General features: G+C 38.6%; 6 protein-coding genes across 12 annotated transcripts; 4 read left to right on the top strand and 2 right to left on the bottom strand.

Annotated features, from left to right (window-relative positions):
• Nucleotides 1-1,922: 1,922 nt before the first annotated feature.
• CEP55 (centrosomal protein 55) lies at nucleotides 1,923-16,078 on the top strand. Its single transcript, XM_037400641.1, has 8 exons — nucleotides 1,923-2,346; nucleotides 4,011-4,295; nucleotides 6,501-6,566; nucleotides 7,335-7,476; nucleotides 9,483-9,796; nucleotides 11,657-11,728; nucleotides 12,500-12,625; nucleotides 14,191-16,078. Exons 1-8 carry the CDS (start codon nucleotides 2,164-2,166, stop codon nucleotides 14,392-14,394), a joined length of 1,392 nt encoding a protein of 463 aa, XP_037256538.1. The 5' UTR covers nucleotides 1,923-2,163; the 3' UTR covers nucleotides 14,395-16,078.
• Nucleotides 16,079-25,625: 9,547 nt separating this feature from the next.
• On the top strand, nucleotides 25,626-32,229 carry FFAR4 (free fatty acid receptor 4). Of its 2 annotated transcripts, none has more exons than XM_037399492.1 (3): nucleotides 25,626-26,073; nucleotides 26,885-27,013; nucleotides 30,815-32,229. In XM_037399492.1, the coding sequence occupies exons 1-3, from the start codon at nucleotides 25,645-25,647 to the stop codon at nucleotides 31,220-31,222; spliced, it is 966 nt and encodes a 321-aa protein (XP_037255389.1). In that variant the 5' UTR covers nucleotides 25,626-25,644; the 3' UTR covers nucleotides 31,223-32,229. The 2 variants fall into 2 exon arrangements, with proteins under 2 accessions (XP_037255389.1, XP_037255388.1); XM_037399491.1 differs by having other exon boundaries at nucleotides 25,626-26,178.
• Nucleotides 32,230-32,250: 21 nt separating this feature from the next.
• Nucleotides 32,251-40,755, bottom strand: RBP4 (retinol binding protein 4). Its single transcript, XM_037400086.1, has 7 exons — nucleotides 40,747-40,755; nucleotides 39,540-39,811; nucleotides 39,232-39,367; nucleotides 38,455-38,591; nucleotides 38,190-38,296; nucleotides 36,307-36,519; nucleotides 32,251-32,460 (listed from the first exon to the last, which is right to left on the bottom strand). Exons 1-7 carry the CDS (start codon nucleotides 40,753-40,755, stop codon nucleotides 32,447-32,449), a joined length of 888 nt encoding a protein of 295 aa, XP_037255983.1. The 3' UTR covers nucleotides 32,251-32,446.
• A 7,367-nt stretch (nucleotides 40,756-48,122) lies between these two features.
• PDE6C (phosphodiesterase 6C) lies at nucleotides 48,123-79,405 on the top strand. 2 transcript variants are annotated; one of them, XM_037399165.1, is made up of 23 exons: nucleotides 48,123-48,802; nucleotides 59,485-59,637; nucleotides 59,752-59,841; nucleotides 60,072-60,212; nucleotides 60,787-60,861; nucleotides 60,950-61,014; nucleotides 61,126-61,192; nucleotides 61,933-61,980; nucleotides 62,181-62,330; nucleotides 63,012-63,155; nucleotides 63,239-63,307; nucleotides 66,393-66,539; nucleotides 66,919-67,026; nucleotides 67,122-67,231; nucleotides 69,280-69,367; nucleotides 71,062-71,162; nucleotides 72,237-72,344; nucleotides 72,610-72,673; nucleotides 73,695-73,769; nucleotides 73,914-73,997; nucleotides 75,016-75,169; nucleotides 77,327-77,378; nucleotides 78,037-79,405. In XM_037399165.1, the coding sequence occupies exons 1-22, from the start codon at nucleotides 48,323-48,325 to the stop codon at nucleotides 77,344-77,346; spliced, it is 2,541 nt and encodes an 846-aa protein (XP_037255062.1). In that variant the 5' UTR covers nucleotides 48,123-48,322; the 3' UTR covers nucleotides 77,347-77,378; nucleotides 78,037-79,405. The 2 variants fall into 2 exon arrangements, with proteins under 2 accessions (XP_037255062.1, XP_037255060.1); XM_037399163.1 differs by lacking the exon at nucleotides 77,327-77,378.
• A 1,092-nt stretch (nucleotides 79,406-80,497) lies between these two features.
• LOC119153169 (protein FRA10AC1) lies at nucleotides 80,498-106,923 on the bottom strand. 2 transcript variants are annotated; one of them, XM_037399170.1, is made up of 14 exons: nucleotides 106,744-106,891; nucleotides 102,313-102,389; nucleotides 100,180-100,272; nucleotides 100,050-100,095; nucleotides 98,091-98,167; nucleotides 97,319-97,402; nucleotides 96,744-96,828; nucleotides 91,012-91,057; nucleotides 86,036-86,149; nucleotides 85,011-85,053; nucleotides 83,808-83,932; nucleotides 83,202-83,240; nucleotides 81,750-81,834; nucleotides 80,498-81,282 (listed from the first exon to the last, which is right to left on the bottom strand). In XM_037399170.1, the coding sequence occupies exons 1-14, from the start codon at nucleotides 106,774-106,776 to the stop codon at nucleotides 81,240-81,242; spliced, it is 990 nt and encodes a 329-aa protein (XP_037255067.1). In that variant the 5' UTR covers nucleotides 106,777-106,891; the 3' UTR covers nucleotides 80,498-81,239. The 2 variants fall into 2 exon arrangements, with proteins under 2 accessions (XP_037255067.1, XP_037255068.1); XM_037399171.1 differs by lacking the exon at nucleotides 83,202-83,240 and having other exon boundaries at nucleotides 106,744-106,923.
• A 79-nt stretch (nucleotides 106,924-107,002) lies between these two features.
• On the top strand, nucleotides 107,003-137,677 carry LGI1 (leucine rich glioma inactivated 1). 4 transcript variants are annotated; one of them, XM_037399166.1, is made up of 9 exons: nucleotides 107,003-107,098; nucleotides 125,349-125,798; nucleotides 126,189-126,260; nucleotides 130,084-130,155; nucleotides 130,259-130,330; nucleotides 134,397-134,468; nucleotides 135,674-135,843; nucleotides 136,259-136,423; nucleotides 136,503-137,677. In XM_037399166.1, the coding sequence occupies exons 2-9, from the start codon at nucleotides 125,608-125,610 to the stop codon at nucleotides 137,318-137,320; spliced, it is 1,632 nt and encodes a 543-aa protein (XP_037255063.1). In that variant the 5' UTR covers nucleotides 107,003-107,098; nucleotides 125,349-125,607; the 3' UTR covers nucleotides 137,321-137,677. The 4 variants fall into 4 exon arrangements, with proteins under 4 accessions (XP_037255063.1, XP_037255065.1, XP_037255064.1 ...); XM_037399168.1 differs by lacking the exon at nucleotides 107,003-107,098 and adding an exon at nucleotides 107,342-107,446; XM_037399167.1 differs by lacking the exon at nucleotides 107,003-107,098 and adding an exon at nucleotides 119,328-124,203.
• Nucleotides 137,678-139,976: the final 2,299 nt, after the last annotated feature.

Genomic DNA, 139,976 nt, shown 5'->3' with positions numbered 1-139,976 from the left:
GAACATTACGCACAACTCCAGTACTCAAGATACAACTGCCTCTTAGTATACCAAAGTACTAAATTTCACAACAGCTTATATTTTCTTCCTCTTAATTTTTAAAGCTTCTTTGTTCATAAATGTTTTTAACTTGCCTCCGTGTCAGTCTACAATCACAAAATACCTACGGTCTATCAAACCTAGTTTAAGTGCTCCCCCTTCAGTTGCACTCTAGAACTACGTTTTATGCGAAATAAATTTTGCATTTAACATATTGAATTTAGTAAATCTCTTGAGGAATTATTAAAATATAGATGCATAAGTTAAAATGAAAAAAGAATTAAGGAAACACCTCTGTTACAAATACCTGACTCATGAAAAGCAAGTTCAGAAATCTTTATTGTGAGGCAAAGTCAAAGAGCAAAAACCGCAGTGCTGGGCACGTGAGACTAGTCAGAGGCGCGTGCTAAACGAGTTCAAATAAGAGCTATTTATACCATCAAGGCTGTGTCAGCCACATACATACTAATTATTTCCTCGTAATTATTTTAAATATTCCCTGAAATTATTTTAATAACTCCACCCCCACTGCACTCGCATCTTTCAGTCGTTGGGGTCCCCTTGGTGGTCGTGCAAGGATGAAGCCAGATGTCTTCCTCATGGCAAGCTTTTGAGCTGAGGAAGACAGCCGACTACAGCACTTAGCGAAAAGCCAGTATCTGTTTGTGCGTCTCTTACAACGTGCAAAAATGTGAGATGACCCTCTGTATTGTTTGGAAATAAATACTTACTCTCAGCAAAAATACATGTAGTAGGCTCCACTAAAATGGAACTAGGTAAAACTTGCAGTTTCTTTACATTACATTACTAGAGTAAAACTCTTCGCTGTAAGCTACCCCATGTTCAGCTTTACGTCAGTTTTACCTCAGCTGTGGACCAGAAACAAAAAAATCCCAAGTGGTGCGCACTACCACCGCAAAATATGGTTTTAGGCAGAGATGAAAAGGAAAGCAGCAAGATGGAGCAAAATGAGTCATACGAAGACAAATTTCAGCCTAGTTTTTATATGGTCACACAAGAGCTACCCTAGCTTATTACTTCTGAAGCCAAGATGGACCTTGCTGCTTCGTAAAATTATTAGATTTTGGGTAGCTGAGGAAGAGGATTTCTAGGGAAGAAAAAGTAATCTAACGCCAACACTTTCAGGAAGGAACGAGGATGAATACGCATTAAGACACAGTATTGAGAGACACAACAGACTTGTTGGAGGCATTTCGTCCGCCTCCACCTATCTCAGGTCCCAGACAAGATCCCCAGGTGGTGCGTGGCCAGAGGCACAGGCCAGGCTTGCTGTCCCAGGCACCTGGTAGCCACTTTGCTTTCTGCCTGAACAGCGAGGGAACTCAAGCCTCATGCTGGATGGGGAGACCCATCTGATAGAAATAAACCCGAGAGAGGGCTTACCTGCCACCTCACCGCCTTCTGCAACCACCCTTTGACGACGAAACGGAAATCCCCTCAGATATAAAATCGATTATGCTCTGGCACAGGGAAGCGAGCACGGCCCCAGCCCCGCGAGCAGCGCCCTCGCCTACCAGCCGCCCAGCACGTGCGCTGCGGCAGAACAAGCTAGGGGAAAGAAAGGCCCCATGGCATTGGCCAGCCAGGTCACGCGGCCGTCCACGGCATCCAATGAGGAGCCTCCTCTCAGGTGCCTCGCGGAGAACGCGCCAACGTCTGGCGGCCGTTAACGGCCACCTGTGCCGTTACCTCGCGCCCCTCCAGCCCCGCCCATGCCTGCCCGCCCAGCCCCCCCGGTTCTTTACCCGCCCCCCCCCCCGCCTTTCTGAGCCCGCGGCCGCGTCGTAGCTCCCGCTTCGGCTGGGAGGCTGCGCGGGCGGAAGTGACGATGCCGGAGCCGCGGGATTCAAACCCCCGGAAGCGGGGCTGGGCTGGGGCCGGTTGCTGCCGCCGGCGGGTTGGGGGCCCCTGTCTGCCGGCACCCCCGGGGCTCGTAGGCCCGTCTGCTCCCTGCGGCCCGGCCCGAGCACCGCCAGCGGCAGCCGCCGAGCCCTGCGCTGCCCGCGCCTGACTAAAGCCGTGTGAGAAGCCGCGTCCTGCCTGGTGGAACGGGTCGCCGTTCCGTAACGCTACGTTGATTTTTTTTTTTATAGGTGCTTAAAGATGAACTCCAAGACCGCTAAAGATAGGGTTATTGGCAAGTGGGGCTTAAAGTCGGGTAGCTCCAGACCTGAGGGTGCTGTCGAGAAGTGTAAGGAGGAGAACGCTGCCCCGAGGAAAACCGTAGAGGAGGTGGCGAAAGGGACGAGCACGGTGACGGGTGCGGACGGGCCCGGGCAGCTGGAGGTGAGGTGGCTGTTAACAACCGTGGGGCCTGACTGCTCTGTCAGCGTCAGCCTGCCGTGTCCTGACTTTCTAAGCAAGATGCTGAGCTTTCCTCTTTAAAACTTGGTTTACATTGATGTCGCTACTGTTCTAGCTTGTCGTTTTTGTACTCAAGTGTTGTTCAACAATGACTGAACTAACAAAATTAGAATTGTCTGACAAGGCTATTAAATACAAGGACTTGAGGCCCATTAGTTCGTTAAGACCTGTATTCACCCGTCCAGCTGTTCCGAACAGTTGTCCCACAGAGCTATGTTGAGCACTTCCTGCAAAGAACATTATGTTTGTGAACAGTGGCCAAAAAGTGTTGAATATTTGCTTGAACTATGTTCTCAAAATCTTACTCTGCTATACATAAATAAAACCAATCAGATCACCACACTTCTTCAATTACAACCAAGGAGAAGAAATGAAGATGCTGCAATGTTCATGCAAGGTAAACCTTGGTTGCAGAGAAAGAAGTTCAAGACTTAGTGTGTGACCAAGTTGCATATTGGTACGCTTCATAGAAGGACTGGGAAACTTTAAATGGACTCTTCCAAAGGAAACAGCTAGTGGAGACTAGGCATACTAATATTTCTAGGCTGCTGCTTTTGACAATAAGGCTTTTCATGTGTCTGCACTACATGTCAGTTGAGAAGTGCTAACCCAAGCACCGGCTATGGCTAGACCGCTAGCATACTGTTGTGTATAAATTCCTTGGTGTATTTTCTGTGCCTGGTGGAGTTTGCTGCTTGCTCAGATTTGGTTAGTTAATATTGGGTTCCTAGTTTGCAGGTGGAAAATAAAAAGTATGTTTAGATAGGCTAGATGCTATTTGGTGTCAATATTTTAACTCTAGTAAGCACCACACACTCTTCAACCACTCCCTAAATGAGGGTCTCTAAAATGCAATTTCTTTCAGTTTCTCTGTCATCTTCTTATGGTGTGATGTCAACACGTAGGATTTCAATATCAATCTTTCTCATGGAAAATGAAATGCTATCATAACAAGTTTACGTAGAGCTCCAAGGTATCTCAACTGCAGTACTAATGCTATGTAATAATTACCTCTGTTGGATGCCTGCTGAAAAGACAGTGTCTTTTGAAACTGTCTACTAAAGCACATTTTGAAACTAAAGGCCAGATAATTTGGAAAACGGGATCCTTCTCCCAAGTGCTTTATTATGTAACTCTTGTAACACCTTATTGTCATCTAGTTTGCAAGAAAGCTCTGCTGCTGCTCAAAAGCTACTAAATATGCTAATCAACACTATGAAATGTATTGCCAGCCTCTTCATTAGAAGTGTTTTAGAGTTCTTGTACTGCTTGTGTTTTAAGGTTCATAATACTGTACTGATCTGCATTCATATACAAAACTGAGTACCTAACAACTCTGTGAAATCTGGTTCTTTGCATTCTTTTTGTTTCATCTACTTCAGACTGGGTTTACTATTACTTGAAATATTTCAGATGATAGCTATAGTATTGTCTGTTTTGAGTAAAAGGTAATATTCTCAGCTAATTTAAAGCTGAGAGAGAATCTTTTGAAGTATCTTCTCAAACTGTAGTAAACTTGCTAATGCATTTGTTGCATAGGCTGGCGCTTATTCATTTTTACCACTTTTTTATTCTGTTTCATTTAGAAAATGCTTTCCCTTGAAATAGAAAAAGAAAACCAGAAATATCTTCTTGAAGAGAAAGACAAAGAAATCCAAAACCTGAAAGAAAAGCTTAGGTCCAAAACCAAGAATAGTGATGTCTTCTTATTACATAGTCAGCTTTTGGAAAAAACAAAGGAAGCAGAAAGGAAAGAAAGGTTACTTCGTTGTCTATATGAAGAAATGAACCAGTTAAAACGTCATTTATCCACTGTTACTGCAAAATGTTCTGAGCTTGAAAACAGAGTTGGTACTTCTCAGGCATCCCAGGTAAGTACTGAAGAAACACTAATTGCAAATTCCAAGTCTAACCTGCTTACAAGTTACACTTGGAATCTGTGCCTATTAAGCACCAGCATCTGTTGTAAAATAGAATGAATTTTTAATCTTTCAAGTTGCATTGCAGCTGAAATATTCATGTATGAAGCGAGATGGTGTCTAGATTGAATGCTAAATGAAGAACAGTCGGGGAGCACAGCTTCAGGCAGTGCAGCTGGGGAGGGAATTCTCTAATGCTGTACAGCAAGGTCCCTTTTGCAAGCTCACACACAGGTGGTATGACTAGTGGTGCTACAGGTAATGATCCACGACTGCTTAAGCAGCTAGATTTGTATGCTCAGTGATTAAATGGACTGAGAAGGCACCTGTAATAGAGACATGGGGCATTAATAATGATAAACTAAGCTCCTTGCCTAATTCAGCTTCAGTAATGAGAATACCTTTCTTGTCCCTGCTCTTATAAATCCTTATTTGCTCCTTGGTTGTTAAAACTAGTTGCCTGTACTTTACATGGCCTCACACATGGTACTTAAGTGTGCCAGAAGATAGGACAGGAATAATGAGTTGCTTCTCTCACTTAAAGTGGTTAATAGGTATGGTGCCAGGTACTTGACAGCTTTTACAAGTGTATTTAGTTTCCTACAGTTGTTTTTCCACCTGCCTGTTCTAATGCTCCATGAAAAATGCAGTAGTATCTTGGTAAAGGGGCATGGGGAGGTTGGTGCCTGTAAGTCTTTCCCAGCTTTTGACCTGAAGATGGTGCTGGTTCCCCATGCTCTACATGGAAGTTGAGTAATTTCTGGAAATTCAGCTTTAGCCAAATAAATAGCAAAATATCTTAGTCTAATAATTTTTCAATGATAATACACATGTATCACTTCTAATAATGAGTTACCTTGGGAAATACCACTTTAAATGCAATGTGTTTATTTTCAATTTCAAAGAAACATTGCACTTTGTTAGAGAATTTAAAATATATGTCAGATTTCCATGTATTTTTGTCAGTGAACTGCCAAAATATCTTTTAGTTTAAAACCAGAATTTTCTTTTACGTTTTTTCTTACTGATTTATCAACAGAGGACAACAAAATGTGATTGATGTTTTGACTGGATGTTTTGGGAAACTTGAAAACAAATAAGCAATGCTGCTTGAAACTGCTAGGTGGCATATAAGCAGCAGGTATACTCTGAAATGGAAACAACAGTTATATGACACAATTTTAAGAGAGTTTTCATTGAGTCAGAATTCTAATGTTCATAAAATAGGATTTAGAGACACCACAATTGCTCGGATTCCTATTTTAATTAGGAAGTGCTAAAGTTTTGTAATTGCATTCAAAGTTCGTCTGTATTTTTTCAGTTACATACCTTGTTCTAAAAATCACAGGAAATCTTTGAAAAAATTTAGCTTGCATTTGGGTAGTAATCTACATTTTTATTTCCTTAAAGTTCCCTCTAACTTATATCTACACTATTTCAAAAAAGCTTTCTGTCATGCAATGAATAAACATGCCAGATCATGAAAGAGTATAACAGTTTGACTGCTCTCTAGTTTTAGATGGGTCTAAAGAACTCCGACGCGTACTTCAAGCACTCCACTGTGAATCAGGTCTCATAAGATCAGTCAGTGTGTCCTTAAGGTTCCAGACAGGGTTGAGTGGTTTCCCAGATATTTATAATCTTATCCCGTTATCCCAGTGAAGTAGTCAAGGTTCCTAGCTTTCCCCAGCAACTCCTATAGGTCTAGCTTATTGTCAAACTGGTATGAGGATACAAAAACAGAGCTAACGCTTAACTTTTCTGTGTATTTAAATAATAACATTGGTTTTTAGAAGCTCTCTTGTACCCTGCAGGCATTTCAAGACAGCAGTTCAGTAGAAAACACATTATATAGTCTTCCTACTAAATGTTTTAATGTAACTATGAGTTGCAGAGCTATGGAATAAATTAAATACAAGTCTTCATCCTGTATCTTGCAGGACACTTGACTTTACATCTAGGAAGCTCTTTTCTGTGTAACTTGGATACTTAAAAAAAATTAAAATCTTTAAACACAAAAGGCATGTGGTATATGCATCTGGTTTCAATTTTTAAAATATTATGACATTTATGTGACAGTAATAGTTTTATAAGACTAGTTTTACTGTTTCAGCTATTTATTTTAAAGAACATTAACAGGTTGTTCTTTATCTGCAGGAAGCTGTAAAGAACAGCAGTGGATCACCAACTAATCTTTATGAAGTTGAAAAACAACTGAAAGATGTAAGTTTCCTGTACAATGCTGCAAGTACAAATAATGTGTATCAAGGTGCCTAAGAATGTAAATCATCGCCATATATGGTTTTGGGTAGTATGGGACCTCAGAGTGTATGTTTCCTTCTAAAATACAATATCTAAAATTAATTTGTGACAAGACAAATAAGAGGACAGCGTTTCCATCATCTTTGAAAAACTTTGGAACATTAGAACAAACTGGCTGCTGACAAAACAGAAGCCCTAAGGAACTGACCTCAGAGCTGACACTGCCTGGGATAGCATGTGTTTGGATTAGAAACCTCCTGAGGTTCCTTCCAACCTGAATAATTCTATGATCCAATCAAATACAAAATCTGTGTCCTTGTTCTTACAAACTTTAAGTTGCAATGATACAGTTTTAGTTTATTCCATTTTCAAGGTCTGTTATCTTTATATTTTATTTTGTATTTTAGGTTGAAAGATTAATCTTTCATAATTTGGGCATGATTCATGAAAGCCTTTTTATAGTCATTTTCCCATTTCAGGAAGTAAGCCAATTGTTATTTGATATTGCTGCAATTTTAACTCATGCTCAACAGCCTGACTTACCTTTCCAAATGAAGATGGGGTTTATTTATTATAGAGAAGATTACTACAGTTTGCAGCAGAATTAACTGCCTTATCTTTAAACTGTATAATACTTAACTTCTAACATAAGTAAGAAATAAGACTATTTTTAAAATCTGATAAATTACCAGAAGCTTTTTTCTTGCTCTTATGTTCTTTTTCATGAAGGCTCTTGAGAAAAACCAACAGTGGCTACTGTATGACCAGCAACGTGAAGTGTATGTCAGGGGACTGCTTGGAAGAATCTTTGAACTTGAACAGAAGTCAGAAATAGTTAGCGAACAAGAATCTAAAGAATTCAGTTCAGAAGGTATCTACTTTATTTCTTCCCCACAAGTGACCCAAACCATAATTATCTATGGAATAAGTTTTCTGAAAACAAATTATAGCACAATTAAGCAGAATCAAGAGTTTCTTCTTGAAGTTTTGGTTTCTTAATGGTGAAACTTGGTTAAGTAAAATTTCTTTGCTTCCTGTTGCCTAGCTATGTCACTTGATAAACAGTATTTCATGCTCTTATCTACTTCAAAGATGTTTTTTTTAACAGCCTCGACACTCTGTTAGTAATCTGTTTGTCGAAAGTGTTGAGGCAAATACATGTATGTCTCCCATCCTTCAAAGTACACTTACAACCTACATAATGGAAGCATTAAGGATTTATTAGCTAGGTGTGGGTCAGGTTTTTTAAACCCACTTTTTTACAAAATAAATATTATAAAAATGACTCAAGACTGCCACGTTCTTAACTCACCTGAACAGTTGTTACAGGGCATGAAAACCTGTTATAGGTTCTGGCACCTATCCAAAACAGTGCTTTGCAATATGGATCTGGCCACCTCCAGCTCACTTCTGTGCTATGCAGGTCCTCAGTAAATGAGCACCCCAGAGTGACTTGGGTTGTGCTTGACCGGCACATGGAATAAAATTAAAATCATGTTGAACAGAAGAACTAGGAGTTGCCTTGTTTTTCTTGTTATCAAATTATTAATTTCATATGCTGCAACTGACCTGCAAGGTAAAGTGACCAAATAGGACTAGCATCATCTCAAGTAAGAGTATGCCCACAGATACTTGCCACTCTAGTACTTCATGTGCAGTGGCTTGGTTTCTGTACTACTGCTTGAATTGTTATGGAAAACGGTAAAATATCATCATGATCTTGTTTTGGTGCTGTTTAGAAATCTGTGAACACTATTTTAGAGGGAGGCAGACTGAAGTAGCTCACCAGGAAAAGTAACTCTGAGTTAACTGCACTCAAAGCTTTGTCATCAGAGCAGCCAGGAGACTAGGAGTAAGGGCATAAAAAAAGCTCCTCTCTTCAAGCAGCTAGGCAGTAGCAGAAATCCAAGTTTAAGAACCTGCTATACAAGTTGCAAGTAGGTATGACAAGTTTTTCCAAGGAAAAGCCTGGTCTATCTCGGAGGATCTCACCACCCTATACAGGAGCATTGCTAACAACGTAAGGCCTGGCTCATATTCAAGAGGAGAGACAACAGTCAAGCAAGAAACTATCCCTAGTAAATTACACTGAAGAATGAGGGGAAGCCTTCAACAGGAAAATCAAAGTAAAGCAAAAAATCAGCAAAGCCTGTGAAATTCTGCATTCCTTGTTCTGCTTCCAGGCATATTTTATATTACTACTGAATTTCTACAGACTGCCTCTCCCCCCCCCCCCTTATTAAAATTTTCTTGGGTCAACAAGCAGAATTTTTTTTCAATCTGCGGTTTAAGTAACAGTCACTAGCCAAGAAGCAGGCATTTTTTTCACCAAAAAACCCTATCCTTGTTCATTGTATTTGCCATTCAGAAGAAAATGATAAGTTTGCAAAAGACAATGGATGGTTTGGCTTTGGTCAGCTGTGCTGAGTAGAGCCCATTGGATCCCCAGGGTACCTCTGGGGAGGGAGTAAAGCCAGAACGTTGGCTAATGAGTCTAAAGCTGGAAGTGAGAATCTAGTGTCTTTGGTTCCCATGCATCAGTATAATGCATGAAGCCATATAAACTCTCTGTGTGGGTGATCGCGCCTGTGGGTCAGGGCAAAGGATGTAATATTGCTGTAACAGTGAAGGAAGTAGCTGTAGCATGGAATACTATATACAAGCCAAGTTGCAGTATTTCAGTAACTGCATTGGGAAGGAGACTTTACTGTGTTGGAAGTACTGAAAGCTCTTTTAATTAGTTTGGTGCCAGTCTGAGCTCTGTAATAGCCTAGAAAGTTGATTTCTATCAATACGCCTTAAAATGCTGTGACAGAGTTGGTGTTATGATTTTGAAGTGATTTCCCACCCACAATCAATTATTTCTGACTCATTAAGGTCATCTACAAGAGGAAAAGCAAAAATATTATGACCAGTTGTTACTAACTGCTAAGAGTGATCTTGAGACTGAAAGACGCACTGTAACCCAGCTGAGATCTGAACTTAACCAACTCAAAAAGAAGTATGAAGAAACACAACAAGAAATAAGTTTAAATGCCGCTTTGCAGTCGCAACAGGTTGCTGAAATGAAGACTCTAGAAAATGAAAATAAAATGAAAGGTGAGAAAGTGCAGAAACTAAAACAAGAAAATGAAGCTATTAAAGAACAGCTCAGAGAAGAAAAGAGAAAGTCTGAAGACTTTTTGTGTCAGGTAAGTGGATGCATTTGAAGGTTTAAGTTCATTAGCAAAGAACTGAGAGGTGAAAAATTATACTTGATCAGAACAGACCATTCCTCACTTGCTCTTGTAACTGTTCTTTATGTATATCTAGATTCAAGTCCTTGTGATTAAAATTGAAGTCTTTCTTTAATATATTGGTTTGAATAAAAATACAAACTTCTATGAAATGTTCTTGTTTAAACAAGGAATAAACTTGTTCACTTATTTACCTGGTTGTGTGGGACACGAGGGAGAAGTGAGAGAATACTTAAACTAATTTTAATCTAGTTCACCCTCAAGGTTAATAGTAAATGAGAACAGGAAAGGTAAAAATCCAAGTCCATACAGGCTATTTTATCATGTGCCACAATACACACGTGGGCTTGAGTTTCGTACTTGCTGGATAAGCAGCTGTGTCCCTGGATAGTGCCCCCAGCCAGCCACTGTGGACATGCAGCTAGGGGTTTTTTTTGGTTTATTTTTCCATTCAGAGGAGTTCCTGCATTTGGTGCTCTATATGAGGCCGTAAGGCACAACAGAGTACTAGAAAGTAACAGCTGGGTAAGTAAGGGAAGGGATGGACCCCAAGTTGTCACTGTCTTGAAGATGGCTATGTTAGAAACAACTGAGTTCTGTAATTCCCTATAAAGTCTCAGAAGGGCCTTACAGGCAGGCTGTTCAATATGCATGGTTTACGCTGTTGCCAGATCTGTTCTGTCAAACTTGCATCAGATTCTCACTGCTTGCAGGGCTTGCCCATCTCCCAGAGGTTACCCTGATGACTTCAGTGAAATAATTCTGTCTGTAAATGAAGTTCTTAATTCTTCCTTCTTTTTTTGAGCCCAATGACTTTAACCACTCTGGCTGATCAGAGGTGGGGAAGACATGTGTGCCCTGTATATTTGTATTTAAAAATATTCACTGCTTGCTTCCTTTTGTCTGGAATACTCATGAGGACTTTGCCACTTCCCCTACGTGGAGAGTTACAGTGGTGTCTTAGAATATTCCTATCAGCATGGTGACACTAACAACAACAACAAAATTTTTTTTCTTCTGGATGCAAAATCATGACCACATCTGCTGCTGAAGTCCTCCTTGAAGGACTGTCCTCAGGGCATCCAAGTAAGGTAAACTTGCTACTTGGAGAAGTCTGAGGTCAATGACAAAGCAATGCAGAACTGAAATTTTAACTATGAGAATAAAATTTACTAGGTACCAAAGTAGGCTAAAACCAGAATAACAGTTTTAGCTCTCTAAACACAGGCTAGTTCTCACTGGTTAATGATGACTAAAAGCTGTTGATGTTGTTCCGCCCCACCCCCAGCTGAACAACAGCATTTGCTATAACAAGTTGATACATGCTGATAATGGAGGATATTTTTATGTATTTATTTACTTAATCATTTACACTATAGTAAGTTCTGAATCTTAAATTTTTTCTCTTTAAAAAAAAAGTTGCATTGTTTTTTTTTTTCAGTGTCACTGTATGTTGGTGCAAACATAGGCTTTGTGTGTGTATTTTTGTCTGCATCCTGACAATCACCTAGGGAAGTTTTGTTTGGGTTTTGTGGTTGGGGTTTTTTTTGTGTTTTGCTGTGGGTTTTTTTGCCTAACTATAATATCATCCTGCCTTCCCCCAGCTCAGTGCAATATTAATGCTTCCCTGGGGTTTTTCCCCAGGGAAGCAGAGATAATTGAATTGGGGTTGGCTGTTGCATAACAGGCATACATTTTCTGTTATCATTGGAATATAAAAGACACTTCCATCCCTTTTTAGATGCATGATTTGTTAAGCTTATTAACTGTTGGATGAGGAAGTTGTTTGTTACAAATATTTTTTCTGCCTTGTAGGTGCAACTCCTTCGCAAATCATTGCTCAAGCAGCAAGAGGAACACACTCGAATAGCTTTGTTGGAGCAACAGGTACGCAATTATATGCAAAGAAGCTGGTATTTAATCTGTATTATGCACAAAGGTTTTTCTAGACTAACTTCAAATTTAAGAATTAGTAGAATATTAAGGTAATATTAGTCATGAGTATTCAGCTATGAATAATCTCCTGATGCTTCTAAAAATTTTTACATGTCTGTGAAGGAAGATCTGTAACCTTTTACAGATCAGAGGGTGTGACTGGACCTGATGTTTTTTTCTCTACAATCCTTGTTCAACTGTACAGTCTCAGATTAGGTATGGGAAACATCCTAAAACCAATCAGCTCATTGAAGTTTTGTAATATACTCTTGATAAAATTATACAAATTCCATTACCATCTTTTCAATCTTCTTCATTTTTCCAAGTACATTCTTACAGATCTTATCAATGATATTGGGGAAAAAAAAGTTAATTTATTTGCTAAGCTTGGGTGTACAATGTTACCCATAGTTATTGTCCAAATTACCTTGCTAGAAGATCCTGGAGTAGAAACTGACATTCTTAATGAGAACTTACATTACATTTTTCTCTAAAATCTTCAGTTTACAGTTGCAAGACAGCTTGAAATACCCTCTAATCAAAATAACTTAAAACTTCACCTCTAAGGGAGATTATAATTGGGCGTGTATGAATTTTAGGATACGATTGCAGAGTAAATGTAACTTTAAATATATAAAGGGGAAACATTCCCCCCCCCCTCCCCCCCTGGTTCTTAATAATTCTGACTTTAATTCTTTAACTTTCACTTTGGGGGGTTGTCAGATCCAGATATGCACCACAGACTTTGAAAATGAAAAGCTTGATCGCCAGAACTTGCAGCATCAGTTAAACAAAGTCCTTAAAGAACTGCGCAAGGCCAGGGAGCAAATAACTCGTCTGGAACCTCTGGTATGTACTGAATAACCTGCAGGTGAATTTAGTCAGGGATTTTGCATAAATGTACATCTTTTCACTTTGGGTTCTTATTTAAAGCAGAGGGAGTCTTCTGTTTGTCATCACGTATTCACTGTAGGTCCTTATATCCTTTAGGTATGTGGTCCCAAGGTACAGAACCCTATGTCAACTAGCTAGGCATTGTTTTTTCTCCATAGTCTGTACAGAGAGCTAGTACTGCGGAAGGAGATCTGGAACAGTGATGTTCCTGAGCAGGGAACATAACTGTACTTTGTATGACAATGTGCTACCCAGTTTTGTCTGTTGCACAACGACAAAGCTTCAGTATGCTTTTACTCAGACTTCTTGCTAGTGAACAGGATGTGATCCATAAATAGAGAAGTCTAATTCCTCCCCGCCATTACCTGATACAGGATGGGTGGGTCATTAAACCTGGGTTTTCCATTTCCAAAAAGACAAGCTCCCTACTATAGTGAAAAAGGACATTTGTTGTATTGTGAGGACTGTGGTCTGTTTGCTGTTTATTACATAAACCCAAAGCAAGCCACCCAGACTGGAGCCCTAGGCTTACTGGAGAAACTTGTAGGGAAAGATTAAGCATTAGGTAAGCCATTGATCTGTTTTGCTTTGCATCCAGGATTGCCCTGGTCTTGAACAGAAATGCATTTTGATTGTTGGTACTTCTGGAACTTGTATCTTGTAAGGTTAGGTGATAGCTGAATAGGATCGTTAAAACTGCAGCTCTGGACTCAAATGAGGTTCAAAATGGAAATCAGACACTGGCATCCTTCATTAGATCAGGTCTGGGGCCACAGTGATTTTTACAGAGAAGATAAATGAAAAAGCTCCTAACAAGTTGCAGATGAGAAGAATTCTTCTATGACTCATACCAGACTGCTCTCCCTCTTAGTTGTATGCAACCTGGAAGTATTTTCTCAAAAGTGGAAGGGAGTGGAATGAACCCTGCAATACTGATGTTCTTAACTCGTGTTGCCCCTGGGAGACCCTCACTTGCTAGGCCTCAGTTGCTGCTGCTACCAGGGGAGGCCCTTGGAAAACCATCTGTCTGCTGTGAGTAGAACAGAAGTTTGGGCAGAGCAGTGAAGTTACAGCTTTGAGTTTCTCTGTGCGAAGAAGCTGGGCAAGTAGCCCTCAGGCAATGAGGTGCCTTTTACAGTTAGGGATGGCCTTCACAGGCAGAGACTTCATGCATGAGATCAGGAGGAGAAGAGAAAATTACAGCAGAGAAAGGTAGTGTGTGAGTGGCCACAAAGATGGTTGGGGAAGGATTCCTAGTCAGACATTGTGGGAAACCTGTCTTAAATAGTCTGCAGAGAAGCTACCTGCAACATAATTTAAATGTGGTGTTAGAACTGTACAACAGGCTCTCTGTTCTTAATGCAAGTAGCATAACTGCATTTTAGCCATCTTTAAAATGCTACCCTTAGTGCTGTAACACACACATGGCTTGTATGCCGTGAAACCTTAGTATTTTTTCCTGCAGCATTTGATCAGCACATGCATGCCTCAACCTTTTACTGAAGCTTCTCCTTTTCCAGAAACTCCAGGAATATGGACATGTGGAACCACAAGATTTGCAAGCTGCATTTGAAGAGCAGCTGATCATGTATGACAGAAGTCCTTCCCAGAAACATTCAAGCCTCCTTGATGAAAGTTTTCTTGAGTGTCCCAGATGCGGAGTCCAGTACCCAACAAGCCAGCACAGAGAGTTACTAGTACATCTTGACTTTTGCACAGCTTGAGCTCCAAATGGACTTAATATCTGCTTTATACATGCTGCCAATATGCTTTTCTACAAAGGCAAAAGATGTGAAAAAAACCCAAACCTTTTTACTTAAGGTTGTATAAAGGACTACTAGTTTTAGAATTCAGTTCCACAAAGACATAGTAATTTATTTGGCATCAGCTATTTTAGCTGACATTTTTGCAAAAAACAGTTATTGCATTTTTGGTTGCAAATGGAAGTATTTTTAGAATTGGGAATATCTTCAAATAGTAAACTACTGACTTTTTTTGCACTATTAAAAATGAGAACAGTAAAAGCACACCCATTGTGTCATGGTTTATTTTAATGTTTGGCATATGCAGTTCTTGGTTGGTGAATCCTGATGACTGTGCTTGTACCTTAACTGACAGCAATAGCAGCAAAAGGTTTTTGTCCCCCATACGTGCACTACATATTTATATATACATGGTATATATATGTGTAGCGTGTATACACATATGTATCATATACATGTGTAATGTATCAAGCTAGTGATACATTAAGACTCAGAAGGGTTATGTTAGATCTTTGCTGCTTAAGATTCATGTTGAAAATATCCATCTTAAGTAGCTTATTTTCCTGAACAGTAGTCAGGGGTGACTTGGGGTTCATAAAAAATGCTTGACCAAGGTTTAAGCTCTTCTCAAAAAAAAAAAAAAAAAATTGGGAAAATAAACTTTCTAGCAAATACAAACTTCCTTGGCACTGAAAAAAGTTTTTATATTTCAGACTGTCAGAGACCTTTTTTGAAGTTTGCATATAGAATTATGCTGAAGTAAACTTGTTCGCACTTCTGTATTTTAGGAGTTAGTTTGGAAATGTCAGTTATTCAATCTGTTACATTTGACAAATGTCCCAGTTTAAAAGTACAGTTTCTAATTAATTGCTTTAGTGGATTTGAAGTATCACTATTTTGGTATTAATACAGAAAACAAGCTACCAATAAACTCTTGCAACAAATCAGAAACTGGCCAAAAAATTCCCTTATGGATTTGCAATCACATGGTGTTTTCCTCTAGCATCTACTGTAAACCTGGATCTGTTGCTGGCATCTTGCTCCTTGCATCTGTAGTTAAGTCCAAGAAGTTCCTTCCACAAAAGTTAAAGTAAGCAAACTTTTATGAAGATATACTAGTTAAGATAAATTTCCTGCTTTTCCATGTTTATGGTTTGCTGGGGACAGTGCAATCCCCAAGGTCTGTCTTTCTCTGTTATACTGATTCTGACTGCTAGGTAATAGCAGCTTTTTCCATCATGCTTTGCTGCAAAACTGCATGCACTTATAGCCTATAATGTTCACCCTAATCTCTGATTGTTAAATCTTATATATGAAGATGTTTTCAATAACTATTATAATACCAAGTGATATTATCAATTAAATCCAGCTTTTGAGAGACATAAAATGTTAAAAGTTATCTTTATATCTGAAATATCTTTGCCAAATCTATTGTATTAGCTACTACCTATTTGCTTTTCATTGACCATGTCTCAGGCTAATCTTTGTGTTTGACTGTTTGCTCGATTGTAACAACAGGTTTTCTGACCAAAGATTAAATGAACTAATGAGTAAAACTGAAATTATGCTTCAGAAACTTAAGGTTTTGCCATAAAGGAAATTGTCTTAATTTCATGTCTGTCTTTCTAAATATCTTTTAAATTCAGGATAATGACTCTGCTTTTTATTGCACCCTAATAATTTTAATCTCTAATGAAACTACTTTGGGAAGTTTTAGTTGTCTTTTAACAACACATTAATTAGCTAGTACTGTATTCCCAGCTGCATACATGGCACAGTTTCTGCAAAAGGAAGTTCTGATCTTTTATGTATTATAGATGAAATAAGTTGGCCTGCTGCAGGTCAGCACTCTTCAGTATTTATGAGGCTTTTTTAAATTAGCATAAAACACTTTCTCATTAGAAGCTGGTACTGTAGGGGGAGACTCAAGGGTTATCACATTATCAATGTTGAAAAAGTTTTGTTCATTCCATCCAGCATTTTTTCTGAACTTTAATGATGTATTTAGCCCTACCTGCTAAATACCAGACTTAAGCATAAAAAACTTTGCTGACAAATTTATACACAACATCAGTGTGGTATATGTTGAAAAATACCAAAATGACATTCTAGTGCATCAAAAGGCCTATTTTGAAGGCAAAACCACAAATACTATTGTCACCACCTACATATGACTGAAAGTATAAAACTCCAACTCTATAAAGCATGCAGATTGTATCACTGCTTTTTTTTTCAGAAGCTAAGAATGAAAATTATTTTTTAGCCTAAAAGTAAACTAACAAGAAAGAGGTCTGCTGCTGCTCCTCTCGTTATACATAGGAAAGAGAGGTGTGTGCCTTATGTGCTGATCTAAATTTAGCTGTAAGTTCAGTTCTTCGTAAGATAGGAAGTAATTTTAAAAATGCTGTTCTTTCAAGCACTTTTTAAAAATTTTTAGTAGTCTTTTTCAGAGCTACGTCAAGTAATTGAATTTCAACCTAGCAGAAATTCTGTGAAGTCTACTTCATCTGAAAATGCTGGTTTAGGGAAGCTTCTGGATTAATACAAGAGTTCACCAATACTAGCATATTTATAAATCCTGGCTTTCATATACAGTGTTCTTTGCAAACAGCAAGTGAATTGTGGGTTTGATGCAGTGTGGTATGGTTGGAAAGATGGCTAAACTCTGCAAAAGAACTGATTTTTTTTTTTATACAAGGAGAGCTGCTTGTGGAATAATAACAAAGGAAAGATGGCTCTTATTTTTCTGATATCAAATAGATCAACTGCTAATCATTTACTTGCTTGTGCAGCTTTTCTCTCATTTACTCTTGGTTTTGGTAACCATCTTTCACACTGTTATTTGTCATGTGCCAATAACTGTACTACAGGCATTTAGGCAAACTATACAACAAACCACTTAAGTTTAACTGTGCAGATAAAAAGTGGCAGGGAGGTGTAGTGCCAGTAATGCTGTAAAAGAATCGCGCTGAACAGCACAAATATTTAGAGACAACAGGATGTCACTGTTTACCTGGTAAAGAACACCAATGTAAATGGTGCAGTGTCCTTGAGAAAACTAGGGGGAATATTGCTCTTGCGATTCCTCCATAACAAAGCAGAGTTAAGTGGGAGTTACAAGCAATGAAAACGTAGCAGTAGAGGAGCTCTAGGCATTTCCATTTTCATCTGGTAATCAACCTGTCTATTAGTTTCCATATCTTATAATCTGATCAAATTGTTAAGATTACAGTCACAGGTGTGGCTATAGTTTTACCTTGAAATCTGTAAGTAATTATCTCTAGCATACACAAGCTACACAATGTACAGTGGCACTATGCAAGTCAGAATACTACTTGGAACATCGCAAAATCTTTTCCTTTCTCTAATTTGGAAAACAACAGAATTAGGTAGCCAAGTGGTACTCCCTGCAGTAAGGGATGGTCCTGCTGAAAGTCTCTGGGTGTTAAGAAACATGGCCATATTGTCAGTATGGGGGTCTGTCTGGGTTATTTTCAAAGCAGCCATCCAGAGCAAGGCAGCTGCCTATCTCCCAGGGCAGGGCAGCGCAGGACCACTCTGAAGTCACCTGCACAGAGAGTGACTGCGTTGGAGAATTCTGCTGTGTTGGTGAGGTTTTAAAAGGTGAGGAAGGAAATTAAAGTGTGATGCCTAACAAGGAAGAAGAAAAGCCAAGGAATTTTAGCCCAAATTAACTTAGCTTTAACTCCTGAAAAAACCCACTGGCATAGAACCAGCAGTGGAATCCTGTGTCCCCAGTTTTCCTAACTGAGCAAGTGCTATAAATTGAGAAAAGGCAAAAGATGTGCTAATGTGGACCTTTTGCTTCAAATGCCAGTTTCATAACAATGCAGAGAAATACATTTGTTTACTGTATACAATGGGTAGCACAACTGGCCAAAAAGCTGCGTTGCATAATGAAGTCTCAGTAATTTATAGCCCTAAGAACATCAGTGCAGCAAAAAATGGATCTTTGTTCTGACTCACGTGGCCAGAACACACGGTGTCTCTGACAAGCAGCCTGAAGTGGATGCCCAGGGTATAGCCTGAAGATAGGGGATGCATGTGGGACCTTCTAATAATCTTAAACTTTAAGAGCCAGATGTGGTTCCCACATGTTCGCATCTCTCAGTGGATTTTTCTTCTAGCCTCCCCTTAAGCCCATTTTAAAACACAAAATAATTAACAATTAATAATGTATTAGACAATTCCATGGCAGTCTATCTGATTTCAAAACTATTTATATTTTCATAGCTGGTGCAGATACTAGTAGAGTACACATAAAATTTGAAACACTCCAAGGTAGGAACTGAGAGCTCTTTGGAGGACAGCAGGAGTTTTCAATTTATCAACACCAATGATCCAAAATAAATAGGATGAAGTATTACATGTAGGAATAATCAACTACCAAACCCTGAAATAAATAGTATGACAATGTATCAGAAAGTTTCTTGGGATTACAGTAAACAGAAACTTGACCATGACTCAATATCCCACCTGCATGATTTTGCAACAGTTGTACATGATAAATAGACTCCTACATTTTACACCTAAGCTTTCATTTCTAGCCAATACAGATGAGACTTTCAGCTCAAATACTGTATCCAACTTTGAGTATTGTACTTCAAGAACAATTTAGGCTAACATGAATGTAGTGTAAGTCTTTCAAATTTCTGATCAAATTCATTAAAGAATCAGGGTCCCGCAGCCTAGAAAACACCATGAAGAAAAATGACAAAATTTCATACAGAGGAATGAAATAAAGTCTTTCTTTGCTCAGTGAGAAGAGTAACAATTGCAACAGAAGACATTTTCACATAAGGAAAAACTTTCTGGTGGTTGTAATAGAGGAGCAGTGAAACACATTTTATGGAGGCTTACATCAGTGATGAGCAGTGAAACACATCACTTACGGAGGCAGCAAAATCACCACTGGAGATTTACAGGGACACTTATGTAACTGTCTAAACCATTCCTGACAGGTGAGTCTGCCTTGGGTCAGGGACATCAGCCAGATGGCTTCTAACAGTCCCTTGAAGCCCTATTTTTAATGACACGTATAGACCTGCAAACAATGCGCTGTAAGATTTGTAAAATAAATAAATAAATAAGCAAGCAAGCAAGCAAGCAAGCAGGTAACACAATGGCTGTTCTGCACTGACTCTTCATGTTATTCCACTCCATGCAAAGTCAGTAGCTACCACACCACAAGTCAATGTAACAGTTTAGCTTCACCTTGTTTCTCAACTGGAGAATTACTGGCATTCCTATGTCTGTATAAACCTCTACTCTGAGCAGACAAAGCCATTTGATTTTGACACTTGCATTGATGCATTGTAACCCTGCTGGAAAACAACACAAGAGCAACTTGATGTCACTTAATTCCCTAGTGTTGGGAAATGCCTTGTTCCCACATTTTTTTAATGAACAGGGCCCTGGTGTCTGGTTCTTTGGCATTTGGGGAGTTTGGGCTCCTCTCCATAGGGTGCTCCAGGAACAGGATTCAGGAAGCCAGAGTATTGACTGGGTGTTCCCCAAGCCAGCCAGTGAGGAACATGACTCCTCAAGAAAGGCTAGGCGCAAAGAAAGGAGGTGCTGTTAAGGATGCACAGATGCACTTCTAGCACTGGCTGCCTATGACAAATGAGTCTCTTCTTGCAAAAAAAGCAGACTCCAAACAGGACACATATCCATGAAGTAAGACCTCCCCTTACACCCAGTCCCCCTTCAGACCTGCAATAGAGCTCTCCAGCAGTAGTCAGGAACACACTCATTTTGCTGTCTCTCTGACCAACCAAAAGTTCAAGTACTTCATACTGAATTAACAGTTTCAAAAAGAGAGAGCAAGATAAGGTGCCTCAGAATATTCTGTATGAAACAAGCCTGGGACCTTAACCATAGTGATTTCCAGCTGGCTTCTTGACAGAAGTACAACCAGGTTTAATTTCCCTGATCAACTCAAAACTGGTGGATGAGCACACTGCATCAGCAGAAGTGCAAGTTTTATCAATGCAACAAGTGTGATATGGTCACCATTATCTCATTCAATTAGACAGAAAACTACACAGCCTGATTGAGGCATCCGTGTTTGAGGCATCCATGCTTCCAGACACGGTTTATGAGCAGCTCTAAGTCACATCTCATCAATCATTTCAAACAGCCACTGATAATGAAATACATGAACAGTGTGAGAAATAACATGATTTAGCATTACACTTGGGAACTCAGAAGGGTTTACAGCAGAACTTAAAGCTTTATCTGTACTTTCTCTCATTGGTGTTGCAATAGTGATTTTTCTTTCTCCAGCCCTAGGTTAATACTAGCCGAGAACAAGCCTTGCCTTCTAACACAGACAGATTTTCTTTGCAGCAGACAGGCACTCTGTTGACCTTATTTCAGAAATGCCCGACTTTTAAAAGTAAAGCTTTTATCCCAATTCTGACCTGAAGAACCCCTGTTGCTCCCAACAAGTTACTCTTCTAAGATGAGACATGGAAAGCAAGCAAGCAGATTCTCTTTAAACCTGAGTAAAAGCATTCTCTAGTCACTGAGTTCTTGAATATGAGTGAAAACTATGACACCTGTGATCTCTGCACTGCATGCAGCCTGGAGGGCCAATGTGTTCAGGGAACGTCCGAGTACATCTCATGAGCAAGAGAGGTTGGTGACCAGTTTTGTTTGTAGTAGTTGCTTTGACGGCTCTGCATCAAAACTCATCAGCAGGTATGTAAGTAACTTTATAGACACCTGAAAGTCAGTAAAAGTCCAGTGGCACTTAGACTATAATTCTCCAAGTAAGTTTTGCTCTGGGTCTCAGGTCCTTGGTGAGTGTTCTACTAGATCCTGCAATGTCCAAATGAACTGTTCTGATACCCTGTATTCACTGATAAACTCCCTAAATCCATGGGCTAGATGTTAAGTTTAATACAGTATCTAAAACTGTTAAGAAACAACCTTATTTAATCAGAACAGTCTATCTGGAGCCGAGTCACCCTGGTGAAGCTTGGTTAGTGTGCAGCGTAACAGACATCATGACCTTCCAGGGGAATTCTCTGCTGTATGGATTATGTACGCACATTTGCACTTGGTTCAGACAGAACCTCCACCCTTGCTACAAGTCATGAGGAAATTGTTCAGTGCTGCTGTTGGCAGAACTTCTGGTGGTCTTTACAAAAAAACTGATCCAGCTCTTACTAGAAAGCACGCCTACTGAAAAAATTATCAGCAGCTCTGCTTCTGACTGAGGCATTGGTCAACAATGCTGCTGCTACAGCTTGAAACTGCAGTGCCACTGGCACAAATCCCAGGAAGCATGCCACCCTGAAGGATACTGACCACAGGAAAATGAGACTCTCCAGAAGGAACAGTGACTTGCTCACTCCCCAGAAGAAATGGATTAGTTTTTGGCACAATCACACAGATCCATAGAAGCATGTGGTATTTTCAGTGGACACTGGAGTGGGGGAGCTTGCTACTATGTGAAGACAAACATGCATTTATATTTGCACTACAAGTTTAAAATTGTCCCTTGGATATTCACATAAATGCTTCAGCTCACTGATATTAAAGTATATAGTGGGTAAGCAGTTAGAAAACTTCCTAAAAAACAAAATAGTCAAAACAGATCTGTAGTTGAAGCAAACCTTACAATGGCATAACTTCTTATAAGCACAGAATTAATAGTGCCTAGAAGCAGAACAGCTGCAGTATGATAAGAGCAAAAATTAAAATAAAAAGCTAACCTTGGTTGCAACTTACGCTAAAGCCCTTATATACAGATGCAGCTAGAGTCACATACAAGCTTGGAACCTCTTCTGTGAAGACAGAGAGTCAACATTTCTAATGCAATGAATTTAAATCACTTAGCAAACATTAAATACATCTGTTACAGAAGTCAGTACTATTTACTTATTGTGATACAGGTGCATGAAAATAGACCCAAAAAACTTAAACACCCATACACATGCAAGAGGATGCATAAATAAGGCAAAAGCCTTTACTAGGTCATGTCCAAATGGAACAAGAATCCCCATCTCCCAGAATCACCTAGCCCAAGAGGTCCCTCTCTCTGGGAATATGTCTATACATAAGCTGAACTATGCCCACCTGTCATGACAGTTCTTGGCTGTCAGGGGAACAATATGAAAAACAGAGTTTGACTTATAACACAGCCCTTATCTGCCACAGAGAATGCAGTCTCGGACTTTCATTCAGGATGAAAAAAGCCCACAAAAAGGAAACAAGATTTTCCCCACTAGGCTAGCTAACCAGCTCCACAGAGGTCCCCGCAATTTTCATTTAACCTAGAACAATAAAATCTGAGTTGACTCCATGTTTCACCACTTCTGAGCATGAAAGAGCACACAGGTTGAAAAAAATGATATAGGTTAAGCAATTGTAGCAGGTTTCCAAGCATTCTGTTAATCACTTCCTTGTCATAAGCACATGTGGAACATATACTGCACACAGCATCCACCTATTATAGTAATGCCAGAGTAGCTCTGTCAAGGTTAAGATTCCTCCCTTCCTCAGATTTCACGTTGTGATGGTTGCTATGATTGCAGCTACCCAACAGCAAATACAGCTTTTGTACTTCATGGGAGGGAAAACTATTTTTTTTTAGATAGTGGATCCATTAGATCCATAAGTAATTAGACTGTTTTTGTTCCTGTGAAGAGCTCCCATTCATTTGATAAAACACCACAGAAACGTGCGTGTTTCTTCACACTTCTGCTGTTCCCAGGCACAGGATTTTGTACACAGGGCAGTGCGAAGTTCACTCACTAATGGCATACTAAAAGCAGCATTTTGCTTTGGTTCTCCTGAGCAAACAGGCTTATGCCAAGCAAGTAAGGTTCTCATTCACACCTAAGGACACACAAAGCTAAAGGTGATCCTTTTTAAAGAAGACCAAGTCTATCCAGCTACTTCCACACACTGTCTCATTTTCAAACCTTCTGTTCCTCCATGGCATTCCTTTCCTACCTGACTGAAACCAACTTCATATTTTCAAAAATGCTGCTTTGGGTGTTTCTCTCCCTATTTTCCTTCCTCTATTCTGTTTCAAATGTGTTTACTTACTTTACCCTGAACTGACAGGTCCAGTTTCTAATTTCACTTTCCACCAACACCAAAGGGGCTAAAGACTTCATCCATAAGACAATTTGCATTTATCTGTGCTACCATTTCCAGCTGCCGCCACCCCCCCACACACCCCCACCCCCCCCCCCCACCCCCCCGCCCATTCCCATCCTGTTAACAACTTCACTGTTTTCACACGGGTACATCCAGACTTCTAATAAAGGCTCCTTCCCAAATCCCAGCCTCTACTGAGAGAGCTGACAACATCACCACTACTGCCAGCTACCCAGAACTTCGGGTCTAGTTTTTCAGCTTGTATAAAGTTGAAGACTTGGAAGGCTGTGCCAACTGCAAGGTATTTGCTATGTTTCAAGATTTGCTAATCGTTTTATAGAATTAGTGCATAGCAGAGCCAACATAAATCATGGCTAGTTGTGTCAAGCTTTCATCATAAACAGAAATAATCATCCTCGGTAGTTCTATTAAATCTGCTGAAAGTTTTGCAATACAGGCACAGAGTTTTTTCTCCCACCAAATGATGTAGAATAAAATATGTGTTTTGAGACACTTGCCAGTCACTTGTGTTTCTGGCTGCCAAAAAAATAATCTTTCTTATTGTCTTCATTTGAATTCACAGTCCATAGCAGCCACCCAATTAACAGCAAATCTGCCCACATTTCATCCAGTCAAAGAAATCGGCAGGAATTAGTAGGAGCATGTCATCCACCTGTTTAAGCTGCCCTGCAAACTCCGTTTGATGAGACAGCATAAATAGAACCACTTACAGCTCAAGAGAAAACATGCTAACTAAAATCAATGTAAATTCCGCACTGGCAAAGACATGGGAAGCGGTCCAGGGAAGATCTCACTCTTGTCATTCCTTATTAGGAGATCGCCCCTTAGAAGGTCCGAGTTTCTGGAATCCCCGCTAATCTGGAATCCCCGCTAATGCCATTGCATAAACTGTTGGGTGGCAGGGTCACACCCAGGGTGCCACAGGAGCACTGCCCAGTCACCTGGTCCCACTGGCACACCGGTTTGGAATAACTCTCACCTCACCAAAAGGTGCAGCTCCACACGGCAAGCCTGTAACTGCACCCTGAAACACCTACACTGGCACTGAGTCAAACAGACTCATCCTGAGCTGTCTGAAGTTATAAAGCTGTTTACTTACTTTATGAAAACATTTTACCTTCTTTTATGAGGCGTTATCTGCTCATCTGTGATGATTCACGCCCTTCACTCTCTCCCTGTCCATTTCTAAATCACCTGGCGTGAAGAGCGGAAGCGAAAGGCCTGCTTTCACTTACAAACTGAGCAACTGCTTCCCGGAATTGAAGTCCAGGGAAAAGATGGTATTTGCTAGGTAGGCCTTAATTTACCAGGCTTCTTCAGCAAGAACTTGTAACACAGGTGTGTAAGACTGGATCAACTTAGTAAATGGATCCCCCAGATCATGGCAGTGATGCTTCCCCTCCACACCAGACCACGGTTAGCACAAACCGCGCACAGGACCGCTGTCTCCAAATGCTGCTGTCAACACACGAGGCGATGGGTACATTCCTCTTTCTTTCCCTTAGAGCAGTGCTGGCTATCCCAGGCTCCTGAGGAGTGCTCTGAGCGGCCAGACAGCCATCCCTCTGTTCCAAGCCATGCACGTGCCCCCAGCAGAGGGGAGCGGCCTGGGCGGCCTCCCCAGTCACTGACAGGTCGGGGGCCTGTAGAGCAGACCAGGGCTGGCCTGGAGGAGCTGGCGCGGCCCAGGCCCCTCAGCACAGAGGTGCCAGAGCGCCAACCCATGCCCGGCCGGGGAGGCGTCAGGCAGCCCCAGTCGCCCCCAGCCCCTCGCTGCGTCCTCACACAGAGCGGCCTCGCCTCCGTGCGAGCGCACCGTGTTTACCCTCCCACTTCCTTGTTCCACTCCAGTGCGAGGGCCATAAACTGCCTCGGTGACACAGCCGAGCCCTCGGCAGCACAGGCAGGAGAAAGAGGGAGGGGGATGGCAGCCAGCCCCCGGCTCTGTGCCGGGAGGGCACCCCGTGTGCCGCCGTGGTGGCTGGGATAGCAGCCCTTCCCCTAGGGCTGGCACCGCCGCCTGCGGTGGGTCTCTCATGCCTGCCGGCCACCCTCATGCCGGGACCCAGGAGCACACCAGGGGAGAACAGGACTCTCTTCCCCTTCTTCTCTGACTTCAGGGGCCACAATGCGACGGCCCTCCGCATCGGCGAGTCATCTGCCCTGGCCTCCATCTTCCTGCTGGCCTTGGTGGGAAACATCTGGGGCATCTGCCTGCTGGCGCGGCGGCAGCGCCGGCTGCGTGCTGCCAACTGCCTCATCCTCAACCTCTTCTGTGCCGACCTGCTCTTTATCACCGCCATCCCCTTCATTGCTGTCGTGCGCTGGACCGAGTCCTGGGTCTTGGGCGACGTCGTCTGCCACATGCTCTTCTACGTGGTGAGCCTCAGCGGCACCGTCGTCATCCTCTCCCTGTCGGCCGTCAGCCTGGAGCGCGTCGCCAGCATCGCCCAGCTGCGCCACGCCGCCTGCCGCCGCCGCAAGGCGCTGGCCGCCGCCCTCCTCCTCATCTGGGGCTTCGCCGCCCTCGCCACCCTCCCGCTCTGCTGCTTCTTCACCGTGGTGCGGCTGCCCGCCGCCGGCGGCGAGGTGAGGGCGAGCGCCGGGCAGGCGGCGGGGGGCGGCCGGAGCGGGGGCAGGGCGCGGGAGGCCCGACCGCCGCCCTCAGCGAGGGGAGGCAGCTGCGGGGCAGCCCGGGGCGGGAGCGGGGGCCGTGCCCGGCGGGGCGGCCGGAGCCCTCCCGGCAGGGCATCCGGGGCACCCCGCGCCCGCTGCCGCCGCCCTCCCGTCCCGCGGGCCCGTTTGGCGGGTAGGGCCGGGGCCCTGCGCGCCCCGCGGGGCGGCCCGGGGAGCCCCCGCAGCGCCTCCGCCTGCCGAGGGGCCGTGTCCTGGGGGCGCGGCGCGGCACGGCCGGCAGCCCCGGCACCGGGTGGTCACACACGCGTTTTTCTGCCTGCTGTTTTGAAAGGCGCGCAGAGCTACACCCGACGTGCCACTCACGTACACGGTTAAGTTTAAGGTCTGAAAGTTTCAATTTTCAAGCTGCCCGTAGCATTTGATATGAAACGTATGGCAATATTTAGGGACAACATCTGTTTGTAATTGGCTTTTCTGTTTGTAAAAGGCTTTTCAAACGCTGGAGTCGTACATTCATTGCTGCTCTGTTCGGGTAGCCAAGTTTCCACACGCTTTTGTTTCATCTGCAGCCATCTTCTCCGTAGGCATACAGATAAGCACAACTTCGTAGTAAAGATAGCGGCACAATGTGAATTTTCTTCTTTTTCTTTGCAAACAGGAGATTCAGATTTGCACCTTGGCTTGGCCCAGCATTGCAGGAGAAATAGTTTGGGGTGTCACCTTTGTTGTTGTTTTCTTTCTAATACCAGGATTAGTCATTGTCGTCAGTTATTCCAAAATCTTACAGGTATGTTTTTCCCTTAAATTTTGTTGTAGAACAAAGGGAAGTAAACAGTAACACAGTAGGCATCAACGTATTGTCACTGAATACAAATATACCTAAAGGCAATAGACATAATTTGCTCAGTGAGTGGTATGTGACACAAAATGAGGCCCTTCAACCTATGCATAGCAGCTGATACATTTCAACTAAGAACGTGCTTGAGCAGCACATTACTAGGAGCCCAACACCAAGTTTGCCTTCATTTATGTACGGTGTTTAATACGCTTCTCCATTTATGTGCCATCCATATTTAAAGACTGTCAGTCTTCTAAATGTTAGGAGTCAAGTATCTGAAGTAACTAAAATCTATATTTTGCTTTCCTTGAGCCTAAACTCTGGAGTCACAGGGGATTTGTAAGAAAGCAGAGAGGCAGGATTTGAAAAAATCCACCCCATTTTACATTTACTGATTTTCTGCATGTAATTTTAGTACACAGATCTCCTCAGATTAGACTTACTCCTCCACAATTTCAAACTTTGCAGACAAAACCTGTAAATTAAGCTCTCTGCTTACACTTTCTTTCTGAGTGGACGTTTTTTAACTGCTGAAATATAGGCCAAGATGCCAGAGACCACAGAGTTTCAATCTATATTCTAGCAAGCATGATACTAGTCATCTAAATTCCTTATTTCATACCCCTTCCTCTTCCAAAACCAGAGAAAGAGCTACCAGTCTTCAAACTAGGCACTGCCATGCCTACCTGGGTTTTAGCAACTGCCTCCACAAGGTTCTTGATTCCTGCATTAGGTAATTAAACTTCTCATACTGTATATAAGGAAAATTAGAGATTTTGGAAGGGAACCTCAAAATATGCAGGTCATGGAGCAGGGAATTGACTGATGAAATGCTGGGCACCAAGGGGCTGTGGGTGCACGCGCTGGAGCTGCACATAGATGCTTTAAGGAGCCTAGGACCTAGAATATGGGCTTTGTGTGTACTTGCCTATTGATCAGGCTTAAACTCAGTCAAAATCATCAGTTGTTACTTTCTGTACACTCTGTAAGCTTATTTTGACCTTGAGGTAAATGCATCTTCTAGTGAAGTAATGCACTTGCCTTTTGCAGCCTCATACTTGCTGTAGGCAAAGATACAGTAACTCAGTGGAGAGTCAGCCCTTTGAAAGAACTGCAAAAAAATGCAGGGCAAGGAATGCCACGGTCCTTGGTCAGGGACCAGGATAGGCATGGTGGTGGTCTTGTCCTTGCAGATTAAAAGAAGTAAATTCAGAAAACAAACAGTACATAGGGAGCTATAAGTAAAAAAAAGTGTTTGGAATACCAGATTACAAGACAGCCCCGTGCTGCCATGCTCACGTTTCTTTTCCAACGTGGTAACACAGATGCTAAGATATGTTACCATTTCTCCTGAATGGAAAAAGGAATGAGGCCCATAGCAGGATCCCATCTGTTGTAATTGAATCTTCTGTTTTACACAGCTCTCCAGGAAGCAACCAGAACTCAGCTGGAGAATGTCTTAATCCCCGAGTCATTCCCAAGAGCAGAGTCGCTCTCGCTTCGTGAGAATGCTCCCTGATGCCAGTGCACACAGAGTACGATGCTCAGTGTGGTTGGCAGCAGTTCAAAGCATTTGTGTATTCAAGTAACACAGCATCTATGATGATGATGATTCACTACAGATACAGGACCTCAAATTTATTAACAATTATACTCTACGAATGTATACTTTACAATTTAATCTGAAACTGAGTATTATTTTATGTAACGCTTCCCAGAACCCTGGCAAAAATGACAGATTAGAAGCCATCATTTGTAATTAAGTTATTTGGTTTTGCACTATTCCCCTTCTCAGGCAAGACTTATCTAAGAGGCTAGAACCGGTAACGACGTTCATGTTCTGGAAGTTACTTACTTGTATATACATGACTTCTAAGATCCTGTTTCTCAGAGTGTGGTCCAGATGCCCGTGATAGGTATCTAGATTCCTTATACTAGGCAGACCAGAAAGGGATCTAAAACATATCACTGCCACCCCATTTCAGTTGAGCATTTCCTTAAGATGGCAGTTTCATCTTATTTACCACAATCCTGGCGATTCTTGCATTCTTAGTTCTAGGCTGTGCAGCTCCAGCAGAAAAGGTGGAGGTTGCTTATATGGGACAGACACAAAGGTGTCTGAGGACACATTCTGTAGCTGTTTTGAGAGTGGAGGCTGAGGAGGGTGCAGAACTTGGGTTTTCCACTTTTATATTAGAAGTGGATATTAGTCCTTTGTATGTTGTGAGAACTTCATTCTCACTAAAACAGGTTAGGTGCTCTCTGAGAACAACTGTTGGATCAGATTGGCCTAGTTTCTGGATTTGAGATGGATACAGCAGCAGATGATCAGGCTGGAATAGTTTTATGTGCTCAAAATCTCAGAATTCTCTGCCCCTTTTAAATCAGGGAGACAGCTAGTGAGACTGTCTCCTCAGGCTCAGCAGGTGCTGAGAAGCCCATTTTTGAATCACAGGGTTTGATTTATACACCTACATTCTGTTGAAATCTTTGGTAGATGTCTGGGTTCTTAATGAATATTTATTCTAGGCCATCTATCTCTGTGACAAGTTCAGAAAACTGCAGAAAGAGTGACAAATTATTCAATGTATATATAACAATTTTCATCCTTACCTGAACCAGGAGGCTATTAACTATTACTAGTACCGGTGTTACCCTTCCTATAGTTACTGCTAAAGGGAAATGTCACACATACAAGTGGCAGGAAAAGTCTTTTGTCTTTCCTGCCTTTTGACTTTCCCACTTACACACCAAATTGATCCAGGCTTTTGAAAATACCCCTTCTTTACCCATGCAGGGGGTTAAATGGCATCTCAATTATTTAACGTAAATGCTTGCTAAATATTTCAGGTTTATTTTATTTGCATCAGATATGCATAATATTCATAGCGCCATAGCAACTTCAGTGAAGACAGGGATGCGGAGCATGAGATTTAGAGTTTTCTGCAAGCCATTGGGATTCAATATTCTACCTAATGACAGATGATTCACACCTACGAATACTAGATTCTCAAACTACCCATAGTCTAGTTTATTCTATCAGACAGTACTTTTACAAGATTTTCATAGTGGTAAAAGGACCCATAAGATTTCACGTTACTTCATAGAAAGCAATTCTGATTACTGACTGAAAAACTAAAAGTTTACACAAAACTTAAAGCAAAATCCCATTCACATTTAAAACATATATGTTTCATGTTTTATGTTTTATAAGATATATGTTTTTAAGATATGTTTTAAATCATGATTTAGTTACTCTATTAAATTCATGCTCCTTCTGATACGGACCATACAATATCAGCATGGCCGTAAGACAATTGCATTGTGTTCCTTCTTGCACATCAACAGGATTGTTAACTATGTTCCAGTTTGCATTTGTGAAAAAAATCAATGGGTTTATTTATATAGAACAAATGAGGCCATAATTTGAAGTTAATGGGATTTCATGAGTAATTAAGGCTCTGTTTTACGCTGAAAAGTATTTATGGCTGGCCAAGAGCCGTGAGAACAACTAGCTTGACTAGTGTTGAGGTGAGTTCACTGCTGAGAGGAAAAAATTTCTAGTGAAGTGTGAATGTTTGAAATGGAACCACTGACAAAAAGTAAAAGTGGAATTCTGCAATGCCTTCTTTGTAGTCACTTTTCAAAACAGAAACGTAATGTGCCAAGATCTACTTTTGCATGTGTAAAAATGTGTTAATAATTCTTCTAGGTTTTCAATGAAAGTTACTTTCTTCTCTTTAACTGCAGATTACAAAAGCATCAAGAAGAAGTTTAAATGCTGGTTTAGCCTACTCAGAAAATCATCAGATGCGTGTTTCCCAGCAAGACTACAAACTGTTCCGAGCCCTCTTTGTGTTGATGGTTTCTTTCTTCATCATGTGGAGTCCAATTATAATAATTATTCTTTTAATTTTAGTCCAGAATTACAAACAAGATCTAAATATTTTGCCATCAGTTTTCTTCTGGATAGTGTTATTCACTTTTGCCAACTCTGCTGTCAATCCAATTTTGTATAATGTTACCCATTTCAGACGTAAATGTCAGGAAATTTTTCTCTGTTGTACAGGGAACCCTGTAAGGCATGGGGCTGGTACAGAAACCACTGCAAGAAGAAGTAACCATGAACAACCAAATTTGTATTTCATTACCCAATAATTATTTAAAGTCAGATCTGTACCACGCTTTGGATGTTAATGTCTACACTATCCCAGGTTGAATAGGTCATTGTGTTATAGTATTACATGCCAGAGAAGGAAAAAAAAAAGCTAAATCTGTGTTTTTAATTCCTGCAGGTAAAATTCTCTTGACTTCACTGCTTTGCCTCAGTAAGATTCGGACAATTTAATCCAATGGGTTGAATTCTCCACTTACACTTAAAGAAATAGGAATGTGGCAGTGAACTCGGTGAATGTAAAATAGTTGAAATAAGTACCTACCAGATGCATTAATATCTGTGAGGATACATTTTCAGCTGGAATAAACGTCATTAATGAAGTTACAGTGAATCTATATCAAAAGGGCACCTCATCCATTTGTACTTATTTTCTACTAAGTAAGAGAGATCAACTTTCTAGTGAAAAGGTACATCCTTAGAAAGTATCTGCTCTTTATTTTAATTCCATTTAAAAAAGGCACTTGATTATACACTTAGATAACTGACTGGCTGAACATAGGTTTGTAAGCAGACTAATCAATTTCGTGTAGGAAACAAGATGATAAACATGTATTATCACCAAGTGAATGACCAGTTTGGCTCCATCTCAAAAATATGGACATAATGCCTGTTAATTTATAAATAATGAATGAATAAATAAATGTTTATTTGTCATGTGTAAAATAGTTCTTGTAAAAAGATGCTTATTTTTATGTCTTCAGTAGTCATATAATAAAGTTAATGCATGATATATAGGGTCACTGAAATTCCTCCTTTCTAAAATGCTATGGGGAATAATTCCCAGTATTTCCTAGAAAAAAGATGACATTGTATTTGAAAAGAAATTAAAATACATGTATTTTGTTTTTTTTTTTAATTAAAACTGTTTTAGTCAGAAATGAAACTGCTAAAAAAAGGAAGATTGAATTCTTAGTTATCACCATCTGTCACCAATTCAAAACAGTGCATTAAGATAACAGTCTACTAATAAAACCAATGTCTACATATGTACAGATTTGCATACAAACAATTTGCATTCCCTGTAATCCCCAAATTTATTAAAATGTTTCATTGGTTTGTTAACAAGGTGAGCTACACAGCTCAGATAAATATACTCAAAATCTAAATGAAGCTGTTTAAAAGGTTTTCAAGAGAACACCAGATTAGTGTGTTAACTTTACATCCATGGTGCTGTTACATGGTTTCTTTCCATAGTTTGGATCTCCTTAAGAGCAAAATCCTGAAACACACAAAGAACAAAATTTTGTTTTTCAACTACACTAAACAACATTAAAATATACAAACTTTCACCAAATTTAAAATTAATAGATATCTAATTTCTTTAAAATGCTCTTGAGTCCAGCAGTCTGTTTCACTTGTAATGATAATGCCAATACCTTTATAATTCCAAAGAATGTTCAACACAGAACAAAACAGAAATTCCTCCAATCTGTTACACCTGTCCTGAGCATTTTAATACTTTGGCAAACAGGGTACTGATTAGATCAGAGATAGAAGAGTTATATATTTACTTTAACAAGCTTCAAATTATTTGCTTTCAAAAAATATTAATTTAAGAACATCTTTCAACAAAATAAGAATCTCCTGACCTCCAAAAGTTCCAATGGCAATAGTAAGTCAGCTGAGGGGCTATACCACTCTTTAATTCACAATTTCTGCTTCTATTAAATGCTAACAGCAGATTCAGCTTTCAACTGTACTAGCATGACATTGTATTGTATTTACAAGTAGTCCCACTGTGATATCCACACTCACACTGCATAACTTAAAGCAACTTCAGCTATTACTCTGAAAGACTAAGTGTATCATAGCTTGATACATATTTAGAAAGGAGGTACCATCAGAAATGTGATGTGAGTTACCACCAAGAAACTTGTAATTTCCTAGGCTTCTCTTTTGCTTTAAAAAGCCAGTATACAAAGAACAGAGTTTTAACATTTTTTTTTTCCATCAGGGTAAGCTTTGTACATCTATTAGGGTTGTGTTGGTTTTTTTTTTTTTAACTTAATTTGAGCACAGAGTTAAAAACCTAATGAAAAATCTTTGTGGGGAAAAATGTTAGCTTCAAAACATAAGCAGATTATGTACAATTAGAAACAGGCACAAGCCTATTCTCACAGCATCTATTAATGTTACTCAGAATTTTACAATAACAGTGGAATGCAGGTCAGTACAGACAACTGAAGTTGACTTTTTTTGGTACTAATTCTGTAGCTCTTAATAGCAGAATTAAAACTAAAGTAGCAAGGCTTCCAATCCACACATAAAGAATTAAGTTAATTTTGTAAGAGTTCCTGATATAAAGCTTTCAATGAATTTTTTTTCGATTTAGTTCACAATCATTTTTTCATTCCCCAATGTACTTGCTTTGCAGGAACTTTGGCTTAGTAATACTGAAGAATTTAGAATCAACTAACGCTATGGTAATTACAGATCCTGCTCACAGTAAGGGGGAAATGCAAATTGCTGGCTTTAAGCTCCATTTATACTTTGGTGCTGGGCTCATAAATATAAATTCTGGCATAATCCTCAATAAAAAGCAGACAACATTAAGGACCTGGGCTACTATTTTTCATTTACAAACAGTATAGAACTCACACAATCTTGCCAGACACTGCACTCAACACCTAACATCTGAATATAAATCATGATAGCAGACAAAGAATACAGCATGCAGTGCAACTTGGTAGATTTGATATTTCTGTAACAAGCTAAAGGCAGCATGATCAACTTTTAAATTAAGGTTAGGAAGTCAATATTTAAGGCTGAACTTCCAAAAGACATTCTGAGCTTTTATTTTTAAAATACACTATTGGCTCTATATTCTGTGAAAAGCATTCTATTATATAAAAGTTCTGAGATATTAAAAAAAGTATCACAAATTATGAATAAATGAAAATATTTAATTTTTTGGTGTATACTTTCTTGCAAAGATTGACAATACATTTATTGCCTTGCAAGCCTCATAGTGTAGAAATAATTGAAACACAGATTCCACCATGCTGAATTAGACCAATACTTGGACTAGCCCAATATCCTGATTTTACAGCAGGATAGTACTTTCTCTGGGTTTGACAGAAATGCAAGGAACCACCATAATACACACTCCTCAAAGCCACAGCACAACAGCTGTATGTCTACACTTTATCTTAGATTTAATATCAAAACATCCCAAATCATCTCATTATTTTGTTTTCTCATCTTCAGAATTTTTTTTCTTGCTGTACTTCTTTTGAAGAGCAGTGAATTCAGCATTCAAAACAAGAAAGTGTCATCAATTTATATAATGACATTGTTTCTTTTCTATCCTACCCTTTATGCAATCATACACATCATTCACAAAAGCCAATTTAATTTGCATTTATGACATCTCTTGGTCCTGACTGCCTTAAATCTCAGCTGTCTTTTATGTTGCCTGCAAATTCTCATTCAAGACCAAATTTTTATTTTCATTGTTGCCAGGCACTTTTTCCAGGTCACTGATCAGTATTCTAAACACCACCCACCTTAGCAGATCTTTCAATCACCCTCTTATCAGCATACCTACTTTACAGTACAGCAATATATTGCTCTCTGTTTATAGATTAGATGAACAGGTAATAGAGCCACAAGAGCTGATTGTGCTCCTCTGTTCTGACTTTCTTTATAATACATGAAAGTTCCTTCAGTCAATCCCAGTTTCTTCAAACATGTCATTTAGAAAAGCCTTTAATCTTGATTTACAGATTTCAGTGATGAGGAACATACAACAGCTCTCGGTAAACTGTTCCAAAGGTTAATGACCTTTGGAGTTAAACAAATGGCTATTTATTTCTTCTCTTAATGTTTCCAGTTTAAAGTTCCATCCATTTTAATTTATTATTCCTATGTTTGCAAGTCCTTTATTATCCAACTCCCGTTGCTTGTGTGGGCAAGTACAGACTTTGCTCAGGTCAGCCTTTAACTTGTTTCTGATGAGAAAAGATCAAGATCTTTGAAGAACTCTAGAGGACACTTTTTACCAACTTTCAATAGGTTTCTCTGCTCTTCTTTGAAACTCCTAATTAATCCTCAGTACCCTTTCCAATTATGATTACCATCAAATGTGACATAGCAAGCAGATCTGTGCTAAGCACAAACAGTCTCATATGAGCCTGTAAACTCATCTTTTTGCATCCTTGGTTTATGCATCCAAGAATCACATTAACTATTTTGGCCACAGCATTACATTGGGAGTTCACACTCAGCTGATGCACCAGTCAAGTCTTCTGTAGATACCGTGTCTTCCAGAAGGGGTGGGGGTGGGGTGGGGGTGTAGGGACGGGCACACTACTATTTTATTTGTCCTAAATATTCTGATCTGTCTTTTTTGTTCTTTACTCTTCCCACTGTGGGTGTAATCTTTATCAGTAAGTATATTACATTTTCTTTTAGGTCATTGATGAAAGCAGTACAAATCATCATTTGGCCTTTTCTAATATACTTGAGCACAAGTGAGCTAATCTGTATCCTTCCCTGTGTTGCAAGCTCAGCCTGACTATATGACTCAAGATAGGGTTATACATCCAGCATGAGGGATATGTCCCTCTTCCACAACCCTTTGTGAAATGGTTGGCATGAGGACCTGTGAGAAAAGGTCTGCTATAAGGTATCCTTTCCAAGGCTTCTGATTTTCCTTAACAGCCTTTTATGAAAATTTTTTCAAAGAGTGCATTCTATTCCCTTCAACAGGTATTTTGTTGAGAAAGGCAGAGTTCTGATTAGAGACACAATTTCTTTTTACAGCTACTATGAAGTTTATCCTTACTATGTTTACTCATATACATTGATTTAATTGTTTTACAGCTTCCTCTAATTATTGTTTCAGCTGATGTGATATGCTGCATAAAAAACTATATACCTTACCTCTCCTTCAGATAAGGTAAGTAAAAGTTGGAAATCATTTCCTACAAGCTCCAATTTTCAAGACAATGTTACAGCCACTAAGTAAAAAACTTCAAGCATTTGCTATTTAATGAGCAAGAGACTCCCAGTGCTTTAGTCATTAAAACTTGAAATAAATTTTTTCAGAAAAAAATGTTCTTACCGTTATGAATGATAACTCTGTATTTTCTGTCCAAGCAGAGGTCTATCTGCCTTTGTCTGATAATTTTTTGTGCCTCTGGAGGCAATCCCTTGGGGTCCCGGGAGAACACAAAGGAATAGCTGTCAGCACAAGTGCCATCTTCATTTAGCTGGCGGCAGGAGTAGTGAAGAGCATATGTATCATAATCTGTGTCCACCACCCAGTGATCATCATCTGGAAGAAACCATAGCAAAGCAGCAAAGGTGTTAGAGACACAAGGAAAATCTAGTAAATCAAAATAGATTGCTGCCATAACTCTATAAAGAAAACAGTAGAATGAAGATTGGTATAAATGATAACAGATTGGCTTAGTTTATTCCTGTGTCCAGTATTTGATTCCATTTTTGGGGAGCTTTGTTTTTTGTTTTTTGGGTTTTTTTGTTTGGGTTTTTTTTTGTTTTTTTGTTTTTAAAGAAAATGAGCATATTTATCAGCAACAGTGATGGAGAGAAGAGGAAATGGTTGGCACAACTGCTTCTCCTCTAACATGGGCACAGAACAAGAGCAGCATGAAGAAGTGCTAATAAATGCCTTGTAAATCCATGCCTGAACATCATTATAAAATGTGGCAATAAGCACAAAAAACCTCTGTATTACAGTAGGTAACATGAAGTACAAAGAAAGTATTCTTATTTTAACCAAAAAAGGGGAACAGTCACACAGAAAATAGTTAAAAAAACAAATAGGGGAGTTAAATGTACTCTTGATCGTGCTCCAGGTTACTCAAACCATAACTATTTCCCTACCGGGGATGTTACTTAAACTGTATTCCTAAGGAAAAGGATTATCATGCAGTTTCTATGTGTGTTGGAAATATATTTCCTACAAGCTCGATCATAACCCTCCTTTCAAAACATAGTTGCAATTTCAGAGAATTCTTAACTATTTAGCTAGGTAATCTGATAAATACCTGGTCACACAGACACCCTGTGGTATCAGAAGCGAATGCAGCTGTTTGCAGAAAAAAGTGTCATCTCTGCACCTTCCTCTCCCTCCCTTGCACTATGACTGTGCTGGTGAACACTATGTTCTCTTCCCTGTCTCTCCTGTGGGCAGGGTCCACAGTTTTTAGAAAAGTACAGTCTAGTGTCAGCCAGCAATCTGAAATATCCATGAACATTCAGCAGCATGTTGTGAGGAGACTTGGCAACAATTCAAGGGCAAGTGGCATCCAAAGTATTCTTTGTAAATATGTCTTTGGAGAAAATGTAGCTCAAATCACTTTCAGATTCCACCTGCTTCTCTTGGAAACAATCAATGGAAGAGTCTTGAGCTACAAGTGTCTGAATCTCTACTTGGCTCAATAAACTAATTTTGCATAGGGTGGGACAGGTGACAGGAAAAGATTAATATATATATATATATACTGGATCATATTTGTTTCTTAAAACAGAAAAATCTCTACATTTGCTGACACCAGATCAAACAAAATAACAGTTGCAAAATCCTCTTCCCTGCTCAGCCAAGTCTGACACTAGGCTTCTCAGAGGGAACAGAAGCATCTAGTAACTGAGTTCTGAACCAAAACAAGACTTCAAGTACTTCATCTGCCTTTACTTTCTTTCCAAACAGTGATCTTCAATTATATTGTTGGGTAACAGACAAAAGAAACACAAAGATCCACAAATGCCTGGTCTTCACTTGTTTAAAGAAAACCAATATAAAAGAAAGCTATATAAAAAATAGTTATTACTTTGTTCGCATTAAGGTGTTGCTGTATGATAGTTATTATGTGGTTTAAGTGTGTTTAAGAAACCCAACACTACTTTTTCCTTCCCCAGCATGGACATACAACATAACTGGTCTTCCAAGTAGTTCTGCATCTTCTTTAGCTAGATACTCACTTCCTTTCTGCAGAAAAGAGGCGACACCCCAGTACTTCATCTTGAACTTGGCAGGATCCTCTGTGTCAGTGAAAGAGCCAATCATGTCAGCACAGACATCCCAGTTACTGTTGCCAGAGAGAATGAAAACACCACATTCAAACCCCGCAGCACAGATTCAGTGTGACTGTGCCACTAGTACAAGCATGGCATGTAGGATTAGAAAACCAGTAAGTGAAGCAAGAACTTAGTGAAATGGAACAAGAGGAAGACTGCAAGAACTTACTTAAAGAGTCTGACTCTGCCCTTTGCAGTGGCACTCATTTGTCCATTCTCATCTACAGTGAACTGGGCTACCACGTTGTCCTGCAGAAACAGCCCCTCAGGATCTTTTTTTGCCATGGCATACCAGGTGCCACTGTACTGCAAGGAAATAAGAAAGGCTGCAGTTAGACCTAGAAGTATGAAAGCATTACAAATAGACATCACAAACTAGGGGAGACAACAGAGGGGAGGACATGCAGATATTTGATACCATACCTCAAAGCTGCACCTGAGAAACGAATCTAGGTGTTCCAACAGCATAAACCTGGCAATATGTCCTAGTGGAGCCCGGGTTCATGAAATAATTGATATTTTTTGCTATCTTATTTGTATCTGCAGTTCTCCAGTATTTAGAATACAAAATTTGGTGGAAAGAGGGTAACAACTGGCAGATCTTGACAGATCTATGTATAAATGTTTTTCCTTGCATTGGTCTGAAAACACCAGAGTATTAGTTTTTCATAGACACAACCAAGTCACTATACTCCTTTTGTTTAGACCATACAGTTTGAGACTGGTCTGCTAAACCTCAGTTTCTGCAGTATTCCTTTACCAGATCCATCAGGATCCAGCATCTGTGGAGATGTGGACAACATCACACACTTCTGCTGTTTCCCAGCATTGCAGTCTGTGACTCTGAGTGAAAATGTGAACACACTGGTGCTACTGAATGCCAGATTTTATAGTCTGCGAAGATGAGCCAAGCAAGACAACACAGATCCAGGAGAGAAAGATTTACCCTGGTCTTGTCGAAGTTCTCCTTGACTTTGAAGCTGCTTACTCGGCAGTCCCGCTCCGCCATGCTGCTGCCCAGCAAGGCCAGTGCCAGTAGCAGCAGCCAGGGCAGAGCTCTCTCCTTGTGGGCCATCCTGTCCCTGCAGCAACAGCAAACAAACAGAGAATAGCATCAGAAAAAGACTCTGTCACACAAGTGAGGAAGTGAGGAAGGCTGCCCTGACAGGTCCCCAGGGCATCGTGCAGCTTTCCCTGATGCATGTGCAGGCAATGCACCAGTTGTCCCCAGCCCACCACAGCAGGATCCCTTACAGACAGTGGCAGTTCCTGTAGCCTCTTGATGGCAAGTGTTGATGGCAGTGGCAGACAGGGAATGCTTTATGTAGTCCTGGGGCTTTCGCAACCCCCCCCTGCCAAGGTACAAAGCTAGCATTGGAGGGGGAGTAGGGAGGTGGGTTGATGCATGCTGCAGGCTGGGGCCCCTTCATAACAGCCTCTTGTGTAATACCCATGGGCTCAGGTGGTCTTTGACCCTGACCTGCACGCAAGCAGGCACTAAGAGCAAATGCCTCTCTTTGGTTTTCCTAACCCAAAGGCAGAACTCACACCCTGGGGAAGGGGTATGCACATGTGGGGGGAGCAAAGGAAAAGAGATGTACCCCATCTTTGCACGGTGGAGAGCAAGTTGCCTCCACATTTTCTGTGATTTTACACACTCCAGTCCAAAGTCCTTCTTACCCAATGTGCTCAACCCAGTTACAAGGTGCAGACTTGTTTCCTCCACCTCCTCCCCAAATTCCTTTCCTCTCTTCCCCTGATAAACAGTGGCAAACATCAGACTTGCAAGTTTCTGAAAACCTGGTCGTGCCAGAACTTCTTCAGGTCCTCATGACTTGTTCCCTCTTGCTTCCCAAAGGCTGGCTTGGGTGATAAACCATCTCATGATCAGCTCCCAGGGACAGGAACTGAGGCCCTGCAAATCTTCAGGAAAAAGAAAGAGCACTTTTGTGTGGTACTGCAAAGGTGGCAGGACATATGTGTGGCCTGCAAATACCCGAGTGCATGTACATAGCACATCTGACCCTTTTGACATCAATTTTAAATCACAGCTTCCAGAATTTCTATACTGATTTTGGCAAATTGTTTTCAGTTATATAAACCATTATTTTCTCCTGTCCAGGCAAGTTTTGCTGCCTTTCAGTCAATATTTGTTCTATAGTTTCAACATCTTTAGGAAGCATTAGAGAAAACCTGTTAATTATTTTCTAGACATGTAACCAGAGCAGGAGAGGAACGATTATTACCAAGAGAACTAATTCACCCACTTTTTTACCTCCCAGTTTTGAAAGAATAAAGGCAGAAGCCTGTTAATTGAAATGTCTGTGTTCATTACTTTAAGAATTAAGCAAAAATATAATTTAAATATGGAGATACTGATGTAGTATAAAAAATACTTCAATAGTAGCTAATGTACAGAATTACAACAATCTTTTCAGCATGGCCTTTCCCAGAAATTTACTTCAGCCATCTATTCCCTTTGTATATTAATAAAAATATTAAACTTTTACTTCTGCTGCCCTTTACAATCTTTTTCATATGTAATGCAAACAGTGGCACAGCCTGTTTAATTTATCTTCCTTTTCTGCTTTGTCTTTTCTGCTTTTATCCAAGCCTTTTTGCTTGGAGAGTATATTTTCGTTCACTTTCTCAAACAGATGCTCAGGGCTGTTCCAAGTCTGCTCTGAAGCCTTTGAGTTTCTGGGTAACATCAGATGATAAAAATTCCATTGTGTTTAATATTAAGCTTTTATTTGGAGTAAAGAACATACTTAATACAGGTAACTAGAAAGGTTGATGCATATTAACCCTCCTGAAGCTTTCAACAAGTAGTTTTTCAATAAGCCCACGTTTCCATTTTTAAACTGAGATTTTCAAGTTTGCTAATTTCCACAGAGACTGAAGAGAAACAGTAATCTATATCCCTCTGGTGGCTTTTAAAACCTTGCTCCAGCCTTGGGCAATGGTGATGCCTGTTATATATCTCTGCATTTTTACAAAACTTTTACAAAACACTCGCTAGTCTTAATATATAAATTCATCTTACGCTTACAAGATCAATATCAACATGGATTTTCTTTGGTGCCTCACATGACTGATGGTAAGAAGAAGGACTATAGCTTAATTTATAAGCTTTAAATCTATTACTTTCTTTAATACCAAGGAAAACAATTATTTTTTTATTCTCTACCAATTCATGAAATATTATTATTTCTCCTAAGTTTGTCCTCCTCAAAAATCTGTATATTGCTTTATATTCCCAGAGAAGTTGTTTTGGGATCAAAACTATTACTATAAAATTTTGTTAATAACATAATTATCCATGAAAATTCTATGGCACAGGTTTTCAAAGCTTTTCTTTAATTGTGTGCCTCCACTGATCTCTGCAATGGTTGGCAGCTCATACTCGTGGAGGTGCCTGGCAGAGACTTAGAAATTATAACTTTAATTCATTCAGCTCCTCAAGTTTGGGATCTCTACAAAACTAGGCAATGCCTCAGAAAACTCTTCTTTTGAACTGTTATCATTGTGGCGTTGTGGGATCTACTACAGCGAAGTCACACCAGTATTTCCCAGTCAGGTTTCAGCAGCAGAAGAGGATCTGGGCAAGTCAGTACAATTTGAATGTTATGTAGTAAAAAGTTTGGCTGTATGCTTCTTCTGGTTTAGCTATACTTCCAACTCTGCCTGCTTGAGACACAGTTTACAGTAACAAAGTCCTTTCACAGTTACAGCTACAGCACTTCTGTGGTTCAATGAGACAAGCTTTTTAGGCAAAAAGTCTCCTCTCTTGTCAGTTACAGCTAGATCGGGAGTGTATTGGCGGAGGGATGGATGGTTGCTGGCTGAATAGCATTGTTATGGCAATTCAAGGGTGAATTTTTTCTCAGTCCTAACAGATGTAGCTATGCCAGCACAACTATGTAAACTCATAAACAGTGTAAACTTTGCCTCAGTTAATCATCATTTGGATTGACTTGGGCTATGGGTTCGGTTGAGAAATGATGCCAGCAAGTGATCCTCATCCAGATCTTTGGAACCTGGATATACCCCTTGCAGATTTGCACTTCTCACGCAAACAGAAGGGAACACAATTTGGGCCAGGATTTCAATTGATTCTGAGAGCAATGTGCATAGATGAAGTCAATGGCATCAAACGATTGCTGGGTTCTGGGAAAGCTCAAACAGTTAAATTTAAAAAATTATTAAAATCTTGATAACACATAAACATGTAAACCAAGCTTGATAAATTTCATATATGAAATTTCCCATTGTAATGTCTGAAACTGGCCGCATATTTTGAATACTATAGGAAGTTTTTTAATAGTATGTATTTTTTTGAACCATGTTTAATTGAAGGGGAAAAAAATTCTTCTGCCACTGAATTTTGCCAAGAGGCCAAAAAGGGCCTAACTCTGGCAGTGATTCTGTGATTGAAATATTTTTTACATTAATAGCCTGTAAAATTCTGCAATATTTTCCATTAGGAACAGCAACAGAAAATATACAGAAAAGTTCAGATTTTCAAAGGAAATGGCAGAAAAAATCTTTCATTGTAGCAGTTATTTTAGTTTCATTTATGATTTTAAAATAAAAAGGAAGAAACGAGAGTCAAATTACAATTTAAAACATTTTTAACACTGCTACGCTGAAACTTTAAATATTAAAAGAACTAGAATTGGATTTGCGGTCACAAGAATAAGTCTAGCTCTCGAGAGACAGCTGTTTCAAAGAACTGGTAATAGGAAATGAAGCATCCATTTCCAGCCAGACTGCACATAGACTGAAAGACTTTTTGCTGCCTTCTTATGGTTATTTATTTATAGAATGCCATTCACAAACACAGGTATCCATTAAACTTGTAGAGGCAGAATTTGCAGGGGAATGAATGACTGCTGTGTGCACAGAGAAGTAGATCCAAGAGTAGCCACGGCCCTGTTGAACCAGACTCATATTTACAAGTGACAACAAATGGCATGAGCTGAGCCAAGGAGCTCCGTGTACTTTGTAAGGGACAACTATGTACACTGTCACCATCACAACTGTTCCCCTTGGTGGCAGTCTGAGTACAGAGGTCAAGGACAGAAGAGAATTGAAAGGATTGGCCTTTGCACCATGCCAGCCTATGTGCTACCTGTTTTTGTAATTTAAGGACGTGACATTCTGCTTAAGGAGTAAATTTGCATTGAACTCTTTATAAACAGTGTTTAAACAAACCTAGTTTAATTTTTTTTAATTCTCTTTAGCAAACCTTTCTGAGGATTGTGATTCTGAATCGAAAGGTTTTTCTAGATGTATTACTAAAACATAAAACACTTGAAACAAAGATATATTTTGCCAGCAGGCTGGCCAGCCTGGTGAGGACAGCTTTAAACCATGAATGATAAAGGTACGGACATACTGGAGCGAGTCCAGGAAAGAGCCATGAAGATCATTGGTCAATAAGAGAATTTGACAAAAGGAGAGGCTGAGAGAGCTGGGACTGTTCAGCCTGAAAAGAAGGCTTGCAGGATCTTACCAAGTGTACGCATATCTAGCAAGAGGGTATGAAGAAGACAGTCAGACCCTTCTCAGCAGCACTGAGTAATGTTCTCAGTAATAAAAAATGATCAGGTAGCCCAAGATCATTGGGAAGTAAATGTGAGAGTGGATGAGATTGATGGCTGCTGTCCCTTGCTCAGTCCATTCATGCCAAGCTACCAAGAAACCCATGCTCAGAGTCAAAGCTACAGTGCATTTGGCCACCCAGGTTAACTCCTTCATGCTAGACTGGCCATTTACTTCAGGAAATCTTCCCTAGAATCTAAAATCTCTGTTGACTACTTATTTCGTGAGCCCCCAGAGCTCATAATTGGTAGTTGTAAGGGAGCATGAAAATTTGCAGCCATATGGAAAAAGCAGCTAACTTACTATCTTCGGTGTTCATATTTTTAAGATTATTTTTGTGAGAAAAGGGGCAGAAGATTATTTTAAAAGGAACAAATGTTGAGGTTGTTCATAAAGGCCCCTAAAACACCAGAACAGTGACATCAAAACATTTCAGTACCAAAAACTGGCTATGTTAGGAGCACATGGCACCTGTTGTATATACCTTAAAAATAAATTCTCACAAACTAATAATTTAGAAAAAAATCAATAATATTTTGAATATTAATCTCCGATGTCCAGCCAGTGGCCACAAAATTATCCACATCAAAAGCCATGCAATTGAAACAAACATATTTGATCTGTGTTTCTTCAGAAAATCTTAACTGAATGAATCATATTAACTCCTATCAAGATGGACAGAGATGCTCGGATACAAACACTGAGCTGAACTGGGAAACCTTATAAATACCTTTGACGTTTATGTGCTGCTTGAATCTATTTAAATAACTACGTCTGCCAGTTATCCTTCTTAGGGGTTTCCAGGTATCACAAGGGCTCAGGAATGGTCTGCTACTGAGAACCACTCCATAAATAGTTTGATTTCTGAGGTAACTATGAACGTCAAAGGCAAAAGACATCATATGTATTAAAATCACAAAGCACAGACATTTCTGATATTCTATGAAATTAAAAGAATTTGAAAAATATAGTACCCTGCTTATCTGCTCTCAAATCAAACAGCCTCAGCATGGAAGAGAATCAAAGCCAAATGCATATTATTTTTGCCTTTAAAAATGCAGTGAAAATGACTGTATGCAGTTAGCTTCCAGTGTTAAACCTTGGTGTGTATAACAGATCCTATATTAAAATATATTTTTTTAATAGGTGATCCTATTAAAAATGCTGGGAAAGATGATAGCAAAATCATGTTTAAAAGTACCAGAAATATGAAATAATTTTTTGTATAGTTTCTTATAATAAACTCAACTACAAATGTGAACTAACATTACTAAAAATAGAATGTTCAATAGTGTGGAAAACAAGGAGAGTAAAGGAGATAGAATAGAAAATAAATGCACTATTCCAGCACAGGAACTTTAAAATTCATTACAATGCCAGTGCTCAAAAATGTTTAAATGGTCTAATTTACAAAATTTATTAAAATGCTGTGAAAAACAAAAAAGCATCAATACAAATGCACTGTATTTTCCTAACTCTAAAATTTACAGACTTCTGTAAATGTAAGGTGCATTTATGTATGAAACAACATTTTAATTTCTATCACATCACTTCAGCTTCTGGGATTGCCTTAATTATTCATGTTAGTCAATATGTATACACAGTTCATGATGAAACATAATATGATTAATAAAGCATTTTTTTAAAAAAAAGCCAACTTAACTGTCTTCTAAACGTAAACTTCATAAAAAACTTCTATTGGTTTCTGATACTTCTTTCCATGCCATTTCACAAACACTTTACAGAGCAACAGTGCAATTGTAAGAGTGAATCTAAATTAAGAAAAAAAAAAATAATTGTTTGATGATTTAGGAATGATTACTGGACAATCCAGCTACATCTGGAATATTTTGTTACAATGAAAGGTTTATACCTTACAGTAGTGCCTAATTAAAATACGGTCTTCATTTGTTATGTCAAAATACTAATAGTATAATTTATCATTTGTAAAAACAGCTGGGCATGAGGGAGATTTGGTGGAACCATGATAAGCATTTTAGGTGATCTTGCATATTGAAAAAAAACAGGGACACATGATAATAAAACTGTTAGCTTACAAAAATGTAACCCACCATCCCGCCGCCCCCAAAGAAAACCGTGTAACTCAGTCAGGTTGGCTATCTCCACTTACCCTCCAGACAGTGACAGGCTGCTCTATTTCATAGAATTAATGTAATCACAATATAAAAAACAACTAATGTTTGTAAAGCTGGTTTCTTACATGCAATAAAGGTGAATGTGTAAATGTTATATAGAAGATAATCCTCTAGAATGTTTTAGCTGGGCATAAGACAGATCCTCTATAGACCCTTCCTACTTCAAAGAAACTACTACGTATACTGTTCCAAAGTCAGTAAGAAAATATGACAGAACAAATAATGCAAAAAAAAATAATGTTACTATTCCTTTACACAATTTCATTGGAGCTCTTCAACAGCCTCTTTTTTTAAAGAGCATCCTGAAAAGTATGGAGCTAGAAATTAGGAAGATGACAGATGAAGAGAAATAATTTAACTCTACGTGTAAATACATAGATTCTTTTCAAGTCTCTATTGCTTTTATTTGTATTGATCAAATCATGAAACTATTCAAAGACTAAGATATATGTGCATTTCTTCTGTGGGTTTCTTGTGGTCGTACATGCGTACAATGGTGAGAACTTCTTGCTGTGCTGTAGTTGCAAAGTCTTGCCACAAAGTTAGTATCACCAGTTCACACCAGTAAAGAAGATGCTGCAACCTCACACACCCACCAATGAGGGTCCTATCCTGTCGCCTAAGCTGCTAGGGGTAAGTAGCCCAGCCAGCAAAAAAGAACCAGGCTAGAATGTGTCCATATACTGTGCTGATTTTCATATGCATTTTTAAATCTTTATGGCAACTGCAGTCTGGCAAAAATTACTGTCTTACACAGCATTTCGTATCACAGTCAAAGGGAAAAATAATGTACTGAGTTAGCTGCCATTACACACCAATCACTGACCTGTTCTTTGTGCACAAGAGGATCAGTGTCAGTTGCTCATGTTGATTCTTTTAGATCTGCTGATAAAAATGGATGTCGACACACTGTGGCCTCTGGTAGACAAAGTTGTACTTTGACAATTACTCTTATCAAATTAAAAATTGTCAAGGGGTGTAGGCTCTTCTTTTCTTAATCCAAGAATCTCTTTCCACTTTTGATCAATGAGGATGCCACAAATAGCAATAAGAGTAATTAAATTGCGTCCCTCTTACTATGCTGAAATTCAGATCTGTTTCAATGAACACAGATCATTGGCTGGCACTCAGTTTATACTCAGCCTTCTCACCCACGTAGCCATGGGGTGTTTGCTCCTAAAATTTAACACATAGCTCCTTTTCCATTCATGTGAGTATTGCTGAACTTCTGATGGCAGGAAACTTCAAACATGTTATAAAGCTACAACCAGACTCAAGATTCCCTCTTTGCCCACTATTTGACACTTATTACCATTTTTCTGCTATTTAAGAGAGCAAAGATCTTCCACTTTTTCTGAAGAAGGTAATAGAAGAAACTTGCAGGACCCTGCCTGGTTATTTATGCTTACAGAGTAAAAATCTTACAGTCTCCTGAACTCAGTTTGAATTCAAACAATTTTCTGATTTTATTCTTTCCTTTAGGCTATCCATTTTTTAAAAATATTACATATAAGTCATATTTGGCTGTGTTGAGTCAAATTCTAATTCTTTTGCTCCATCTTCACCTGGGTAAATTACTTAGGCAAGTTCAGACTTTTATAAAGTCTTTAGGATTTCACCCATTTTATGCATATATAACTTCATAATTATTTACTTTTACTAATCCAATTTTGATCATCTCCTGACTGTTTCACGAAAAAGTAAATTTTGCAGTTTTGAAATCTTCTCTTTAGTATTCTGTTTTCCTCCCCTTTTAAGTACCTCTCACAAACACACGTGTACATCTGTGCACGTGTATAACGTGGGCTAAGCATCTAAGTGGAATTCGTCGTACTAAGTTTCAATGGAAATTTTTGTGTGTACCAAACAATATATATACTGTGAATGAAGGGAAGAACATACAGGTATACATATCTACACATCAGACAATTTTATAAGGTCTAAGAATTAATTGATTATTTTAAAATGCTAAAATTATTCCCTTAGGATTTATGAGCTAAGAACGCTCAGGGATTTAGTGTCCTGACATCTCTTTAATTAGCAGTCACCAAGATCTCACACTAAGAAGATGCTAATCCAGTGCCTTCTGTCATATCTCAAGAGTTTCAGAAGGCTTGGAAGCCACAGGGGAAGGTGAATGTACTATGCCAGTGAGCTATACAATATGTACAAATTACCATTTTCTCACTAGTATCAGGTTAGGACTTCTTGCTACCACTCCTGCTTTGGTGGTGATGCAGTTCTAAAAGAAATCTTAAGAACAATCTAGCAGAAATGGGTGAGGTAAATAAAGATGCCGTCGAAAAATACTTGGAGAACAATCCCCAGTTTGCCAAGGAGTATTTTGACCGAAAAATGAGGGCAGAAGTTCTGGGAAGTATCTTTAAGGTGAGCCCTGGAGATGTGAAGGAAGGAGTCAGCTTCAAAGATATGTCCCGCCTGGAGGAGTGTAACATACTTTTTGAGCTCCTAACAGAAATCCAGGATGAAGAAGGCACTATGGAAAAGACAGTGCACAAGACCCTGCAGAGGCTGGCACAGCTGCTGGCAGCTGATCGGTGTAGTATGTTTGTTTATCGTTCCCGAAATGGTATTCCAGAGGTAGCCACCAGGCTTCTTGATGTCACTCCAACTTCCAGGTTTGAGGACAATTTGGTGAACCCAGACAATGAGACTGTTTTTCCTCTGGACATCGGGATAGCAGGATGGGTTGCTCACACCAAGAAGTTTTTTAATATACCTGATGTGAAAAAGGTAAGTGACTTCTCTGGGGGAATGGGTGTCTGTGCATCTGTTTACCCAGCTTCCTGCACAGGGCTTATGGTACAGAATCATTCTTCAAAAACACCCCAGAGACCAAAAGCATGAGAAAAGCAGCAGCAGAGCTTCCTTAAAATCCAGTAGAACCATATTATGTAGCCTAGTGAGATATTTCCAGTATCCTTGCACAACAGTTGTAATGTAATTTACTATAATAAGGGAGAGGAATATTAGATTAATAGAGACCAGTAAGTACTGCATTTCTGTTGAACGAGGCAGGTTCCTATTCTGTTTTCCAGTATGGGCTTGCAAGCGTTCTCCCTTATCATTCCATACTGCCAAACATGCACCTCTGAATACAACTAATTTTCAGCTTTTGTAATGAGGTTAATTTCTTATAGGTAGGTGAATGAAGCCAGATGAAGGTGATGTCAACATACACATTCAGTTTCAAGTCTGTATTTGTATTTAAAATGGCTCCAAATTCTGACTATGTCCAGGTCCAGGGCTTTTGTTCAGAACCATCTATAGAACTAGATTAGTAAGTCAGAGCTGCTCTGACATTTTCAAAGTTCCTGTTGAATTTGCACAGAATCACCTTCTTTAGTTATGGTGCTGATAAGGGTTACTAGAAATGTTAATTAAAATGATGAGGGACCTAACAGAAACCAAACATGCATGAATGAGAGCTGCTTTAGAAACTGCTCCAAAATACATGCAGAAACATAAATGTGCTTTGATTGTTGTAGATTTCTTTAAAAAAAGAGCTACCTTTACATTATCAAATGGTGACATCTTCATCTATTTTTAGTCTCATGTGGAAAAGCTAAGATAATTATACAAGATGACAGTGTGGCTTCTCAGTATTTCCTATACAGTCAATTTAAAATTCTGGGCCGTTTTAGAGATGGAAGCTACCTTAGTGTCCTGAGCTCAATTTAAATAATAAAACTCTTTATACACTGCAATTATCTAGGCTTTCCAGGAGGTAAACAAAAAGTGATGCATTTTATCATGTTAAAAGTTGGCAGACATAAAGAAATGAAGGACTACTTTTAAAGCTCTGAAACAAACGAAAATGTCTATGTGTGTGAAAAGAACATTCCAATATATAGTAAACTACCTCAGATGTAAGTAGGAATCAGGGGAGCAAACAGAATAATGACTGATTTGAGAAAACAAATCAGTTGATTTTTCACTGACCACTAAGATGCTTTTTTCAATGGCTGCTGTTCTGACAAGAAGCATCTGACTTACTGCCTCTTACCACCACATGCAGAGATTGGAGGATAATCCTTCTAAATTCATAAGGCTGATTACATGAGAAAAGATCAGGAGGATCAAGAAAGATGTGCCTTCTATCAGACACCGCACTGCTCCTTAATACCATTACACGAGAGATGCTTGGAACAGGGCTGCCCAAATGTTTCTGTGTTTGCAATAGGATTTGTTCAAAAATTTGTGACAAATGTAATTTGAATATGCTTAAATAAGAGAATGTTTCTGTCCATTTAATCCCGCTAGGTATATACTTTGCACTCATAAATTAATTAATCTCAGCTAAATATCTGTCAAGCTATCATTCAATCATTCTAAGGTAATCTTCACTTAGGCATCCATTTACTCTCTTAGGATTACTGAGGTCTATGCCATTAGGCCCATGCTTAAAAATGCAGTTAAACCATGGTGCCATTAGTCCACATTTGGTAACTACATGTCATCAAGACATTGACATTTTATAACTTAACTGCAAAATTCCCAGATACTTCTCTGGGACCAAGTTTTGTTACTTAAAAACAGCCCTGAAGGTCTCAAAATTATCACCATTTCCATTCTATTTGTACAAAAAAAATCAAGTGTCTAAATCCATACTCTTCACACAGGCAAAGCTCCCACTAATGTCACCAGAATCTTTACCTCCATAAAGAACCCAGAAATGCCAGTAACATTTAAGAAATATAAGTAGTCCATAGCAGAAGAAATAGGCATCCACTGAACCCTTCATCATGTTTTTGAAAGGATAATTATTTTTCAGATTACTTTGTATGCATTTCAGTCAAAACTAGACTGTCTGCTACCCAAATCCCAAGTGAAAAATGACAAGCAGAGTTAAGCCAGAGAGGAATTTTGCCCCTACGGTCTTGTCAGAATACAAAATGCACAATGAATAATTCTAGATGGCAATAGTACTTTAAAAATGTCATGTCTAACCACTTTCTATTGTTGACACAATCCATATCCAAACAGCATAGTGGTTTTTAAGTCTTAAGTAAATGACAACATTGACAAACCCACAGTAAGACATTTTCATGCTTCAGTCACCACCCCTTTGTAACAAAAGTGAATGTAATGAAAGACCACAACAACAATAAATTATTGAAAAAAACTAAGACTCCACTTTTAGTGCCTGGTAGCCAGTTCTTTAGGGATGATCTCCTTCTTCAACCTGGAAAGGTACCAATAAACATGAGGAAGCTCCTCATCCTGACTAATGCTTCAGAAAAGAAAGCAGAGGAAAAGACACAGACCTTCCATAATTAACTTAGTAGCCAGAACAGTCTCCCCCCACAGGATTATGGACCTGTTGACTGTGAGAGCTAACAGTGTTTAATCCAGGATTTAATAGTAGTGAGAAACAGGAGGCCAGGCAGGACCACTACTTGAATAATTTGCCTCACATTTTTCCCAGGGTCTGGCAGAGTATGTGACTCAAATAATCCAAGGTAAAATAATAGACTGCATAAAATTTTATATGTCCATCAGTATTCTTTAAATATTAAGTGATAACATGGAAAACATGCTAAAGAGGAGTACAGTTACCTTACATCTTTTGCTAAGGCATTATTTCTAAATAAAAGTAAGAACTAAGAACTAGTTAAACAAGGAGCATGTCTTCTAGGGAATCAAAACCTTACATTCTCAGCCTGTAAGAACCAATAATAAAGACTATATATATTTGCTTTAATCTGTCATGTTTTTAGATTATTGCATTATTCCTTTTATCAGAGATATCAAAGACAAAGATTTATCTGAGGATTGGAAACTCAAGAAATATCATTCCTGGTTATAGTAGAGTATAAAATTACATAAATGGTGAAAAAAATGTTCAAAAGAAGTGAAGGCTTTTGGATTAGATCCAGAAAGGCATTGAAATGTTCTGATGCTGAAATAACAGCCCTCATTTTTAGAGGTTCTTCACTGGATTCCACAACCCTAAGCATGGAGAGATTCTGGTGCTTCCAACTCAGATTAAGCAGCCAGAGCAGTGAACATTGTGAACCCAATTTAACCACTAGAAACCTGTGATACAAAACAATTTAAATACATCTTCAAGTTGCAAGTACTTGCATCATCCCTTTGTAAACTGATCCAAGTTCAGTTTGTATGAGTCTTTTTTTTTTTTTTTTTTGGGTGCTCTACTTCTCTTGAATGCAAGGGTGGGAGAGACTTGAATTCCAGGCCTGTCTGAAGTGACAGAAGTTTCAGATTTTGAGTGAAGGTACCAGGCTCCAGGCTCCAGGCTGTCTGAGCCTGGAATGAGGAAGAAGAGACACTCCATCCCTTTTCTTGATTCTACATCAAATTGCAAAATAAAGATGATTTGAAGAGGGGAGAAAAAAAGAGTGAAGGGAAGTATGGTTTTGCAGCTCAGTGGTTCAAACTCCCACGTGGCAGTGAAAAGACCGGGACACCAAATAGTTGTCCAGCTGCTCTGTGTAAACAGTTGCTCTGGTTGCAGTCCTGGGACAAGTCTCCCTTCTAGGGCAAGAAGATATTGCTGGAATCAGGCACATGTGAAAAATATGAAGCAGTGGGAAAGTACAGGAGAGAGCAAGATGGTCAGTGACACTAGTTGCCCTAAAAATGGAAAGACTGGAGTCACTTTGTGGTGCAGATGGTAGCAGGGCAGTCACTCGCTAACAAGATGTCTCAGTTCTTAACTCATGTTCTGCTAGTCCCCTCATAATGTGATCTTGGAGAAGAAACCCAAATATCCAACATATTGACAAGGCAAAGTATGTTAAAAAAAGCTTCAAAGGCCAGAGGAAGATTGTTAAAATAATTTTAGAGGGAAGTTCTTGAGAAACAAACTCAGTGTTGTTAACATAAGAAGAAATGAGAGCAAAGATACACAACGCTACAGAAGTACTGCCCTCCTGGCTGTCTGGAAAGTAATAAGAACTGGAAGAAACAATCCCAAGATAAACTAAAAATGGGGGGAAAAACTGAGAGGTAGCCTTTTACCTGGGAAGAACTTGCACTGCAATTGTTAATGTCTACTCTTCCATTTTATCTTATCACCTTGATAATAAAAACCAGATTGTCATAAACTCACACTCAATACAGTAAACATTAACTGCAAAAATGGAAACGTGTTCCAATCTGTTACAAAGACAAAGATTTGGTCAAGTTGCAAGAAAATATTTTAACACAGGAGCAAATTTCTATGAATCATGCCTTCCAGAAGAAAACCCCTAACCTTTAATTCTTTCCTTGAATTAATTTGTGTTAAAAGAGAAAAGCTCCCAAAATTGAAGAAAACTGAAAATTAAAAGTTAAAATGAAAACCTCCCTTTTAGCCTAATTTCCTTGTTTTATGTGAAAACCATACTTAAAACAATATCATAGATTCAGTTTCTAGAAGTTGCAAAATAGACACTACATATGGCAACTAAAAAGCAGACATTTCAGTGACATGACTGAAAAGTTCAACCCCCAAATGCTGTTAAACATGTATTAATTTCTACTTGATTCAGTTTCAGAACTCTAGTGATCTTGAAGATACCAAAGTCGATTTGTTCTGCAATGCTAGTAAGTTACATGCCAAAATGCAGTTGTTTTACATCCCTGACAATACATGATTTTTTGAGTGTGGCCTAAAGAATGGCCATCTCGTTTAGCTGAATGGTTTTGAATTGGACTTACAACATTTTTGTAGCTGCTGGCATGTGCTTTTTATTTTCCATTCATACTCAACTATATAGTTATGAAACAAAAACATTTGTGAGTTGAAATTAGGATAAGCAGAAATAAGAGATGAAGCAATATAGCACACCAATACCACTTACTCAGTGGTAAAAATTTTGTTTGAGAAACCCGAGCCAATGCAAGGCTATCAGTGGGAAAACAAAATATCAGGAAGAGGAGAAAATACTGCAGAGCTACCAGAAAGAAAAACAGAAACATGTAAAGATGATGCAAAAAATGTGTGATAATGACGAAAGTGTGACACCAGCTCCTGGTGTCAGAGGTTCCTGTGGTTCCTGTTCCAGCAGTGCTCATATTTTGAGCTCATTTATCCAACTTAGAACCTCCAGCCCAACATGAGCAAAGTAGTCATAACTGCAAGGGGTCCCAGAAGGCCATTCTTCCTCTGTGCTTTGTAAGAGGAAAGAGGTTCTTGGCACTACCACCTTAGCTGCAGGATTAAGTCCTATCAGTTCTCCTTAACTGTGATATTTGAGGCACTTTGCCAAACTCAAAATGGAGAGGCAGGCTGCACAGCAGACACTGACAGGTCACTTGGAATTGACACATGAAGGGATGAACAGGAACAGTTTTTTGAATGGGAGTAATGGTGATGGTGATATGAAAACCAAAGTGTAAATGTCATCTGTGGGACATGAACAAAACCACATCATGCTGCTTGCTAGCAAGGCCCCCAGTCAACGAAGCAAATATTTAGGGGAAAGTCTCATTCTCTAACAATTCCAACCACACGTGTAATGAAGATGATGATGATGGTGTGCCAAATTAAAAGCAACAGGGAATAAGCAGGTATACTGGTGATGTGAGAACGCTTGGTACTAACAACTTTGAGCTGCTGTTCCTATTACCTCAAACCAACAAGAGCAGGGACTCTTCACCCTGACTAGCCAAACAGGGAAGAGGGATCCTTGTTCCCTTATACTTTTGAGTTCTTTTCACACTTCTCTGTTTCCCCTCTTTCCTGCATTTGTATAACTTACTTTTGCGTGTGCAATGGAAATGAAATTAACGATTACACTATCCATTACCTACAATAGTTTTTGCATTTACTGATCAAATTTACACTCAACAAATAATTTACACTACAGACTTTGACCTGGAGTTTCCAATAGTGTCAAACTCACTTCAGGCTGCATTTTGCCATTAATCCCACCAGAAATGCTCAAGGATTAGTTTGGTGCTCTGCAGCACAGTATAGTAAATCCTAAGATAACATTATGATTTGGGAAATGTACTTCCTTTATTAAATACAGTAGGACAGTTCAATTGACATTAGAATGATGGTCTTCATTGGTTTATATGCTTAGCATAGAATAAAGCCTGTGAAAGGTTAGAGATTTTTGCAGAGCACTTTTTCAGTTTGCTTAAAGAATTGTGGGATATCTAAAACCAGTCAATGAGGAGAATTCATCATGAAAGAAATAATGTCTTTAAAAACTAGTAAAAAGAAACACAGAAGACCATATCATTCCCAAGAAAGGAACTGAGATCTGCAGGGAGAGCCATGAAATAAGAGAGATACAAGATGGTTCCTTCTGAGCAGTCCATCAATAAGAACTTTTCAGAAACAATAAAGTAACATTGATTTAAAAAAAAAAACCAACCAAACTACATAATCAAAAAGTATTATCTGCTCATCTAGTCTTTTAAAATTAACTTTCTTCTCAAAATGCCTGTGGCTCATAGGGGCGTGAATTTTTCTTTTGTATTTATTTTACCTTATTACAGACATAAACTTAGAATTGTGTAGCTACAATTCAGAATCGGATATGGTACAGTCTCAGTAAGCAAGTTTATTTGTAATTGCCATATGAGGAAATAAAATGTTTTTGGAAGGAGTGGCCTTATTTTTCCCTTTCACAGAGATGAAATCACACTGATTTCACAACAGTGACTTCTGATTTAGTAAATTCCATTGGTAGCTAAGAGATGGAAATTATGCTTATAAAACTTAACAGGAATTGAAAAGTTGAAGGCAAATGATCTAAACATAGAAGATTATATTGATATTACATTGGTAAGAGGTTTTTATCACTGTGTAGTAGTGTTGGTAAGCTACAGTGAGATGAAACTGGTGTCATGGTTTAGAGAAGCAAGAAACATGCATTAGCTACTAGTTTCAAGTGTATAGGCTAGATCCATAGTAGCCTGGCAAACCCCTCTCCAGTTACCTTCTATCATTCATAACAGAAAGATGAACACAGAGGCATCCTGATTTTCCACTCTTACATGCTGGTGCTAGCTTACTGCAAATACAGGACATGTTGCACATCTTAGGATATATCTACAGAACTGATCATCGTCCAGTAAATGGCTAGGCTATCTTAGCTTTAAATAGAGCTAGTAGAAAATGCTTGCAAATGTGCTACACGTAGGGAGTTATCAACAGATCACCTTTCCCTCATTTTTTTAAAAAGCCTATTTTATGATTTAACTGACAGCTGAAAGTTCACAACATTGCTCTAAAAGATGGTTTGATTCGTAAGATCAGGCTTAAATAGACTAAATGTCCACATTCATATATTCATGGGAGCATCAAGGTGCTCTGGCTCTGGTACTGCAGAGCGTATTTCTGGCTTATTTGTCTATGAACATGATTTTCCAGACACCATGAAAAGTGATTTTCTTTGAGAACAGAAGGAGCTTATATTCTCAAGAGAAAATATTTTAAAACCTTGATTGGAAATAAAGGCTTCAAAATGCCTAGCAATTATGTGCAAAATATTCAATAATGAAAAGCCTAAAACTAAGCACAGATTTTTGCTTTTATATGCAAATTATGTGTGATAGAGTCTTTGTATATGCTGTGAGAATACTGCCAATGTGTTACGAGGTATTTATATCTTTCTGCATTGCACTATCTAGGCACAACTCAGGATGGCTTGTGGTTACTGAACTTTTTGTTTATTAACACAGACTTGCATTAAAATTTTCCTATCCTCTGCAAAAATTGTATGACCAAAGTACTTCTTTTTAACACTTCTCAACACCACTGCTTGTACCGTCAGTCTGGAGTTAGAAAACAAATTAAGACTCAGCAACTATGTCCTGCTGATTCAGCTCATTTGGTGTATATAGGTCCCTTTTAAGTATTCAGAAACCCAGAAGTGTCTGAAATTTTTATTTATGCCTCATAGCAGCATACAGTGCTCTAAAACCAAGAACCTGGGCCTCACCATTATGCTAGATGCTCTTGGTGAGGTGGAGAGAGTACAAAACAGGGTCATATTATTTATCTGATTTACTTTATTTTGAATGTCTGAAACAGTCAGAGAATCAGAAATTATTACTGAAGCCCAAAACCATGCACAAAACCAGAATGGTCATGTCAGTAGGTTATACATCTCATAAAAAATCAAGTATTTCCATGTAATAACATATTTGGTTAGCAGACTGAAGGACAGTATTTAATTCTCACATAGAAGAGACAGACGGACTGGCATTTTCCCTGGATATCTGTTAAGTGAGATACCCCTATACCTCTCTCAGAAAAACAGAAAAAACAGGGAAAGTTTGACAGAAATAGAGAAAATATCCCCTCTTCACCTGGATAATATATTTGAAACTGGCTACACTTTCCAGGTACCCGAATACAGCTTGACAATTGAACTACACAGAAAATATATTGGTTACTTTTATTCTTCTCAATTTCTCTATGTAGATGATACAAGCTTTCCTTAAGAGAATCAATTCTCTGCAAGAGTGCCAGTCAGTAAATATAGAAAAGACATTTCCACATATTTAATTCCTTTCATAGAAATGCAGTCCTAGAAGGAAATCTAAAATGCAAATGTAAAAGATGGGCTGTCTGAAGACTGTGAGGAATGGAAGGAAAAAAACTCTTTTATTTTGAACACATAATAAAATCCAGCCTGCTTTCTCAGGGTTGTATATGCTATAAATTCAAAATATACCAGAAACAATTGCTAGAAGGAAGAGGGAAAAAAAGAAGTTAAGAGGAAAGATTCAAATACTAGACAAACAATTTTAGTTCTGGCATTTCCTAGCCTTTTAATGCTTGCTTTTACAACATAGAAAATGTTTGTTTGCTTAAGTAGTTTTGTGAATTTATGAAAGTAGAGATTCCATTATGTGGTATCCTGCAACATTCTCCAGCTCATCAGCAAGGAAGACACCTTGAGATGCACCATACAGATCTTGGCTGCCTAAGCTAATGTAGTAATTAATAGCAGTAATATGTACCAGCTTTGTGGGTAGACATGCGGTAGCAAGTCAGTCACTTTGTAAGTGGGTTCACTAATACTGGCTAACAGCAGGGGATTGGTAAGGTTTGGGAATCTTGGTTCTGAGTGGATGTCCTTAAAAGTGGACTCCACTGGCCTCCCCCTGGCTGGCTGCCATTCCTATCCACAGTGTTATAATGTAGTCTGTCTTTCCCTGGTTACCAGCCTGCTCACCAGCTCTTGATATTCTCATTTAGCACCAACCACTCACCACCTCGAGAAATTAGAAGACCTGTTAAAGGAAATTCAGGCAGAATCTGCCATTGACTGTAGACCAGGACTCGAGCAGTCATCTCTCTGAAGAAGCACTGACTTGTTAGCAGTGGCAGATGTGCAGGGACGGAAAAAACTCAGTGAAGACAGAGTTTGGCTGTTCTAGCTGCCTAGTAGAACCATATCATTTCTCAGCATGCACATTATCAACAGATTTCAATCCTCCAACTCTTAACTCAGCTTATTTAGATGTATTGTTGTAAGAACACCACAAAACACATCAATCCTTGACAGATTTCCCTAATAAATTTCAAATCCCTTTTTTACATTAAAGAGAAGACTAAAGCATTTCAAAGAAAACACAAAGAATTTCTTTGATACAAGGAAATAAAAGTTTTCCACGAAACATTAACTAGCTTCCCAGTATTTTTGATATAAAAGAATAAAAAGAATAGCTTTTACTAAACCCTCCTCAGCATTCAGTTTCAAGGATGAAATCAGTGGGGTGGGTAGTTGTGGCTCATTCATTAGTCATGTGGTCTAAATCTTACAGGATCACACCCCCAACAAAAGCAGCTCTGTGTGCTGATCCCCCTTGGTCCTACACCCTCCCATTCACCAGAGGAGCACGTTGTGCCAGGAGCAGCAGAAATGGGAATCCCTCAGACATCAAGGAGTAAGAAATGGTTCAGCCAGATGCATACCTGCTGGGGATGCCTCTCTGCCAGAAGTATTTTTATCCATATACATTCAGGACAGATGGTAGTTTAAACATTGTGTGATGGGACATTATAATGAATTTTATCTACAGAAATAATTAAATAATAATAAAAATTAACATAGCTATGAAGTAATTCTCTTACCTGCAAGGCATATGTATTAGACCCTCAGGCAGCCATAAAGTCATATTACTCTTTCCTTTATTCTAGATTTTCCCATACTTTTAATTCCTCAAATTTCTCATCATTCTAATGAAAAACCACACAGAAATTGATTTCAGAAGCTACATTCATAACCAATGCCCAAGTACAGCCTGTACGTATAACTCTGCAAGACTGAGTTGAATAATGACAATGTTTTTTTGTGAGTATAAACCTACTGCACTGTGAAACTGTGCTCATACCACTGCAAACATAAATTATCAAATGAAATGATCATTTTCTCTTGGTGTGGCAACTAATTGTGTGTTTTATTTTGGTTTGGTTTTTTTTTTTTTTCCTTCTCTTTCAGAACAACCATTTTTCTGACTTTCTGGACAAAAAAACTGGTTTTACAACAATCAGTATGCTGGCAGTCCCAATTTTGCAGGGTAAAGAGGTGCTTGCTGTTGTGATGGCACTCAACAAATTAAATGCCCCTGAGTTCTCAAAAGAGGATGAAGAGGTAATAACCTCAAATGTCATAAAACAGTATAGTTGTTAGTTTAACAAGTAGTTTCAGTGAATCTACCTCTTGATTCGATACTTTTGCCTTATTTTTGCTCTTTGTCATTTTTAGGTCTTTAAGAAATACTTAAATTTTATATCTTTGGTCCTACGAAACCATCATACAACATATCTCTACAATATTGAATCCAGAAGAAGTCAGGTATAGAATAATTTGTTAATGATAATACTTTGCTTTTGTGTGAAAACATTATTATTCCCACTATTCTATATTCTTGCAAGCTTTTTGAAGTAAGGATATCATCTCTTTAATTTTGTTATTTGGTAACAGTAATGCACTTTATAATTTTATTCTGGAATGCCTAGGATTCATATGTTCATGTTTTCTTACTGTTATGAACATTTACCCTCTTTCTCTTTTCTTGTAAATAGATGCTTTTGTGGTCTGCCAACAAAGTATTTGAAGAGCTAACAGATATAGAACGGCAGTTTCACAAAGCACTGTACACTATTCGCATGTGTTTGAATTGTGAAAGATACTCTGTTGGTCTGCTGGACATGACAAAAGAGAAGGTAACAATCATTTTGCCTACTTGCTAGAAACGTGCTACTCCTAACATTAAGTTATAAAACCCATCCTTCTAATTTATTTGTTCTGTGTATTTCTAGTGCATGTCTCTCCAAGATGCAAAGTCACTACCCTGGCTAACCCTTTGGGATAATTTATCTAAAATCTAACCATGATGTAAAAATTACATGTGAAATACAAGCATGGCAAAGAATACAACAATAAACATAAATACAAAAATAAACATAAAATTTTCATATTAATAATTCCATGTCAGAAAGGGTACAGGAGAAAAGTGAAGGTCTAATTATTGCTTTATAAATACCTGCCTTCAAAAAGAACAATTAAGCTGTACAACCACCCAAGATAATCTTCAGATTAGCCTGCAATTTATTGGCAAATGTTCCTTGCCTGGAATGTATTTAACAGTATTTTCTTAATATTGTCTGAAATGTGATCATAGTATAGCTATGGAGAAGGAAAAATAAAATTGCTATCCACAGATGTCATGTTATCTATGAACGCAGAAATGTCTTTTTTTTTTTTCCTTTTGCTAAACCCTGCATATCATCTTCTCAGGAATTCTATGATGAGTGGCCAATCCGGCTGGGGGAGGCAGAGCCTTACAAAGGCCCCAAGACACCAGATGGACGAGTGAGGACATTAATTTTTCTTTTTATTTATTTTAATTTTGACACTGAGGTTGTACCAGTCACCTACATGTTTTTCTCTTTTTATTTAGGAAGTCAACTTTTATAAGATTATTGACTATATTTTACATGGAAAAGAAGAAATCAAAGTCATTCCGTGAGTATTCACTGGCAGCCTGCAAATGTGTGGTAATTAGATATATTGCTGGGATAGAACAGTAACATGTCTGTATCGCAGAAATAATTTAATTTTCTTCTGTCTCTAAAGGTCTCCTCCAGCAGATCACTGGTGTCTTATCAGTGGATTGCCAACATATGTAGCTGAAAATGGCTTTGTAAGTTCATAGCAGAAGCAAAAACTAAGTTTTACTTCATGCAGTTCATACATGCATTCTTCTGACTTAACAAAAAAAACACCCAGACCTCCCCATGGCCAAAAACCTATACAAAAATGCCATGCTCTTCCAGTGTCATTGGTTCCCAGTGAAATTATGTGCATCAGTAGTATGTATGGAGACAAGCTCTCAGCACAAATGGCCAAAATAGGAAAATTTTCATGATTGTGGTGACATCGGAGGAATAATGTCTGCATCTGATGTCACTTTTCCAGGTGTGCCAAGTCTCACACCAAAATGTCAAAGTAAGAAAATAATCATAAACAGAGTTTCAAAATTTTCTTTTTCCTATCTCTTCTTGTGTAGACAATACACGTAATTCAAAATTGTGACATATGACAGTTATGTGGCACTTTCAAAAGTAGTAAGGATAGAGCCATTTATACTCAGTTATTTTTCTACAAACACCCATGCCGTTTTGAACTGGAAGTGATTTGCTTAACCATTATGCCTATGCACTGTGAGACATCATGCATGAGGGACTTTGCTACAAGCATTAAAAAATTGTCTGTTAGAATAATTAGAATAACATCTAATTTAATAGGAACAGGTTTAATTTCTGTAACTAGCTAGGGTGCTCACTGTCATTAGCTTAGAAAATAAACATGCCTTTTTAAAATATCAGGCCATCTTGGTGTGCATTATGATCCATTTGAACCATCTCTCCTTTTGTGTTGCAGATTTGTAACATGATGAATGCACGAGCAGATGAATATTTCTCATTTCAGGTAATTCCAGTAATGTTAATAATTATAGACATTGCAGAAAATATGCTAATGCTTTCCACCGATTAGTTATACAGTTGATTACATAAATAATTTCCCCTTTTGCTGTGATGCACAGGTCTTAGTGTAACATTGCCTATAACAACTGCTGTATTACTACTTTCAAAGAAATATACATTTCCTGTTCTTTGCCTTCCCTACAGAAAGGACCAGTGGATGAGACTGGATGGGTTATCAAAAATGTCCTGTCATTGCCTATTGTCAACAAAAAAGAAGAAATTGTGGGAGTTGCAACATTTTACAATAGGAAAGATGGAAAACCTTTTGACGAGTATGATGAACAGATTATTGAAGTAAGCTTAATACAATTAGAGGCTTGAAGGAGCCATACGGTCTTAATAAAAATATTATTGTAAAAATTAATTTTAAAATGTCTAAAAATTTCCAAATAGGCTATATTAACATCTAAACAAATTTCCATTTTCACTATAAAGTTAAGAATCAGAAATTTTATTTCCCTTTAAAATCTGAAAATTTATGAGCGATCATTTACATTCTAATAATGAACAAAAGTCAGATATCATTTTAGTTTTAATCATTTGACTTTCTAGTGCTGGTCACCATCTCCTAATTAGCAGTGGGTAAGCAGGTATGGTGTGCTGCTTGCCAATGGTTATTGTGCCTGTGATCATGGGAGTTCCCAGAGTGTTCTTGATCACAGGCACTTGGGCAAGACAAGACACTACACAGTGTATCCAAATCCACCCAGCTAACTTAAGCTTTATAAGCCTCAAGGTCCTGTATACAAAATGGGAATATGGCCCCTGAATTACTAAATTGAGAAAACATCATTAAAAGCTGTGACGTGCTAAAGAGAATCTGTTGATGGAAAGTAAAGGCCTCTAGCAAGTACAGTTACACTTTGCTTTTCAAAGGGCACTACCAGAAACTGGAGTTTAAGAAAAGTAAGTTCAAATTGTCAGTGTAATTTTTTTGTGATGGTGTCATCTCTGCTTTGCTTGGCTTTGTTCCAGACTCTCACACAGTTCCTGGGGTGGTCTGTTTTAAATACTGACACTTATGACAAAATGAATAAGCTTGAAAACAGGAAAGACATTGCTCAGGAAATGCTTATGTACCAGACAAAGGCCACCCCTTCTGAAGTTGAATCTATACTGGTAAGTTTCTGTTCACAGTTACAAAATTAAAGTAGGAAATTAGCTACACAAAAACTGAATTTCTTACTCATTTTCATTTCTAGAAATACAAGGAGAAATTAAATGTAAATAGTATAGAAGAATGTGATCAAAAGGATCTTATCAGGATTTTGGTAAGTTGTTAAACTGAAAATTCTGGTGGCATGTTTGTATCAGTTAGTAATGTGTCCTCATTACAGAAGAAGTACTGTATAGCCAAATCCTGATTTATACGAGTGATTTTAGCTATCAGTTCCACAAGCTAGATGGAGTTCATCTAACCGTCTTTAACCTCTTTGGTTCTTCTATGTGCAGACCACACTGTTACCGACAGGGAAACATTCTGTTCAAAATTTGTGTCAACAGACTTGGATAGTCAGAGTTATACAGAAAAGTTTATATGAATTAACATTTAAAGTGTTTAACTTGTTTAAATATCCATGGGCACTGTGCTATACCTATATCTGAGTTTATTTAATTTTGAAAATAAAAGAAGGGACATAGATGTAAGGTCACTTTCATTCTGAGTAAGAGAACACATGTAGGAGTGTCCAGTGGGACTAAGCGACTTTCAGACTGACTTTCCTGCATTTCCTTAGGCAAAGAAATTCAAAGACAGCGATCAGTGACTTCACAGTGACAAACCTGCATGTGACCTAATTGGTTAAAACTCTGCTCTTATTAAAACAAAAGAGTCATTTCTTTTCCAGACTGTGCAGTCCTCTGGCTGCCTTGGTATTTCAATCTAGAAAGGGAATGCCTTTATGGAGGAAAACTCCTGCTTCTGCCTGCTAAGTGCACTTCATTTTTTCTTGTGGAGCAGTTCTGGAGCACATGCACTGGCTTACTTTATCTGAAACAAAACTCAAAGATGTGCTCCAGGAAAACACTGAATGAACTCTCACTCAATGGATCAAAACGGAGCTAGGCTGAAGAAAAAAGGTCAAATACAAACAAATCTATTGACCTCCAGCACCAACCACTTCACATACTTCCTCCTATTACACCACATTTGCTAATGTAGACATAGCCACAGAGAAAAGATTTCATTCAGCTATTTTTAGTTACATACATGTGCATGCTGGAATGCAATGGTGTTAAGGTTTTACTGGCTCCCACAAAACAGGTGCTCACACAGCTTACAAGTGGTGAAACAAAATAAAACAAAAAAATCAACAGACTGTGTGCAGCTTCACATACCTTTCAAAGTAAATTTAATTTACCTGCATAAAGAATTGCAAAAATTAGTAGATAAATATTACAAAATCTCTCTGCTGCTAGAGCAATAAGTTATTATTATTATGGTACAGGCTCCAAATGTAAAAATATAATACTGGTATGAATTTTTAAATCTCCAAAAAGCAATTAAAATTATTTCTATCAACATTGTGGAGTCACAAATTCAAAGGTCTCATATCTTCTGCACTGCCAAGGCTACATGCAAATGCTTTATCCTATTATAAGACCTGGAATCCCAGATAGCTAATGGGATAAAGCAGGTGTTTCTACATCTGATGACTCACAAAGTAACGGGTTTTAAAACACCACTGCTCCAAGTTTCCTTGTCCTTGACCTCAGATTAGAGTAGATATAAAGGAAAATCCCAGGGATAAAGAAATACCTTTGCATGGATATTCAACCTTATTTGTTGAAAAACATGCATACATTTAGCCATTCCTTTTCCTTATCTGTAAAATGGAGAAAAATTTATAGGCTAGTATGGAGGATGGGAATCATTGTGCTCATATAATCTATTTTTTGTGTGGTATCAGACTTCCCTGAATTAATTCTTGTTTGGATTGGGGTGCATTCTTTAAAATATAATACTGCTGTCCCTAGACTTTGGGATACACAGATGAATAGTGTTACACAACAGTTCACTAGTACTGCTAGTGAATTCCAACTGCTATTACCAGTTAGGCTATTCAATGTAAATCTATATAATGTACACAAACTAGGCAATTTAAATGTAATACAAAGCTTCTTAACTTTTGTATCCCCTGTATTTTAGAATTTAGTAAATGTTTTATGGAGGTTCTTCAGTAGAAGGAAGAGCTGGCCTAAGCTCTGTATCTGCCTGTTAGAGGAAAATTCCTGAATGGTCTTCTAATGAAATTTAGTACATGGGGAAAAGACTATGCACTTACACAGTCCACTACTTCTGGAACGATCCCTCATCTTCATCAGGACTGTTCAGAATAGACTGTTGTAAACTACAGAAAGACAATTACTAGGACAGAATCACCACCAACTACAGCCCTAGAAAGTAAATGACTCTAAGGAATTTAAAGCAAGCCATATTAACCATGAACACATGCTCTGCACATGTAACTATTGTCACAATTTTTACTCTATGGATATACTGAGATCATTCAAGAGCCAAGCAGTTGGGAATCTACAGCAGACAAATAAGAACACAAATAAGATTTGTGAATTTTTACATCTGATCTTGTAGGATTATCCAGTCCACTTTCCATGTGCCAAATCATCCTTATATTAAGTGTATATAGGCTATCACAGACAAAGACAGATTGTCACAGGACACAAGGTAAGACAGACTAATTTTGAGAGTTGGCTGTGGAGCAGAAATAAACCACCAACACTCCAAAGGGGAAAAATGTACAGGAATCTTTACTTGCCTAGTTTCTCCAGGACAAGACAAGGCTCTGGGTAGGTAGGCATGCAAGCAAGCCTTCTGTTATTGACTGTTGTCATACTTTATTCTACCATAAAAGGAAAAAAATGTTTTGTTCTAGACAGGTTGGTTTTGGTCACTATATTAATCGCTATTCATAAGATCCAAAAGAGAGGAACACTTAACAAGACTAATTTTGGTTGTGAAAAAGATGAACTCAGTCTTGGGACCAGGCTAAAAGGAGAATCAGAGGATTTTATACCAGGAAGGAGAAATTCCAAGGTCTGAGATTTCTGAACTAAGAAAATGTTGAGATGGTCACAATAGACTGTATTCAGAATAGGAAGAAACACTGTCTGGCCAAGACTTTACTTATCCTCTTTGAGAAGAACACCAGCAGTATCATGACTGTGTTTCATAACTTAATACTCATTAGTTTGTACTGAAACCTGAGGCCTTTGAAGATATAGTAGGCATACTGTCCTTTGGCAATGTTTCTACTGAAGTCAGAGAATAAAATAAGGAAGTTTTCCCAACTTTGCTCTTGCTAGAAAACCCCTTATTTTTTTGACTTTTCCTAACAGAAAGAAGAATTACCTGATCCAAAAGATTTAGAACTGTATGAATTCCGCTTCAGTGACTTTCCCGTTACAGAGCATGGCCTAATAACTTGTGGAATACGACTGTTCTTCGAGATAAATGTTGTTGAAAAGTTCAAAGTCCCAGCTGAGGTCTGATTTATTTTGTTTTGTTTATATTTGTTTTAAGCTAGAAGAAAAATAGCTGACTATAGGCACTTTAATACAGAAGTAGGCAGTACCATTAGTGGTACGGATAACGATCTTCCATTCTTAATTAAAAATTTGCATATTTGTCATAAAGACTTAAAAATAATCCTGCAATTGTATGAACTATGAAAGGAATTAAATCAACATGCATTTACATAAGAAAAATTTGCTGTTTCCATATTTAATTCAATGAAAAGCAATTATTTTCATAGGACTTGCACATTAGTACAGTAATTTCATAGTATATTCCAGTAATTTCATAGGAATTCCATCATCTTGTTTCAATTAACAGCACAATCTTAATCACTTTTGTTCATAATAGGTCCTTACAAGATGGATGTACACAGTCAGGAAGGGTTATCGAGATATCACTTACCATAACTGGCGACACGGATTCAATGTGGGACAAACAATGTTTACTCTGCTGATGGTAAGGTTGCTAGTATTAACCTTACATTCATTATTTAGTTTTCCTTTCAATTCCAACTGGAAGGTACACACTCAGAACTGTGTTTTCTTTTACAGACAGGCAAAATAAAGAAATACTATACTGATCTAGAAGCCTTCGCTATGGTTGCTGCTGCTTTCTGCCATGACATTGATCACAGAGGGACCAACAACTTGTATCAAATGAAGTAAGTATAAATGCTCAAATATATGGAAATGTAGTATTTTTAGTGGCAAAAGAAAAAAAAATGTCAAAACTTGCAAAAACATAAAGTAGGTATTCCATATTCACCTGACATGAATAAACATTTATGCTACAGAAGATTTCTGCCTCAGAGCATTTGTCATGGCAGCTGAAACACAAAGGCAAAATGCAAAAGCAGAACCTTACAAGGATCTCCTGGAGCTGCAGTTCATTTTTAAGACAGATTAAGCTCTAGCAACAGAGCCTCATGCACATGAGGCCACAAAGAAATGAGGAAAAGTAAATTAAAATCCCTGACTGGATTACTTTTTTTCAAGACAGGGCATAAGCACTTTTCTGGAGAGGGATTCAGGATGTGGCACAGGCAAGGGCTAGTTTAGAGGGACACAGGATTTAAAATGCATCCTTTTTCTGTTTTCTGCCATCTGATCTGAGTAGCTCAGTTGTGTCCCCTCCCCGACTCAGTTTACTGAGTGACGTAGGTCCTTTCCTGAGGTGTAATCTCATGTTATACAGGATTCTGAGCTAAAGTGCTTGAGTTCTGCCACTGGCTCCACATGCCAGTAAGTTACACATCATGAGGCTAAGCCTTGCAATTCATATTCCTTTTTGTTCTGAGAAAACATTATAAAGGATTTGTGTTTTTCGCTTGTTATGAAAACATATTAATTAGTAGATGCTTGTTATAAAACAATTTTGATTTTTTTAAAATACCTTTTTATTACAACATTACATACCATGTTGAGATCCACTCTTCTCCTGAAGAGTGAAATACCTAACATTTAGTCTTTTAAAGTGAACTGTTAGGGCTTGTTTCTATGTGCTAGCAGGAGAACACGGGTTTCTCAGAATGTCACATGTACCAGAAGATTATAACCATAATTTTCTGAGTACAGTTTCCCACCAACTGTATCTCCAGTATGATTCATCCTCCTCCTCTGACCCTGGATACACTCATCCTGGGAGAGGTGTTTGAGTCTGCATGCTAGAGCAGTGATGCGAGGGGATTTTCTGATTATTCTCAGGGATTCTCCACATGACGTAGGAGAGCATGAGAGATGCTGATTCTTATTCAGTGGACTGCCTCTCATCCAAATAAGTTTAAGGGGGGGGTTAAATCCTCCTACTGTGGTCTTCCCTAGCTGAAAGCCCTCTATGTGAGGTCATATGCAGTAAAGCTATTTATAAAGGTTATCAGGCTTTACCACGACAGTCCTAATCACAAGTCAGAAAATACAAGTAGCATGTGGCAATCTGCCTTGGGTTATCTAAGGAACGGAGTTATTAGCCAAGGGAAGAAAGGAGGAAAATACACTTCCAAACATGCAGAACCACCTGGAGCCTAGGTAGACAGGACACTTGTCCACTTGTTCCACTACCAAAGTCTGACACAGAATTTCCTCTGGTTGATGCTTAGCGCAGTGTCAGAGGGATGCTTTATGCTCTGTGATAAGCCTGAACACACCTGAGCTGTCAGGACTTGCACAGTCCAAAAAACAATGATTTTGAGGGAAGGAAGGAGCCCAAGGGCATTAGAGGAATTAAACTCTAATATCCTGCTACTTTAGACTTAACTTACTTATAGTAAGTTAGAATCACAAGGGACATGGCCCACAGGCATTACAGACAGTCAAGTTCAAAAGCCATGCCACGGAATAAATACTAAAAGATGGATAAAAGCTACTTTTAAGGTACACTGAAAGTGGGTAGATTAAATCACCAGCAAAACTGAACATGCAAGAGAAAACGGAGGCCTATTTTAAAAAACAGTTTTTTAGTTTTGAGGGATCTAACCATACCATTGACTTTAGTGGGCACTGAACACCCAGTGCTCTCCAATTTCCATCATTACTCAGTCACAAGAGTGAAGGCAAGCAAGTATTTTCATTTGCTCTGCATCATACCAAGTTAAGACATATAGATTAAACTAGTGAACATGCAGATCTGAAGCATTTTATTCCTAAAAATCTGAATCCTGAATCAAAAATATTGCCTCCAAAATACTATAAATAATTTCTTCTTTTTCAACAGGTCAGCTGCTCCGCTGGCAAAACTTCATGGCTCTTCCATTTTAGAAAGGCATCATCTAGAGTACAGCAAAACCCTACTGCAAGATGAGGTACGTCTGCCTGAACCTTCTGCTCACATTACTCAACAGTTAAGATCCAATTAAGCTATGATGTTCCAAATTGCACTGTCTCATTCATTCCTCTAGGTCCAGATTCAGAAATTATGCAAAAATTAGGAAGTCTTAAGCTAAATTCTTATGCATTGCCCTCTTTTAGAGAAATATCGGGAATTATGCCAGAAATAGACTCAAGATAAAAAAGCTTTTCCTCTAGGCCTCACTCACATTCCTTAGGTTTTTCTTTAAATTGCATGAAACAGATGATGCTGAAACCAAAGCAGCAAATACAATACATACATAGAAAATATTGTGATTAAACTGCTGCCCTGGTTCACGAGGCCCGAGTTCAGCTGCTGGCGCTGGCAGCTAAGGAACAAAGGGATGGAGCTGCTTATGGAGGGCCCGCTCACCCCCAGGCCGGATCCCATACGCACACCTTACCTTGCTAAGGCAGAGAAGTCAGTATCAAGAGGCTCTGCTGCAGCTCCCATTACTGATTTTCCCTGAATTAGGCAGCTGCCCTTTCCCAGCAGCCATAGAGGTGAGGCTCCCCACCACTATCCCCTCAGGCTACACCAGACGGCAGCAACGCAGCCCGCCCGGGCCATCTGCCCCACAGAGCCCTGCTCCTCCGGTGGGGATCGGCTGCCCTTCCCTCTGTGGCGCCTGGCTCTGTCCTGGCTACGAGGGAAGAGACTATTTACAGCTCTTTACTACGTATTTTCCAGGGAAATATGGAGATTTACCAGGCAAGGCTTGAAGACATGCCCCCACCATCCCACCTGTTCACAGCAGCGTGGCAGGCCCCCACTTCCACCCTAATTTTTCCATTTTTGATCCCTATGGTGGTGCTATTTCCTGACCCCGTGAGGCCACAGAATAAATCTTTACACTAACCAGTAGCACAATGATCACAAAAAAACCCCAGAAGATTTATGACTGAAAATCCCCCCCCCCCCCAACAAAACCCCCTTTCCCTTACTGATGGCAATGTACTTTTTCAGCTGTTCAATGCTGGGCACTAAGTGCTGCCCCTGGCTAGAGCAGCGGCCAGGCCCTCCGTGGGCTCTCAGCAGCAGCATGGCTGTGCCCCGCGCTCCCACAGGTATTGGGAAGGAAGGTAGGAAAACCAGAAAACTTAGGAAAATGCTGCCTGTGACACTCTCATTCCCTTTGTCTGAGGAAAAGGACATTACACTCACTGTAGCCTCCCAATAGCACTGCAGGCAATCTTACTGACTGGGGTTAACAGGAAGAAAAGGTCTCTACTGCGAAGCTTTAAAAAGTGGAGGAAAACTAGGTTTATGGAATGTGAACTGCAACGGAATTATGAAGAACTGCCATTTCTTTGCTATTTACGTGGAATACAGGTGGTTTTCTTTGGTTTTAATTTAGATATGGCAATAGCAGGGCTCGCAGCTGCGTGAGTGGCTGTGGGTGTCGTTATTTGTGCGGTCCCCGGGCAGCACCCGAGACCCGCCGCCCGTTCACAGTTACTGAGCCGTCCATTAGGCGTGAGTAAGGGCCGTCTTTACCAACTGAGTAATTTTCTGTTTGCACTGTATTTTAATTTAGGGACTTTAGTCAGCCAATTTCGTTACACTGTTCTATAAGACAACCTGTATAGAACAAACCAAAGACAGCGTTAGAAAAGCAACTGAATCTGCAAACTTTCCATCTTGCAGAGTTTAAACATCTTCCAGAACCTAAACAAGCGCCAGTTTGAAACTGTTCTACACTTATTCGAAGTTGCAATAATAGCAACTGACCTGGCTTTGTATTTCAAGTAAGTATTACATTCTGTATAACTTCCTACTGAAAAAAATGTCTACATGCTATAGAATTTTAACTGTAGTTTGTAGCTGTTTATATGCAGAGCACAAAGCTGTATTTAAAATTGTTATTAAATCTAATTCATGTAAAAACCCAAGACATTCTTAGATTCATTATAAGCTTTCAAATTAGAGAACAAATAAATCTATGAGCAAACACTACATTTCAGAAGTGTGGATTCTCTAGCCTAATTGTAAGGTTGTGTGCATGTGTGATTTAGCATACCATACTACAATTACTCACACTCAGCAAGAGTATGCTTATGACATGGAAATTAAAATCCTGGTTTAAAAACAAAACTGCAGACATCAACTGACCCCAGGGCTAAATATGCCAAAGACTCCAAATATCAAATCATCCATCCTGTTCTTAAGTTACTGATTTAATGTGCTTTTATAATGGTTTTTTTCCTTAAAGATATATGGAGCCTTTGTTTCAGTCCGGATGTCTTATGGCTGAGACAATTTAAAGTGAGAAGATAGGACACAATTCAGTAAATTGTTCAACAGCAGTTATTAAATTTTAGTAAACAGTAATTCCATTATTTCATTCATCCTAAATGCAAATCAGAAGATTTATTAAGCAATTGCAAATTGCAAGATACATTTATATTTTTGAAATTTCTCCTCAGTTAGGTCTTAGTGCTTTTTTGGATTTTTGAGGGGAGGGATTGGAAGAACATTTATTAGTATTTGCTTTGCTTTTGTCGGTTTCTTATGTTACACGAAGTAACAAACATGTAATATTAAAGAAATAAGAATGACACCTCAGACAGTTTAACACAAATTGTTAGGAAACAGGTTATTTGTTTCTTTGTCAGGAATTCTGGCATAACACTTTACATGTCAGTGGTATTTAGCAAAATCTAAACATGCTAGGGTACCTGAAAAGTTTGAGTTCAACAGGAAGGTGTCACTTTGATACTACCATGTCTAGGATGCTACTTTGGAAAAGCATAAATACCAGAAATAAAGTTTTCTATCTCACTTTGTTCACTAATACACGGTTTATTGGTATGCTTCAACAGGAAAAGAACTATGTTTCAAAAGATTGTGGATGCAATTGAAAAAATGGAAACAGAAGAGGAGGCAATTAAATATATATCTATTGACCCAACCAAAAAAGAAGTCATCATGTAAGTGGTTAATATTTTACTCTTTATTCAGTAAACCAGATTTTGAAAGAATTTGGGCACCTAAATGAGTAAATTAAGACTTGGTGTTATTATCCAATTATGAGCATAACCATGATTTTAAATTAGAAATAGGTGTCTACAATCTTCTCAAAATGTGCAAAATCTACATCTGTCTGTATCTTAGGTATCTAAACTACTTAAAAAAATTAGATATTTTTTTTCTCTATCATCATCCTAACTATACTCCTGTTCTGTGTTTTCAAAGGGCTATGATGATGACTGGATGTGACCTGTCTGCAATAACCAAGCCTTGGGAAGTGCAAAGTAAGGTAGGTACTTTTTGCATAGATAATATTACTGTCTGTTTTACTGCCTATTTGGTGCATGATCATTTAAAAAAAAATACTTAGTTATCAGTTGATAGATATTTAAGTATCTGCACCTGTGTTTCTAGAAAACCACCTCTGTTTTTCTGTCACTGTAAGGGTTCCATGATGCCTCTCCCCAGCCACTCTACAGCTGTTCCACACTTCTCTACTTGTCCTTCAGCTAAAACTGGCATTCCTGATTCTGCCAGTTGCCCTAGCTACCCCTAAATATCACTCGGATATTATTGTGCTATCCAACTTTTGCTATTTTTCAGCTGTTTTTAAGGTACAGATTTAACAACACTATAATTTGAATTATGTCCATTCTATTCTGTAGATCTTGGTGCCATTGCAAAGTAGCTTAAACATGCTAAAAATAAATTTTGTAATACAGTGTGATACTGCTTTCTATGTAAGCACTTCAAGTGCTCCAGTACTTATTGATCATCACACTGAAGCTCGTTGCTTAGCTTTACAGGAATAGGTTTTAACAATGCATAATCAAAATACAACAAGATGCTTGTGGAGCCTTCCAAGTAATACACATTACAGTCACTAGAAGATTGTTATGTTACTAATATTGTCTTGTTCCTGTTGACTATAATCTATCATTTACTCAGCATGCACCAGAATATTGGTAGAGCTATTTTGCTGGAAAAAGTCTTAAGTACACCAGAGAGCGTCTAATTTTTGAAAGAAGTGCTTGACTACCACTGCAGGGATTATAGAGTGGAATTCTATTGTGTTTGACCGAGACTCTCTATTTCTGGAGAAGTTTTTAAACTAGTCAGAGATAACGCAGCTAACAAGAAATAAGTCCTGTCTTTGTGGAAGGGAAGTTAGTAGTAATAGTGAAGTATTTAACAGTAATATGCCAGTTCTTGGTTAGTCAACATTTTAACATTTTCTTGAAAGCCTTGTTCTTTATTTATTTAAATTTACTGCTTTCTGCTGACACTTCCACTGAATTGTGATCGCTCAGGTTGCCCTCATGGTTGCAAATGAATTCTGGGAGCAAGGTGACCTGGAACGAACTGTGCTACAGCAACAACCAATTGTAAGTACTAAATAATTTAACTGTGTTAAGCAGCATTAACTGTTACTAAAACATTGAATAGATAATGTTTCACGATACTTGCTAGATCATTATACCAAAAAGCATGATATCTACATAATTTAAATTATTGCTATTCTATTCTAGCCTATGATGGACAGAAACAAAGGAGATGAACTACCTAAGCTCCAAGTTGGTTTCATAGATTTTGTGTGTACATTTGTGTACAAGGTAAGAATAATTTTTATTGTTTTCCTGCTGCAGCAGTTCTGATGGCACAATTAGTGACAAACTGTTGCAGTTAAAAAATTCTAGACAGCAGCAGGACTCCTGGTTACAGGGTAAACAATCGCCACAGTTTCTCAATCTTTTGTTACATAGAATTGTTCCCGCAAAACAAATTCAAGAGATGTGAAGCATATTCATAAAAAGTGATGATCTCAGTGAAACTTGAGGGCACTGAGGTTTTGTAACTACTTTGAAAGACTGAGTTAGAAAGCCCAGTCTGATTCTTCACAGTCCCATTTAATTTAAGTATATAACATGTGGATGGCTACAGAAAGTAGTTAATAGCACAGCAAGGGGAATAGGAAACTTCAAATATTATGGAAATATAGATATTCTGTATCTTCCGTAAGGCACTGAAATCCCAACATTATTAATCCCTGTCTAGCTTTTAACATTATCCCAAAACGTCATGCAGAAAAGTAACATCTTCAGATACATCCTCATCTGCTTGGAACATACTATAGGATACTAGACTTTATTATATCCTGATACTGATAATCATATGATAAATACCATGTATCATAGTTATAATCGTATTATATGAACCAGACTATCAAATGTGGGAATTAGGAAGATACTGAAATGTGCAGTATACAGTCCAGACTTTTTCTAACTGACTATGTGCACGAAAGGGCGTTATCATCCCAATACGGTATTACCAATAATATCCCACCACTGCATGGCCAAGAACATGCTTTCAAAATGTGCACCAGCAGGTACTTACACTATTTCTTTGAAAATTTTTTGTTTTCTACAGAAAACTGATACCAGAGATGGAACAAGTACTTGAAAACAATGTGAAATCAAATAAAAATAATTCATCTAGCATGCATACTGAATTCATTTAATAGAAAAATGAAAGTTAATGTTTTCTCTGCAAAGCAACAGTATTTCCACAAATTCAGACTTTACAAACCGTTGTTTACAATTTTCTAATTTACTAATTTAATTGTTTGTATAGGAATTCTCAAGGTTTCACAAGGAAATTACACCTATGTTTGATGGTCTTCAAAACAACAGGGTGGAATGGAAAACACGAGCTGATGAATATGAAGAGAAGATGAAAATTATTGAGGAACAAAAGAAAAAGGAAGAAGAAGCAGCTGCCAAAAAAGGTTAAGTAACTTCTAAGGTTTTCATTTATATGTATTTGTAAGGCAGTCAAGATATTTTTTCTCAAATTCACACATGCAGTGTACTTGTGTGCACTCTATTAAACTTCATACTAATGAGTGAGTATACTAATGAGTATTTGAGTTCTGAATTAGCTTTATCTTTAATTGGAAGAGGAGCAACCCTTTAGAGATTATACAAATCCAGTATACTGACTTCATTATCTAAACTGCAGAATTTTAGAATATGTGACCATCACAAAAGTGAAGGGAATGTAAAATTTCTTTTGTCTTAAGACTTGAAACTGAGTGTAATTAAATACTTCTTTATCTGTGAATGCTGCGATCACCTCAAATACTAGGCATGTATCCAAATTATGTGTAGCATCAGCTCCAAATGTATTCAGGTGCTTTGTTTAAGTTTAAAATGAAAAGCATAAGGAAAAGAGATGGGAATGGATAATGTACATTTGGAACACAAAGAAGCAGTGCAAATCCTCAGTTCTCTTCCAAGTTTAAGATAAAGCTTTTGACTCTAGATCCCTACCATTAGTTTCTTGGCTGAAATATACTCTCTTGTATTACAAATTTGACACTAATCTTCCTAAGACAGCCCAAGTCCTAAAATTCTAAAAATCTAAGTTCTGCATATGATAACCTGGAAAAGAATCTGCTTTTATACAATCTGAGAACCTATCACTCAAGTGTAAGAGTGAAATAAGTCAGTTACTTTTATTCCATATTGCATGTGGAACAGCAGGTCAACAGCTCTGCCAGTCAGCTGAGATGACTGAAAAGGTTCAGAGATTAAAACAGAAACATGTGGCTGATTGCTACAGAATGATTTATTATCACATAGTTTGAAGAAAAAAAGTTAGTTTAAGCGTGTGTTTCACACCTTTAAAAGATAGAACAGTACTGAATAATTTATTTGTTAATCTGTGTCTATGCGAAATAGGTGAGTATTCTTCACATTTCACACAAGAGAGGCTACTCAAGGCCACCCATCAAGTTACTGTCAGTGTGAAGTGGCACTAGATAGATATTGGCTCCTAAAGTAAATGATACTAAGCCAAAAAAAGAAAAGTTGTAAATGGTTAAAAAAGTACCGTTAAATTACATGACTTAATCAAAGCAGATTTTTGAAAGACTTATTTAATAAAATGAGTCAAGTATTATTATTGTAATAAAATTACAAGAAATATTTTGGCCTGCTCACACTGTGATACCATTTACACACACTTTCAAAGAAATTACGCTCACCCCATTGTCTCCCAAATTTACTTTTAAAAACAGTGTTTTTACAATTAATCATATAATCTTATTTATTTAAGATCAATTTATTTCTGAGAACTAGCTGGTTGTAAGCATGAACAAGGTACTCTTTCCTTACACTGGAATGTAAGCATCTGAACTTCTCAGAAATACCAGCGAAACAAAACAAAACAACTGGGGACCTACACACAGACCTCCTTATATATTTTGCTTTCTTGTGGGACAGTTTAGTTACTAAAGTCAGATCCTATGCCCTTAAGCATAAGGTTCTTAAATAAAAATTAAATTATACATTTAGGAAAAGTCAGGTATTTCTGCTCCTACTTGAAGTTAGGACCAATTGACATCATTGATATTTTGGAATCACTTAGTCACTGACTTAAGGAAAGGAGTATTTTCCCACAAGGAACCTTAAACAGGCAAGCACAGACAGACTGATTTGCAGGAGCTAAGGATCCAACCTTTGCATATCATAATTGGTATCACAAAATGTAAGGGAAATACTTTGCATCTTTTAAAACATGCACTGGAATGAGGCCATGAACATCTGTGAAGAACAAATCTGATACTGTCAAATCAAGGCCATGTAAACGTATGGGTTTGTTAAGTCAGTTCATACAAACAATAATTTGACACATGATGAACAACAGGGGTTTCTCTAGATCTCAGTGATCTGACTACTCTTAGCCATTCAGTAGACAGAAAATAAAATTAAATTAAAAAAAACATATTTGCTGAACCACTACAGTGGAAAGTTCAGAACAGAAACTAAAACAGAATACAGTATTCAACTGAGAAAATAAAATACATAGTTAGTACATAGTGTTGATTATATCCCAAATTACAGAGGGTAGGACACTGATTATGTGACATGTTTCAATGCAGGTGGAAAGGGTCGAAAATGACCTAGTAACATGGTGATCCACAGCTTTCAAATGTAAGTTTTAATTCTAATATTAGTATCTTACCTTAAATGAACCTGGAAACGCAATTTATTACAATGAAAGAATCTTAACTATGACCAATGAGCATCTGTGGAATCATTTGAGAGAGACAGTAACAGACTCAGTAGCTATAAGATTACAAACATAAAAGGCGTCTCTCTTAATTGGTCATTACAAAGGGATTCATGTAGGGTTGGATAAACGTTTATACACTTAGGTCAAATTAAAGTTTTTGTATCATCTGCTTCAAAAATAGATTCACAGATTATATATGTAAGATCCAAGAGTTTATTTCTTTTGCATGCCTTGCATACCTCAGTTTCGTATGTGTGGGACAGAGTTATAAATATATTTAACTACTGAAACTTTCCAGTAAGAGTGGTTCAGTGTGTGTTTGGTCCTTTGAGAAATGCTGGTATCAACTGCTACAGTATATACGCATATGTATATATAACATGTGCTATTGTTTCATATTCCATTTTCCCAGACGTGTAATGAAAACATCCCATGTGTAATGAAAACACATCCAATTTTCAGAAGGTCAAACACACATAACATGCATATGACAGACGCAACACCATTTAAACAAGAGATTAGAGCCACTAAAATTAACAGAAAATACTCACTTTAGTTCCCTTCTCTGTTTTTTAGCTGAAGATGCAGCTGGAGGTGGTGGTGGTGGAAGTGGAGAGGATGGAAAATCCAAAACATGTATACTTTTGTAATTCTTTGTCTCAGACTGATTCTGCTACAGAAAAGACATCTAGAAAGAACTTCAATGAGCCCCAGTGGATTTCTGCTTTGCATAGAATAGTATAGATTGATCTCTTAACAATCCTCTTAAACTCTTGCCATTTGTTGGAAATAATTTTTAATGGAGTAAACAGTTACAATTAAAAACTGGAAAATTAAAAGAAAAAATAATGGTGCAAAATGAGTTAAATGCGCTATAGTTATTTTTTCATGTCACTCCATTTATATACAAGTATTTTTATTAAAATATGTAACTTCTGCACACTGTTCAGGAAAAATATAAATAATTTTGACAGTTCGTATGTGAAATTACTGAATGAAATCTAACATGTACAATTCAAAAAAATTGCTACTTTCGTAACTTGTATATTTAGATTTTTATATTATGTGTATTTCATTAATCTGGGATTGTGTCCTTTTCCTTCATTCTCAATACTATATAAAGTTCTAGAGTAAACATCTCTTTCACTTTAGGAATGCTCAACACAATTCCCTGGCTCATACCTATAGAAAGAAGGCCAAGGGTACACAGTACTTTTTCAAAACTACCAAGGATAAATATGAATTGTAGCCATTGCTCAGAGAAACTACTCTTTTGCCCATATGCAAATAGCTCTGCCCACAGTTCCCAAACTGACCAACTTTTAATGTAAAAATCGAAAAAGGCAGACCATAAACATCATACTTTGGGTACAAGAGTTTACTAAGATACCTATACCATATCTCTAGAGCAGGATCTATATTCAAAGGCATTTAAAAGGCTCACATACTCCCAATACACATTTTTTTAAAAATGCAGTAAATGAAAGTGTCTGAAAACCAATGAACTGGCACCAATTTAATCTTGGGAGGGAGAGGACAGCAGAAGTAAAGCAAATCAGAATTCACATTATCACCCTTTCTACAAACAAGAGGACAGACGGCACACAAATTAGCTCTTCGTAAACAACAATCTCCCTACCAAAGCCTTCAGTTCTTGATGAATGGCAGAGTCCACTCCGTATCTTCCACTCAGGTCTCACGAAGCCAGCTTCTTCGGCAGATGAAGGAACAAAAATGGGTAGTTATATTATGCACAGATCTGAGCATTCACTGGAACCAGTTCCAAATCTAAAAGGAAATAGACATCAAATGCAATTCCTGCAACAAACAAGTCTGACATGGAGACTCAATCCTGCCACCTTTTTTCACCCCTTCAAGAAAGCAGACCCAATCTTTTTTTTTTTTTTCTCAAAACGGCCCTTAGCATCCACAGAGAAGGGAGAATGACAGAACAATCTGCCATATTACATACCTTTCTAAGAATGCTCTATGAACATAGATACTGTGTACAACTATCACCCAAAATTAAAGGAATACACAAAAAGAATCTCACTTATATTACATCCTTATTTATAAATGGACCAAATATTTTATGCAAACTTAGTTGACATAAAACTAGGTATCATGTATTATTTTCTGTATTAAATGCAGATACTAAAATCTATTTCAAGGTTGTATGATCATGTAATTTTATTCAAACTGTATTAAATGATGTATTTAATATGTATAGTGTACCTTTTTATAACTGTATTTAAAGACCCAAAGAGGACCTAGTTATCCAGAACGAATACTTAATATACAACTCTTGAACAATAAATATAGAAACACGTTTGACAAAAGCCCTTTTGGGCAAGTTGCATACATGTAAGCAGATTGCTGCAGATTAGATTTGACTCTCAACCAAGCCTGCAAGATGACAGAGAATTAACCTTTAAATCCACCTTCTTACCTAAAGAAGCCTTCATGCAAGGCTATGTTTATTTCTTACTCAAGGACACCCTAAATATGTCCTTGTACTGTCATCTATTATGCAAGTACAACTGTTTAAAATGTAATTATGTTAAGTAATACTTGTAAATAGAGTTCTCAACTTATTCATACAATGCATGTAAAATGTTCATAAATACAACCATCTCTGCTGTTACATTTCCCACATCAAATACTTATTATAAATACTTTCTATAAATGTATCTACAGTGAAAAGTACTTATAAAAATATACAGCATCAACTTTTCTCAGATTAACATGAACATTTAACTCAGAAAAAGGCTGTCCTTTATATCCAAAGTAATTTTCATACAACAAAGAAAAGAACCACTATTAACTATTCTTGTGCCGACTGTTTCTCTGGAAACATGAACTAAAGAATGTTTCAAGTTGTGTTGGAACTTGAAGAGGAAGATGAATCCAGTAAGTTTCTCAAGCAATATACATTATTTACTTGTATATTTAGGATTACACTTTAAAGAAGGATTAACATTCAATCAATGTTAAGGAGGTCAGAAACCACAGACAACATAAAAGTCACATGTACATCTCCAGCAGAAAGCCACACACTTTATTTTTTAAATCAAAAATTTTACCAACCAACCAGATTTTTATAAGTGGAATTATCAATCACATCATATAACTAAAATTTAAAGTCACAACGAACTAAACTTTTTAAGGAGTAGGGGAGACATTCCAGATAGGGTTTACTTAATTCAAGCAAAATACATATTTGATAAAAGCTGAACTTCTCCAATAACATTTGAAAATACTTACAAAGACTAATACCTGAATATTAAAGTCTATATGACCAATAAGTTTAAGGCTATTACCTCTTGTTTAGTAAATTATAAATATGAATACATTAAAGTGTATGGCTTTAAACTAATAACAGAATCTTCCAAAACATCTCTTTACAAAAATCTGGCAATAACTGAAGTTTGGGATGAAAAAAATAAAGCAGCCAACTTCTGTGATGTAATGTCAATAAACTACATTCTTGTTTGTTTACATCCTTCCTACTTGTAAGTTTGGGTGCCACATATCTTTTGCATTGAACTGAAAAAAATATTTCTCTTATCTCATGAGTACACAGCCTACCACAAGAAAAAGAAAATTTTTAAAACTGAAGCCTTCTACAAAGATAATCTACCCAAATGGTCCATGTGAGTCACTGTACAAAAGGTATGCTTGCTGGCAGAAAGAGGTCTCCGGTCCCTAATTATGACCAGATTTCCAAACTTTCATCTTCACAATTCATGCAGAAAATCCATCTACGTCAATTTCAAGTTTCAAAGAAACAAGTCTTGAAAATATTCATCAAATTCCTCTTCCCTGAAAAAAAAAGAAAAGAAAAAGAAAAAAGTCAAAGAAAGTTCTGCTTTGGATCTGTACCTAGGAGATAATCTTTGCATGAAATAGACGTAGCAGACTTCTGATTAGAATCTGTAGCCAGTACAGATAATTTTGACTTACACACTACATTCCAATAACCTTCACATTTCCACATCTGTGCAACAGTAGTGAGTTGACTGTTAGGATTTATTTCTAAGATAATTAATGGTATAATAGGGGGTAAGACAGCAGTGGTATGGTAGTGGCTTGACAAGGTTCTCTTCCAGTGTTATGTATGTCTCCTCTTTAAAAATACATTCTTAGGTTCACTACATGGAAGGAGATTTGACATAATTTTCAAATTTGACAGAATATTCATTAAAACACTCAGGAAAAATCTCTGCCATTGCAGTTCTGAATGGATACTTTATGTTTTACTAGCTACAAGTTCACTAGATCAAACTAACCGTGATTTTTCATCTGCTTCTTGTAGAGGACCTTTCCAAAAGTCAGCATCTGAAGGACCACCTTGTGCATCACTGTTATCTGAATCTGCCAAAAAATTTAAAGTGCTTATGAAATAAATTTTAAAAGAATTTGTAATGGTTTTAAATTACATGGTGTATTGCTAGGAGCAAAGTTTAATTCTAACCATGACAATAAAAAGAACACTTTATTTTGCATAAAGTGAAACTGAAAACATTTTCCAATGTTGGTCAATACAGCATCAAAAAGACTCTATGATATCATGAACTAATATTCTGGCCAAACATAACAACAATCATGTCAAAACATGATCATCAATTCATGATCTTGATACAACAGCAGCATAGCACTTTCTTCCTAAAATTAAGGGTATATAATCACAAACCAGAATTACAATACAGTTTCAACTCATGATACCAAATTAATTAATTACTTTACTTCTACTTGAATGACAACTTTTCTCAATTTTGACTTTGAGTGACATTGTCAGAAAACATGGATTACTACACAACTGTTCCATGAAAGTATACAGGAGTGAAAACAAACAAAAAAAATTTGTTATCGGAAATACACCCTGACCTAAAAACCCCCAATCTTCCAACAGAGTTTTCCTGACAAAACAGAGACTCTGGGCATAGTTTGAATTGTAAGAAAACCACTTCAGGTCTTCCTGTATCTAACTGGGAAAATCTAGGTGCTGAGGAAATTCCTAAAAAAATCTAGCACAGCAGAGCAATCAGTAGAAACACTCAATCCCTTTTAGACAGTCTGCAGCAAGAATTGGCATGACCAGGAGATGGGGCTTGTTTAATCAAAAAAGAAACTAGGAACTGGAATAACTGAGACAGGCAACCAGTGCCTAAAGAGTCACTGAAAGACTGAGGGCATCCACCCACAACGCGTAGGTCTCTGTGGTACTACAGGTGGTAGATGGAAAAGGCTTTCGTTGAAGCCTAGGATTTATTTTAAAATCTATTCATTTTTTGAGTACATACTAGCATCATTCCCTGAAAGGGAATGTAGTAGTTCTTATATCAGAAAAGTACTTTCTTTACACAGCACACATTACACAGCACATATTTGCATACCTGGACCCATGTAATTACTAACAATCTACCTATTTTTGCACCCTCGATTCTTTTCTGGAACAACCTGACCTCTCATTTTTCAGATTATTTCCATTTGGTTATCTGTCCACATTTTTATCCCTTACTTAAACTTAAAAGATTCCCTTCTTCAAATTCCTAATAGTTTTTCTCCAAGAATTTATAAGTAATTATTTTGACCCTTTGTGCTTCTGCCTGTTTTCACACACCATTCTTATCTTACAAAATATTAAAACTGCCAGCGAATAAAACCAAGACCAATGGCAAATGACTATGAAATAACACAAATTATTACAAAATCATAAAATTCAGAAGATATTACAATACCTTTATCAGAATTATCTGAATCTTCTGAAGAAATGTGATCTGGAAAAAAACACCATTTAAAAAACAGTACACTTATTTTGGTTGTATCTGTTACCTTAAATGGCTTACAAGGATATTTCTACCACAATATATTACACGTGAACCTGTGCACATGCACGCCCACACCATACATTCAAAAAAAGCAAGCAAACACTTAAGTAAAAAGATTTTTTTTGCATGAGTTGAAAGGTCATCAGTTGGAGCTGATGTTATTCTGAGATCTGTGGTGTAAAAAGGTTATCTCATATTTCAAAAAGGCCTTCAAATCCAAAGCCTCAAGGAATTAAATACTTCGCAACTCTTTCTGGTATGCAATATCCAATTCTTGGACAAGTTTTCCTTGCAACACATATTGTTCAAGACTCTCCCTCTCTGTAAAAGACCAGAAATAGAACTTTTTTTCCCCTCCAAATTTACTTTTTTGTGCACCTTGCAGTGAAGAAAGTTACATACCTATATTTATACATAATTATCTATATCCACATATATATGTAGCTCTAGCAAAACTAAGATTCAACTAACCTATTTGAGTACTTTAGAATTTGAAGGTTTAAAATCTATATTTACCTTTATGGACCTTTTTTTTGGACTTCTTTTTTGCTGAACAAGATAATTTTGTCTTCTTAGCTTTTGGCTCTTTAGAGTTTGGTGCAGCTGTGCCTCTTTTCTTGCATGCTTTAACTTCTTTCCTCCTTTAAAAAAATGAATGCACACCTTCTCTATTATATGTACCCCTTAAGCAACAGTAAATCTTAAGTGTTTAATTCAGTCAAACTGTTGTAATTTTTTCTGAAAGCAATCACTAAACTGAAAAAAACATAATTAAAATTAAAGTAAGTACTTACTACTCTGCAGTTGACAGAGAAAATGTTTGACTCTGCTTATTCTGAATTCAAATGGTTTTACAATTTTAGTTCCAAAAAGAAGCCAGACAAATCAAACTAATCTCAGTTAGTCAATTCTCCTTCTTAATATGTGCCCATACAGTGCTTTAATTAAATTCAATATGAATTAACTTTTGAAATGGATTAATTAACTATCTTGGATATATCCATCTAGGTGCACCTTTGATTTGTGCTACTTTAGAAAAGGACTCATCACTTCCTACCTCAAAGGTTTCCCTTTCATGTGCTTTTCAGATAATCGTACGGCTCAATTACTGAGCTATGCAACTAAGTTAATGCCACATCCAGATTCAGAAAATCATAAAAACTGAGTACCGATAGTCGTGGAATTCAGTGAGATTACATATAGGTACTAATAAAAAATAAATCTAATCTTAATCCACACATTTTATAGGTTAAAAATTCACAATTCTTCTCTCCTATTAATCAGTGATTCTCAAAGAAGAACAAAAACTGAAATTCAACATTTCAAAGCACAATCACTGGACTTACACATAAACCCAGTATTACTAAGAAAAGCATCCTGGCCCCTAAACACAGCAAGAGGGCCAATAAAAAAGAGAGTGTTTTGCATAAACTTTCAGAAAGGAAAAATAAACACTGAGCTGAAATTAAGCAAAGGAGACTTCTGTGGGGGTAGGAATGAGATTTTTCCAGTCTGAGGGGTTTTGTACCTTCATTACCGCAACAGTATCTAACTCTCAATGGTGTCAAGCCAGTGGCTTTCTAAGAACTCCAGAACAGTATCTATTTCAGTGTAAATGAAGTTCCATATAATCTAGCTGAATCTTCCCCATATTTGCTGTTCGTCATAACTGTAATCTATCAATAATTCAGCCCCCATACTTTTGAAATATTTCATTACCGGTGATGAAAGTTTAGTTTGTGGGAACATTCTGGACATAGTCCTGAAAAAGACAGAATGAGAAGATTACAGTCATGTATTTGATAGGCATAATTAACAAAACACATTAATATGTATATAAAACTAGATAGCACACTACCTTCCAATTTCAGTAGCTTTTCCTTCAAAACAAAAGTTACAAGGTAAATGCAGCCCAGGTGAAGAAAAGAAAAGGCTTCAGTACAAACCCAGATTTTACTAAACCTGGAGAAAGATCACAGGTTTAGCACTGGCAACTCTTTATAAAAGAGTATCAGTGTTTATCACATACAGATATCCCGTTTTATGGATCTTTTTGTTCTACAGATCAAGTCACAGCACAAATTAAATTGTTCTACAATTATACTGAAGACTTGTAAGACTCTTAGAGCTTTGCCAGAGACCAACTGCTGTACACAGTGTCTTGTGCACAAAAGAAAAAAACATGATTAGCTTGTTTGTGTAACTGTGTAATCTCTGGTAAATTTAAATATCTGATAAACATATTAAAGTGTACATAATATTGAATAAGAACATCCCACTCAAGAGGCAAGAATGGAAAAGAAAGCAATTTAATGAACGTTAGAATTAATTTTTGGAAGAAAATGTACGCATTAAAAATAAAATCAGGTGTGCAAGAAGTTGTCTGGTCCAAAGCCCTAAGGACTCCTAAGCCACGTAACTGATTAAGCAATGACAATGATGAAACCCTCTTTGCAATGCAGTGTTGTTCGTTAACACTGGACATGCCTGTATACAAAACAGCTTGTAAAGTTATTGTAATTTATGACACCATCAGTTATACAGCATGAAGTGCTCAACCTGTAACAACTTTGTCATATATAACAGCCATTCTCTAAATCAAGACCATTTTGCTAAATTATCTCCTATTCAGTATTTCCCAGTTTGCATAAACTAATATTATCATTGGGCCTCACTCTATAGCTTTTAAAGCACAAGATATTGGTCTTCTTCTAGGCGTACATATCCTTCAAGGGAGGACTTACTCAATTTCACAAGTGCATTCCTCTTTTCACCATGTTCAACGTAACCAAAATTCACCTCCCAGCTCTTCAGGCCTTCTTTCTCATCACAGTGCTTATTTCCACAGGAAAACTGACCTTTAAAGAAGTCAGAAACAGCAAACCATGGCTCAGTGATTAACATGCATGTATCTGGTGTCTTTATTTCCAGTCTTGCTCAGGTTTTGCTTCTTGTTTTCTGTTTCTTTCTCAAGAAAAAAGCAAAACCTAAAAGTAGCACCTCCATTACTTGAATCAATCATACTTGTCTAATGCTGCTTATTTGCAAAGAAAGAACATAACTTGAACTGTGTTTTTCAATGTATATATTGAAGGCCTATGTTAGGAAATAATAAGCCTAATACTGAATTCTGAAAAAGTGAATGTCACTAGGATACATCCTATACTTCCTTAGCAGAGGATGATGGATCAGGTGGTGTGACTCAGACATGCATCTTTCAAGACATCAAACTATTCATATCATGTACATACAAAATTAAGATGCTCATCTTCTTACAACCTTACTAGTTTATCTGATATACTAGACATGCAATTTGTATTCTAATCGTTCCATAAACACTTTACTTTTAAGAAAAGGAAAACCAATTCTATGAGAAATATGCATCAGCTTTAAAACTTCCTTGGGGTTATTAAGTTAAATACAACACTAAATTTAAAACTATTTGCACATAATCAGTGCTGGTTACACCACTGGGTTCCGCATATTGCATTAAGATACATATATTCCCTCTGCAAAAGAGTGATCTGTATGCAGAGCTGACTGTAAGGATACGCATTAATAGGCTCACAAGCAGGACTGTTGGTGAACGATTAACCTCAGAACATTCTGCTTAAGCTGCTAACTAATGGATTGGCAGTGTCCTCAGATACTTCAATTCTGCAATGTAAAACCACTTGCAATGTTAACACTTAAACAAAAAACCACCAGGGCTCCCATTAAAAAAAAAAGGTTTCAAATTAATATACATTAAATATGTTTAACCCTATGTAAGATATGGCTGTCAGTACCCCATGTCATCAGGAATATTTTGCATCTATTACGAAGTAAAAATCTATAAGGAAAAATTTATATAATATAAAACTTTGGAACTTAACCAGACTCTGTTTACTTTATGTCTTCTGAAAAAAATCCCAAAACAAAGCAGGCAGAGAGAAAAGAGAGATCCATGAGTTTTATTTATGATTAGCTGCTCCTCTCAGTAGGTAAAATCCATTTTGGATATTCTACATTTTGCATGTGAAACTGGATATGTTCACAAGAATGTAGTTGGAACAGCATCTTCAGATTGTAAGACAAGCAATGAATTCTTAGGTAAACCAGAAACTGACTATGTAAACCACCAACATTCCATGCCCTTGAACATTTATTTGCATTCATGGTGACCTAAATCTTTAAAATCATGGTAGGGTTGGTTTTTTTTGTAGATCCCTGCTCCATGCCATACACGTGTATAAAAAGACAGGCTCCTCTTACCCTCCTTTCACACTGCAATCCCTACAACACATATTCAAACTTTATTAAACACAGAATTCTACCCTTTTTGAAGGCTTTTTCAGTAGTATTTACCACTCCAGTGCATCTGAATGTCATAAAAGCATTAAAAAAAATATTTTTGTCAAGTCAAAGGGAATTATGGGCCAGATTATTCAGTACTTGAAAACTGACTTTTCCCACAGTTAAATGTCCAAGAAACGAAGATACAGAAACCAGCATGCTGAATGGACAGTTACCTAATTTAATCAGCAAGAAAAATGTATGCCAAAAATTCCATTTCCATCTGAAGTTTTGTGACCTTGCTACGAGCTGCAGGGTTATTGCCTTCATGTTCAGAATTATAACTCGCATAATCTAGCTGTTTAATGTGTGCTTTCAAAAACTATTAGCACCTTCTGCTTCTTGCAGAAGAGCTGAATAGGTGGCAAATGTAAGTCCTACAAGCTAAATGAAGTACTGAAAATTAAATATATTACAGAAATCTAGAGAGCCAAAAGACTGATCTTATTGTATTTTGATCAGAACTCAGATGTACCAGATCAGTACATGGATACATGGAGCACTATCCAGGTATTGACACACGGCCTATTTTCCATGGAGGGAATTACTGAGAAAAAATAAATGGAAACAGGTTGGAAAGAACATTTGTTTAAATAAAGTATATTATATGTGTATTTATACATATATAAAATAGGCTAAGAAAGACACTGCTAAGCTAAAAATAAAACAGTTCAATGAAATAGTGAAAAAAACCCTGACAGTAGATAAATTTTCAGGTATTAAACCCTATTTTGCCAAATAATACGCCTGGTTTGAGTATTTCAGTACTTAATCTACAAATACAAGTAAGTAGAAAACAGCAAATATATCCACATGTTCAGCTTTGCTCCTTCTGCACATTGCTGAAGAAGTTCTATTTCACATCTACCCAATGAACTGCAGAAAACTTTAACTATCTCCTTTTGTCTAAAACACCTTCTATTTTAGAATTTATGCCATACCTTACTATTCATGCTTTGAAAGTAGAGTAAAAATACTTGGTAAGGCATGTCAAATATATCTTTTAAATAGCTTAAATGCTTTTTATTTTAAGGATTTATTTTCAGACCAACTAAATCATGTACCTACTATTCACTGATTTATAAAATACAGTTTCTAACCTAACTTAAGATTTTAATTAAGAAAATGCCTATTATGTAGAACCATTTATTGTAACTGGGAATGTATCGATACCATTAACCACCATTAAGGTTACATTTTAAATTTAAGGACATACAACAGCAATCTCCAATATGGCCTACTTTCAGTACACCCACATCAAAGGACTGGAGTGAGAAGGAAAAGAAGAGAATGAAATAATCTGGCATTTACGATTCGTAATACAAGTGATACCCGTCCTTTCACTCATCCTATGCCTTCCTCTCGACCTTACAAAGACAGACGTCAAGAACAAAGCAGCCAAGTGTGAGTTCCCCATTCCTGTGCTCCCTCCCTCACACACCCCTCGCCACAGCACACTGCGCCAGCAGCGGTTCCCACCGCCACTGTCACTGTCATAGCTAAAATAAGCATGTGCTCTCCCTTTTTTAACGCGAATTATCGGACAGGGAGGTAGTAATGCTTCGTTAAGTTTAATTAAAGATATTATATTACTGATTTTTACTGAAAAATTGGAAAAGAAAGGCACTAAAGATTCACACCTTTTTAAAAAATGATACTTTGAAACCGGGCTTGGAAAAAGCGTCTAATCCACGAGATACGGTTGAGTTCTTGCGCCCCTTAGCGGTGACAGATGCTGCTTCTTCCCGAGGGCCGCCGAGGGGCTGCGGCGCCCAGAGCCGGGCAGGGGGCTGGGGCGGGGCTGGGGCACGAGCAGCGGCCGAGGGGGCTGGGGCTGTTCAGCCTGGGGAGGGGGCGGCTCGGGGGGGCTTATCGCTCCCTGCAGCTGCCTGACAGGGGCTGTAGGCAGGGGGGGTCGGGCCCTGCCCCCAGGGAACAAGCGACAGGACAAGAGGGAACAGCCTCAAGCTGCACCAGGGGAGGTTTGGATTGGATAGGAGGAAAAATTTCTTCACTGGAAGGGTGGTGAAGAACAGGCTGCCCAGGGAGGTGGTGGAATCACCATCCTTGGAGGTGTTTAAAAAACCACGATGGTTAGGGACATGGTTAAGTGATGGACTTGGCAGTCCTGGGTGAACAGTTGGACTTGATAATCTCAAAGGCGTTTTCCAGCCTAAACGATTCTATGCTTCTACAATTGTACCCTTTCCATTAGGATTTAATTAAAAAGCTTGAAACTTGTAATTGTGCATTTTCTCCCACATTTTTAAATACAGAATACCAGATATTAAAAATGTACAATGGAGCTTTAAATTCTTTTTTCCATGTGAAGACTAACTCTTCATAAGTAACTCATTTCTCATTTACTTTTAATTATCTTTTTAAAGCATTCAATAAAGCATATAACTATATCAAATATAGCTATCTGTTAATATAATCTACAGTGTTGAATGCAACATATGACTACAACTGCCTTCAGGAGCTTTAATCTTTTATAGCTTAAAACCCCCCAAGCATTACTGTTCACACTTCCTCCTGTGAAAGATAATTTAAAAAAAAAAACCCAAGTGTATTTCTAACTTCTTGTAATATATTATAATAAACAGAGCTGTTTACAGAACTGTTCAGATCAACAGTATCGCTCCATGCCATTTTTTTGGGTGCGCATGCATGACTTCTGGAAATGGTACATGTGTATGAAGATCTACCCACTGGATCAGCAATACAGTCACATAATTTTCTTGCCTGTTCAGCTACTTGAAAAAGTCCATACACCTAGGCCATAGAATGGGGACCACTTTGCAAAGTCCAAATAACACATCAGTAAGAACTCACACACAGATGCAGCCAGAATCAGCTACTTGTTTAGAAATAGGATTTGGGAGACATGACAACCATTCCCACTGAAGCTTTCAAAATCAATTTAGCCTAAAACAAACATCACACATGGAACTTTAACTTTTGTAAAACAGCACTGGAGAACCTGTTAAGAAAATTATCTCCTTAGAAAAAGTATTGAGAGACTTCAGTTAAAGGTATCAAATACTACTGGAGTAAAGCAACTAAAAAACATCACCATGAAATTCTACATTATCAAATGCATTATGCTGGTGTTCATTACAAACCTGACCTTTTGAAAAGAAACCACATATTCTCTTAATTTTAATATACGCAGATCAGTGTGCAGTCTAGAGCTATGTGGCATGAAGCAGCACAGTTAGAAGTTAGGTCAATTTATAGTCCATTATTATCTGATAAAGTTACTGTTTATTGTACATTATTATCAACCTACTGGTATTGTCAGATACTGTTTAACAAAATTATCGCAAAAAGCAGCAAGAAAAGCATCAACAAGAGACATAATAAGAATGAAAGACAGCATTACCTTTTCCTGAAATCACTTCTTTCTCATGTCGCCATCTAAATCCAAACTGTTCAGATAAGAACCAAAATTAAACTGTGAATAGACAACATATTCAGTAATGTAAAGACTAATTTCAGTTGACTGATGCCCTGCATGTAGTTCATCCATTCAATTCTGGTTAGTAAAATTTAACTTCTTTCTCTGTTAATTAAAAATATCTCTCTGCCTCTGCTTACCAAAATGATTCCAATTTATACATGCAATTCAAATTCCAGTAGATGCTGTTCAGTACTGAACAACAGCTTCCTAAAAGGCTTCATAGCAGGCAGAAGAACAAATAGGAATTTAGGATAGACTGACTTTAATAGACACTTCATTGCAATTTTGTCCAGACTAAAAACCGGGAAAACCGCTAGAATACTAAAAAGTCATATTAGCACGTATCGATGGATCACCTCTTATATCCTAAAGACAAAAAACCCCAAAACCCCAAACAACAAAAACCCAACAACTACGTTGTGCTTTCTTTACGTTGCCCAGAAACTTTAGATCAGCCAACCCATCTACTATTTTTGCTTTCCAGTAGAATCTGCTTCATCCTCTCAAAATGGCAAGTAGTCTAGTGAAAAGACTGAAGATGGAAGGGAGTGAGAATAGCCTGGGAAAACAATTTTATTTCCATTAACAAGCACAAAGGGGATAGAACTCCAAGGAATACAACTTCTGAAAAAATGGCTATCTTGTTTTTTCATTTCAAATTCACGAACACAGGATGACAACAAGACAAAATTGACACTCTGTAAGAAAAGCACAGAAGACTCCGAACTTCATGTTAAAAGATGGGGATGGAAGAAGCGGAAGAAAGGTTACAAAATAAAAGAGGTACCAAAATGGTTGCAAAGCCCATCTGTAGCATTTGAATTCCAAAGCTTCTTTTGGAATATGAAGCTTCTCTTGTTGAACCCACACAAATGTGCATTTCGTAGATACAGTGGCATAAATTCTCTAATGTAGTGGATTGATTTTTAATGTTTTTTAACCTAATTTGAAACACTGTACAGAAGTACAGTGCTCTGTGTTTTCTTTAATGTTGATTTTTAAAATAAACCATAATAATCCTTTATCTGAAGGGCAACAGCATGGAGTTCTCATGCATGAAGTGCTATGTGGTTCAAAGAACATCAGAAAAAACAGGGAAACAAAAGTTTTGGCTTTTAAGAAAATGTAGCCAAATATTTTGTCAGCACTAATTTTCCCCAGGTCAGTATATTACATAGAAGATGTCTATGAAAACTAAAAATCTGTACACAAAAAAAATATTTGCCTCTTTAAATCAGTCCAGTAATTTCTGAATTACTATTATAACACAAACAAAGTTTTCACACCTACTGGTTTCACTGGTAAAAACATCCCAGGAGATCAGGTTCTGCTCTCATACTGTACATGATGACAGTTTGCTAAAGCTGGATCAGGTTTGGTCTACTCTACAAATCTGCAGTGTGGCCTGAAGTACATTATACTACTCAAACAAATATTAATCAATTGTAAAAACCAAGAACTGTGCTGAACAGTTCACTGAAAACAGAATGTAAAATACATCTGTAAATGTTGAACTCATGATGGTTGATCCAAAGAGTGATGGTAATTGTTTTTGCTCTTTTAAAGGATATCTGCTGTTCTACAGGGTATTCTAATTCTGAAAAGCTTGTGATGCAAGTTTATGATTAAACATCAACAGTATTTTGGCATCAATTTTGCATGTGTGTGCTGCTGACAATAAAGAGTAAAAAACAATTTGACCTTATCTGCATGTTTGCTTTTTCACAGTCCATCTGCTACTTCACCTGTTACCAAGTTACCCATGCTCACTTTTGCTACTGAAGTAGACTTTTATACATATTTTGCCTCACAGTCTGAACTTGACAAGTATGATATAAATCAGATTATATCCTTAGAGAGTATTTCTGTAACGGTATCAAGAAAAATAAGCAAAATAGAAGAAAGGAGGGAGCCAGAACCACCTGTGGTACACCTAGGTCAAGAGTTGTCCTTATCCATGTTCATTTTTGCCAATCATTCTTCCACCAACAAATGGAAAATGACAGAGTGACCAAGGTTAAGAAGAAACAATAAAATAAAAAGTAAATACAACTCAATTCCTCTAACTAAGCTAAAATATCAAGAACAAATTAAACTATATAGGAAAACTAAAAATTAGGGTAGGTTCTTGAATAGTCAGCCTGCAATACTAAAGAATGCAAAAGCACTGTCAGCAGACAGCATTTATTGAGACTCATCTTCTTTGTTAAATGAGTTCAAACAAGATCCTAAATGAGCTATTTCTACAAGCCAGACCACGAACAAGTAGAACAACTCCAAAACAAATGCTTACAAGAGTATCAAATGGCTAAGTTAATAAGAAATGATAGTTTTAAAAATCTGAAAGACCATTTAATATCCATAAACAATAAAATTCCCAAATAAAATATGGACCGCTTGTGTAGCTTGCAGTGACTGCAGCAACAACTAACATGTCCACAGTCACCTCTTTCAGAAAAGCATAAATGTATGAATTTAGACAACGCTGTGGAAAAATACCATAGGTATTTTAAATATTTTTATTTTCACAGAAAAGCCTCCATGCTGAAAAACAATGACAAAGGCAAATTTATTAATATTACCAAGTGGAAGACAAGTTGGCCTAGAAATCTGAAAATGATCTGGAAATAAAAACAAAATAATAAAATTTATTCTGTTTAACGACCAGGTGTCATGACAGATTTCATTTCTTAGCAAATAGGAGACATTTTCAATCTGTTAAGCTACAAAGCAAAGCACAGAGCCAGCAGATAAGAACCTTTCTAGGAAAATAAGACAACAAAGATAACATTTCTAGTCCACCGCATATCAAAACTTACATGCAGAGCACTCTCCCTTACTGCACTGCAAACTGACAATAGAAGTAAACTACCTGACAATACAGACGGCCGTTTATCAGCCTCAAAACTTGCAGACAAGATGCACTGAAGGTTCAAAGACAACCTTGACCTAAAAAACTCCAATCTAGGGAAAATGTAAGGAGTAACAGACCCATCACAAGCAAGAGCTGTCAGAGCACACTCTTCCAGTGTCTGTAAGTAACCTCACACCAAGAGGGTCACCTTGGCATTTCTCATTAAGAAAAAGGGAAAACATTTTTTGTCCTAACTACACAAAGGAAAGTGGAACCGTGGGTTACAGGGTACAATTTACCTGCAGTGTCAGCAACTGAGATGAGTACAGGTGTGTGAGAACCACTGATGACCAAGCCAGACTAGCCATCAGCTAGGTGAAGTGGCCTGGGAGCAAGGAGGGTGAGTGGGTCTCTACTGGCTAGCTCTGGGTGTGACAGCACCTGTGTATCTGAGGATGAGTGCACAGGGGTGTCTGCTATGGGACATGGGGAGTCCCAACCATCTCCGCATATGTATGTGTATACGCATGCACGTATGTGAGTAAAACAGTCTGAAACAGCAACTGATGCGCAGCTGTGGCCTCAGGGCTTCTTACTGTTTTCTTTCAAGCTTCAGTCTTTGACAAGGTGTTCTGCTTATTTTTCAGACCTCAAGGGAGCAACTCCCATGAAACTGGCCCTTATCATTATCCAGTACTTAGGAAAACTGCTTTTTCTCAGAAGAAAAGTTCTAAATGAGATCTGAGCAACAATCTCTATGCAGAGGTCTTTAGAAGAATCAGCTGGCTAGAAGATTTTGGCAAGTAGCAAAGTAATTACAGTTGTGAAAAGACACATGACTACGTACGTACACGTCTCAATCTATGAGATATATATATAAAAACATCATAGAAAACTGATCTCCAACTTTACTTTGACAGGATATCCACCGAGCAGGATACAGAATCATAGAATAATAGAACAGTCCAGGCTGGAAAGGACCTAAAAAGATCATCTGGTCCAACCTTTTGTGGGAAAGGGAGTCTAGATTAGATTATCTAGCACCCTGTGCAATCACATCTTGAAAACCTCCAGTGATGGGGACTCTACCATGTTATGGGGAGGTTGTCCCAGTGAATGCATATTCTCACTGTAAAAGTTTTTTCTTACATTGAGACGAAGCATCACCATAGAAAGCGTCAACAACTATCATAAAAAAAATTGGCCAGCTGAGAAGCTTGTAATCCATGCTGCACCTCTCATAGCACCAGCACTGCAAAACCGAAGGCATAAGGGGCTAAAGATATCCCACTTCCAATTTCTGGAAATGCAGAAAAAGAATCAAGGCAGGAAAAATCTGAAAGCACAGACTGTATTCCATTGGTGTGAATGGGATCAGCAGCCTGTTTCTGACTTCCAAGAAAAAACCCTGCTTCGACATCCTTCCATACCAAACATGGGCATGGATAAATCAGTAATTGAGAAAAATCTCATTTCTTCTGTTTTTCTAAGAATTTCTAAGAAAGGACTCTCACATCATCATAACATATTTGAAAACAGAAAGAATAACTTAAGAGAACAAATCACATGATAGAGCAGTTATGCTGAGTGGCGATCCCAAACATATAGAATGACTTATGAGCATAAATAGGAATTCAGAGTAACCTCAAAGTTAGGACAGCCACATTTGAAGTCTGACAAGGAAACACTGTTCACACAACACACACAAAAAAGAAGGAAACTGGGGTAGAAGAGTTTCCCACAAAAGATAGCAAACATATGGAAACTTGGCAGAGCAGCGAAAGAAACAAAATCTGTAAGCATGCTCAAGGGAAAAAATCAGTTGGAGGGTGTGGGGTGGAGGTTGAAGGATATGAAACAGCTACAGGAAAACAAAATCAAATTTACTCAAAAAAAAAGGACGGAAGACATTTTCAGCATTTTACTTTTTGTTAATTTTCATTCAATTTTTTCATTTTTCCAAATTTCTTGAGAAGGCTGTCAACTTTTCTCCCCAGTATCAGTTTAAGCTCAGTCCCTGCAAATATTTACTACTGAATGTAATTTTCACCACTACAAACAGTCTCAAAAAACTTTATATAGACAGTATTTGCAGGGCTGGGTTGTTACTATGTGCTAACAATGCTAAGACGCATCCGAGTTCAGCAACACTCTCTGCAAAATCACAATAGAAACTTTGTGTATTCTTTTTGACTAAGAGGTTAGTCAGTCAAAAACTTAGAAATGCCAGGCTGTTCCAGTTAAAAAGAAAAAGTGGTGCTGGAATCAGGCTGTTTCTCTTAAGAAATTCTATTTATTTATAAGGAATATGCAAATCCTGTTTCCATAAACAGAAAAGAACAACCAACGAAAGACACTGCTTTAGAACACTTTTCAAAATTGTTTCTGCCAGTATTCAAGTACAAAACTTTCTCTTTGTAGACTTTTTTTTTCAAAAAAACACTAACATTCCCAGGGTTTTTTTTAAGCTTCATCTAGTGCTTCTCTCCAGGCAAACCTCTCTAGCCTTCTCTCCTTAACCTCTCTGTATTTTCTGCCTTTTTTACACACAATGTACCTCTTCATAGAACACCACTGTGACAGAAATGCTCCTGTTCCCACAGAAGCACTTTTTTGGGGCAGTGACAATGCTTGGATTCAAACTGCTGTTGCTTATTAAATAACTTGACAAGTTCTCACAACTCTTTTTCTAGGGAAGGGGTACTAACATTCTGGTTTCACAACATATCCACAATCACAAGGCAATTTTTAAAAAAGGAAATACTTTAAAACCAAGATGATTTACAACAATGAAACATACCTTATTCTCTTTGTATCTGCTGAGATCTGCTATACAGTATTCTTTGTACAATTTATCGTAATACTTCTTTGCAAGCCTCTTCTCCCTATAGCAAAAGGTATTATTTTTTATTAAATATAGAACATGATACAATTCATTTTACATTGTAATAGCATTAACAAGATAAAGACATGTTTCATCTGAGGAATGCTATTTGCAGAGCTAGAAATGTAACAGAAATACGCTTATTGAGCTAAGGGGTAATTTCCACAAAACTGGAAAAACACATCTAAAACATATCTACAGCACAAATTAAACTATATTTTTTCAAACTAGGCCTCCTTCAGAGTTTAGAGACCAGTCATTTGGACCTCAGAGAATGCACAAATATCTCTTGGTTCCTTCTGTCATCAATTCATTTTGCTACTGAGCAATATTACAACATGAAAGACTTCCTAAAGGTCTTTCATTTTTAAATGCATTAAGGATCAAAGAATGATCACTAATTATGCACAGTAATTCTTAATTAGTAGGGGACACCACAAATTTAGTACAAGTGATCTAAAAATAACGTGGTCTAGAATAGTTCCAGGTACCAATTCATGTCTGCTTCATCATCTTCGTCCCACAGGAATCTATGGTTTTCTCTAATAACATCAAGATCCGTCTTGTCATTTGCTCTAAAAAAGGACACATTGTTTTTAGTACAATGTAACATTAAAATGAAAAGTCAGTCAAATATTAATTTGGTAAACATTAAGTATTTCACAGTTGTGATCTCCACCTCACTGCATAGAGGAATATATTGCTATGGAATAAAACTACCAAAAAAATTATTCCCTGGAATACCTTTTCCCAAATGAAAAGTTGACAGTGGAAAATGGCCACTGAAACTGTGGATAACTTGATCCTGTCTGAAAATACCTTTTATACTTCTTATTGAAGACAGTAACGTTAGAGGGCAGTTATAGATAGCTCTAAAGAAGGCTATCATTATTCTGGACAATGGATAGCAATTCTGCACATTTCAAAAGTATTCCAGATTGTTATTTTGAAGGTACTGCCAGATATTTCTCAATGTACCCTCAATTAATGCTCACCTGTCATCTTTCCTTTTACATAACAAAACAAAAATAATTCAGCTCATGCTAAATTCTTACATTAAAATCTGAAAACAAAATTAAACAAGGCAATTCTGTGTTCTGGATATTTACAATGACTGTAGTCACTATTTGTGACCAAAAGAATTAGTAATTTGGTACATAGCCACATCCTCCTCTCCCCTCAAAGCTATAAAATATATTTAATGACTTTATATAACAGGGGAGCTTTGTGGGCATGAGGGGAAAGACTGTTAATGGTTCTTACCCAGAACGTCGGAAATCCTCTATTTTGCCACCATAGTATAAAATGTAGTCATTCACAAACTTTTTATGTCTTTCATACTGAATAAAGCGATTAAGGACTGTTTCAGAACTTTTATTTTACCATAGCTTAAAACAAACAAACAAAAAATTAAAAGGTTTTATATACTTAACAGAAAGAAGGTTTTTTTTCTCAAAAACAGTTCAGTAATTTCCAGAAAGAAAGGAATCAATTAGCAATTTTTACTCAATAGCCTCACATAAAACCTACTTTCTCTTTCAAGGCAATTTCATCTTTAAAACCTCATTCAGCTGCCAGGCCTTTATAAACTTGTCTTCCTTTATCAAATATGCTCTGTATGTATATACATAGAAACTGGGTCCATTTTTCAGCTGTAATTTAGACAACAGCTTCTTAGTACTGCCATTATGGTTTGAAACAGGTTTGGTTTTTTGTATTATAGTCTGGCTACTAAACAATTTATTACATTTTACCATCAACATAGAAATAAAAGTTATCTGCTTCAGTTTGGAGATGAAAATCACAGGAAAATATGTAATGCCTTTTTTAGAACACTTTGGCCTCAGAGACATGATTTAAAACACATTTTGTACCATAATTTGAGAAAAAATACCTAATTACCTATTCAGAAAATGTGTCTCCACAAGTAAAAACATCATATATGGCTACTTAAAAATATTTCCAATTAACCTGTATGGTGTTCCTGGAGCAGCAAATTAGGAAATATATTATCTCCTGGTACATATCCTGGCAATGACTGCATCAATACGAATAATTTGTATCAACCTACTATTCTAACATTCATTATAATTTTATTGAGAAAATATTTTATTTTCCAAAGGCCCCCCAAAAGTTAATTTAACTTCAGTATGTGTCTTTTTTTTTCCTCTTTCCACCACAACAGAAGAAACAGAGAAGCAAACACAGAAGGTTCAACTAGCACAATTAAGTATGTTTAACACAACATATTATCTTGTGCTGCCATCCGAGTTACTGGGCATAAAAATTGCATAGCAGTAAAGGTTTCAAATAGAAAACACTCAAATTATCAGAAAGTCATTAAAGTCTCTACACAACGAATTTTGCAGTCATTCCAGAATATAGGGGCTTTTCTGTGGCTAATGAGTGTCAGTGGGACCGATTAAGGTATGTCCCCTTTACAAGCATACGATGGCTTATGGAGTGTCTGACCAAATTCTAAGCAGGTTACGACAAGTTACTTTCTGTTTACTGGAGCTTCCAGATTAAATTAGTCTTTACTTTCCTATTTATTAACTGTTACTGCTGAAGAACAGCTATTTAAACAAACAAGGAACTGATGGTATTTCAGATACATTCAGTCAAAACATGTAATGACTGCCCCAAGTCAAAACTAAATAAAAGGAGAAAGACTGTATTCTAAATAAAGTAGTAGTTATAAAAGCAACTACAAATTATGCATGAAATATGATTAAGAGATTTCAAAAAAACATAAACCAAAACTGCACATGATATTAAACAGGCTTACATTAGAGCATCTGTAGAAGATATTCCTGGAGTTAAGGCTGTTTTGAATAGACTTTTAAATTAACTAATGCATTCTTAAATTTCCAGTAGAAATTTATTTGTCCACCCATAATAGCAGTCTTATATAAAATTATGTTCTGTATTTATATAACTGAAAGAGCAAAGTGTCTTTGTGCTAGTCTAAATAAAATTCACTGCATAATAATTTTGTCCCAAACAGGACAAATAAGCATATAGGAAGAATCTGGAAATGCCTCTACTGAGAGGCATTCTTAGAGACATCTTAGCAACAAAAAGAAGCTAATTTGAAGAATGACTCAGTATCTGGTGCTGCATTGTCAACTGCTGCGGTAACTGAGAAATCCCAGTATTTCACCATAATGAATAACCTGTGCCCCACCTTCAAAGCTGAAGAAAAATGCAATAGAAGGATACGGCATCCATCGCTATCAAATGAAATCTTCTTTTTCTTGCTTCTTCCCTGTTAATAATAAATGTGTTTGAGTGAGAGATATCTTCACATTAAGGGGGAAAATGCCTCACAAAAGCAATAGATAAAAGATACCTATCCCATTCTTCAGCTGCAAATTGTCTGTGAACCACACTGCCTTGTTTAGCTTTTTGGAACGGCTTTATCAGAAGGCCATCTTCTTTTACACTAAATGTAGGGGGGCAAAAAGGAAGAAAAGTTAGTCAAGAACTTTCCATAAGCAATAAAATTTCCATAAGCCAAACTCTGCCACTAACTTGAGTAACAAACACTGTTATATTGCCATTTTCTATGTGAATAAAATCAAATTTCAGAACCAACATCAGCTTAGATTTTACTTCATTTGCAGTCCTAAATCTGAAAGGCTTTTGCTTACAGTTAGCATTTAAAGAAAACTGCTTAAAACAGCAATTTGTACTACTCATTTTTACCAATATTATCAGTATAGAACCACAATGAAAAACCCTAAAGATTCCTCCATTTCAGTCCACATTTAAAGCCCTCTATAAATCTCAGCTACGCAGCCAAGCAGGAACAGGAAGGACAGTACGTTCACTGAATAAGACTGACTGCTAGTAACCCTATCCCATCCTTTCATGCCAATGTCTCAACACCTCATTAAACAGCTCTGCTTCTCATAGTATAATCACAAGAATCACTAATTTAAAACTTAAGTACTTGTGTTATGAACCATACTTGTCAGTGGCCAGCTAAAAATACTTTCAAAATTCAACAAAGTAATTGAAAGTTAAATAAAAAGTGATGCATTTTAGCTAGTAAAAGGTATATTTAGTTAGTTTCATTCCTCAATAGAAGTAAAAAAAAGATTATTCCATGATTATGTGCTGGCAGAAAGAATGGAAGTCAGAAACCTGTAGTAAGCAAACCAGGGAATTTATATTTCAAGGTATGGAATATAGGACTCTAGAAACTAAGGGTATCATTAGCTCAAAAGGATCTGTAGGCATAAAATTCCCACAAGGAGACTCTATAAAACAGCAATATGGAGAAAACTTAAGACTACCATTTTCCTGAAAGTGAAAACAAATATCATCGTAGAGCAAGCAAAGGATTTATACATATACAGTGAACCCACATAAGAGCCCTACTGGGAATCAGCAGTAGTGTGCCACAACAAGTGTAATGATGATATTTTTGAAAGGCTCCTGATGGTTAGTTAATATTCCACCTAAAAAGTGGAATAGTATAATGTGTAATGGCCTTTTAAAGAAACTAAAAAAACTAAAACTGAACAAAACCAGTCACTGTTTTAATGGAGAACAGATATATTTATTTTATAAATGGAACAGCACAGTACCTGCTGCTATTCCAATGATTAAAACACATTTTTTTTTCCCCCAGAAAGCAGTCAGACTCTACAAAACCCATTCTTTCAATTTTACTACAAAGGAAAATATGCAAGAGTCCTAGGAAAGTTTCAAGAAAGCCTTCTTAAATAAAGTCCAATAACGGAGCAAGGGAGAAACAGGAAAAGGTAAGAAAAATATATGCATAATGTAGGCAAAATGTTCAGTACTGTGCAGAAAGCGTCACAGGACTATAGTGCCAAAGCAGGACAAAGCAAAATAAATACATAAATAAATTAAAATCTTCATAATATAAAGAGATCAGACTACAAAATTCAAGGTCACTAATCGTACGAGCCACTGACAGAATTGGCAAAGGTGATGTGAGGTAAGAGACATGTAGTTACATTTCAAGGACTGAGTACAACACAATTCATCAATCCCCAGGTCTCTTCACAAATTAAAAAATAAACAAGTAGCATCAGTTCTTCACTTCCTGCAAGCAGGTGTTTTATATCTACAAAGCCTGCTGCCACTTGGCCTTTTCTGCCTTGCTCTCTTAGCAGTTCCACATGTCCTGAAAGATCACTGTGAAGTGAACACCACAGCCAAACCCCAGCAGCTGATACTAACGCTTGGAAAAATGAAACACTCTGCTCCGAGAACTGAGGGGCATATAGACACCAGATGGACATGGCAGAATGGATTTTAATCAGCTGCCCGTGGGAGATGACATGCTTTGGCAAGCCTGACATGAGGAGATGCAGAAATCTGAGAGATTTACATGTTTTTTGAAAAATCAATACCAGATTTTACATACCATAGCATGATCTTCTATACACAGTAATAGGCCATTTGCAAAAAACACATAATGAAAAGTGTGGATTCTGTACTACATTACCTTTTAGTCTTTTGCACAGACTTCTCTCCATTCTCCTCATCACTAAAGTCAGAATCATAGTCTCCATGGCCACGTGCCTGAAAATAGTAGACAACACAGTCAATCTATCTGCTAACGTAATATGGACATGGCATAACTAGAAATCAGTACTGTCCATCATGTGTAAGTAAATTATATTTATTTACATAATTTAGAAATATATATAAAAAAGAAAAAGACAGAGAGAATCTTTCTATAAAAAAGAAAAAGATGGAGAGCAAGCAACTGCAAATTTTCACGTCCAAACCAAATCAAACCAAATTCAATAGACAATGCAGAGTATATTCCAAATAACACAGGGCAAAGACATTGACAGTTTGTCAAAAGATCACTTTATAAATAATTTATATGCAGATGCCCCCATATTTAATCTTCACATAGATGTAGATATCCAAAAGTATGATAAACATTTTTGGTCTTTACTTTCAAACAATCTCCCTTACATAAGAAAAAGGTGAGTATTTTCCCCAGGAGCTACTCTTTCAGAGGGCTGAAGGACAGCAACAGATGTGCCCACACCATAAACAAACAACGATGAGAACATAAGTTTCTTAGGCTGTGGTACAGCATTTTAGATCATTAGGTCTTACACTGGTAGCTGGAAAGCTGGTTGAGGCTAGGACTAAAACACAAAATAAGATATGCCTGCAAAAATGTACTGTCTAATCAGCACAGCATTCCTACTGTGAAATGAAATCTTTTTCCCACATACTTCGGGACTACAACATCAAATTAATGCATATAAGAAAACCAAAATAGCCCATTTCTTAATGCCATCAAACAATTAAGCACTGACTGATGTCCAGATCTACCACCTCCACTTTTCAAGGCACAGTTACATGTCCAATTCTTTCAGCAGAAGTAACGGCTTAAATAGATCCCACCTCTTCTCCCTCACTCCTACTCTGGTACCCTCCTTCCAATTGCTCAGTCACAGTTGTGAAGCTACACATGAACCAGATCAAACAACACACACAAGTTACACAGGATCCTATCCAAGGAAGATCATTTTAACCCAGATACGCTTCCTGACAGCTCATTCAGAGCCCCCCAGCCAGCTACACCAGGCAGCTGGAGGGGTAGCACAGGAAGAAAGCAGCCAGAGCTGGGAACCGTGTAAACCAGCGCCAACACCAAAAAAGCATTTACACAACTGGAACATGTACACAACAGAGCTAAAAACAAGAGGGATGGTTATTGTATGTTTGCATGAGGAAAGGTTTTGACACAAACTTCCTAAGTATCAGTGTTGCTGATTCTTACATTAGCTACAATCATATTTCTCCTCAGACAAAAACCCGAGAAAAACAAACTGCAAAAAAGACACGTCTTCAGGATGATTTTGGTGAGGTGCCTCCTCTTGATGTAAATGGCTGCCAGAACTGCCATGCTGGTGAGTCAACTGTATCCCCTTCGGACATCAACAACTGGTCTGTATCATGCAGAGTATGTAAAACACTATCTTCTCACACTGATGGTAAAGGATTGACTTTTAAGATTTTTTTTAAATTACTTTTAGTAATAATAATAAACTGTACCTTTTTTCCTTGCTTCAACACTGCAGTGTTCCTTCTATTCTTGAACTCTTCTGAAGAAGACATAGCTCTCACATATATATATATATATGTATTAGAACAAAAGCAAATCAGAACTGTCTGATTTACCTTAATGTTTTCTATTTCCCAGGAGACACAAAAATTATCAGCTACCAAAAAGAAGTGCAGCATATGTCTGCAGTGTGTGGTGTAAGTGGGCCTCGTACACCGCCAAAAGAGCAGCAATGATGCAAAGTCCTCCCAGCACAGGCCCATGATAATCCACAGTCCAGACGCAGGTCTCCTAGCTGAGGCAGTTCTACTAGCAAGTCTTTCACTACTTTCATTAGTGAAGCTTATGTGGTCTTTAAAAAAGGCTGAATACATTATGAGCATGCAGCAAATACATTTATACTTGGCCTCTAAATTTTAAGAATACCATGGTAATCCAGGAATGTTTTAAATGGCAGAAGTAATGCTTCTCAGACAAACACTGAGAGCTTTCTTCACATTCAAAAGGGAAGAAAGTCCAAGCCAACACATTATGCATGAAAGTCAACATGAGACAGACGATGCGCAAGAACAGGCAAGAAGATAAAACCTCAAATAAAAGGAGATTTTCTCAAAGTGGCTGCCCTTGGATGATGGGGCCCAGGAAAGTAGATATACTCAGTAATCAGCTCCCAACTGATTCTGGGAATGACTCAAAAACAAAAGATGCAAGATAAGCTGCTCCAACAGAGTCGTACCATAGGGCTCTCAAAAGCTTATGACTGCCTTTTATAAAGCTGTGACTGTGAATACAAGGGCAGGCATGGCTAAGGCCTGGGTCCTGAGAGGCTGCTCTTCTGACAGGAAAACTCTTCACAGCTTCAGCCATTCCTCTGAATTGCTACAATCACTCAAAGATAAATTCAGAGAGAAGAAGAGTACAATCCATAACTGATGTCCTGACACTTCTAGGTCACTCCTTCATAGCCAACAGCAGGACGGACAGGTACTGTACCACGGCTGGGTTTGACATCAGCAGCTCCAGCCATGCTAAACACCACTCTGGGAGACCAGGACTGAACAATTACTAACCTGATGCCTTAGGATGATACCAAGATAACCTTTTAGGTAAAACATAAAAATTAACTCCATCAAAGAATCCCATCCATAAATTAATCTTTTTTTTTTTTTTTTTGGAAGGACATTTCAAGACTAATTTCTCTCTTCTCCACAGAAAAAGCCAAAAAACAATCCCAAGTAAGGAAAATGTATTTAACTGTAGTAAAAAAGGAGCAAATATCAAAACTTTGTGCCCAAGCTAGTAGATTTTTAGAGAGACATATGTAGGCATGGACACACAACATTGGAAAGAACATTTAAAGTAGCTACTTTCACTATTTGATAAACCCTAATCTTTGCTTTGATGGAATTTGTCAGGAATTCAGGATGCTTTTAGTAAATTATTAAGGTAAATACCAAACGTTTTATCAAAACATGAACCTGAAAGCTACATAACTTCAATGGTACAGCAGTGTGCTTTGTCAGTTGCGCCAACTTTGAACTTTTTTTTCCCCCCAAACAACAGAAGAAACTGAAACCACAAAACTAAAACAAGTACCAATATGCTTTGGGATACATTTAAATCACTGACATTTAAGTAGTCCCAACATCCTGGATTAATTGACAGCAAAGCAATTGGAGATAGAACCAAGCCCACTAATTTACGGCTCCTAAAAAATCAACTTAAACACAGTAAATGTACGAGTACTATACACAACTGTTGGCAGATAGAGATGTCAACTGTTGATGTCAATATAGGCCACTGTGGACTCCCCAGCACTGCATTTACAGGAGGCATTTGCATCCGCCTCCTTTAACCCTCTCTTTAACCCAGTGACATGGCTACATTGTAGTTCATGTTGACTCCTGATCACAGCACCCAGCTGAACAGAAAAAGCAGTTGGATTTTTTTTTTTAAAAAGGCGGCAAAACAACCCTACACAAAAAATCCCTACTGGTGGCTCCTGATCTCAGCGCTACTCTTGCTATTCCCCTCACAAGTGTCACTCCCACCCTTCCTTTTATCTGCCCAGCACACAGGCCTGTGCTCATGTCTGCTCACAGCCCGGATGCAGCCCTAAACAGCCCGGAATGCTTGTTTTGGTACCAGCTGCTCTGGGAGGGCCTGAAGGGAGCGTGGAATCCAGAACTGGGCTTGAGGAGCTGTCCTGCCTGGATAACAGGGGCCATGCGGAGGGGCAGCATGCTTCGCTGCAAAATGCTCTTCCCACCTTGATGCCTTTGAGGCTTTGCAACCCCCACTTGGGGGTAAAAACCTGACAGTAAGTACAATTAGCTTCAAATCCACTCTTCTTGTCAAACCACTTACAAGGAGTATTTGCATATACCCTACAGCAAACACCCTTAACAAAGAGAAAAGACACCCGCAAGATACTGTCCCTTTATTAAAGCTCTACAGCTATGGAAGAAGCAGGAGTGGAAGGTAGGGAGCAGCAGACCACGACAGTGAGGACTGGAGCTTTGTAGAGCTCCACGGAGAAAAATCGCACGGCAGACCGGCCCGCCTGGGTCCGACAGGCCTCCCGACAACGCCGCCGCGCCCCGAAAAGCGGCGCGGCCCCGGCCCACCAGAGCCGGCCCGCCGCCACCGGAGCAGCCAGGGGCACGGGCCGCGGCCGCCGACTGCCCGCCGCGCACTGCCGGCAGCTCGGCCCTTTCCTCGCACAGGCCCGGCCTGGCCGCTCCGCCGCGGTGGAGGCCGCGGCCTACCGCCGAGGCCTATCCGCCGCCCACCGCCACCGCGCCCCCTCCGTCCGTCCTTCCCTCCCTCCCCAGCCCCACTCACGGCCGCGGAGAGGCGCAGCTGGCTGGGCACCATGGCGGCGGCGCGGGAGGGTGCAGCCGGCTGGGGACACGGGCCAGAGCCGCCGCCCGGCCCTGCTCGCCAGCCGCGGCGCTGCTCCGCGGGCCCCTTCCGGAAACCGGGAGCAGAGGCGGAGCGGGGCCGCGCCTGGCGCTGCCTCCTGCGGCCGCCGGCGGGCGGCGCGGCGCGGGGCGGAGGGGCGCGGGGAGCCGGCAGAGCGCGGCGGGGTGACGGAGGGGAGGGGAAAGCCGCTCATCATGTTTAGGGGCGAGGGGAGTCTCCCTGGCCGGGAACCCGATGCGCGGCCCCGGCTGCGGCGGTCTCCGCCTCTGGGAAGGTAGGACGCGGCCGCAGTGGCTCCCAGAGAGGCCTCAGCGCTCCCCTTTCCTCCCCGTCCCGCTCGGCCCCCGGCCCAGCCCGGCGCTGTCGGGCAGGGGAGTCCCGCCGGCGGAACTGAGGCGGGACGGGACGGGGCAGCGCGGCGGCTCGGAGCCGGCAGCGGCTCCGTCGGGGGTTCGGGGCGGGAGCAGCCCCTCAGGCAGGACGGGCCCTGGGCGGGCGCTCCCCGCTGGCCGGAGCTGCCGGGAGGCGCGGGGCCGGGCTCCGTGCAGTAGGTGTGTGCGCTGCCCCAGCGCGGCACGGAGCTCCGTCACAGCCCTATTAGCGCCCCGGCAGCCTCGGCAAGGTAATATGTAGCATTGATCTCCACATGTTTTAGCCGTTTCTCTTCTTTTCAATCGCCTCTCGCAGTTAGAAGGGCGGGCAGGCTGTGACCCAGTTTCTCTGTGAGTACAGACGGCAACAGAGTGATAGAGTTGGGGAGCCTGTGGGTTGCATCAGGGAAAGGAGCTTTAAGAACCAAAACTCTTTTCTCGTAAGCTAGCTGGGAAATACCAGCCTTCGGCATTAAGTCATCAGATACAGCAAGCAGCTGTCAGAGGGCTGATACCGTTTCCCATCAGACATGAGGGCACACGATAACTGAACCAGCATTTTGACTGCCGAGGTCTGAAATGCTTTAATCCATCACGGATACTTTCTTCTGGGCTGTGTCAGAGTTTCCCAGCCGTGTTATTGATTCCTGGAGTCTTAAACCACAGATAGATTCAATTCAGGGAAATTTTTAAAACTGAAATACTGCTATTGTAATATCTAAGTTGTAAAATATAAGTAATAGCTAGTTGCTATTATGCAGTGAGGCAATGACACCCCATGGTGACAGTGTAACTCCTTACCTTGCCTACCAAATCTCAGTTTTAAAAGCAAAATGATTTTTTTCTCCTGATTTGTGTTACTGGTTATGATATTATCACTCTGAGGGGATGTAAAGGTGATGCTCAAGTGCCCTGTAGAAAGGAACTGGGTGGCAGTATGCGTATTAGAGTGTATGCAGCATTCTGCTGAAGTCTTACTGAATGTGGCCCGTTTCATCTAAAGGGCAGAGACTCCGTTGCAAAAATGGAATTGTCCTAATTAATAATTTAAATATCTCAAAATAAATAATGTATACCTACGAAGCTGTAATAGCAGGCATCTTTTTGTTCCTCTTACGGAAATGACAGACTGCTTTAGTGTGAATGAATCCTGACATGATTCTAGAAACTGGGCCAACATATCATTGATTATGCACTTTGAAGAAAAGTGGGAAAGGTAGAGGAAAGATTTACAGTTCTTGAATCTCTCAGCATTGTGCTGTGGCCACAAAAGCCTGCATATAGAAAAAATAAAGTTTCTGGGACAGAGGAAAATTCTGCAGTGAGGCCAACTATGGAAACTGTTGTAGATGCTGAAGTTACTTTATAAACAGCTTTTCTGAGAATGGAAGCTAGATAATTTCATCTTGCTTTGTTACTCTTCTGATATCTGACTGTGTTGCTTTCAAACATCACCTGACTGCTTTTATATGTGGGCTACAGTAAGGCACAGCTGGGGAAGTGGATCAGAAACGGCCTCCTAAAAAAACTGTAAGTTGAAACTGGACCTGTCCTTAACCCTTGGTATATGCATTATAGTTTGATCCTGTGGGAGCATCTCCATAGTTTAAATCTAGCATCACTATGCTTTGACACCAAAAAGGACAGTTCTCTTATACAAGTCTCACTGGACTGAAAGATATGGGGGAAAAAGAAGAGAAGGGCATAACTCTTCGCAGAGCAGGAGGTGCTACAGTTGTAAGTTGGATTTCAATTATTATACATCCAAACCTTAGGAACACAGTTTTCCATTACAAGTAAATCAATCCATGGGTTAGCTGCCGCTGAAGAGAGCATTCCTCTTTTTGAACTAGCACTAGTGCTCATCTGAGCACTTCTGCTGAACTGCAGTATTTCATTTTCTGCCAGTCAGACTCCTCTGACTATCCTGCTTTGATGAGGAATAGTGGTGGTGCAAAAAAAGGTGAGGGATGGAGGGATGGGACAGGAGGGAAGGGGGAAGTGAGAAACAAGGGTTGTCCTTTCAGCAGCACCTCTCTATTAGATCAGCTTAACAGTAATGTGAAACTATACTTTTAAATTATAGCCCTGAATTTCATGGCCCATGAAGGAGACAGCATCACTGTAGTTCTTTCTTTACTCCTGCTCTAAATCTAGACATGGGCCAAGTATGAGACCTAGTGTACCCAGAAAGCTTACTTCTATTAGTGCGTATGTACCGAGAGAAGGTATTAAGTCATTGAGATGCAGAATTCAAAGAACTATACCTGACATACTTATTGAGCGGTTCCTAAAAGCTTCCAGTATAGTATATTTCACAGCATAAAGAGCTTAATCTATTAACCTCTTAGGTATATAGGGTTTTTTCCTAATATCTAAGATAAATCTCCTTTGTTGCTACTTGAGATAATTTCTTAATGCCCTACACTAGTTGGTACAAAAAGCAGGAACTGAGCATCAGTTGAATAATGAATCTTTGCATTCTCAAGGACATACATGCCCACAGTCTCCCCTTTTTGAAGCTGAAGAAATTAAAGTGCTTCAACCTTTCCATAGATATTTTTGAAAACTCATAGATGTTTTATTGCTCTTCTTCAGACTCTGATTTCCCTCTGTATTTCTAAGAAACACTAAGCATAGCTGTTTAGTCCTTATCACTGTTTAGCTAGGACGAAATATCTCGACCTTCCTGCAGGAGATTATTGCCTTCTAAGATCTGATAAAGTTGCTTAAACTCAACAGCCTTTTGTTTGTTTGGTCAAAATTAGCTCAGTTAGCCAATTAAGAAATTGGTACAATTTTTAATGAAGCAAATCAGGCAGCTTTGCCAGCAGGACAGAAGAGGCAGCTACCACTGGTATGGAGAGCGAGGGCAAGGCAGTCGCTGACAACCATATTCATTACAAGAGCTGCTTGCAGAGGACATATGACTACATTTGAGTTTGATGATGAGAAAGTGATGTGGGATCATCAAGAATGCTAGTAAAATTGAGATTTATCCTGTCTAATCTTTTCTTGTTCTCCATTAAGTCAGTTGTCTTGTTGAAAAATGAGGAAATTAGACTTTGTAATTTGATATTGACACCTTCCTATCTTCTGCATGTCTATGAAGTAAGTTCCCAAAGCATTTATTTTCATGTCTTCATAGTATGAACAGTCTCATGGCATCTGTTGTGTTCCTGATTTTCATCTCCCTCTATCTGACCCCCCCTAGTAATTTGTAGGAAAGCAAGTAGAACTAAAAATGGACATTCACGTATGCCAGTAACGTTACATTCAGTAAGTGTAGTTCTTCTTCTTTTAGATATACCTGTGTATAACTTTACGGATGCTTTATGCCTCCCAACAAGCCCTGAGCAAGATACATACTTGAGTCAGACAGCTGACTCCCAAGGCTGACTTCCTGACAGTCAGGGAAAACCAGTGGCACTGTGGTGAGGGACAATGGCTCAGGCTCACCAGTTCCCACTGCTGGGGTTGTCGCTCTAAACTAGTCATTAGAGACTTGCTGTCATTCTGTAATCATCTAGAGGTTACGTAAGGAGAGCAGGCTGTTGCATTGCATATTTATTTTGTCAGATTTAGTAAATGGTATGTTCCATGGCTTTTGTCATACAAAGGATATCAAACGTGGAGTTTAATTAGCCACTAGATGTCAATGTTGCTATGCTAAAAGGCAAATGTAGTTTTATTTGTTTGGCTGATAATTTAATCAATAAAAGCACTTCTGTATTTAAATTTTTTTCCAGTATAGAGGAAGTTACAAAAAATATCATAGAGGAGCCTGTGCTATTTCCATTATTTCGAGAGCAGCTGTGCTGCTTTATGCTATTTTGAAGTTGCAATTACCATTTCAGTGTGTAATCATTGTTAGAAATGTACCTTCGAAAAAATAGCATCTGATTGTTCATTTTCTTCCCTTGTCCAAAATCCCAGACCTGTGTATAAGTAACCACATTGTATTGCACTGTAATTGTCAACAAGATAAAATAGAGATAATAACATGATATCTAATCCTATTATAAGAGTATAGAATTTCCTAAATTCCAATTACCAGTGGAAATTTTCCTTTTAATTGTTCCTGTTTAAGATGATCGGAGATCAATGTCAGCTACATCATGTGGGAACAGAATTTCTAGAACATTAAGGCTTCCAATATAATAAACAATTTGGAAAACTTGTTCTTTTGAAAATCTGCCCCCAATTCTGTGAAACTAAAGGCAGAGCTAACAGATGCTGGAATTTTGGAAGGCTGTATGAAGTAGAATTTGACCTATAGACCTTTCTTATTCCAGGCTCCTGTACTTCTAGGGTGAACAAACCGCTGCAAACCTCCACAACTACTTCCTGCCTAATGCACTGTCAGACTTTATCTGAAGGTGGTGGCTTTGTTGGCTGTCTGCAGAGCACTTACTTTGAGCCCAAAGTTTGGGAATTTTCTAAACACTAATGCAAAACTCAAGAAGAGGACAGTGCACATCTCAAATTCCAGATCAAGGTTGCTCTGCTGGTAGGATAAAAAAAAAAATAATCAAAAGCTTTCATTAAAAATATTTTTTTAAAAAATCAAAAAATTTGAAAAAAATGAAAGTTTCAGTTGTTGAGAAAATCTCCGAAGAAGCAAAATATGAGGAAACTGCACCCTTATTCTTAGCTGATCAGTTCGGTAAACAGAATCCCAGTTTAGGCCACTGTGTTAGAAAATACAACCTGACCTGATTTATTCCATTAGCTCTACCTTTTGTGACACAGATGGGGCCTCTCAGCTTTAAAGTACAATTCACAAATTTTTTTTGTTACTGTTGGCAGAGGAGTAGCCTTAATCTTCATTATCATGGACAGAAGTAGTTTAAGTCATACTTAACACTTTATTTGATGGTAGCATCACTTACACTCTTAACACACTAATAAATCAACATACACATGAAGAACTATAAATGTTTGAATTTCTAACATCTGTTTTTTTCTTGACTATGACTAGAAAGTTATGACTATGACTAGAAAGTTCAGAGTTATGTAATAATCTTATCTTAGTACCTTGAAAACCTGATTGTTTCATTCATTCGTTCCGTTGCAATTAAGGGAACATTTGTAGCAGCAACCTTGATCCTACAATTTCTGTGAACTTAAGAATCATTAACTTAAATATCATTAAAATAAACTAGGCTGAAAGCCCTTTTTAAGAGGTGTATTGTAAATAATGCCAGTATGACCCTATAAAGCCTAACTGATCTGGTTACGGAAATAATAAAGCAGACTTTCATCAAAAAATAATTATTGGAAGCAACCTCCCATATTATCTCTGAAGTTTGGGGTTTTTTGCAAAAAGTAAAGAATTTTGCCTAATAAATCCCCTTAGAGATATATTATGTAGACTCCTGTCTAGTGTCCTTTAATTGTCACTGTCAATGCCACACTTGTGTGGCAGGTAATTTTGAGAGTTTACAGTCTAGCAGCTCTGCTGAGAACAAAGCCTACACATGCACGTAGGCATGCATAAACAAGTGTAGTGACGTTAGCTGATCAGGAATTTAATTAAAAAGTAATTATCAATATGCACAAAATATTACTTCTTAGTTTTATCAGCCTACATTGAAATAAGTGGAATACAGAAACCAACTCCTCCATGTTCCAGTTTTCATTTGAAGAGATTTTAGAGGTGCAGTATGCTTAAATTCCCCAAAGTATGAACATTTTCCTAAGACAGCAAAGAATGCTTAATCCTGCTTTTATGTCTAGATCTGCTATGGTGGAAAGTGACTGATGGCATTCAAATACATAAGTCCAAGAAAAGGGGAAATACATTTTTTTCCAGTTTGGTATCAGAGTTATTATGTAAATAAAAAAATGAAAGAAAATAATAAGCAACAGTGGGGAAATACAATAAAGTGGAAATAAAAACTCCCACCAACTGACAAATAAGTACCGACTTGTTTTCTGTAAATTACATTGTTTCCCACTGATTTTATGAAAATAAAAATAATATGTGAGGAAAATTACAGTCCATTGAACTTTTAAACAGTGGTGGAAAAGATATGCATTCCTTTGTTTCCTTATACACATTTTTGTGCATAACATCTACCATGTATGTATGTATATTCACTTCTGATGAGGATTGAGGGGAGATACAAATAATTTTTAGTTGAATATATGGAATCTAAAGTCTTCTGTATAAAAAGGTAAATGATGAGTTTCTATCCTCTGAGTCATAGAAGCAGTTAAGCACTGTTTGTATAGCTAGCATTCTAGAAAAAGATGTGTTGCATCTTAACTTAACCAAAAGTTGAGATCTTAATCCAGCGATCAAGGTCAGTCCTGCAAACTATACTACGCAGCTGGCCAGGCGTGTTCACCACAGTGTTTTCCAGTGGTTGTCTCACAAGCAAAGAAAATACTTAGTAGCAGGGGTTATTTGCAATATACAGTGTGTAATCAATTGTTTGGAATCTCATAGATAGACTTTAAAAAATAAGGTATAAGAGCATAATAAGGTGTAACGATCACAGAATCGACCTGCATTTCATCTTACGATTTCAGTGAGATTACTTGACACAGTAAAGTAGTACAGTAACTGCCTGCAGAGGTTGATAGTATCTGGGTTGAGGTGATCAACAGCTGATCGTTTAGTGGAAACTGAAGGATAGAGGGATATAAAGAGGCTGTTCTGAGCAGTGAATTAGGATAAATCAGTAAAAATTCCTGTTTCACTTTTTTTTTGTGAACATGCTTATAGAATACCACTGTGAGACCTCATTTAATTAATAATACCATTAGCCATTCTGCTAGAACTGACCTTTCATTAGTAGAAGTATACTCCTGATTGTCAGATTTTGGAAATAATAGGGGTTATATTTCAAATTAAATACAATTTTGTGTTAGTTAATCACCAATACCATTCAGACATAAAGTACTGAAATACAATCTACTTTTCTATTGAAAGTATTGTCGGGATCCTATTCATGCCATGGCACGTAGGTGGAATGGGAAGGATAATGATCCTAAATGGGAACAATTAGTCTAGCTTAGTTTCAAATATCAAGTTATGTTACTTGTAGCCAGCAATACTGAGCTGTGCGATATCCACAGCTCTAGAAGTAAAGAAGGCAGACTCAAAAAACTGCTGAGGAATCTATCTATATCAAGTAAAAAGAAATATTCCAGCTTGTACCTTGGGGGAGATCCTGCTACTTGCTGAAACCACATTCAATTTGCAAGTGATATGTTAAAGTATTAACAGTTATATATCTAGATGACTGCCTTTCTTGAATGGAAATAAAACATAACTACATGAAAGATAAGGGTCAGGATGTGCAGTGAGATTTGAGTGAAAAAGTATTTCCTTTAGCATATGATGGAATCTTCTCTCAAGCTTGCATTACACTGTCCTCAGATATACAGTTCTTATAAGATGGAGCGTATTATTTGAGGTTATATTAGGATCTGCTTTAAAATATTTTAATAATCTTTTTAGTCACTCCATGCCACTCTCTCCCTGCACAATCAACTTCTGTTTGAAACTCAGCCTTAATAAAGTCAGTATTTGGCAGGTTTCTATAATCTGAGTCTGTTAACAAAAGGAAAACACTCTTCTGACTACCTCATTTATCTTAGATATGGGCATAATCCATCCACAAGTTTTAAGAACTAGGAAAATTGGTATTTGGAGATGAAACATTAAATTCAGTTTGTAATATGGGACTCCTGAAGCATAATTTTTCTCATAAAATTTTCTGTTGAGCTTGTAACTTTTCATTGTAATTGTCTAAAATCACCTAATTTTTTAGAAAGTTAATGTAGCTGAGTAAATCTGAGGTATTCTGTATACAGAAATGAACCGGTTTTACTACATGTTTGGGAGCTAATTTATACTGTGGAATAAAACTCCCATGTTTCCACATCGGTGTTGCTTTAATGACCAGTATTTTGCCATCCATTCTTTCTTGCAGCTTGCCCTTTAATTTATGTATAATGCCTTCAAATTCAAGATCAGGTTGTTACCATTTGGAAGGATTTTACTACATTATGAAAGAAAAGTAAGTCTTATTAGACACTTGCTATCTTCATTTATCTTATCCTCATCTCCCTGAAAGGATGCAACTAGTGATATTCTCCTAATGCAGAAAAGTGATTTCTAAAAGATGGATAATAAGACACTTTTAATTGCAGACTGTAGAGATAACTGTGTTCTAATGACAGTCCTCAAAAATTCCACATGTTCAAGCTTGACAAAATAAAATCTTTCTTATGATTCCAAAATTTTTGTCAGACAAATTTCAAAAACATAGGTATCATGACCTTAACAATCAAATGACACTTACCTGTAGCACACTTCACTATTTTATGCAGTAAATGAGTTGGAAAGTTATGTATAAGCAGTTTCCACTTGCACTATCCATTAAGTTGTAGACAGGAAGGTAACTTCCAAAATTAACATTAGCTTTGTCAGCATTGTCAGAGGACACACTGCCAGAAGTTCAAAACAACAGTATGTAGTACAATTTTTTTATGTGGTTTCATTGCTGTCTTGAAAGTAATCAAATACATGATGAATTGTCATCCTTTCAACTCTATAGTAAGAACAACTAGCAAAGCATTTTGATATTTTCTTACTTGGAGATGTCAATGCCTGCAGAAAAATATGCCCATACAACAGAATATTAAATTTTTTTCCCAGTTAAAAAGAAGCTAATGCGCTATTAATATATGAAGATACTGTTGCACTGTGATCTAAGACTACAGTATGAAATCCAAAGCCTTATACTTATGGTGACATCCACGATTTGTATTGATTTGCAGTTCAGTGCAGTCTTAGAACAACACAAACACCTGAACCTTCGAGCCTGCGAGTCATTATGAAAGGGCACTGCAGCCCAGGTCACAGATAATAATACAGCTGCCTGTCAGCTGCATCCATGTGGATCCTCCATGTCCTCAGCAAAGAGGGATTTAGCTGTCTTCCTAACATCACCCATTCTGAATCTATAGCAACCCTCCTCTAACATGCGAAGCTATTTTTAGCATCAGGGCAGCCTTGCAAACAGCAGGTAAAGCATGAAAAGAATGAATAAGTGGTTGTGGTGCTCGCCTGTGAATAAAAGCTAAATATAGCCCTTGAGAGAGATATCTTAATACATATATAATGTGTATATGAAAGGAGATCTGCCTCCCCTCAAGGAGACAGAGGTGTCAGAAGCAGAGAGCATTGTTACTGCTTCTCACCTGAGCAGTTATCTGAAAAGTCATTATTTCAGATTGTTCTGTTTAGGAAAATAAATTGTTAATGGGATCAGGTGTCTTTGATATGGTCTTTATTTGCAAAGAATACATAGCGCTCATTTCCCTGAGTGAAGAGCAAATTGAAGAGCAGGAGGCTATTTGCAGCTCCAAGCTCTTTTCAGCCAATACTTGCGCCAAGTTGCTCTTTGGGGATGTTTCTCAGGTCCTCCTTTCCAATGCCGGGGGGTCTAAGATCTCAGTTTCTGAGATGTCTCTACTGCTCTCAGTTCCCTCTCCCCTTGTTTTGTCTTTCTCTTTTTCTTTTACATATTTATCTGTTTGCTTCAAAAAATGCTTAGGAAAAAAGCTACATACGCCTTTGTTTAATCAGTAGCGTGTGCCATTTATTTAGCTGGGGAGCTATATTGCTTCATGAAGGAGCTTATTACTTCTTACTGATGTATTATATCAAGGCTGGGAATTAGACCCTCCAGTTTTAATGACTCTGCCTAAATCACAAGGGCAGCAACAGTGGAAACTTAGAGATGCCTAAAAGTGATTGGTGTCTAGAAGAAAGTCAGCTCTATGGAATTTGGGTTGTTGTCTTAGAAAAGTGACACGGAAACAACATTGTAAGCTCGAAATGTGAATGTTACCATGCTCAAGGTAGGGAAAATCCTTTAGCTTCTGAGCAGTTATAACTAAAACATGTATCTCTTGGTTGCTATGAAAATTACATTTAAAACTACAGCCAGTTCTTAGATAACAATGTTTTGTCGGTTTTGCTCTCCCACTGCAGAGGGAGAGAGCCAGCAGCCAAGAGAGCAAATCCTTTCTTAAAGCTGTACTGAGTAAATAGCATGTTGGCATATGAGCAAACAGATGTGATGGACTTCTTCAGCCCTCCAGAGTCTCCTCTGCAGGGGGATGTGGTTTGTAAGGAAAAGAGACCAGGGAGTTCAGCTTGGTGTGGTATCTCATTTGATGGAGAATCTGCGCTGGGCTTGTGCAGTGCCAACGTGCCTACCACAAGGTCAGGTGGGGTGTCAGGCAGATCTAGTATTTGCTGGAGGTAGAAGGGATTAACTGTTACTGAAACAAGGTATTTTTCCAGATTTCTTGAATTATTAAGAATAATAAAAACATCAGTAAAATGCACTTGTGGCGCTATCACTGATGACCCCTTAAAATGTTTCCGTGCTGATCCAAATCCTCACTTTGTAAAGCATTTTGATTAGCACTGATGAAACACTAATACGTGTTTCATGAGGCACGTCCTCATGCAATTCATTATGTCAGTGGCACTCCAGTGAGGCTTTTACTTGAACTATTTCAGTGACTTCAGTGGCACTAAGATTTCTTTCATTATGAATTATTCAGGATGTAGAAACCTTCTGTTTTTAATGAGTAAAGATTCTCTCTTCAAAAGCCTGTTATCTCTGCCATGTAACAAAACACATTTCCTATGTACATTTAAATAAATAACATTTAGTTACTTTTTTTCTGTCTGCAAAATAACAAGGAAAATTAAATACAAGTTCATAAAGATTAGAGTAATTCTGCAGAGAGCCAATGCCATGAAAAAGTACAGAAGGGCAATGTAAGATAGTACAGGTCAAGGAAAGGATTTTATAACATGCCGTCTGTTTTTAATTAGCATCTTGGCAAACTAGAAGAGCTCAAACATTTTTCCATGAAGAAATGTATTATAGACTTTTCTAGCTGCCAATTAAATGGCATTTAGCTACAGTGACAGTGGTATGTTGTTTTGGGTCTGTAGAAAGCACTTGCTCATGCTAGAAAATCTGGGACATTTTGTTTCGGATAAAGGGTTCTTACTGGTCTGGATTTTCTATCCCTCTTATTTTTACTGTAGGCATGAAGGATACCTCCTGTGAACAACTACTAAATTAATAAATAGTGCAAGGGGCTGGCAGAGTGGAGATAATAATTATCAAGTGTCGGTTTGTATACACTTGTTGAGGGTCTGTGCTCCAGTTAGATGATAACTTTTAAACAATGCTAGCTAAATACTAAGGCATCTTATGAGGTTCATATTTTGTCCTGTTTGGTCCAGACTGAGATATTTTGCCACCAGTTCTGTCCTATGGTTCATTTAAATGTTTGTGAGCATTTCTAATATGAAACTGCCCCTCGGACTTGTGTGGCTCCCTATACATTTTCTCTAACAGTGAAACCAACGCTCCCTGCTTGTGTCCTCAGCTGCTTGTTCTGGCTCTAGCAATTCTTGTTTTGTTTTGGAAGGATTTGGGCATGTTTAGGTTTTTTTGTTTTGTTTTGTTCTTTTACTAGATCATTTGTTTAATCCCATTTTAGAGAATAACATCAGAACCAGAAGCACTAGTAGCGAGCTGTGGAAGAGGGCAGAACCAAAAGCCCATGGAAGAGTGGGGAAGAGAGAATCCATCCCATTAAGGAAAGCATTGCACAGAACTGTGTTCTCAATATCAACACATCGATTCCTTTGGATGTCACGAGACCATTTCAAATTATATATTAAGCATAGATTCCCTTAGTAGTGTCATGCTTTTAATGTCTGATTGGGCTGTGTAGGGAAAAAAAAGGCAAAAATGTGACTTGTGTATTTGAACACAACTTTTCATTCCTGAGAGGCTGCCATCCTTCCTTATGGCAGGATGCTTGCTAGGTGACGCATCTGATTGTCAGTTCTGCTGAAGTGGATAGGCATGTTGTCTGGTTGAAAAGTGTCCCCGTTTCCAACCTTGCACACATGAGGTATTGATCTTCCCAGAGTATAAATTACAGAGAAATTTTCTTGGAAGTTTTCTTGAAAGATTTAGAAAGTGCAGATTTCTACAGCAAGTAAAAACCTGGTGTTCTTTTTCATTGTTTCCTTTCTTAATACATCCCTCTACAGGTTCAACTCCTGCTGCGAACCACTGCCTCATACATCTTTGAATTGGGCTCTCCTTTGCTCTGGAGCTCATATCCTTGCTCTTTTCATTTCCCCCCCAACTCCAAATATCCATTGTCAGCATTTTCAAGGCAAAACACAGAGAACAGAAACAAAGCAGGAACTATTTGTTTAGCTCTGGAGAAAAGCAGCTAGTACTCAGGAGAGCAGTTCATTCATGCTACTGGATTGTGTGTTGCAAAGCCTAGCAGAATGCAGGAACTAGGGAAGAGCAAGAAATCCCAGCTCAGGGATTTATACAGGCATCCAATCTCATTTGGAGGAGCAGGAACAGACAACCCCAGAGGAAACTGGGAGTCAATACATAACAAGATCAATAGAACTTGTGGGGTCTTTCTCATAGTAAAGGGGCAGTCCGGTAGTTCAGGTTATGTCCATGTCTGACCTGAGGACAGTTAATGGATTTTTCTGTTTGATAGTTTTTCTGATCTTTTTCTTTACTTACATAAGGTAAAGCCACGGAGCTGTGGCACTTACTTGCCTGCCTTGGAAGATAGCCTGACCAGCGTGAATGGGCATCCTGCAGAACATGTAAACACACTTAATGTTAGCAGTATTGTCAATATCAGCTATTCAAAGATGATGCATTAAGTCCTTAAAATTTTGTGATACTGGTTCAAAAGTCATGTGATATCAAAACATAGTACATTCTGGATACTTCATATCTAGCTTCTTAGCCTTTGTCCCTCTTGCTTACCCAGGAGCTTGGATGAGATGTCCTCCCTAGACCCTCCCCAGCCTGAGAGCAGCTTTCAAAAATCACAAGGGGCAGAAATCCTATAGCTTTAAAGTGTCTTCTGAGGTAATTTCTAATATCCTTTACTATTTAAAAACGTGCAATGAAAAATAAAGCATCAAGAATCATAAAGATGTCAGAAGTCCTAGGCTGTAACAAAATTAAAAAAAACATAGATTAATTTTGCCTAGCTTCTCTTTGGATGAAATACATTGTGCATTTGTTTTTCTTAAAGAATCACAGTTCAGATAATGGTATCTCTCTCCTGACATACTTTTTCTTGTTGCTCAAATTCTGGTGTACCTAAGCCAGTGAGCAGGCCTAGAGCCACCTGCACACTCACCAGGATATGTTCAGTGGAGTAGGTGTTCTGCATCGCCATGAGAGCTTAAACCTGACTCATTTCAGAGATTATCACTTCTGACTTCTCGGCCAACTGTGAACTAGCTACTTTATGCAAGGGAAAGGAGACCACCCTCCAAGTTTTTCTTCCCTCTAAAGTTGGCAGCAATTAAGTAGCCATTTCCTTAGCTTTTTGACAAAGGGACTGGCCTAGTTGCTCTGCTTTTAATGAAATTCTCGTGGTGTAATAAAGAAGGATACATGTAATACAGACCTGTATAGACAAGATAGGGCAAAGTCAGAAGAACTTTCCAACTAAAAAGTTCTGTGTAGCTCTGTGATCGTACCCAAGCTAGCCTGCGCTATGAACTGTTGTAAAAGCATCTCAAGTTTTATTATGCCTAACCTACAGAAGGCTTCTTCCTGGCAATGGCTTTTGGTGCCCAATCTACTAGAAAGCATAGTCTTTTCAGAACTGTTTAGAATTCACAAGACTTAGTTTTGTTTATTGGAAGTACAGCCTTGGTCTCAGCTGCTTTATATTTGCCATTTGCTGCAGAGTTTGTTAAAAGGGTGGCACTGGGAAAGTGAAAGCTCAGACTCATGAGGTGTTTTGTAGGAGTCTTTGATCTCAAAGTCCTGCTCCAGTGGTAACATAGCAATGACAATGTTTTGTTCTTTAGGAGACCCTTGAATATTGGGGTGTGATTCAGACTGTTACGCATCTGTGTGGTGTAATATTATGGGCCTAACACCAAGCACAGTAAAGTTCATTAAAATCTCGCTATCACCATCAGTGGATTTTGGATTAGGCCATGTGTGTGCAGGCAGCTCACCTAGGTATAGAAAAGGCAACACAATTTTCTACAAGCGGGATGAAATGAAGGATAGCTGTAACAGTATATGTATCTGCAAAGGGAAAGGTAGCACGCACAAGACCACAGGAAGCTTATTAAGATTTTGTCATCTGTTGGTAATGAAAACATACTGCGCTAATGCAAATATAGTCAGGGGAGCAGACTTAATATCTCAAAAAAGTATTAAATATTTTTTAAACTAATTTTTGGCTCTATGTTTTGAGCATTAGTGTTTGCTGTCTTCAAATACTTTAGCAAACAGGTTTACTCATAGAAGTAGCCACATTTTAACCAGATAGGTGAGAATACTTGCTAAAAGTGTATTTTTAGTAAACACGGATAATAATAAATGCCTGTGTTTGGTCTAGAAATCAAGCCACAGAAGTTGTGCCAAGTCTGACCAAAGAACACAAGTAATGGCAGGTGAATACCCCTGGTGCCAGCTAGCATAAGGACCTGTAACTCGGGACCCTCCCTCATGCAGCTGCACCAGGCCAGTTGTGAGATGGTCGACTGCTGCCAAAAATTGCTGTCACCAAACAATTTGGCAGCCTTGGAAGAAATAAGCCATTTGAGTCTTAGCCTAAACGGTGACTGTGTGGGAGGTGATAAGGCTTGCTTAGCTCTGGTCAAAATGCGAGGTGGAACACCACAGCACGTTAACGAAGAGCAGGAAGCAGCAAGCTGAGGGCAGCGGCGGGTGACTGAGCCTCCGTTGTCACAGGGGCGCAAACCGTGAGCGGGCACCGGCAGAGCGCGGGGAAGGCGCAGGGAAGCCGGGCCGCACTCCCCCTCCCCGCCGTCTGGCCCTGGGGGGCTTCTCCTCCCGTCTGACCCCGGCGGGCTCCTCCTCGGGCCGGCGGGGCTAAAAGGGAGCGGCGCGGCGAGCGAGCAGGCAAGGGGCCGGGAGCGGCGGGGCTGCGGCGCGGCGGGTTGCCGGGATACCGGGCCGCGGGGGGGCGGCGCCGGCCCCGGCGGTGAGGGGGGCCCCGCTCAGGTCCGCTTTGGGACCTGCCGGCCCGCTCGGTACCGAAACCGAGCCCGGAGCGGCAGCCAGCACGGTGCGTCCGTGCCCATAGCGGAACACGTGGGCCAGCGAGCACCTCCGCGGCACGGCGAGGTGGAGGTTCTTCGGCGAAAACGTAGTCCAAGGATGGGAAGCAGACCGAGTAAGGCGAGCCGCAACTCCCTCATCCCCCCTGCCGGAACCTTGCTGAAAGAAAAATAAATACATTTTTGAATCGCCGTGTGCCTAAGCAGTACCTGGCGCACCGGCACAGCAAGGCGGGAAGGCGGCAGCGCCGGGTGCGGGCGTGCAGGCCAGCCCTGCGCCCACAGCCGCGGACAGGCGGCCGTGCCACGGGGACGGGCGCCCCAAACGCTGCAGCCCTGGCCACCAGCTATGCCACTGAACATCCACGGACCGATTTGTTTTTAAACTGCTACATGGCAAGAAACGAGATGCTGAGCTTGGCACAAAAGGCCCCTAGAAAACGGGATCTGTGCCTCTCTTTTTACAGAGCTGTTACAAATATCCATAATATTTGCAATTTTGGAGAAAACGAGGTTGTTTTGGCATGTAGTTTGGAATAGACGACTAAGTTCGAGGCGGTTCTCTGCAGGGACAAAACTGGAGTCCGGTTACTGCTCTGCTGCAGAATGTGCTTTTGTTACCAAAAAACCACTACACTGCGAAGTTTTCAGGGGGTTCACAATGTGGCTGCAGTATTAACTAAAAAGAAATGCCTAAGTAATTGATGGTGGAGTTCAGTGAATGAGCCGAAGGAAATTAAACAAGGGGGTTCACCATCAGTGGCAACATATTGCCATGGCAATGGGTAGCTTTGCCAGGAATAAACAAACAAACAACAACAGGCCTCTTCTCTTTCAGAATAAAAGTTAGAGAATTTTCCGTTCTCACCTCACCAAAGTCTGTGCCTTTGGACATCTTGGAGGGGAGAAGATGTGTACCCTACTTATGCAAGTCTCACAAATCCAGCTCCCTTCTCAGTCATACATTTAGACAATTTCCAGAGCAAGAAGTAACCTTTATATCCAGGGGAAGGCATCGATATTTGCTTTATAATGATTTCAGTGTTTTGGTTACTGTAATTCTGTACCTTTTTCTTACGAAAGGTGGAAGGGCTCAGAAATAATGCAGCTCTGTGTCACTCCTAGTTGAAGTCAATCCTGCTTCAGGAGAGACTGCTGACAGGGAAGATTTTCTTAAGAGCAAAAACACAGGCCCACACTTAAATTAATAAAGAGCTGTACAAAAACACAGCACAGAGAGGGAGGGAGCTGAGAAAGCATGGGCTGCCCTTTCTCCCGCAGGCACGGACGGGTGCCGGACGGGGAGCATGCCAACGCACAGGCACCGGAGCCTGCTCCCTCTCCCAGCAGGGCCTTTGGAGGGGCCCTCTGCCTCTGAAAGCTTTCTGGACATTTCTGGCCAGCCCCAGTCCCTCAGAGGATGCAGTCCCACCACCTGCTGCGAGCTCAGTGGGTCTCCTCTCTTTCCAGGGAGGCAGCCCTCAGCCACCACCCAGGGAAGGATTCAGTAGCGCTGGGGTCCTGCCTAGGTTCCATACGCTGAGTTTCTTGCAGTTTTGCAGGCTGTCGTTCCCCTCTGCCACCTTTCACCCACAGCGTATGAAATTCCTTTGGGCACTCATACCTGGGTATGCCCTAGGGCCTTGCTGGTGGTGGTCCTGAGGAAGACAGACACAGCACAGTGTTGGTCTTGAGGTTTCGTGACCTGTAGAGCAGGAGCAATGGGCCAGAGCCAGGTTGCCATGCGGAATCGGAGGAGTAACCAGAAGGCAAGAAGAGACTTTCCTCATCAGGAGATCAAGTGCTGCCTGGTGAGAAGACAGCACCTACATGAAGGAGCCGATGACGGTATTAAACTTCTGTATCATGAGGTTTTGTGATCTGTGTAACATAAACAGTGCTGCCAGTCTGACAGGGAAGTGTCAAGACCTATTAAACTCTTCTAATAGCAATCCCATATTGGAAAAAAAAAATCATCCCATATGGCTTTCCAGCTATTTGGCATCCATTACTTTTGTCTTACCCTTCTTTATAGAATAACACTTAGGTGCTGCCTAAGTTCCCTATAAAATATTTAATGTAGTTTACTGTAAAGTTGTCAGGCTGAGGACTGTACCTTACAGAGTATTCATACTGCACCTAGCACTAATTTCAATTGCAGCCTCCAGGCAGCATTGTAAAGATTCATTATTGCCATCAAAATCTGTCCCTAACCTGTCACTTTTCACAGAAGGTCCATTCTTAACTACAGGTTTAACATAGCTGCTGTTTAAACAGTTTTCTTTTTTGCCATCTAAAATTATCAAACCAGTCTCCAAGCAAATACATTTTTTAACTTGAATTTTTAATTAATGTTGTCCATTTTGAACAGTGCTTGATCCACTTTATTTAACCAGCTCAGAAAACATGTAACAAGTAAGAATGTTTGGGTTTATTTATTAAAGAAAAAAAAAAAAAAAAAGCAGCAGTTGGGGTCTATTTTGCATGAGAAAATATTTTGTTTAGGAATGACAGTTGTAGGCATTCTCTCATACGTTGTAATATTTTCCATGTGTGGCAGCTTGTTTTTCAGTGGTACAAATATGTGCAATAAGGGCTAAGGATAAAAATTAATCTAACAGCTTTTGCAGCAATGCTTTTGATGGTTTCACTCGATTTCATTTTCCTGTGGATACTGCCGTTAGTTCTGCTGCTTGCAGTATGTGAAGCATAATTCTCAAAGGTTCACGAGGTTGTAGGGATCCAGTAAGAGATGACTGATTTCTCTCCCCACACACATACACTCCACCCCACACCCACTCACCCACCCACCAGCAAAACATAATGCTGTACTATTTTTGGCAACAGGGAAAGGGCCTCCCTGTGAAAACAGAAAGCAGTGTATTTCTCAGTTACATCACTTTGCAATCTAATGCTGTGTTGTGCTTGGTGTTTTTGTGGTGATGCAAGTCTTTTTTTTTTTTTTTTTTTCCCTTCTTTTTTTTTCCCTTCAGCCGGTTGGATTTTCCCCATCTTACAGCACCTCGCAGGTCTCTTCTCTGAGCAGTACGTTGCATGAGTGAGTGGAAACATACAGATCAGCTGCAGGTTTCTGTCTACAAAAACAGAGTGAAAGAGAAAGAAAAGGGTTGGGAAAGCAGAGACAAATATTGACCTGGACTTATAGAAAGACATCCAATGGCTGAATAAAGAACCCCTGTTCATGTTTTGGGATATTCTTTCAACTGGCTGGAACGAGAGCGGATCAAAAGAATGGGAAATGCCAGCAGACCCTTTAGAAGAATTGCTTATTTCTTATGCCTTTTATCTGTGCTTTTGCTGACTGAAGGGAAGAAACCAGTGAAGCCAAAATGTCCTGCCTGGTGTACTTGTACCAAAGATAATGCTTTATGTGAAAATGCCAGATCTATTCCTCGCAGCGTTCCGCCTGATGTTATCTCACTGTAAGGGCTGTAAGCATTTGGTTATTTAATTTATGATTTAAAATGAACTAGGATGTGTGGTGTTTTCAGTGCATACGGAAGGATGCTTGCTGCAGGGAGTACCTCCAGCATTCAGAATCATCAGCTAATGTGTTAAAATTGTGCTGCATCCTTGAATCCTGATTTTTACATCTCTTTCATCTGTCTGTCTGTCTGTCTGTGTATGTGCACACATACCATTTTATACCTCCTTCTATACTACATGAAACCTGTAACATTAATTTTTGGGGGTTGGTGGTTGTTTTTTTTTTTACTTATAGAAATAAATTTCTCTGTGATGACCAGATCAGTATTATAACCATGGATATAAGAGACTACATTAATATAAGGTTGTTTTTTTCTTCTTTCCAGATCCTTTGTGAGATCTGCTTTTACTAAAATCCCAGAAGGGAGTTTTTTGCTCACACCATCTCTGCAGCTTCTGTGAGAAATATTTATATGATACAATTTTTGTTATGAAATGTATATGTATCCATAATTATTTAAGAAAGGATCTCAGTATTAATTTTGTAAGAAACAGCAAGAGAAGGTTCACTGGATGACAAAATACAGGACTTTTTAGCAATTTGAAAGATAGTGCATGTTTAATTTTTTTCAAAGTATCTACTCAGTATTTTGCAAGGCTATTTGTTGTCAGTACTACTTTGAATGATTACATGCTGAAGCTTTTGGTGACAGAACGTATGCTATCTTCATTATACTTTAATTAACATTACAGGAGGGACTTCAGCATTGCAATAACTATTGGTGTTTCTTTTCTGCAGTCCTGGTCCCAGTATATAGCTGCCCATTTGCAACTCCCATTGATGGAGAGCTCAGAACCCCTCAGATCAGGCCCTTCATTGCAGTGGGACAGGTCCTGAAGTCCTTTTCCATGTAAAATTGCCATTGACTTCTGTGGAAGTTTAGTCCCTTCAGTGGGAGTTTTGCCTTCATCGCGCCTGGATTTGACCCTATTTGTTATTTTGTTATTTTTTTTGGAAAAAAACCCAGAAAAGTAAGGAAGGTTTTCTTCCGATTAAAAAAAATTAAGCAGTTATTTCAAAATCAAATACATCGATGAGGTATACACAGAAAGAGAGTATTTTGGGATGTTTAAATCTTAGATGCATTTTGGGAAGGATTTTCACAGGCTCACAGGCTTTCCTAGAAATGTGGGTATGCGATTATATAATTGTGAGCTATACGGAGGCAGAGGGGGTGTAACCTGAACTGTTTATAGTGGATGTGCTGCCAGCCTGACACGCACCCGGGTTTGTCTCAGAGATCCGGCACGACAGACTCCCCGATGTGAGATCAGAATTGAAACTGGACGTCTGTCCCAGGCTGACTTCCCGTGCACCCGCAGTGTGGCCAGGGCTGCAGCGTGGGTGCATCGGAGCCCTAGGGCTGTTAGATGAACTGCTGGGGCGCCCATAACGGGAGCCCTGACCCCAGCTGTACTCTGCTACCTCAAGTGGAGCTCATAAGGAGGTGCAGACGTACTGTACAATTTTGGATACAGAGTAAATAGGTAAATGCAGTTACTATGGAAACCTAAATGCTTTTCCATGGTGCTTTATTCCCGAGAAGCTTTTCCCAGGTGGTCACAGATCATAAAATGGACACATTTCACGTAATTCCTGCAATGGGCCTTTCAAAGGAAAGAAAAAAGAAATAGCAGCATTGGTGGAGCTTGTATCTGAAGAGAGTGAGTAAGACATCATCTCTCTTGGCTACGATGTGCCACCTACACTTAGCGATCCCACTCCCAGGGAGGCAGAATTGGGTAGGGTGGAGTGGGACAGGCACAGTCACCTTATTTTGAGTTATTATAGTGCCTGGCACAGCAGGGTCTGGCAACAGCTTGGGGCATTTTGGTAATGGTAATAATTGGTGTGGTCTGGTGTACACTGAAACGCACGTTCTAAGCTGCTGTTAATAAATGCTGCAAGAAAAGCTCTGACCCCAGGAAATCAGGTGTTGTTCCATTATGGCCTATGAGTGATCTGTTTTCCAGATATATTTCTGACATGGTAGCTGAGCTGCTTGCCATCTTTGGGAAGTCAGGCTGCTGATCTAAGGCAAATGACTCCTTGAGCACAGACCATAGGAGCAGGATTGTATCCGTGAGGCCAATATTCCAGTTTGCCTGTGGGAAAGAAAAATTTCCATCTTTGGCAGAAGATAGTAAGGGAAATAAGAACATGGAGAACTCAGGTTAATTAAAAATTAAAGTAAGTTTTAGCTTTGTACGATCATAGCTGTATTGGTAGGTTTAATTTAGCCAACAGCAAGAGTTAGCAGCCTATATGTATTTCCATATGATAGTCTCCCGCATTACATGTTTAAAGTACAAAGGTAACTCACTATCTCCAGTATGCCAGTCAGACATTTCTGAGCATGGACTATACCTGCTGCTTTATTATTTACTACTGTTTTTACTGTAGTAGCGGCAGTGGTCTCTGGAAAAATCGTAGTCTGTGCTAAACACTACTCATAAGTCCTAGGCCAGGAAAGCTTTTTTTTTCTTGAGTAGTATGGATGGTATGCTCTCTGCTCTTCATGTGACAACAAAAATACATATGGTGAAGTGCCAGCAGGAGTGTTCCCTAAATGTAGAGAAAATCTCCCTGCTCTCATCTCTATCACATGTAACTCCATGTATCAGCAGTATGCTGAGGGTGCCCTTACAAACTGATGACATGAAAGCCTATAGGTAATCATGGCACCAGGATCCATACCTGCTAGCAGCGTACAGTTCCTGCTAAGCAATATAGTTCCTAGCTACAGTGCAGGATATTCAGCCTCTGTCCCCAGAAGCAACTAGCTGGTGGGTCACAGATCAAGCAGATTTGGTGTTTGAGGTCAGAGAGTGGGTGAAAAGCCACTTTGTGCATCAAATATGTGTGATACAGCCACTGGGGGGAGGTACGAGATGGGAGGCGAGTGAGCTCACCAAGTGCAAGACCTATGCTATAAGCCTGTGGCTATCTCTAAAACAGCTGTACTATTTAAAGAGATACCACCCTGTTCTTTAAATTATAAGGAGGGTAGAGTGCACAAAAGGAAAAATTATCCAATGAAATCACATCAGAAAAGTAAAATCAGTTGCAGGCAGCAGATACACTAAATTGGCTTGCTGGTTCAGAGATTTTACAAAAATACTTATTTTCTCTAAGAAAGGGAAGCATTCATTGTTTGTAACAAAAAAGGAGAATTTCCTGCTTATATTTTTCATACATACAAAGAAACATATTTATAGCGAAAAAGCAGTCTGCAATAGCCAAGTGAGAAAATAAGTGAACTGTGATTTATTCTTAATGCAGACTTCAAAATAAGAGATTAATTCATTAAGTGTATTAATTCATACTTGGAAATCTCACATTCCTGAATGCCTAAGGATGTCATAGTCTAAATCTATTTATCCATCAGGTCCAACTGAATAAAGTTTAGATGAGCATCTAGTATTTCACTGGCATAAAGTTCATCGTACTTGACAATGCCTCACCATATGAAGGGTGTGGCAGTCCAGAGCTGAATTAAAATGGACAAATGCAAACATGTCTGATAAGCATAAATAAAGCTGGAAAAATCAATGCTAGTCCACTTTTAAAGCTTACAAAATTATGTAAAATTAAATGTGTTGTTGGTATTTTTACTGCTGGATGGATGAAAAATACATTCACTCACTAAGAGCTATCTCCAGCAGGTATAATGTGGTCTTATACATAGTTCTGGTCTGAACACTGACTAAATTAAGAGATTTTACATTTTTTTCTCAGCAACTTCTCCATACCCTCAGGTCAAATATGCTCACAAGTTTAACTCCTGTCGGTCAGTGGTGCAAATTCAACCTGATGTCTGGCTAACCAGCTGGATGCTTTCCCTATGTTGTCATCAACAATTAATGTTCTTCAAGACAATTTAGACCTCTGTAGTACTTGAACATTTCATTGTCATCCAAGTATGTCTCCAGTGGCACTTGTACAATCCCATTGTTTTACTGGCATGATAAACCCACGTTTACATCCCACAGAAGTCAATGGAATTTTATCAGATGGCCCCAGTAGGCAAACAAGGGTTCTTGGGTCCTTCCCTTTGCACCAGACTATGGTGCGATATATCAGCCTTACAATCCTGTAGGCCTTACGCAGACAAAACCATGAAACCAGGCAGTGGAAATTTGGCCTACCATGGTTTGCTGAATCATTTTCTAAAGATGCTAATAGCCTAATGGTTTTTTGTTTTGCATCTCTTTTTGCAGGTTGTTTACATCCAACACTTTCGATGTTATTAGTGATGATGCTTTCATGGGCCTTCCTCATCTAGAATATTTGTGAGTGGACAAAAGTATATTTCCTGGCATTATTGAATAGAATGGGTGGGCTTCCGAGTTCCAGGCATTGCTTTGACCAGAATGACTTTGCGACCCATTACAGGTTCATAGAGAACAACAGCATTAAGTCAATTTCAAGAAATACTTTCAGAGGACTGAAATCTTTAATTCACCTGTAAGTAAAGTGGTTGAATATATTACTCGGTATATTTAATATCATAACTGAACCACCGTGTTGTTGAATTGCGCATTTTGACATATAGCTGTTCACGTTTGTTTAAGCAGTATTAACAGTAATTTAATTAGAATGTTAATCTTTGTTTCCACCAAAGACTTCCAAACTGTCTTATGTGTAGAAGACCAGGACCCAAACAACTTCCAAGTAGTACATGTTTGGCAGTAGCTCCCTGACTTTCTCTCCTCAGAGCACCAGGGATTTCCAGCTAAGCTGGAAGGAGGATGAGTCGGGAAGCTTGGCACTGCTGAGGCGAGTCCTAGTTTGGGACTTGGAGAGGAGGAAGGTGAGAGCTGTGGTCACCATTGAGGTGCCATGGTGGTGAGGGTCTGAGAGGTGGATGCACACCTTTTCCCAGGCACCCCAGTCTGGTGTGGATCCAGGAGAACGTTACAGCCATTCCTGGGACAGGCCATCACTGTCTGTACCCACACCCACTTCAGCTGCTAACTGTATCCAGCAAAATTTGACCAAATCAAATTTGCAAATTCCCACCCCGAACAATTTTAAATAGAAGGCTTGCAGCAAAGCGCCTTTATTGTGACTTACTGATCCACTTCTTCCACTTAACTGTAAGGCATAGCAGCCTTTAGACTCCAGCAGGACTGGCTTCAAAGCCCTGCACTGCACCCTGTCCTCTCTTGAACGTGAGCAAGAACATCTCACGATCAGGATCTGTCAAACACTGACACTGGGGTCTGCTTAACATTCCTCGTGTGGCTGCTCAGCCCTTCAGCTATCCTGGAAACATGGCCAACCCTTGCCCTCTGACATGCTGCAGACCCCTTGCTGCATTAGCCAAAAGGGGGAATTAGTCAAATGCACCCTGGATGCTAATGCGGCTGCTGGGAGCGACGCTTCCAGTGCTCACACCAGCCCAGGCACTTCTTGTGCTGTGCTCAGCAGGTGGAACGCACACTGGCAGCAAATACCTGTAACATTTCACTGCAAACGCAAAAGTAGCATCCTCATGCTTGGAGCCATCCAGACAATTTTTAGACAGGCTTTTGTCTCTTATCTTACATCAAGTTTATCTTTTAGTAAGAATTATATTTTAGCAAGTGAGAAATGTATTGAAAATACAATATGTATGGTAAGAAAACATAAAAATTAAAAAATATTGTATGAAAAGGATGGGGTGTGCCTGACATAGGTTTATACCCAGCTCTGAGCATTTGTATTCTGAAGCATATATCTTGGCGGAGGTGGTGTCATAGGCAGGGGAGTGGATTCTGACCTTTTGGCCTTAACACAATAATCTCCAAGAGGGCTTTGGAACAGGGTCATTTAACTTTTTCTTTCATATATTTTGACACAGGAGAGAAAGCAAAGGTTCCAGTTTAAATAGTTAATGCATAAATATAATAGTTGAACTGCAATTCACCATGTAGTAAATGTACCATAAAGCACTTTGCTCTTCCCTTTTTGGTCAGAACAGACAGGACTCACAGCTGGCTGAAACCAAGCCTACTGTGACTTCTTGTGTAGTTAACGTTACTTATAGAATGGCTGTAAGCCTGGGGAAGAGGAAAGAGAGAAGAGGGAAAAAGATATGTAAACACACTGTGCTCATCCCAGAAAAATCCATATTAGAGGTACAGGCATAATCATAGCATTGTTAAAAAAGGCAGATAATTGGGTAAGACTGGTCACTTGGACTTATCTTCAAAATATTTATGCACATGAATAGTTGTATATTCACAAATGGGTCTAGTACATTATTTATCACATTCATTTACTTATTTAGTAGCTGTTGCTCCCAGTGAGCAAATGGCTTTTCTAACACCGAGAAAGGCACAGTTTGTCTCCGCAGAGCATACAGTCCAAGAGTAACATCTTGTCTTGCCTGTTGTGTTGGTTTCGGGCGATGCTTCAGCAGTTTCATAAGAGAAAACGTATGTAAAAGAACCATGTTTGAGGAGCCACTGTGGTTTGCATGTGGTTGCATGCACATTTTTGGGACATGGATTTGTGCATCATGCTGCTATTTGCATAGAGTGGTATTCATGAAGACAATGAGAAATCTGCAGAAAATAACTGCAAAGGCAGGTCCATTAACCACAGAATGTGACTAGTTTAATCTGTTTGCAGAACTGATCCCCACCCTTTGGGAAAATTGCATATACACGTTAAGAATAATCATTTGGCACCCCGAGGCATCTCTCATTTAAGAAACAGGAGAGTACTTGTGTACATAAAATATATTAAAAAGAATCATAGTAAATAAGCATAAAATTGAGTTCCATGAAGTTGGAGGGGAAGATGAACTTTATTCTATTTATTCTACTCTCTTCCTTTTGCAATGCAGTAAGCTATCCAAACATTTGTATTTTTATATTGCAATTAACTTTGATGATTATACTGTGTCCTTATTGTAAAACAGAGCCATTAAGTATTTATTGTTATGCAACACAATTTATTTTCTGCTCAGAGTAGATTTAAGAACAGAAAAATTAAAGAAAAAATATCATTTTTAAAACTAATTTTCTAATTTAATGCCAAAACCTTACAGTTAGGATTGTACAGTAATTTCTATGTACAACATATAATTTTCATAAAATCATAGAATCATTTAGGTTGGAAAAGACCTTTGAGATCATCAAGTCCAACTGTTAACCCAGGACTGCCAAGTCCAGCACTAAACCATGCAAATGCATAAACCTTGTGTAAATGTTTCTGTTAGTCATATTCCCATGGCAGTGCTGAACCTCTGCTACTTCCAAGTACATCATCCCTTTCAGTTTGCTGTATAATAATATATAAAGAATATGTAGGGCATCAAACCTGCCTCAGCTTGCAAGTATACTTAGTTTTCTCCATATAAGTTACTTGACTTTTAAAGAATTGCCCTTGGGTGTAAAATGAAGCGTAAGTGAAGCACAGTACACCAAACAGTGTTACAATCGGAGGTACTTTGGAAGTGGTGAAGTCAGAATGGACTAATGGCATCGTCCCATATTTACAATTCCTGATAAGGCAAACACTTAATTTTAAATGAGCCAGCAGACCTAGTACATCTCAGCCTGTTCTTGAATTTAAGTATATGCCTAAATGGCTTTGCTTGGCTAGAGAAATTGTAGTTACTAAATAATTTTCACGTTTACAAGTGAAACTGAAAGAGGTTTTAAGTTTTACTAGCTACAGATTCTAACTGGGATCTTAAACTAGACTGATTTCTTTCCATTTTCATTTGTTCTCATAAGCAATAAATAATTTGGTTAATCAAAAGAGGCATAATCTATACCCTACAACATCATTCTTTTCCTTTCATGACCTCAGTGACATCTTGGAGAACCCAGACCTTTGGTGGACTCACACAGAGGTGTCTGACTGAAATGTAATATATTGCTTGTTCAAAGCCTGCTCATGTTTCCTTATCACTTTTACTACTAGAATACTCACTGAATTTAATCGAGTTTTCCCAACATTAAACACTGGGAATTAACAGCAGGTTTTTGCTGGTCTCAGACACACATGCTTACACATACACACACACACACCCCCCCCCTATTCCAGGAAAGAAATTCATGCCAGTCAGCAATTTCTTCGCTGTCACTGCATATTTCCAAAAACTATGAGCTAAACCTAAGTCCAATGGAATGAAAACTAGTGTTAAGGTTTTCTTTCCAGAAGTGGGGAAACCGAAGTAATATGAACACCAGGTATTGCTATCTCATGAGGGAAATATCAGTAAATCCAGTCATGACTAATTGTTTTTAAATAATGGTATTGGCAAAACATGAGAGGTGATTGCACTTTTTACCCTGCTAAGTATTCTAAATGCTGCAAGGCTGCTGAAGAGTGAGAAGGCAAAAGAAGGCATGGCATTTTAGTGGAAGAAAAAGTCACAAAGTAAATGAGCTATTCATAAAAGCAATCTTTTAGAACTAAGTGCTGGAGAATACCAGGGTTCTTTGCCTTAAGAAAAAAATTCCACACAGTTACATCTTGCAAAAACGTGTAATTTCATGAACTAACGCTGATACTGAAGTGTCTTCTTTTACAGGAGTCTCGCAAATAATAATCTCCAGTCGCTTCCAAAAGACATATTCAAAGGCTTGGATTCTTTAACAAATGTGTAAGAAAGCACTTAATTTATCTAATAATTATACTAAAAATATAAAGAGATTATTTCAGACACTATTCTCTGTAACCATTCAAACCGATAGCCAGTAATGGGATCTTATTTCTGGTCAGAGCCTGCCCAATATGGGTAGGCTTGGGTTTTGTCTGCTGTAGTTGGCAATTTGCTTTAGTTTTGAATATTCCACCAGTTATGAAGATAAGTAATATTGTTAGTGGTTATGTAAGAGACCTGCATGTTCATTGAGACTTGGTGCATAAGAAGAAAGTATCCTTAGGGATGCATGAGAGAGCATGGCATATATGCAAGTAATTTCTGGGAAGGTTACCTTTTATCACAAGAGCATTTGTCTTAGTAAGCACCATATCCCATACTAAATCTAATTGCAACCAACCCAAAACCTGAACTTGTTCAAATATATAACTTAAATACCAGTAAAAATACAAAATATAGATAAACAGATAACCTCTATAGTTGTTTCACTGAAATATGTCCTGTTTATAACACATCAAATTCTGGTTCATCTGATCTGGGATAATAAGTGCAGAACATCCTTTGCCTGCTCCCTGTATTAATGAGGTAGGCTGAATTCATAGTGTAAAGCTGCAGTAGTAAGATGTGGAGATGGTCGGTGTATCTAGTAGCGTTACTTGGCATGACTGATCATGGCCAGGTGGTTACACAGTGGTCCTGGCGCTTGCCTGTTCCTGTACATACGATCTGACACCTGACTGAAGACAGCTGTAAAAGACTTGAACAGAACTCCTTTGCCTGTGTCTCCTAAAGCCCTAAATGAATATTTCTAAAGGACGTAGCAAATAGTGACTGGCTGACCGTCAGGTCACAGTAGTTGCAGTTTTGTTACCTAGAATGCTTTTGTTCAGAAAGGGTGATCCAAAAGAAACCACCTCCTGAAATATGGGTCCAAGGCTTTTGTGTACCTGTAAACGTGGGGAAATCAACAAACACCTCCTACTGATCATCAAGTTAACTTCTCCTTGGTTACCTTAATATAATTAAATCTGTGTGGGTTCTGGTATGTAGATTTAACTATGGGTCAGGACAAATTAAGCCAGGAAGGCATCAACTGAGAATAAGCAGAGGGCACATATTTAACAAGAGCCCAGCCTATTGTTGTCCTGCAAGGAGGAATACATCAGCTGACTATTTACTTTCAATGCATGATTTATTTGTTGTAGAGATCTTAGAGGCAACGCATTTAATTGTGACTGCAAACTGAAGTGGTTAGTGGAATGGCTGGGCAGCACCAATGCAACTGTTGAAGACATTTACTGTGAAAGCCCACCAGAATATAAGAAGCGCAAAATCAACAGCCTCTCTCCAAAAGAATTTGATTGCATTATTACAGGTAATGTGCTTCAAATTATTTATTCTTGTTAAATTAAAGTCAAAGCTCTGTATTTTTTTATTCCAGGGTCCATTTTTGCAGGTAGTCTGCACAGTGGATGGAACTTTCTCTAAAATCAATATGAATCCTGTGCAGGTGGAAGTCTGACGTGAATCACTTGCGAGTGGAGTCTTACATTGCAGTTTCTACTCAGACTTCAACATACTATATAAGGATTTGAAGAACTGGACCATAAACCAGCATCTCTTTATTGAGAATGACTGAAAAACAAGTGGCAGTGCTCCTTTATCAAACGGAAAATTGGACTAGTGATGAAATACTGTAATTTGTAATAAACCGGTATCTGTTAAGCAGATGTTTTTAAGTACAATATGGAAAGTATCTCTGTAGTTATATGTTGTGTGCACTTTTGCAGAATTTGAAGTTTATCAGTCCCTGCCATACCAATCTCTGTCAGTAGATACTTTCTCATACATGAATGATGAACACGTGGTTATTGCTCAGCCTTTTACTGGAAAATGCATCTTTCTTGAATGGGACCATGTAGAAGTGATGTTCAGGAATTACGACAACATTACAGGTACTAACACTGCTCGACAAGTAACATTACAACAGCTGGTCCAACAAGTGGTGCTAACCCTGTCTTTTTCTTTTTATAGGTACTTCAACTGTTGTGTGTAAACCTATAGTTATTGAGAGTCAGCTGTATGTCATTGTCGCACAGCTGTTTGGAGGCTCCCACATATATAAAAGAGATATTTTTGCTAGTAAATTTATAAAAATTCAAGATATTGAAATCCTTAAAATCCGAAAACCCAATGACATCGAAACTTTCAGGATTGCTGAAGACTGGTATTTTGTTGTTGCAGACAGTTCAAAGGCCGGTTTCACCACGGTTTACAAATGGAATGGGAATGGATTTTATTCCCATCAGTCTCTGCACGCCTGGTACAGAGATACTGATGTGGAGTATCTTGAAATATCTGGCAAACCACATTTAATTCTGTCAAGTAGTTCCCAAAGACCTGTAATATATCAATGGAACAAAGGAACAAATGAATTTGTTAAGCGTTTTGATATCCAAGATATGGAAGATGCATATGCTGTGAAACATTTCAAAGTGAAAGAGGATGTATACATTTGCTTAACAAGATTTATTGGGGACTCTAAAGTAATGAAATGGGGTGGTTCAGCATTCCTGGATTTACAAAGGATGCCATCCCGAGGGTCAATGGTATTCCAACCGCTTCAGATAAGTAATTATCAATATGCCATTCTTGGAAGTGATTATTCTTTCACTCAAGTCTATTATTGGGATGCTGAAAAGGCAAAATTTGTGAAGTTTCAAGAATTAAACGTACAGGCACCAAGATCTTTCATACATGTCTCCATCGATAAACGAGATTTTCTCTTTGCTTCAAGTTTTAAGGGAACTACATTGATTTACAAACATGTCATAGTTGACTTAAGCGCATGACACTCATAATTCTGAGATTACATCAGACTTTCTACCATAAGTGGACAAAATGAACTAAATGCATGATGACTCTCTTATCTTACTTCCAAATGAATGCCTTTAAAAGTTGAGATTGCTAGAACAAAGTATTACTAGTATCTTCATCTTTAATTGTCAAGTCTAGTGGTGTTGGAAGTTGCATTTTTTAACAAAAAGAAATTAAATTAACTGTTCTTTGCATCCACAATATGTAAATATGTGTGCAACTGCATCTGTTGCTGTAAGAAATATTAAGATGTACTTTTCCATTTATTTATTCACCTGTTTGAAACAACTGCCAAATAAAATGTTTACATTTTGTGTCTTTCACATTCCAAATATTATTTGCAGGTGATACTTTTTATTTGTGTATATATTATACACATATAAAATAAACCCAAGAAGGTATATTGCCCAATGTAGTGTTGTTGCACAATATCAAAAGTCAGGTGGATTTTATATATAATAATAATAAGTTCTTGATAAAAATACAGCATTGAACCCTAATCCTATAAATTATCACCTGGACATATCCTTGCGTTTATGTGAAGCTTCACTGATTTAAACAGGACTCCACCCAGAAAAAAGCATTCAGTTATATAGAACCAATTGCAAAATGGAGGGTTCCATTATAGAGATCCAGCTGTAGGATGGGGCTTTGTACTGTGTATCCCTGTAAGAACTTGACTTTCTAAAACTTTACAAAGAAATCAACAGAATAAAAGGTGATGTAAAGGTCTGCCTTTCTCCATCTCATCCTGAGGCAGCACAAAACAAATCTGTTGTAACACTGGGGCTCTTACTGTGCTGAAATCTTGAAGCACAGCTTATTTTTCAGCTAGCATCATTTCTGTATCTGAAATGTCACACGTCACTTGCATGAATTCTGTGTGTTCCTGTCAAGTCCTTCCACTGTAATTGCGATTATTTAATCTTCAATGAATTTATTCATTATTCTGAATGAATCTAGTGAATGTGAAGTAATTTTTTTCCACTCTCCTGCAATAAAGTTTAGTAACAGATACTTCTGTAATTCAGGGAACTTGGAATGTGGCACGACAAATTCAGTTGGTATAGCATATGCAGCTCCAGGAAAGCTGGAGCTATTAAATGACATCAAGTTTGAATTTGGCATGAAAATCTATTACAAACTCAAAGTTAAAATAGTCTTTTGTTTACGTAAGTTACCTAGTGCATCACTTGTAAGAAACCTATACTGCTGCTGAAGATCATTTGGTGCAGCTCAGGAAGAGACCTCCAGCTGATTTTAGACACCTTTGGGCTTCACTTGAAGTTATCAAGCCTTGTGCTCCAGGGCCATCTTTAAAATATACACTTGAATACTGTGTATGTTTAAACACATTTCTAACATTCACAGATGCTGATGGGCAAGTAAAACCATACTATGCATGCCAGCTAATCACACAAGCTGATTCTGCAAGTTGGCTGCTCCCCGTACCCACAGACCCCCCAAAAGGCAGAGCGTTACGGTGCTGCTGAGAGCACCAGCAGCAGAAAAACAGTCATGAAGAAAAAAGACATATAATGTACATTTTAAAAAGCCAGTCCTAAACAGTATGCTTCTGTAATAAGGACTAGAGGGGTTTTTATATTAAATGTTACTTGAAAAGAAAAAATTTCCATGTGAACAATACTACTGTAGTAAGTTAATTTTTCTGATGCCTTTTTAACCATAGCTGCCTATGCTTTGGTCAGTATTTGGCTTAGTAACTGCCTATTCCATAAGTATTTACAGTGTCACTAGAAAGATTTTGAACTGTGTTTCACAGTTGAAACCTCCAAATTTTTTTCTTAATAAATACATTTCCAAAAATCATCTTGATAAATCAGCATGTGCTTGACAGGTTTCCTTTATAAGTTTTTAGCTTTTATATGAGCATGATTTCAAACCCCAGATGAACCCAAATAATGTCTTTTATTATTTCTCAGTGTTGGCTGCACATCTGTGATTGCCAATTCAGTTTGTCCATCTCTTCTTCAATCCATTTTGCATGGCAAAGGAATGAAATGCAAAGTCATGAACCAATCTCCAATCTACCAGCAAATCATGAAGTGTTTTTAACTTCATCTTTTCTTTTGTTTCAGTCTTTTACTTAGGGTCCTATTGAATTATATGCACTGATTTTGATCTGATTTCTCCCATTGGTACTTGCCTACATGTGCTCTCTATCAAATATCAGATAATGGCTATGTATCCTTCTCATTACGGATATATTATGGACATCTGTCTGAATTTAAGTGGAGTTGGATAACCTTGCAAATCTGCTACCAGCATTTATTTACGAACACTATACTCCAATATATTACTTCCCCATTGTACCTTGAGAAGGTTATGGTTCATGGAATTGTATTTCAGAGCTGGCCAACTGCATGCACTATGCTATAGTAGTGCTACGATTGTTTTCCAGAGTTAACTTATTCTGAAATAATATGACGGACTTCAGGGAATTCACTGCTACTCCTGAGTTTAAAAGCCTGCTAGGGGATGAGTCACTAGCAATTTACATTCACAATACCTGTAAAACCAGCCACGTACGGTGGAGGGTGGTAAGGGATTAATCTGCCGGGTTAATCTGCTGAAGTACGCAACTGTTTTATCAATTTGATTGTTCCTTCA

Source organism: Falco rusticolus, chromosome 9 (assembly GCF_015220075.1).
Source record: "Falco rusticolus isolate bFalRus1 chromosome 9, bFalRus1.pri, whole genome shotgun sequence".
Lineage (NCBI taxonomy): Eukaryota > Metazoa > Chordata > Aves > Falconiformes > Falconidae > Falco > Falco rusticolus.
Note: the sequence above shows the minus strand (reverse complement) of the source record. Positions and strands in the feature narration are given on the sequence as shown.

Excerpts from the sequence above, each read along its gene's own strand:
- CEP55 (XM_037400641.1), top strand. The coding sequence starts at position 2,164 with ATGAACTCCAAGACCGCTAAAGATAGGGTTATTGGCAAGTGGGGCTTA. Across the intron at positions 4,296-6,500 it reads GTACTTCTCAGGCATCCCAG|GAAGCTGTAAAGAACAGCAG; the intron begins GTAAGTACTGAA and ends CTTTATCTGCAG. Across the intron at positions 11,729-12,499 it reads TAGCTTTGTTGGAGCAACAG|ATCCAGATATGCACCACAGA; the intron begins GTACGCAATTAT and ends GGGGGTTGTCAG.
- FFAR4 (XM_037399491.1), top strand. The coding sequence starts at position 25,645 with ATGCCGGGACCCAGGAGCACACCAGGGGAGAACAGGACTCTCTTCCCC. Across the intron at positions 26,179-26,884 it reads TGCCCGCCGCCGGCGGCGAG|GAGATTCAGATTTGCACCTT; the intron begins GTGAGGGCGAGC and ends CTTTGCAAACAG. Across the intron at positions 27,014-30,814 it reads GTTATTCCAAAATCTTACAG|ATTACAAAAGCATCAAGAAG; the intron begins GTATGTTTTTCC and ends CTTTAACTGCAG.
- RBP4 (XM_037400086.1), bottom strand. Across the intron at positions 38,297-38,454 it reads GGCAGAGTCAGACTCTTTAA|TAACTGGGATGTCTGTGCTG; the intron begins GTAAGTTCTTGC and ends CTCTGGCAACAG. Across the intron at positions 36,520-38,189 it reads CTCTTTTCTGCAGAAAGGAA|ATGATGATCACTGGGTGGTG; the intron begins GTGAGTATCTAG and ends GGTTTCTTCCAG.
- PDE6C (XM_037399163.1), top strand. The coding sequence starts at position 48,323 with ATGGGTGAGGTAAATAAAGATGCCGTCGAAAAATACTTGGAGAACAAT. Across the intron at positions 61,193-61,932 it reads ATGTAGCTGAAAATGGCTTT|ATTTGTAACATGATGAATGC; the intron begins GTAAGTTCATAG and ends TTTGTGTTGCAG. Across the intron at positions 63,156-63,238 it reads CTGAAGTTGAATCTATACTG|AAATACAAGGAGAAATTAAA; the intron begins GTAAGTTTCTGT and ends TTTCATTTCTAG.
- LOC119153169 (XM_037399170.1), bottom strand. The coding sequence starts at position 106,776 with ATGGTGCCCAGCCAGCTGCGCCTCTCCGCGGCC. Across the intron at positions 102,390-106,743 it reads AGCTGCGCCTCTCCGCGGCC|GCACGTGGCCATGGAGACTA; the intron begins GTGAGTGGGGCT and ends TACTATTTTCAG. Across the intron at positions 97,403-98,090 it reads GAGGATTTCCGACGTTCTGG|AGCAAATGACAAGACGGATC; the intron begins GTAAGAACCATT and ends GTCCTTTTTTAG.
- LGI1 (XM_037399166.1), top strand. The coding sequence starts at position 125,608 with ATGGGAAATGCCAGCAGACCCTTTAGAAGAATTGCTTATTTCTTATGC. Across the intron at positions 125,799-126,188 it reads CCGCCTGATGTTATCTCACT|ATCCTTTGTGAGATCTGCTT; the intron begins GTAAGGGCTGTA and ends TCTTCTTTCCAG. Across the intron at positions 130,331-134,396 it reads CTGAAATCTTTAATTCACCT|GAGTCTCGCAAATAATAATC; the intron begins GTAAGTAAAGTG and ends CTTCTTTTACAG.